Source organism: Oryctolagus cuniculus, chromosome 7, assembly GCF_051225735.1.
Source record: "Oryctolagus cuniculus isolate XC-2025 breed Fujian yellow rabbit chromosome 7, ASM5122573v1, whole genome shotgun sequence".
Classification (NCBI taxonomy): domain Eukaryota; kingdom Metazoa; phylum Chordata; class Mammalia; order Lagomorpha; family Leporidae; genus Oryctolagus; species Oryctolagus cuniculus.
Window position 1 is genome coordinate 2782757 of NC_142873.1, and position 144179 is coordinate 2926935.

At 41.6% G+C, this 144179-nt stretch overlaps 2 pseudogenes; one reads left to right on the top strand and one right to left on the bottom strand.

The window, feature by feature from the left end:
• Positions 1 to 2970: 2970 nt before the first annotated feature.
• Positions 2971 to 51871, bottom strand: LOC149125259 (ankyrin repeat and SOCS box protein 6-like; annotated as a pseudogene).
• A 68478-nt stretch (positions 51872 to 120349) lies between these two features.
• Positions 120350 to 139934, top strand: LOC149125260 (riboflavin kinase pseudogene; annotated as a pseudogene).
• Positions 139935 to 144179: the final 4245 nt, after the last annotated feature.

Sequence of the window (144179 nt, forward strand, 5' to 3'; positions counted from 1 at the left end):
TAGAAGGAAACACAGAAATGTGTCAGAACACTGAAATGAGCAAGAGATTTTTGGGCAGGATCCCCAAAACATAAGAAATAAAAACAGAAATAGACAAGCAGGGGCTGCCGTTGTGATGTAGTAGATTAACCCTCAGCCTGCACTGCCAGAATCCCACATCGGTGCTGACTTATGCTCCGGCTGCTCCTTTTCCAAGCCAGCCCTCTGCTTATGACCTGGGAAATCAGTGGAACATAGTCCAAGTGCTTGGGACATGCACCCTCTAGGGAGACCTGGAGGAAGCTCCTGACTCCTGGTTTTGGATGGGCCCATCTTCGGCTGTTGCAGCCATTTGGAGAGCGAACCAGTGGATGAAAGATCTCCCTGTCTCTCCCTCTCTCTGTCTATAACTCTGTGCTCAAATAAATAAATATTTTTAAAAATAGACAAATGGCATTGAATTAAACTAAAAAGATTCTGCATAGCAAAGGAAACAGACAGCAGAGTGAAGAGTTAACCTACAAAATAAGAAAAATTTGCAGCTATACATCTAGGAAGGAATTTATAACCAGAATATATAAGAAATTCAAACAACTCAGTAACAAAGCAAAACAAAACACAATAAAACCAAACAGATAATCAACTTTTCAAAATACAAGTTACCAATACATAAGGATATTACTAATATCTTCATGAAGATATTATTAATTACTAGTTACATGATATTACTAATTAATTACTAGTTACATGAAGATATTACTAATAATCAGGGAAATGCAAATTAAAACCACAATGAAATATCATCTCACGCTAGCTATAATTAACATAAGGTTAATATTACTAACATTACAATATTGGAAAAGTGGTGATTATCCTATACTATGTTATTAGATGGGAGAAGCAGTTCTGGTTTCCATTGCACAGTAGGATGATGATGGATAATGATAATGCACTGTGTATGTTAATGAGAAGGGTGCATTTTCTATGTTTTCCACTATGATAAATTTTTGAGGAGATACATATATATCAATATATATAATGGATACATGTTTAGAAACAGCATGATACTCTACAGACATGTACAATTCCCATATATCAGTTTAAAATAGAAAAATTAACTGATGAGTGTAATGAATAATGTAACTTCTAGGCATCCACTAGCTCACTTGCTTACGGTATCTGCAACGATTGTAAAAACTTCTTGCCGGTGCCGCGGCTCAATAGGCTAATCCTCCGCCTTGCGGCGCCGGCACACCAGGTTCTAGTCCCAGTCGGGGCACCAGATTCTGTCCCGGTTGCCCGTCTTCCAGGCCAGCTCTGTGCTGTGGCCAGGGAAGGCAGTGGAGGATGGCCCAAGTGCTTGGGCCCTGCACCCCATGGGAGACCAGGAAAAGCACCTGGCTCCTGCCAGATCAGCGCAGTGCGCCGGCCGCAGCAGCCATTGGAGGATGAACCAACGGCAAAAGACCTTTCTCTCTGTCTCTCTCTCTCATTGTCCACTCTGCCTGTCAAAAAACAAACAAACAAACAAAAAAAAAAACTTCTTGAAGGTGGGAATTCAAACTTTGTTCAGCTTTGAGCTAATAATATCCCCATTCTCGTAAGTTCTGTTTGTATCCCTGTGGGTGATTAGGTTCTTGACTAACAACAAGTGACATAATCCTTTTTCTGAGCACTAATGGAAATAAATAACTGAAAAATGGGACAACAGATTGCAAACTGCAGATCACCATTCGAGACTGATGATTCTTGGGTTATTTTGTGGGTGACAAACCTGTGGGTGATCCTGTGCCTGGCTGGGAGTCTGCCTGCCTGGCCCATGTAGGAGGCTGAGAGGGCATGGCACGCCATGCCTCCTGGGAAGGACCCCACAACCTGACTGCTGGCAGGCGGCCAGAGCCCCAGGCACATTTCCCCCACCCCCGCTTCCTGTTAAAGGGCCCTGTAATTGCCAATCAGGTAAACAGTGTGGCCCACGCCCATAAAGACCGGTTTTTACAGCAGTTATTGTCTACCTATTACTCTTTACAGTAAAGAAATTAGCTCCTTTCTGGGATGTCACAATTGTTTTCTTATTTCTGTCATTTTCCTTCTTTTATCAGAGGGTTTCTTTGTGTCCTACATTGGTCTGTTTTCAGCTATTCAGCATTCCAGCTGTCTATTATTCCTTCTTCCAAAATCCTGTTAAGCCTGAATTGAACAATCTGTACTTAGTATTTAATGAAAGTATATTATGATAATATAAATCAGAGATCTTTCCATGAATTAAAATGGTGCTTATTCCTTTAAGCAACCCAAATATCTGAGTGCTACTTGGACCCCTGTATCTGCAGCTGTAAAGCGTTTATTCCAGTGCCTTGTTTCATGATTCAGTGTCTACCCACAGACAGAAGAAAGTGAGAGCTGGCGATGGCTTAGAGGATGGAGCCTCTCTTGGCTGTTGGCCACCTTCCTGCCATCCTTATCTCCTTCTCAAGTACAGGAAGTGAGAAACACAGTGCTGAATATCAAAAGATATCACAGGGGAAAGTTCCTTGAGATATATAGGTAATAAAAGCAGTCACTACGACAATAACAAAAAGCTGTCATGGTAGGTTGAGCTCTGAAAAACAATTGGATATTGCTGAGTACTTTCCAGCAAATTGAGTAAAACACCATCCTGAAAGAAGGATTAAGATGTTCAAAGTTCAGAAAATTCATGCCAGAAAAGTCACTGTGTTCTGCTCCATCCCACTTATTCTGTAAAAAAAAAAAAAAAATCTTGTTTTTTTTAATATCTAGGTACCAAAAACTGTTAGAGAGCTCTAACAATTTCAATTGTTGATGACTTGATCACATGTCTGTTGGGAATTACAACCACCTTGAGGTATATCAGGGATTGGTTTCCCTCTTGAAGAGGTGAGGAAAATGAAGTACAGAAAGTGAAATGATTTGGTTAAAGGCATTCACCTGGTGATTGTCAACAACAGAACTAGAATTCCAAGTTCCAGAACTGCTACCCAGCTGTCTTTTAGACGGGCAGTCACAAGTCCACATTTGTAGAAAATAGACATTTGCAGGTTACTGCTTTGCAGTCTCCTTTTCAAAATGAGGTTTTCCAGTTTTCCTAGAGCCAGCAGCTTATTCCCTGTGAACTCCATTTTCCCAGGGAGGGCACTAGTTAGCAATTCTCACATGGAGCCCTCAACCGGAGCTTGCTTTCGTCAGCCATTCTGGAGTCGCAGATAGATCTCTGTTTCTCTCGGCTGAAAATAAAGTGCACCTCAGCCTACTTGTCACTTCCATCATGTCAGTCCTGTGTAATCTGCAGTATGCTTATTCTATGCAGAGTCCTGTTCTTCTGCTCAAGGGACTGGCATGTACATGTTACGTCATTCCTAAGGGCCTTTACCTCTGTCTCTTTCCTGGGGACAGAACTACAGAATTCCCAAACGTGGTGATCTGGGGAATATCCAACACATAACTTACTGCTTAAAAAAATGGCCTCCTAGGAAGAAAGGTTGACCTACGTGCTCTCTCACAAGGGAAACCGTATTTTGATTCATGACAATATTTATGGGAGCAGATGAATTCTTGTCCTTTATGAATAATATCTTTAAGGCCAAGAGACTTCATTTAATTTTATGACATAAAGAAAGCATTGTCACTTCAGCCCAGTCCTAAAGGTATTCACACAATCCCCAGTGACTCTAGGACTCAGAAGTGGCTTGTAAGAGCCTGGCTTGGGGCAGTGCCGTCCACCGTGGTCCTGCCTGCTCCATCAGGGGCATACTCGCAAAGCCAGACCCTCCTGAGTGCTTCTTAGCAGAAGGCATGGTCCCCGAGACTAGGTGTCCCACAAGCAGAGCTGTCACCAGGGCACAGCCCAGGGACCTTGGCCCAGGCATATGGAGCCACAAGCGTCAGGCCAGCTCCCAGCACCAGGAGGACAAACCCATGGTGGCTTCAGCCCACTCCCCACCCCACCCCCACTCACCAGGCAGACTTCTCTGAGTAAAAGATTAGGAGCTACAAGATCCAGGGTGGGGCCCTGGCTGGGTGGCACTCCAGGCTGTACCCTTGGCTTCCTGCCGGCTCCAGTGGTGCCTCCAGGGCGACAGGTCAAGTCCCCACAGCGCTGGGGGCTCCCCTGCCTCCGCAGAGCCCTGGTGTGGTCCTCCAACGCAGACAGCATAAACGCCCCCACGGTTGTGCCCTGTCCCTTTCTCTAGTGTGGCTGAGACTTGGGTTCCTGCCGAGGAACCTGGCTGGCAAACACCAGACGTCTTCTCCCAGGTCAAAGGGCCCGCCCCACGGGTGTTACGAGTTGACCAAAGTCGTGCAGGCCCGTTCCTGCAGTCCGGGACCCTCAGATGCCCTTCAGCCTGTCCGGGCACCCACGGGCCACAGCTGCAGGTGGAGCCGGATACACACCCAGCACCGGTGGTTGGGGGTGGAGGGGCAGCTCTCCGGATGCCTCAGGGAGAAGCGCGGGGCCTGGATTGTGCCGGCCAGGCTGCCCTATGGTGGACGTCGAAGTTCTCGGGCAGCGGGAGCTTCCGGGAGTGGTCACCATGAGATCCAGCACGGTCCCCGCCTAGTGCAGGAAGTGCACGCGTCTCTCGTCTTCGGGGCGTGTGTCCCGCACACAGACTCCTCCAGAGGGTGATGCAGGCGCCCCCATCCCTGGTGGCAGCCCTCACGTCCGCGCCTCCAGCCAGCAAGAGCTGGATGTTCTCCGGATGGAGCTGCTGGGCAGCGCACGGAGCGCAGCGGTCTTTGTGTGCTTGTCGGCCGCACCGACGTCTGCACCAGGGTCCGGGAGACGCCCCGGCTCCTCCCTGGCCGGGTCCGGTCCCTGCGATGGAGGTTGGCCCCGTGGCGTCCCACCAGCTGCGCCAAGTCTGGCCGGTCCCGCAGCACGGCGCTGTGCAGGGCCTTGTAGTAGGTGGCCGGCTCCTCGAAGGTGAGGTTGGCCCGAGCTGCAGGAGGCCGTCGTCCGCCCACATCAGCCTCCCTGGGCCATCTTAAAAACGCTTTACTCGTGCCTTCCTGGCAGAACGAGGAGTGGGCCTTCCTCTCCAGCGTTTCCGTGAGAACGAGCGGCCGGCTCTCCTCGCTGGCCGCGTACCCCAGGCCAGGCCAGGGGCTCCTGCCGAAAACCACCTCCACCAGAGGCTGCGCCTCGAAGATGATCCTCAGGAAGCCAGGTTTGAATGTAAATAAGGAAGTAATTTGCTTTTTCTTCCTCTTTTTGCCTTCCCTCCTCCTCCTTTATCTCACGTTATTTAATTTTTCCCAAGAATGTTTACTGAATTTAGAACCAATTAAGGAACACTTTTTAAAAATTTATTTAAAAGGCAGAGACAGAGATTTTCCATCGGCTAATTCACTCCCTGAATGCCCACAATAGCTAAGGCTGGGTCAGGCGGAAGCCAGGAGCCTCAGGTTCAATCCAGGTCGCCCATGTGGGTTTGCAGGACTCAAATACAGAGCCGTCACCTGCTGCCTCCCAGCACCTGCAATACCAGGAAGCTGGAATTGGGAGCAGAGCTGGGACTAGAACTCAGGCACTCTGACATGGGATGAGGACCTTGCAACTTGTGTCATTTTTTTTTTAAATAAATTCTTCCTTTGTTTTTTAAGATTTATTTATTGGCCGGTGTCGTGGCTCACTAGGCCAATCCTCCGCCTGCAGTGCCGGAACTCTGGGTTCTAGCCCCGGTCGGGGTGCCCGGTTGCCCCTCTTCCAGGCCAGCTCTCTGCTGTGGCCAGGGAGTGCAGTGGAGGATGGCCCAAGTGCTTGGGTCCTGCACCTGCATGGGAGACCAGGGGAAGCACCTGGCTCTGGGCTTTGGATCAGCGCGGTGCGCCGGCTGTGGTGGCCACTGGGGGGTGAACCAACAGCAAAGGAAGACCTTTCTCTCTGTCTCTCTCTCTCTCATTGTCCACTCTGCCTGTCAAAAAAAAAAAAAAAAAAAAAAAAGATTTATTTATTTGAAAGGCAGAGTTAGAGATCTTCCATCTGAAGGTTTACTCCCCAAATGGCCACAACAAGCTCGGGCTGGGCCAAGCCAAGGGCAGGAACCAGGAGTTTCTCCTTGGTTTTCCACGTAGCTGCAGGGGCTCAAGTTCTTAGGCCTTCTTCACTGCTTTCCCATGCCGTTAGCAAGGAGCTGCATCAGAACGGGAGCAGCAGGGTCTTAAACCAGTGCCCATGTGGGCTGTCAACACCACAGGTGTGGGGGTGGGGCTCCTCCAGCTGTATCTTAACTACTTTGCCAAACTCCTGCCTCAAGGAAAAGAGATATTATCTGAATAAAATATGGCTGTTGTTGGAGAAGATACACATGGCACAATGACAAGGTAAGAAGCTCATTTCTAATGAAGGTGCATTATAATTTAGTGGCAGACCAAGTGTGAGAGTTAACCGCTACAGAGGTGATTCGGGCTGGCTTGATACCGCGGGTGAAATCTGAGCTGCATCTTGGAGAATAAGTAACAGTTTACAGGTGGATTATGTATTTACACTGTTAAATTCAAAACTCAGTGCACCCTGAGAAAGAAGTCACATAGCCTAAACTACTTTGCTGTTTATTTTAGTTAGATCTTGGGGGAAGGAAAGCATAGGTCGAGACCCAGAAATGTGGTCTTTTAAGAAAATCGGAGTCTGGGGTGTCAGTGGTTCTAGCAGAATATTTCCTTCTGAGTGCTGTGGGGGCCCCGGCTGGAAGATTGGAGTAGTGCCTATCTTACCCCAAATATTACTTTTCTCGTGTTCAGGGGCCCCAACAACTCAACACTGAAATGATCAAACCACAACATTGGTTTAATTAATAAAAACTTTATTTATTTAAAGGCAGAGAGGAAGGGAGAGAATATCTTCCATCTACTTCCTGTAACAGCTGGTCCAGAATAAAGCCAGAAGCCAAGAACTCATTCAGAGTCTTCCACATGGGTGTCGAGGACCCAAGTTCTCAGTGCACCAGCTGCTTCCTCCCAGGGTGTGCATCTTCAGGAAGCGGATATCAGGAATGGAACTGGGACAGGAACCCAGGCTTTCTAATGTAGGATGGGGGTTCCAAAGCAGTATAACTGTTATACTTAAAAACTCACCCCAAAAAGGAAATTGGAGAAGTAGCATTAAATATCCAAAAAGAACATTTATTTAATAAAAAATTAACAGGACTCACGTTTTAATTTTAACTCATTGCTTAATATTTGTAGAATACTTTTTTATTTCCTTATGCCTGATTATTTCAAAATCAACACAAAGTGAACAGTCACAAAAATAAGTGCTCTCAGTTATAAATTCTGTCTGCATTTATCTAGTGACCTTAGGCAGGGCTGGAAATCCAAATAACTTGTGTTGAAACTATTTTAAAATTATACCCCCTACCATTTTCATTCACTGGATCCGGGGTGCTATCTGGACATAATTATTTTGGAAATGATTTCCAAGTGATTTGGTTCTTTTTCATTTTGAGAACTACTTGCTTATATTGTTCTACTTCTGATCTGTACTTTCTTTATTTTACCTCATTCCAGTCTGCTGGTTAATATTCATTGAGGTTTATATTTGTATGCATTCCTTACACCTATTTATTCCAGTATGAACATAAATGACTCATAGGAGTTGCCTAAAATGCCTCGCTGTCCAGAAGATCCTTATCAGCTGGGTAGAATCCAGGGCAGAGTTTCCAGGAAAGTCAGAGGGCTGGAAGAGGAGTGGAAAGAAGAGAAGCCTTGGGTACTCAGAGACCTGGGAGGGAGAGAAAAAGGCTGGATCTCTCGTGGATCTGCAGGAGTGTGTCAAAGGTGTTGCTGATATGTACAATAAATTTAATCTGTTATAAATGTTACAGCAAATACTAACAAAACATATAAGCAAAATGTATAGGACTTGCCTATATAAAAAAAATCATCACTCCCATTCCACTTTTCCTCTGACAAAAGAATTTAAAGGAAAAAGTTTTCTGAATAATTAAGAATATGAAGACATTACTGAAAGGCTAGGAAGGGCCGTTTTTTTTCCCTAGCTACTCCTGTTCTTAGGTACAAAGCAGAGGGTTACGAGTTTTAGGGTGGGGCTCTCCATACTGTGCCTATGCGGCTTCTTGGTTCCAAAGAGGACCTGATCATCTTCCAGGGGCTTTCTAGACTGGGTGAATGCCGAGGCAAGTATTGACAGTCCCAATTCAAATGGTCTCATAGAGCTCTGACTGTCAGTGGCGTGTTGAGCTGTCATCTCTCTCTCTCCTAAATACTTTCTACATGGAACCAGGAGTTCCACCATGAATCAGGAAGTAAACATAGATCATTAGTGAAAAACTGTCCTAAGAAGTGAGTTAGTCAAAAAGAAGACTATTGAAGCTAAATAGTTCCCTCCAGTAGCAGCACTTTAAAAACTTTCTGAACTTCTAAGCTAAACTTCTAACTTGGGTGTTCCGTAAGCCATGGATTGGAAAGCATGCACCTGAGGCTTTAGCCTTCTGGCCCGGAGGAATTTCCCCAGTGTCCCGGCAGCCTGGGTTTCACTCAGCTCATACCTGCAGCTTTCCAGGAGTTCTATTGCTTCCTCTTCTTTCTTCCTCATTTTTCAAACATTACAACACAATGGCCCTCTGTTTTTATGAAAGCAGACAAAGTCATAACAAGCAAATAATACTTTAGCATTGACATTACAAGTGTTTTCTTTCTGGGTGTTTTAAGAGAGGGTAAAGAGGAATTTGTCTCCAATTTAGCAAACTTCTATTTGGAGCTATGGAACCACTAGTCCTTTTATCATTTTACTTTGGTTGTTGGTACCACAAAGATAATCAATTCATGAACCCAAATAAGAAATATCCTGAATACCAATGAAAGGAGAGGAGGGTTTGTAAAATATGAATTTCTCTTTTAGCTTTTTTAGAACCTTTATTCTTATAATTGTGAAACAAAATGTTTTTTTCCTAGAAAACTTGAAGCATTGAAATTAAATTTCCACTACATTGGAGTTACACACAAGTTGTGTAGAATCACTGTGTATCTTCATCATGAGCAGCATTTTCAAATGATAATTTTTTAAAATATTTGTTTCAAATGTAAAACATGGCCTCAAAGGATAAAGGAAAATTGAGCCTTGCTAAGGCTGAGCAAAATTTCCATTAAGTACCTATGTTTGTAAGGTCAATTCTCACATCATTTGCTATTGAGCCTAATAGACACATTTGGGTCTCATTTTTTCCTTTTCTGCTTTAAAATCGATAGAGCAATTTTATGTTTACAGAACAATTAACCAGAAAGCACAGAGAGTTCTCATAATTACGCCCCTGCTGTCCTTACCACATACACAATTCTCATTATTAACATCTTGGTTTGATGTTACTTGTTACCATTGATGAGCCAATACTGGCATATCATTATTATCTAAAGGCCATATTTTACATAAGGGTTCACCTTTGTGTTGTAAAGTTCTACAGCTCTTGAAAATGCAGTGTTCTATATCCATCATCATGATGTCAAACAGAAGTTATACTGCCCTTAAAAATTCTCTGTGCATCACTTATTCTTTCCTCTCTTCCCTGAATTCCTGGCAACTGTTGGTCCTTTTAATAACTCTATCATTTTGCCTTTTCCAGAATGTAAAAGAATAATTTAGTAGGTAGCCTTTTTAGACTGACATCTTTAACTTAGCAATTCCGTTTAAGTTTCTTCCATCTTTTCATAGTTTGATAGCTTTTTATTTTTTTAACATTTACTTATTTATTTGAAAGGCAGAGTTACAAAGAGACAGAGGCAGAGAGGGAGAGAGGAAGATCTTCCATCCACTGGTTCACTCCCCAAATGGCCACAAGGGCCTGAGCTGAGCCTATCTGAAGCCAGGAGCTACTTTCGGGTCTCGGACGTGGGTGCAGGGGCCCAAGGACTTGGGCCATCTTCTACTGCTTTCCCAGGCCACAGCAGAGAGCTGGATTGGAAGTGGAGCAGCCAGTATTTGAACAGGCACCCGTATAGGATGCCGGCATTGCAGGCGGCAGCTTTACCTGCTATACCACAGCCAGCGCCGGCCCCGCTCATTTGTTTTTATTGCCAGAACATTTTCCACTTACAGACATATTGTAGTTCATACATACTTGTGATAAAACATGTTGATTGCTTTCAGCTTTTGGAAATTATGAATAAAGCTGCTATAAACTTGCATGCACCAGCTTTTGTGAGGGCATAAGTTTTAAACTCATTTGAGAAAATTGCAAGTGGTGCAGTTGCTGGATTTTATGGTTAGACTATCTTTGATACAGTGATGCTCAGAGCTTCTGTCCATTTTTAGGTTGGGTTGTCTATTTTCTAACTGTGTGAAGTGTTTTTTCTTTATTTTGGATATAATTCCTTTATTAGATCATTTTTTTTCACATATCTTCTTTCTGTCTATGACTTGGATTTTTGTTCTCTTAAGAGATTGTCTTTTTGAAAATGAAATGTGTTATTTATTTTTTTTATTGACAGGCAGAGTGAACAGTGAGAGAGAGAGAGACAGAGAGAAAGGTCTTCCTTTTGCCGTTGGTTCACCCTCCAATGGCCGCTGTGGCCGGCGCACCGCGCTGATCCTATGGCAGGAGCCAGGTACTTATCCTGGTCTCCCATGGGGTGCAGGGCCCAAGCACTTGGGCCATCCTCCACTGCACTCCCGGGGCACAGCAGAGAGCTGGCCTGGAAGAGGGGCAACCGGGACAGAATCCGGCGCCCCAACCGGGACTAGAACCCGGTGTGCCGGCGCCGCAAGGCGGAGGATTAGCCTAGTGAGCCGCGGCGCCGGCTTTGTGGTGCCTTTTAAGAAGTTGCCCCATCATGGTGGAATATGGATACCCTTTTCTGAAGTTCTAGTCCTCAAGATCTTTCAGCTTGAAGCTTCTTCCTTGTACTTCACTCCATTCTCTTCATACCCATTCTCTCTGGATCTGTTGATCTTCTACCATCCACATCACTGGGTGAACCTGGTCTATTGGATGCCCTTTTCACAGTATTGAATTATGAGCTTGCCCTTTCTTGCCAGAAAGATTTGACCTCATGAAAAAAAGGGTTGGAATGTTAGAAATGCTGGTTATTATTAACAAATGCTGAAGGAGAAAAGGAAGCTTCAATGACAAAAAGTAGCCTCAATTGTGTCTGAGTGGGAACTTCAGCCTGAGACTAGCAAACACCAGATGGGACTGGGCACAGGACACTTAGAAAAATGGAAACCAGCAAGAGGAGGGAAAGGTGCATTGCTCCAGGGCTATTTGGAGAAATATCCATCCTCAATCAAGGAAAACTGATAGCCAAACAATAATAGCAAAGGGGTAGAATATAAAACTTGAGAGAACAGAGGGAAAAGGAATGAGAAGAAAACTGGTACCTCTGAGTACCACTGGCAGGTGGCATTCTGGATGCTTTACAGATGTCACCTAATCTCCTTGAAGAACTGATGATCTAGGCACACAAAGAAGCAGGTTTCAAGTTGACAACATCCCCAAAGTCACACAGCTCTTAAGCTGGTGCTGAGGACTTCAGGGGTGACACGTAGAACACAAAGAAACCAGCTTTCTGAAGAGGGGTAAACCATTGCTAAGTACCTGGGGGCAGGTGTGTACCAGACGGTTGAATGAGAGGGACGCAGGGGGACAGGTCAGAGAGGAAGGCAAGGACCAGGTCCTGCAGGGCCTTGGGAAGGGCTTTAGGTTTCACTAAAGCCCCTACCGAATTTTAATTAGGGCAAAGTTGGGACGCACCTTGGAAATCACTCTGCTGTGTAAAGAATGAACTGTTAAGAGTGGAGGCGTGGGCCAGCGCCGCGGCTCAGTAGGCTAATCCTCCGCCTTGCGGCGCTGGCACACCGGGTTCTAGTCCCGGTCGGGGCGCCAGATTCTGTCCCGGTTTGCCCCTCTTCCAGGCCAGCTCTCTGCTGTGGCCAGGGAGTGCAGTGGAGGATGGCCCAAGTGCTTGGGCCCTGCACTCCATGGGAGACCAGGATAAGTACCTGGTTTCTGCCATCGGATCAGCGCGGTGCCCCTGCTGCAGCGCGCCAGCCATGGCGGCCATTGGAGGGTGAACCAACGGCAAAGGAAGACCTTTCTCTCTGTCTCTCTCTCTCACTGTCCACTCTGCCTGTCAAAAAAAAAAAAAAAAAAAAGCGGAGGTGTAGAGACATGGTAGGCTATTGTAGTACCTAGGTTGGAAGCAGTGCGTCGTCAACAGAGGAGACAGTAAAGATGCAGAGAAATGGATGGAGCTCTGATATTGTGGAGATCTAACTTGCTGATGGATAAAAGATGGGAGAGAGAGATGCCAAGGGTTACCCTCAAATGTCCATCTCCATTAACAATGTTTTTCCTTTTTCCTTAAAGCAAAGTAAATTTTAATCATTAAAGCAATCTTATAACACACACATAAGAAAAGCCCAACTGTTATAAATCCCCTTGTCAGGGTTAATCTTTTTAATAAAGTATTATATACTCTTCTGGAATATTTGTGTGTGTGTATGTGTAGAGAAAAGTATAAGACTGCCATTTAAAACAAAAACCAATTATAGCCATTTCTACCTCCCAGGAGTAAAGCCTAAATCCATATTAATATGCAGTATTTTGCTTAAAAAATCACCTTACGGTTCTTTTTGGTAAGTGACCTGGTAAAAGAGAAGAAAATAAAGTGAGGTGTGAACCATCTTGCATAACAGAGTAAGAGGACTGAATGTACATGGGCAGACTGGGAGACAGGTTCAGAAAATGAAAGATAGAAGGTCTCTAAGTTAAGGCCTGAAGAATTTCTTGGTTTAGGGACATTATCTGTGAAAAAAGTAGTCAAGGAACTTTAGGAGAAGTAGCAATGCCTAATGTCTCTGTAAGTTTCTCAGGTTTGCAATACTCCCTCCTAAACTCTCAATAAAATTCCGTTGCTCAGTACAGCTTTAAGCCAATGGTGCTGTAGGAAATAAAAGAAGATTGGGAAAGGGTTGGGAAAGGAGTGTTGGAAGGAAAGAGCAGGCCCCAGAGTTGAGAGCCAAGAGTTCATGGGTAATCAGCCTGCATGGAGGATAAATCAGACAGATGGAGAAGAAATAGACACCATTCCCTGTATCTGCCTACCAGTAAGGAATTCCCTGTGTCTGGAACTTGTGGCTTGGGTACTTGTGCCATTTTATTTGAGTAGTTAATAAATGTTTACTGCAGGAGGTTGGAGTGTTTAAGGATACCAGGCAACAGAATGGGTGTTGTATGTATGCATTGTGGATGTGTGTGCCTGTGTGCAGATGTGAATGTGGGTGTACACATGTGCATGTGTGTGCACACTATGCATAGTTTTTAATCATTTGAGAATCTTCTCAGGCATAACCAGCATATCTCAGCTGTAGGTAATTACATCTATAGCTAAACACATTTCCTGACAATGTTTTACTGAGTTTCTAGACAGAGAATAAAATTCTTATGAAAAGTTTCTGGGATATGAGTCATAGTTCTTTCATTATTTAAAATGCATCGGCATCCCTGTTCAAGTCTGGCAATGCTGGTAGTAGATGGGGAATCTCCAAAATGTCAAGGTTTCATATGCCCCTCAAATAAGAGTTGGCAAAATTGTTGGATGGCTCTTAAATTTAAAATATTCAATTATAGCAAGTTCTGAATTTAATTATCCTGTATTTGAAAGGTCACTAGAAACCAAGAGTTTAGAAAAAAATAGTTTTGAAACTGAAAAAAAAAGGTTTAATCGGTTTCCACTCAAACTAAGATCCCTTCTTGCATTTTTTCCCCTTTGAGGAGGTTATGAGGCAGAAATAGGTGGTGGGGAACAAGGTGCTTATTGTTTTTGTGAAACTCCTTGGTTTTAACTCTGACCTTTACCTTACAGTAGAAGAAAGAAGGTTCTGTAGTCAATGGAAGAAACTCGTGGTGAGGGAGTAGAAAAGCTGTTATTGGGGAAGCTGAGATGGTCTTACAGAGACTGCACATTGGCTCGGCAGAATCCTGGAGCAGCAGTGTGTTGTCTCTAAATGGGACAATAAGACGTCTTGCAGATGAATTCCATAGCTCATTGCTCCAGGGACATTTAATAAGCTTGAAGAATCTGATTTGTCTTCCTAGCCTTAATAAATACCAACCTTTTGCCTATATTCCTGCTGAACTAGGGTTTTTAATTGTTTAACTCTTTATTTAGTAGAACATTTAGCCTTTGACTATAATGTAAATTAAAATTATGACATCTCAAAGAAAGAAAGGGAAGGGAGGAGGAAGAAGCATCATTATAGTCTTAGAATTGTATCTATGAACTACATTGAAACTGTTTCTTTGTATTAATATCAGATTAACATGAGAATTGTGTTGTAGTAATTATCATGCATCCTGAGAATCTAATGTATTAATAAAGTCCTTAAAAATATCATCCATTCCCACCATAAGAATAACCAGACTTCCGCTGACATCTCATTTCTTTAGTTCAGAAAGACTTTAGCATCTCAGCAGCCTTCAGAATAACAAGCAGGGTTCCTCTAATCTACTCAGAGTAACCTCCTGCAAACATGCTTATTTCCATAAGATCTCCTGTTTAAGAAAACATAAAAGTAAAGGAAGGGACATGGAAAGGTGTTGTTTTAAAAAGATTTGCTTTATCTATTTGAAAGCAGAGAGAGAAAGGGGTGAGAGAGAGAGAGAGAGAGAGAGCGCTGGGGGAGATAGAATCTATCTGCTAGTTCATTCCCTGAATGGCCACAATGGCTTAGGCTTGTCCTTGCTGATATCAGGAGCCCAAAATACCATCTGGGTATCCTACGTGGGTGGCAGGGGCCCAAGCACTTGGACCACTATCTGTTGCTTTCCCAGACACATTAGCAGCCAGCATCACAGGTGGTGGCCCAACCCACTGAGCCACAATGTGGGCCCCAACATGAACTGTGTTAAGGTCAAGTTCAAGTTCATCCTTTAGTATTTCTTAGGCTTATGATGTATATAAGTCGTAAAAGTGGGGTTCTCTTTTTGGTTCTGTAATTAATGTTGGAAAATTTCTGAAGAACCTAGGTGATTTTTTGTAATAAAGTACCCACTGGCGTTGTGAGAAAGAAGCTACAATGAAGCTTTTCTATAGTACTGATTGAATCTATCATGGTGGCCTTCACCCAAGATAGTTCAGTGCTCTAGATTCTGTACTTGCATGCTGATACAATGTGAATACTGCATCTCAGTTTTTTGGTTTTCAGGAAGAGTCTTGGTTTGCAGTTAGATTTGTCATTCTTTTTTGTACTGCACAGAAAGCACGATTGCCTTAGGGTAGCAAATTTTTCATGAAAGTGGTGAGTCTGGCTACTTTACAGAAGGGAAAACCAAATAACAAAATGAAAAATCAGTTTTTCCCTTTCCTTCCAGTTCAGTTTGTCTCTATCCGTAGAATCCACAGTGAAACTTCAGAGGGGGCTGCCCCTGTTCCCAGCTGGGGAATTCCTAGGTTCTTCCCAAAAGTGATGATTTACCAAGAACTGTCTCAACTCTGTGCTGTACTCTGTAGTATCTGTAGCACCATGCTTGTTCAAAAAGTTGCTTGCTCAGCAGTTTATATGCCTCCCAAATTTAGAGTTTTTAAAGACCAGGATGGCACCTATTCACTTGCCCAGGAGCTTAATCTGAATTCCTACCTCAAAAAATAGGCCATACTAGGGCAGACAGGGGTTACCAATTGCGTTAGGATCTCCTGGGCTAACTGGAGAGAAAGATCCTGAAACGAATATTCCTGAATACAGAGTTGAGGCAAAGTCAGCCAAAACTCTCAGGATGTAGAGGGAGAGATGTCCTGGGGCACAGCAGGGAGTGTCACTGAGAGTGTTGTGGGGTGCGGAATGTTGGTTCGTCATCAGGAAGATCAGTTTGGTGTTAGGCCCAGGATGGTGTTGCTCTGGTGTCTCTGGGAATATGTCCCTGAATCGTTGGTAAAGAACACTGTGGATTAAAATGCGATGTCTCCTTTGGGGGTTGACTCAGCACTGGGGCAGAGACGCTGCAGTGGCAGGGGTAGGGAAATAGGAGTCATACTGACGAGGCTTGTGGCTTCCATAGGCTGGTTTTTTTTGGCTCTGGTAAGAGTGGGACCCCACAACCAGGTGGTAAGTGTTGTGTTGAGCAAAGCAATGATTGTGAGGGTAGAGCTCACAGTGAGAGAGGTCAGTGGAGCAGGACACACTGGGATCCCCGGGACGGGGGGAAACCTGGGGTTTTGGAGGCCCACATCCACAGTTTTTGGGTCTGAGGATGTGAAGGACACTGTGGTTATTATTCACACAGGCAGGGGGCCTGGGTTACAGCTATGGTTTTAATAATCGCACCCCTTTGAGTCAAACAGTTGATTTTAGGAACAGATTGAGAAGCAGTCAGCTTAACGAACAAGTCCATGGGTGAGTCCTTTTAGTGAGAGCAACTATTTTCCTCTTCTCCAGGGAAAACCATGCTCTTGGGTAGAGATGCTACTTTCCCACGAAGGGGGTGTATTTTAGCAGGAGGTTTGTGTAGGGGCAGCCCACAGGTGAGAAGCACTTCAGTTGGGTTTGCATTTGAGTGGGCTAAGAGAATGGGAAGGCTTTGAGGAGCCCAGTGGGCTTGAGAGCATCAGTTTCAGCCTTGTGTGGCTGCTGGCTGGCTGTGCACCTGCTGCTCTGTCTCTAGCAAAGCTTCGGCTTCAACCTTTAAAAGTGTTCTCATATGTAGATCCTGTTGATCAGTCACCCACAGTCACATAAGTGCTTTCATTACCTATTGGAAGAGCATCCTCTCACCCCTGGCAGTATTCTAACAGAGAGCAGAAAGAAATGCTGCTGTGCTCTCTAGACCCCAAGTTTCTCATGTGGAATCATTGTACATAAAACTCCCACGGCTCAGTGGGCTCTGCTTTTGCCAGCTCACCCATCTGGCTTGCCTTGATGCAGGTCTGGGGCTAATTGATTAAAGATTTTACTTTAGGCTGGTGCCGTGGCTCAATAGGCTAATCTTCCACCTGCGGCGCCGACACACCAGGTTCTAGTCCCGGTCAGGGCGCCGGGATTCTGTCCCGGTTGCCCCTCTTCTAGGCCAGCTCTCTGCTGTGGCCCAGGAGGGCAGTGGAGGATGGCCCAAGTCCTTGGGCCCTGCACCCACATGGGAGACCAGGAGAAGCACCTGGCTCCTGGCTTCAGATCAGCGCAGTGCACCGGCCACAGCACACCAGCGACGGCGGCCATTGGAGGGTGAACCTACGGCAAAGGAAGACCTTTCTCTGTCTATCTCTCACTGTCCACTCTATCTGTCAAAAAAAAAAAAAGATTTTACTGTTTAAAAAAAGTCAGTACAAAATAGAATTGTCCTTATTACATTCCCTCTATTCTGAAGCTCTCACTCTGTTTTTTTTTTTGTTTTTGTTTTTGTTTTGTTTTTGTTTTTGTTTTTGTTTTTGTTTTTGACAGGCAGAGTGGACAGTGAGAGAGAGAGAGACAGAGAAAATGGTCTTCCTTTGCCGTTGGTTCACCCTTCAATGGCCGCCGCGGCCGGCGTGCTGATCCGAAGGCAGGAGCCAGGTGCTTCTCCTGGTCTCCCATGGGGTGCAGGGCCCAAGCACTTGGGCCATCCTCCACTGCACTCCCTGGCCACAGCAGAGAGCTGGACTGGAAGAGGGGCAACTGGGACAGAATCTGGCACCCCTATCAGGACCAGAACCCAACCCGGTGTGCTGGCGCCGCTAGGCAAAGGATTAGCCTATTGAGCCGCGGCGCCGGCCCTGAAGCTCTCGCTCTTTTCTTCTGTATCTTCGTACTACATTCCATTTCGGTTATCTGGGATAAGTTTCTTGGCAAACTTGTTATTAAAACATGGGAAATTGGCCGGCACCATGACTCAATAGGCTAATCCTCCGCCTGCGGCGCAGGCACCCTGGGTTCTAGTCCCTGTTGGGGTGCTGGATTCTGTCCCAGTTGCCCATCTTCCAGTCCAGCTCTCTGCTGTGGCCCAGGAGTGCAGTGGAGGATGGCCCAAGTGCTTGGGCCCTGCACCCACATGGGAGACCAGAAGAAGCACCTGGCTACTGGCTTCAGATCAGCGCGGTGTGCCAGCCTCAGCGTGCCAGCCGCAGCGTGCCGGCCGCAGCGACCACTGGGGGTGAACCAACGGAAAAAGGAAGATCTTTCTTTGTGTGTGTCTCTCTCACTGTCCACTCTGCCTGTCAAAAAAAAAGTAAAAAAAAAAAAAAAAAGTGGGATATTGTTTTTTAAATATTTGCTTGAATTGATACACATTTTCTTTCAAAGTTCTCTCACTTAAAGCTCCTAAGAACTCTGAAGTTTACTTTTGCAGAGTGTTACTTAGCCCTTTCCTGGTGCTAGATATAGTGAGAACTGGGTTTGACTGGTTTCATCCATCTCTCCAGAAGCCCTTGTCCACTGTGGTTTGAGTGGTGCCATCCTCACTTGGGGTTGCTGAAGACAAGTCGTCCATCTCTCCAGAAGCCCTTGTCCACTGTGGTTTGAGTGGTGCCATCCTCACTTGGGGTTGCTGAAGACAAGTCATCCATCTCTCTCCAGCAGCGCTTGTCCCCCGTGGCAGTGGTGCCTTCAGTAGTCCAGATCTTTGAATTTTCTGCAGTGGTTCTTTGTTTACACTTGATTCTGACAGAGCTATGCTAGCAGAAAGCTCTTTTTGCTTTATATACAGACATATTCTAGAGCATAAGATGACTGATATTGAAGTCTAGTTGGCTTCCAATAACTGTTACCTATTACAAAGTCCAGAGCCAGCTTTACCCATTGTTTCCTAGTGACCATTACCATCTGAGTGGCAACACAACATTTGCAAAGCCTCTCAGAATTCAACATGTCTTACATAACCTTCTATAAAAAAATACTGCCTTATTGTGGCAGATAAAATGTAACTATTCATGAAACCAATTTATTTCCTTCCTGGAAACACAGGAAGACTTCATTTTCTAGCAGCTAGGTGGGACCCATGATGAGGTCTGCATACAGAGTATGGCTCCACACACTTTCTCTTTCTCAGGCCTTAGAATAGAGGCTTTCCTGTGGGTTATTACTGGGTCTCTTTCCTATAGCAACATGGCCATAAGCAACCAATTGCAGCATGTAGAGTCACAAATTAGGAACAGCCTGAACCCTGAGCTCCTGCTAAGAGAAATGCAATCCAAGAGAGTGGCAAACCTGCCCAGGACCTTGTGTGCATGGAAATAAGTAAATATTGTTAAAGTTTCTAAGATCTGGGGAGCTATCTATTACTGTAGCAGAGCCTAGACATCCTTAACTAATAGACACATTACTTATTGCTTTTCTCCACCTGGATGGTTTTATTCAACTTCTCTTGGTATAACCCAAAGGATCTTTTTCACATGTATTTAACTGGAACAGAAGGGTTTGCTTTAGGTGGATTTGCTTAATGACTCCTACTCCTTAAAAAAGTTGGCATTTCTAGTTCTGTTAACTACAAGGTCGTAGAAAATATATTTTATGGGTGAACTACACATGTTTTCAAATGTTTTTGTACCAAAATAAACTTATCTTTTGATTTCCTTTTCCCATAAAGGTTTTGAAGTCCCATCAAATATCAGTCAGTCAGCTAGGCTAAATTCTGCTAAATAATGGGTGACTTCCAAATCTAAGCAGTTTGTATCAGTGAAAGTTTATTTCTTGCTCAGTGATGCATGTATCCATCATTGGTCAGCTGTGGCTGTGCTTCATATCATCTTAAGTGTGGGATGGGCTGTAGCCTCTAAATGGGGTGTTGCTGGGCTGGTAGGAGAAGGAAACAGTGTTCAGTAACCACACGCAGCCTATTAACGCTTTTGCTTTTAAGTGAAAAGCATCACTTCTGCTTGTGTAAAGTGAACCAAAGCCAGCCACATGACTACAGCAGATGCTGTTGAGAGCGATAGAAATTCACTTGCAGGGAAGGACCCCGTAGGGAGGGGAGTGGCATATTTGGAAGAGTAGCCATGCTCTCTGTCACAGTCCACAAAGGCTGTCCTTAATTTCTGTTTTGACAGGTGTCCTATTATTTTTAAAAGGTATTGAATGGGACGTTGGTAGGACATTACTTAATTTAAATTATTCAGAAATATGTACCTCCCACAGCAGACTCATAAAATGGCAGATGTCCTAAACAGCACTCTGGCCTCAGAATCAGCCCTTAAGGCATGCGGATCTGGCTAAAAGGCCCAGGAGAGTATTTGAGGCATGGAAAGCCAGGACACTGTGGCAAAAAAATGACCTAAATGAAAGATCTCTGTGAGTGAGATCCCAGTGGAAATTATGGGCCATCAAAGAAGGAGATACCTTTCTCTGAAGGGAGGAGAGAACTTCCACTTTGATTATGGCCTTGTCTAAATAAGATCAGAGTTGGAGAACTCAGGAGGCTTCCATAGCCTTGACAGCTCATGATAAGAACTTGGGTGATTACTGACATCCTAAATAAGAGTGTCAATTGTTAAATCAACAACTGGAGGGGCAGAGCCAAGATGGCAGAATATTGAGGGTGTGCACTGATAGTCTGGGCAAAGATAGTTCAATAAAAGTGGAGATACTGTAGTCTCAGGAAAAGGCTCAAGAAAAAATTGCAGGGGAAACTCTTCCGGATCTAGTGGATGTGTCACGGAGGACCTTCTGGGAGAACAAGGACACCCATGGTGTGGAAGACCAGCTGCAGAGTCTGTGCGCCAGTGCTGGAAGGGAAGGTGAGACAAAAACCTTGGTAACCCAAGACATTGGCAGGGAAAGGCAGAAAGAGCCTAGAGGGAACGAGGCTTGTAGCCCCGCTGGGGAAAGTACACCAGGCTGACTGGAGGAGAGAAAACAAAAAAGAATAAATAAGGGAAACCAGCACGGACGCTAGCCTCTCTCTCCACTCACCTTAAAAAGGTGAGCAAGAAAAGAGCAGGTGCCATTTTGGACATACTTAAAGCAGTGCCAGCCATCAGCCAAGCAGAAAAACCTGACTGGTGGGGAGAAATAACAGGAGGTTAAGACCTAGTGAAAGTGTGGAGCTAACGAACTGAGACTGAGAAAATCTGAGGGTGGGCGAGAGAATTCACCGAGTACACAAACTCAGTAACCTTGGCAACCAGGTGAGAGACTGCAGAGAAATTTGAGACCACATTGAAGGCTGCATAAACCCTTTGTGTGGTCCCTGGGGTAGAGCAGACGAATACCCACAGGGGCCAGATTTCATACATCAACTACCCTCAATTCCACTCAGCTGTGTGGAATTACTTCCCTTCTGAGTCAAAAAAGAGAGAGAGAGAGAGAGAGTGAACGAACGAGAGAACAACCTGGGTGAGTCACCTTTGGCACACCCTTAACCCTGAAGAACCAAACAGAGCTCTCTGGCCACACCCATCACAGCCTCTAAGGTTCCATCAAAAGTAGACAGTCCACATAATCTAGAGTCTTTACATTCTTCTCAGCAGTGCATGGAACCTTCTCTAGGATTGACCACATACTAGGCCATAAAGCAAGTCTCAGCAAATTCAAAAGAATTAGAATCATACCATGCAGCTTCTCAGACCACAGCAGAATGAAGGTGGAAAATAGCAACTCAGGAAACCCCAGAAAGTATGCAAACACATGGAGACTGAACAACATGCTCCTGAATGAACACTGGGTCATTTCAAGAAATCAAAAGAGAAATCAAAAACTTTCTGGAAGTAAATGAGGATAACAACACAACATACCAAAACTTATGGGATATGGCAAAAGCAGTGTTAAGAGGAAAGTTTATAGCAATAGGTGCCTACATCAAGAAATTGAAAAGGCACCAAATAAATGAGCTTTCACATCTCAAGGATCTAGAAAATCTGCAGCAAACCAGACCCAAATCTAGTAGGAGAAGAGACATAATTAAAATCAGAGAAGAAATCAACAGGATTAAATCCAAAAAATCATTACAAAAAAATCAGCCAAACGAGGAGCTGGTTTTTTGAAAAAAATGAATAAAATTGACACACCATTGGCTCAACTAACTAAAAAAAGAAAAGACCCAAATCAATAAAATCAGAGATGAAAAAGGAAATGTAACAACAGAAACCACAGAAATAAAAAGAATCATCAGAAATTACTAAAAGAGTTGTATTCCAGCAAACAGGGAAATCTATCAGAAATGGATAGATTCCTGGACACATGCAATCTACCTAAGTTGAACCATGAAGACATAGAAAACCTAAACAGACCCATAACTGAGACAGAAATTGAAACAGTAATAAAGGCCCTCCCAACAAAGAAAAGCCCAGGACCAGATGGATTCACTGCTGAATTCTACCAGGCATTTAAAGAAGAATTAACTCCATTTCTTCTCTAACTATTCAGAACAATCAAAAAAGAGGGAATCCTCCTAAATTCTTTTTATGAAGCCAGCATCACCTTAATTCCTAAGCCGGAAAAAGATGCAGCATTGAAAGAAAATTACAGACCAATACCCCTGATGAACATAGACGCAAAAATCCTCAATAAAATTCTCGCCAATAGAATGCAACAACACATCAGAAAGATCATCCACCCAGACCAGGAGGGATTTATCCCTGGTATGCAGGGATGCTTCAATGTTCGCAAATCAATCAATGTGATACACCACATTAACAAACTACAGAAGAAAACCATGTAATTATCTCCATACATGCAGAGAAAGCATTCAATAAAATTCAGCACCTTTCATGATGAAAACCCTAAGCAAATTGGGTATAGAAGGAACATTCCTCAATATAATCAAAGCAATTTATGAAAAACCCATGGCCAGCATCCTATTGAATGGGGAAAAGTTGGAAGCATTTCCACTGAGATCTGGTACCAGACAGGGATGCCCATTCTCACCACTGCTATTCAATATAGTTCTGGAAATTTTATCCAGAGCCATCAGGCAAGAAAAAGAAATTAAAGGGATACAAATTGGGAAGGAAGAACTCAAACTATCCCTCTTTGCAGATGACATGATTCTTTATTTAGGGGACCCAAAGAACTCTACTAAGAGACTATTGGAACTCATAGAAGAGTTTGGCAAAGTGGCAGGATATAAAATTAATGCACAAAAATCAACAGCCTTTGTATACACAGTAAATGCCACAGCTGAGAAAGAACTGCTAAGATCAATCCCATTCACAATAGCTACAAAAAACAATCAAATACCTTGGAATAAACTTAACCAAGGACGTTAAAGTTCTCTACGATGAGAATTACAAAATCTTAAAGAAAGAAATAGAAGAGGATACCAAGAAATGGAAAAATCTTCCATGCTCATGGATTGGAAGAATCAACATCATCAAAATGTCCATTCTCCCAAAAGCAATTTATAGATTCAATGCGATACCAATCAAGATACCAAAGACATTCTTCTCAGATCTAGAAAAAATGATGCTGAAATTCATATGGAGATGCAGGAGACCTCGAATAGCTAAAGCAATCTTGTACAGCAAAAACAAAGCCAGAGGTATCACAATACCAGATTTCAGGACATACTACAGGGCAGTTGTAATCAAAACAGCATGGTACTGGTACAGAAACAGATGGATAGACCAATGGAACAGAATTGAAACACCAGAAATCAACCCAAACATATACAGCCAACTTATATTTGATCAAGGATATAAAACCAATTCCTGGAGCAAGGACAGTCTATTCAATAAATGGTGCTGAGAAAACTAGATTCCACGTGCAGAAGCATGAAGCAAGACCCCTACCTTACACCTTACACAAAAATCCACTCAACATGGATTAAAGACCTAAATCTATGACCTGACACCATCAAATTATTAGAGAACATTGGAGAAACCCTGCAAGATATTGGGACCGGCAAAGACTTCCTGGAAAAGACCCTGGAGGCGCAGGCAGTCAAAGCCAAAATTAATTATTGGGATTGCATCAAATTGAGAAGATTCTGTACTGCAAAAGAAACAGTCAGGAGAGTGAAGACGCAACTGACAGAATGGGAAAATATATTTGCAAACTATGCAACTGATAAAGGGTTGATAACAAGAATCTACAAAGAAATCAAGAAACTCCACAAAAACAAAACAAACAACCCACTTAAGAGATGGGCCAAGGACCTCAATAGACATTTTTCAAAAGAGGAAATCCAAATGGCCACCAGGCACATGAAAAAATGTTCAAGATCACTAGCAATCAGAGAAATGCAAATCAAAACAACAATGAGGTTTCACCTCACCCTAGTTAGAATGGCTCACATGCAGAAATCTACCAACAATAGATGCTGGAGAGGATGTGGGGACAAAGGGCACTAACCCACTGTTGGTGGGAATGCAAAGTGGTAAAGCCACTATGAAAGTCAGTCTGGAGATTCCTCAGAAACCTGAATATAACCCCACCATTCAACCCAGCCATCCCACTCCTTGGAATTTACCCAAAGGAAATTAAATTGGCAAACAAAAAAGCGGTCTGCACCTTAATGTTTATTGCTGCTCAATTCACAATACCTAAGACCTGGAACCAACCTGAATGCCCATTAACAGTAGACTGGATAAAGAAATTATGGGATATGTACTCTATAGAATACTATACAGCAGTAAAAAACAATGAAATCTGGTCATTTGCAACAAAATGGAGGAATCTGGAAAACATTATGCTGAGTGAAATAAGCCAGTCCCAAAGGGACAAATATCTTATGTTCTCCCTGATCAGTGACAACTAACTGAGCACAGAAAAGGAAACCTGTTAAAGTGAAATAGACACTATGAGAAACGGTGACTTGATAAGCCCTTGCCCTGACTGTTGATGAATAACTTAATACGTTATCCCTCTTAGTATTTTTTTGTCTGTTCTACTTAATACTATTGGTTTAATTCTGTAATTAATACAGTTATTCTTAAGTGTTGAAATTTAACTGAAAAGTGATCCCTGTTAAATATAAGAGTGGGAATAAGAGAGGGAAGAGATGCACAATTTGGGACATACTCAAACTGACTTGTCCTAAACGTTAGTTAGAAACATACCAGGGGATTCCTATTCAATCCCATCAAGGTGGCATGTACCAATGCCATCCCACTAGTCCATTTGATCAATTTCTGTTCACAATTGATCATAATGATAGGACTAAGAGTCAAAGGGATCACATAAACAAGACTAGTGTCTGAAAATACTAACCGATAGAACAAAAAAGGGAGAGAATGATCTAACGTGGGAAGCGGGATACACAGCAGACTCATAGAATGGCGGATGTCCTAAACAGCACTCTGGCCCCAGAATCAGCCCTTACAGCATTTGGATCCAGCTGAAAAGCCCATAAGAGTATTTCAGGCATGGAAAGCCAAGACACTCTGGCAAAAAAAAAAAATGACCTAAATGAAAGATCTCTGCGAGTGAGATCCCAGTGTAAAGAACAGATTATCAAAGAAGGAGGTACCTTTCTCTGAAGGGAGGAGAGAACTTTCACTTTGACTATGACCTTGTCTAAATATGATCAGAGTCAGTGAACTCAAAAGGCTTCTATGGCTATGGCAACTCATGACAAGAGCCTAGGGTGATTACTGATGCCATAAACAAGAGTGTCAATTTGTTAAGTCAACAACAGGAGTCACTGTGCACTTACTTCTCATGTAGGATCTTTGTCCTTAATGTGCTGTACATTGTGATTTAATGCTATAACTAGTACTCAAACAGTATTTTTCATTTTGTGTTTCTGTGTGGGTGCAAACTGTTGAAATCTTTACTTAATATATGCTAAACTGATCTTCTGTATATAAAGAGAATTGAAAATGAATCTTGATGTGAATGGAAGGGGAGAGGGAGCGGGAAAGGGGAGGGTTGCAGGTGGGAGGGAAGTTATGGGCGGGGAAAGCCATTGTAATCCATAAGCTGTACTTTGGAAATTTATATTCATTAAATAAAAGTTTTAAAAAAAAAGAAAAAAAATCAAAAACTGGAGTCACTGTGCACTTACTCCCCATGTAGGATCTCTGTCCTTAATGTGTTGTACTATGTGAATCAACGGTATAACTAGTACTGAAACAGTACTGTATACTTTGTGTTTCTGTGTGGGTGCAAACTGGTGAAATCTTCACTTAGTAAATACTAAATTGATCTTCTGTGTATAAAGATAATTGAAAATGGATCATGATGAAGAATGGGATGGGAGTGGGAGATAGGATGGTCGTGGGTGGGAGGGTGGTTATGGGTGGGGGGGGAAGCAGCTATAATCCAAAAGTTGTACTTTGGAAATTTATATTTATTAAATAAAAGTTAAAAAAAATAAGAAATATGTACCTCCCTTGCACTGAGTCCAGAGATGAGCAAACACTGATGGAAAGGCCAGAGTGTTCACTAACCCAAACTCAGTGATTCCTTTACGAGTTGCACAAAAGCATTCTCAACCACTCTCGGCTCCCTCCCTATTCTGCGTTCTTTTGGTAATGGCCTCTGATATAACTTTATTAAGCTTTGTTTTCTGTTATTCATGAAGCAAATTAAACAATTATTACCAATTTATCAGCTCACAATTCCCTCTGTTTTCTCAGAGATCTGTAGCTCAGAAGGCCAGTCCCAGCATCCAACACTGCTCTGAGCCTCCTGAGACAGGAGTCAAGGCTGTAGGGATGAACCGGCTTCCATGCTCATCAGGATTTTGGCATGATTCAGTGCTGTGTGGTGTGGAACTGAGGGATCCAATCCTCCGATGGCTGGGGGTGGGGGTTGCTTTAGTTTTTCAAGATCACCTACATCCCCTTATTTGTGGCCCCCTTCTTCCATCTTCAAAGGCAGCAGCGGTGGATGGAGGCCTTCTCGTCCTTTGTCTCTGACCTTCCCTTCTCTGTGTTCCTCTGCCTGCTTCTTCTGCTTCACCTTCCAGGGTGAATCTTCTGCCTCCACATCTGCTTTAATTGTTTTACATTTGTATTAATACAGAGAGAGCAGACTTCATGTATTTCATAGATAAAATTCTAGGAAGATAACCATACTTCGCTGTGGGGAGCAATCCGGACTAGACTAAGTTACTCGAATTAGGACTTATTCTATGCATCTGCTCTCCCACAATATGGCGCTGGGAGAGAAGTAAACAGCTTCCGCACAGCTGCCTCCAGTTCAACCAATTAACTGTAGGACTTGCTCCTGATTGGAGAGCAGCGTACTCAGCCGAGTTGGGATTGGCGGAGGAGGACTATAAAGGAGGAGAGAGACGGCATGCACCAGGAACATCTATGGGGAACATCTAAGGGAACCTGTGCAGCCCCCGAGGGAGCCGGCCGGCGGTGTGCCGCTCCCCTGCGGAAGTGGGGAAAGCGGCCAGGGGGAACTGCCCTTCCACGGAGGTGGAAGGGATAGTAGCCAACCCGGGAAGAACCAGCAGCAAACCCGGGGAGGGCCGAGCAGACGAAAGAACAGCGCAGGGTCCTGTGTCGTTCCCCCACGAAGACGGGGAGCGACATAATGGTGCCGTGACTCGGATATGAAGCCCAGGCAGGGTTTAGTGTTGCTCCTCCACGAAGAGGGGGAGCGACATAATGGTGCCGTGACTCGGATATGAAGCCCAGGCAGGGTTTAGTGTTGCTCCTCCACGAAGAGGGGGAGCGACATAATGGTGCCGTGACTCGGATAGGAAACCTAGGAGGGAAGAAATGACTCGGATAGGAAACCTAGGAGGGAAGAAATGACTCGGATAGGAAACCTAGCTCGGATAGGAAACCTAGGACGGATAGCAAACTTAGGAGGGAAGAAACGGGAAGAAATGGGAAAATACCGGAGAGAGAAACTAGCAAACAGCCTAGGGAAAAGCCGGACGAAAAAGGAGCCGGAAGAAGCTATTGAAAGCCTAGGCATAGACTCGGATTCGGACTACGGGGGGAAGCTGGGAGAAATCTCTAAGGTCGAAAGCGAAAGTGAAAGCTAGAACAAACAGACTCGGACGCGGACTGTGGGGAGAGGCCAGGAGAAATGAGGGAGGAATATCGTTGGAGGAAAGCTTGGGGAAACATACCGGGTAGAGAAAAATGTTAGGGAAATTGAAGCCGCGGGGGGCAGGCCGAGGCGGAGACGAAAGCCACTTTGGGGTTCTCAAGTTAGCCCGGGAATAGGGGGCGAAAAGTTGAAACCAGAAGCTGAGACGCAAGCCAGATTGGGATCCGTCTGATTAGCCCGGGGAGCAAAGGACAGGAAGCCAGATCGTGGGGCGGAGACGTACGCTGGGTTGAATTCGCCAGGCTAGCCCGGGGAACTTAGATTGAATCCTAGTGGCGGAGACGCAAGCTACGCTGTGTTACTCGCGGAAGCCGCCGCGTGCAGAGAGAGCACGGGGCGTGAATAGATAGGGAACGCTGGCGTAGGCCGTGGTTCAGACGCGAAAGGGTTAAGCGTGGAGACCGCGGACCGCGCAAAGCCGGGAAGCCGCGCAGAGAGGCGCGCGGGCTGAAGCGGCGCAGAGCCGGGAACCCGCCGGCGGGGCGAGGTGCCGGAAAGCCGCAGGGATAAGAGAAACAGAAGTTTGGAAGTGAAGTAAAAGAGAAATGGGAATGCTGGAAGATAGAAGTGAAATGGGAGAGGTAGGAATGCCCGGAGATAGAGAAATAGAGAAAAATAAGGCCTCCCCTCAACATGCCAATTAGGAGGCTTGGATTCGGTCTGCCTGATTTAAGGCGGTAAGCGCCAGCAAAGCTCGACCAGAGTATGAGCTGCAGGTCACCGAAGATAGGCACAAACCAACACTAATAAGTCTCCCCCACAATACGGCAATGAGAAGGCTTGGATTCGGTTTGCCTGATAGGTTTTGTAAACACCTGCAGGCAGTTCTAGCAGAGTAGAGCATGCGCTGCAGGGCACCGAACACAGGCACGCATCAGCGCCAAAAAACCTCCTCACAATGGCGAAGAGAGGACCCGGATTCGGTTTTCCTGATTGATAGGACTTGTAAGAGCCTGTGGCAACGCTAGCAAGTAGAGCAGAGTGTGTGCCGTGGGACACCGAAGACAGGCGCGTATCAACGCCAAAAAATAAAAAGAAAGGGGGATCTGTGGGGAGCAATCCGGACTAGACTAAGTTACTCGAATTAGGACTTATTCTATGCATCTGCTCTCCCACAATATGGCGCTGGGAGAGAAGTAAACAGCTTCCGCACAGCTGCCTCCAGTTCAACCAATTAACTGTAGGACTTGCTCCTGATTGGAGAGCAGCGTACTCAGCCGAGTTGGGATTGGCGGAGGAGGACTATAAAGGAGGAGAGAGACGGCATGCACCAGGAACATCTATGGGGAACATCTAAGGGAACCTGTGCAGCCCCCGAGGGAGCCGGCCGGCGGTGTGCCGCTCCCCTGCGGAAGTGGGGAAAGCGGCCAGGGGGAACTGCCCTTCCACGGAGGTGGAAGGGATAGTAGCCAACCCGGGAAGAACCAGCAGCAAACCCGGGGAGGGCCGAGCAGACGAAAGAACAGCGCAGGGTCCTGTGTCGTTCCCCCACGAAGACGGGGAGCGACACTTCGCGCCCTGAGTTCTCCTTTCCTTCCTCCCCCCCGCCTTTAAGATTTAATATGATTGCATTGGGCTTGCCCAGATAATCTAAAGTAATCTCTTTATTTTAAGTTCATATATTAGTAACCTTAATTCCATTCATTAAAAATCTCTTTGTAGCAGTCTCTAGATTAATATTAGAGTGAATAGGCAGCAGGTGGGAATCTGGGGACATCCTTTTGTTTTTTTAAAAAATATTGATTCATTTATTTAGGAGAGTTACAGAGAGAGAAGGAGACACAGAGAGAGAGAGAGAGAGAGAGAGAGAGAGAGAGACAGAGACAGAGACAGGGACGGAGAGAGGTCTTCCATTCACTGGTTCATGCCCCAAACGGCTGCAATGGCCAGGGCAAGGCCAGGCTGAAGTCAGAAGCCAGCAGCTTCATCTTGGTCTCCCACTTGGGTGCAGAGGCCCAAGGACTTGAGCCATCTTTTGCTGATTTTCCAGGTGCATTAGCAGAGAGCTAGATTGGAAGTGGAGCAGCAGGGACAGGAACTGGTGCCCATATGGGATGCTGGCTTCACCGTTTTTTGCTGCTACTGTTCCTGTTCTGGCTATGGTTGTTAATGAACAGCACAAGCCCTGTTTCCTTAAGCTCTAAGTACCTTCTGAAGGCCTGTAGAAGAATGTGAATCATCAGTTTCACTTAGTTCCTAGGAATGGCCGTCGGAAGATGCCTTGAAACATTTCCCATCTGTCACATTCAGCCTGGATGTGGCATTAGCTTTGCTGGGCAACAAGCTGGAGATGTCCACAGGTTGCTGGTAGAAAACTTGAAAGTGTGATGATTTCTGAAATTCGCAACAGAGAATTTAGGTGGATTCTAGAGGAAAGACTCTTCCTTTCCCCACCCCTCATTCCTCTGTGACCAGTATGAAAAGGAAGTCCCACCTGCCCATCCATCCCCTCTGGGAAGTACCTGAAAGGGAATTCCTGTGTTTCTTCCACCTTTTAAGGACACATGCTTCTCCAAGGGAGGAGGAGTTAACCTGATGGCTAAGAGTCTGTTGTTCTCTGCACTGGGTCCAGCTTCTAGAGGGTAGGGTTTACTGTAAAAGCAGCAACCGACCTCACCCTTTTCCTTCCTGCACTACCCTGAATCCCCTCCTCTTCCTTTTCTGTAAGAGTTAGCTGGATCAGAACTGTAGCCTGCTTTCTGGAGGCAGGCATGGGGGTGCCTCAGTCTCCTGAGCTTCCTTGGCCTCTCTGTCCTGCTGTTGGCCTGTGGAGCTGTAGTTGGGTAAGCATTCATATCATCTTCTTGGTAGGCCTGACACTCCTAAGCTGTGGACTTAGGAGAGCCTGCATAGGACTCAGGTCCAAGTTGAGTGATTTAACAGGGAGCTCTGAGATTTACTCAATGGTTACAGTCCAGAAGAATAAGAGACGGCATTTAGGCCAATCCTGGTTTCCATTATTATGGATATTCCCATAATCTTACAGTAACAAACAGGCCTTCTTAAAGGCCTAGCACTAAGTTAAAGAGAAGAAGATGGCTGAGTATGACTACATGTCAGCTAGATAGCTAATATTCTTCACATTAAAACTCTCACCCAAATGATTAAAAAACTCAAACAGAAAAATAGGCTAAGGTTGTGTATTGACATTCATTAAAGAAGAAATGAGAGAAGAAAAATGGCCCCTTTTCACTGTCTCCATGCTCTCCCCACACGATCTCATCAAATTGTGTGGCTGTCAGTGCTGTCTGGAGGCTGGTGATTCCCAAACTTCAGTCTCCAGGTCTGACCTTTCTCAGAGCTTCAGGTTCATATTCCCACCTGCTCCTTGACGTGGGTTCAGCAGTGCCAAACAATCATTTTCAACTTATGTCAGGCTGGCGCCGCGGCTCACTAGGCTAATCCTCCACCTTGCGGCGCCGGCACACCGGGTTCTAGTCCCGGTCGGGGCACCGGATTCTGTCCCGGTTGCCCCTCTTCCAGGCCAGCTCTCTGCTGTGGCCCGGGTGTGCAGCGGAGGATGGCCCAAGTGCTTGGGCCCTGCACCCCATGGGAGACCAGGAGAAGCACCTGGCTCTCCTGGCTTCGGATCAGCGCAGTGCGCCGGCCCCAGCACAGCGGCCATTGGAGAGTGAACCAACAGCAAAGGAAGACCTTTCTCTCTGTCTCTCTCACTGTCCACTCTGCCTGTCCAAAAAAAAAAACTTATCATGTCAAAAATGGAACTGTTGGTTCTCCACCCTCCCCAAAGCCTTCTCTCATTTTGAGAAATGACGTGAGCATTCATCTAGCTACTTAAGCACTGACTGAAGGGTACTCAGAATTCCTCCTTTTTTCTTGACCCTACATATAATCCATCAGTAAATTTTTAATTGATCCTATATTTCATATTTCTTGACTCTGTCTTCTTTTTCTTTTCCACAACTAGCTTGGTCTCAAACTAAGATTTCTCTGCAACTTCACTTATTTCCTTTAATCCATTTTTCTCAGAATAGCATTCAGGAGACATAAATCCAGTAATTTTTGCTCTTGCTTAGAACCTTTTGGTGGCTTTCTTCTTCATGTAAGAGCAGTGCTTCCATGCCAGGGATAGTTTTACCTCTGGGTGACACTTGTCAATGTCTGGAGACATTTGGTTGTTACGGTGTGAAAAAGCAGGGGGTATGGCATACTACTGGCTTCTATTTGGTGGAGATCACAAACGCCAAACATCCAACAAAGTGCAGGATATATAATCCCCAGTATTAGAGAATTAGCTAATCCAGATGTCAGTAGTGCTGAGGTTGAGGAACTCTGACATAAAGCCCAAGCTTCCTGTCTTGGAAGACTTTTGGAATCCAACCCTGCTCACTTCTCAACTTCATTTTCGTCACCTTTTCCTTTTATTCATATTCCTTCTTTGCAAAGACACCTTTTTTCCCTTAGATATGCTAGGCTGATCCACGTCTCTGGACATTTTTCGTTATTTCCCTTATAGCACTTTTCCTCATCCAGAAATTTCTTTTTCATGTGTTTACACATTATATTAGTTTATTCAGGATGCCATACCCAAGTGCCTTAAATGAGAGGCTTAAACAATACAAATTTATTTGCTACAGGGGCCAGAGTCTCAGACCAAGTTGCTAGCGTGGTTGGCTTCTTCTAAGGCCTTTTTCCTTGGCCTGTAGATGGCTGCTTCCTTTTCTTGGTGCTTTCATGTAATCTCCCCTCTGTACCTGAGTCCCCGTGTCCCCTCAGAGAGGTATTAATAACAGTGAATTAGGGCTCATCCTAATGACCTCATTGTAATTTATTATTCCTGTAAAGATTCTGTCTCTAAATGTAGCTATATTCTGGAGAAGAGAACTTAAAATATGATTTGAAGGGAGGCACAATTCAGCCCATAACACATTATATTAAATTGATGTTCCGTTTGTCAATATGCAAGTCCAGTGGCAGAAGAGACCTTATCTATTTTGTTTGGTGCCGTATCCAAAGTACGTAGATTAGTATCTGATACGTAGTTAGTACTCAAAAAAATGTTTTCTCAATAAATGAGTGCTTTTTGATAATATCTACAGGATTTAATTTGGATGGTTACAATAGTTACTGATTAGCCATGAAGACAAGGAAGGAAAAGGTGTTAGATGATTCCTAGATTTCTACCTCAGATTATTGAAGGGATTGGTGGTATTGCTCAACACAAGACAAGATATAAGGTTTTGGGTAAAAGCTCTGGGCTTTTTCAGATAGAGGTACTTGAAATATGTTCAAGTGACGAACGTTAAGATTTTAGATACATGAACTGGAATGCAGTGGAGAGATCTTGGTAAGACACATGCGTTTGGGATTAGCAGAGGACAATGTGGTATTATAGAATCAAATTAGAAGAAAAGAAAACACTGAAAGGAATAGTCACTTGTGTTGAAAGATAAAGAGAAATGTTTCCTGAGGAATAATTTTCCCGTGAAACAGTCTTTGGGAAAAAATTAAGTATGTGTGAGAAATGCTGAAATCTGCATGTTTTTCCTGCAGAACCACAAAAAAATTTAACATACTAATGTCTCTGAGAAGTCTTGCTGTAAAGAAACTCCTACATTTTAATTTCTAAATTTTCCAAAGGAAATTTGGGCATTAGTCTCTCTTCTTTCCTCCTATATGACTGCTAGTAATAATAGTACACATCTGGACTCCAAATGAACAGCCTGTGGGAAAGAATGCTATAGTCTAGTAAGTGAGATAAACATTTAAACAACACCTTGCGTTTGACAATAGGAGTTGCATTGGCTGTGTGCAACTGGTTTCCATGCAGAAATAGGGCCTGAAGAGTAAATATGGAGGAAAAAAATCAAAATAGGTATAATCTTGACCTCAAAGATGAGGGGAAAGTAGGAAAGTATATTGAGTATATGGTTATTTAAGGTCAAATAATTTTATTTTTGATGGAAAGGGCATGACTAAGTTTACAAACAATAGGAGGCTGAGAAATTGTCTTAAGAGTAGTTGAGGCCGGCGCCACAGCTCAATAGGCTAATCCTCCGCCTGTGGCACCGGCACCCTGGGTTCTAGTCCCGGTCGGGGCGCCGGATTCTGTCCCGGTTGCCCCTCTTCCAGTCCAGCTCTCTGCTGTGGCCCAGGAGTGCAGTGGAGGATGACCCAAGTCCTTGGGCCCTGCACCCCATGGGAGACCAGGAGAAGCACCTGGCTTCAGATCAGTGCAGTGCACCGGCCGCAGTGGCCATTGGAGGGTGAACCAACAGCAAAGGAAGACCTTTCTCTCTGTCTCTCTCTCTCTCTCTCACTGTCCACTCTGCCTGTCAAAAAAAAAAAAGTAGTTGAATGACCAATATTTGATAGAACAAGAACTACAAAGGGATGAGTAAAACAGATCAAAATGAAGGTTCTCTATTTCCAGAGACTAGAAGAAAGAAGAGGAAAGGATACAGCTGCAGCTGCAGAATAAGAGAACTCGTTCTCAGACAAGAGTAGGTGCTGTAGGTTTGTCTCTGGTGCTGCAACAAGAGGAGGGCCCTTCTAACCTTCCCTTCTCCAAAAAGGCTCATATATGATATTGTTCATATTAAAAACCCTTGCCAAATGCTATCATTATTTCTGCTACTGTCAGGACATCACTCTTTGGTCTCCTCTACAAGCATCATTATCCTGCACCTGTAGTTACCTATGGTTATGCATTCCTGTCTCCCCATTCCCTTTCCAAGAGTGGAGCACTATAAACATTATGGAATGACTAATGAGTCCCAGGCAGCATGGCAGTGCACTCACTCTTGAGAAATCAGTGACCTGAATTGCTGTGGTTTGAAGAATCCTAGGACCAGGGTGTAAAACAATTTAGTTATGTATACTTTCAGTGATAAGTCTTACATCAAGAGTTCTTCTGATCTGGTTTCTCTCCATTTATATTGCATTAAATGTTCCCAACTGAGTTAATTTAATACCAGATTGTTCTCCCTGGTTCTCCTGAAGTATGTTATTTTATAGGTCTGTATCTAACAAATATATCAGAGTGGAAGACACATAACGGACAGTAAACTGTAGTTATTATTATTAACATTACAATAGATGCAACTCTGAATCAAGGAGAGACATACAAATCTTGCTGAGTTTTATATTTCCCAGATAAATACTGTTTGGTTTTGTTGTCCTTTTTCTCCATATTTTCTTTAATAATTTTTTTCCTTATGATCTACAAGAGTGCATCATAGGGCTCATAGAAACATGGAAATGGAAGTAAAAGATGTTTATATTGGTAGAAAATATTTTTTAAATAAATACAGATTTTTTTCTCATAACATGCCTTTTGAAGGTCCCTCCCTTGTGGGTATAATTTCAAAATGTTTTTGCATCAAAATAAACTTATCTTTTAATTCTAATTGCCACAAGCTTTTTTGAAGTACTCTCTTCTTTAGTTCATTTTGTCTAATATACCTTCATGATTTTTTACCACCTTATTTTTGTTTATTTAATATACTTATTTAATATGCATACTAATACTTTGAGTTTCCTCCTCCTAATATTTCTTTTATCTTTCATTTTTCTTAATCGTTAAGTACTTCAAAATGTCATTCTCTGGTTCATTTCTTCCCCATTCATTATTACTCATCATTGTTTCTGGGTGCTGTGTGATGTAAATACATACAAGGAGCTATTTTGAGGCATCCTGTGTTAAGCTGAAGGACTGAGCAGAGAGTGAAGTGAATGAATACAATGGACATAGTCAGAGCTAAGTTTGAAGCCAGAAGTCACTGCCAAAATCATTAAACCAAGGAGGTATAATGAGAGGATTAGCAGGTCACAGGTATCTCAAGATGTAAGAGGGGAATGGTCAGATATGGGATGAGTAAAAATTGAGGTTCAATTCTTATGGTGAAAGTAAAGACAGTCTGGTTATATGATGTATAAAATATGGCATTATTAACTGTTATATTAACTGTATGCCTCCTTTGTTGCAACAACTATACAATGAAAAACCCAACATGCCCAACATGGCTATATTGGCCAATTTACAGCTTCTAACCATTAAGATAATTTGAACAATCTGTGAAAGTATATTCATTCTGTCTTCTTATTTCTAAAAACATCAGTGATTGGTCAAGTGATCGCTGGAGTTTCTGAAAACTCTGCGATTCATTTTTTTCCCTCTTTGTTCAGCTCCCAATTATTGCTCCCCACCCCCCGCCCCAAACCCAGGAACCCTACAGGTAAAGTAAATTGTGTTTGTTTTCTAACATCCAATATTGAGGTAGCCACGAACATCTGGGGAATGATCACTCATATCCTTCTGGAAGTCGGTGAATGACCCAAGTTCTCAGGAATAGAGTGTGACTGCATTGTTTGTAATTTTTTTTGTTTTGTTTTTGTTACCAGGCAATAAACATGGAACCTATTGGAATATTCTGTCTCAGCTGGGTTTTGTGCCTCATTCGTTTGGTAGAGAGAAGTATGCGATGGGCACTTTGGGGAGTAAGAGAAGATGAAAAGAAGCCGATAAACAAAATGATGGTGATGGAGAGAAACAGGGAGACAGAAAGTCAAGGTAGTGCTGAGTACGAACAGAGAGCCTTTTCAGAGTGCTGAGGGCAGAAGACGGCAGAGTGCTGCTCCTGAAGTGTGTGGACATTGAGCTGCAGACACGCCAGATCATATGCAGCAGCCCAGTCCTTCAGAACGGTAGGCTTCCCGGACATTCTCTTCTGATGTGGGTATTGCACGTCTGGCAAATGTGTTCCGTAAACCTTTCTTGGTGGGAAATAGGCAAAAAGTGAGGAAATAGATTTTGAGAGAAATGCATTGCCTTCAAGACAGCTGTATACATTGGGAAGCTAAGATAGGAGAATTTGCTTGAGACATTGAAAATTGCATTGTTTGTTTGCCTTTTAAAATATGTAAGTTATCTTGGATTTTAAATTGTTGAATTGTTTTCTCCTCACTTCTTTACTATCACAATTTAACATATTAACAAACTGCTCTTTTCATAAGCTGGCTCAAGTACAGAAATCAAAGGTCATCTTAGAATAGGTCTTTTTCCACATACACTGACACCCACACACCAGTACTTTATAGTGACATGTGAGGAGATGATAGTTTTGCTACATTGCATTCCCTTTGTCTCATCCACAGCCCTCTGATAAACTGAATTTTGGGGTGAGGAGGCAGGTTTAACCCTAATTTGCCTTCTTGAAGAACACCTATTTTTAAAAGACGATTCAATTACTAGGGGCCGGCACTGTGGCTTACTTGGTTAATCCTCCGCCTGCGGTCCAGCATCCCATAGGGGCGCCGGATTCTGTCCCAGTTGCTCCTCTTCCAGGCCAGCTCTCTGCTGTGGCCCGGGAGTGCAGTGGAGGATGGCCCAAGTGCTTGGGCTCCTGCACCCCATGGGAGACCAGGAGAAGCACCTGGCTCCTGGCTTTGAATCGGCACAGCGCTGGCCATAGTGGTCATTTGGGGAGTGACCCAACAGAAGAAAGACCTTTCTCTCTGTCTCTCTCTCTCTCTCTCACTGCCTATAACTCTACCTGTCAAAGAAAAAAGAAAATTCAATTACTAGCTTTTACATGTAGCAATAAGTAGTTTTCACTGCCACTTTTGTGGATGTCAGGGAGGCTACAGGATTGCTTTAGAGTTCCTTCTCACACTCAGATCCCTATGCCTGAGATTGTTCTGTGATTTCAAAAGGCAGCTTATTTTGGACGTGAAGTGGCTTCATCATCAGGGACAGAGAAATCAGAAAAGATGCAGGTTAGCATAGCAGCCTTCAGAAGATGAGATAATGCAGCAAAGAGAATACAGTGTTACAGCTTAGCTCACGTTGGATCTTTCTGGTGTAGCTTTCCAGTTTTACAATTTTCTATGTGTTCACCATTACATCCAGTAAATTGTTAATATTCAGTGATTGTCTCTGTCATTAAAAATAGCCAGCAGGAAACTTTTTTTAAAATGTGGAAATAATTAAAGAAGTGGAAGAGTTTAGAGATCATTAAATGAGAAATCATTCTTATTCATGGTTGGCCACTTGACAGTTATCACAGCAAGTGTCAGACAGTCCCACTGCCACATGTGCCCTTCAGAGTGGAAATGGTTTATTAATTCCAGATAAATTTGGTACAGTTCTATAAACACAATTTAAATTTCATGTTTTATAAATATACTTCATTTAAGAATTGCTGCCATTTACCTTATGATTGGTTTACTAGGTTAGGAATTAAAAGATCTGAAATTTGGATGAATAATCAGATTGATGAATGAATTATCATGAAGATTTTTTCTGTGTGTTTTATTCTTTCAAATTTTTATTCATGTGCAACTTGTACACATTAGTGGGGGTACAGTGCAGTGCTGCAATGCATCTTCACATCATAACCCAATCGAGTCAACCAGCCTTTCAGTTTCCTTAGCCTTTCCTTCTGTTTGGAATACACAGGCCCTCTCGTGCAGGTCTTCATATAGCACATGGCATTTGGTTGTGAACTGTCAATGCCCCACTGAAGACCTTGTGACTTTTGTTCTGCTGCGTTTTGGTACTTGTTATCCAGCCTCCGTCTCTCCCTCCCCTACCCACCCTTTCCAGCCTGTAATACTCACCAAAGTTCATGTCAACTATTTTTAATGTCCACATATGAGGGAGAACACAAGATATTTGTGTTTCTGTGTCTGGCTTCTTTGACTTAAAACAGTAACCTATGGTTCCCATTCGTTTACTTGTGAATGTCAGTATTTAATTTGTTTTTATGGCTCAACAGTACCCCATTGTGTATATATGCCACATTTTCTTTATTCATTTATCTGATGATAGACATGTTGACCCCATATTTTGACTACTGTTTAATATCTTTAATTCAGTGTAGTAACAATTACTGTTCTCATACTTTAAAAAATCACTTCTATTTTGTCCCCATTTCTACCATTTTCTTCCTTTTCTTGTGCTTGTATTCAAAATCCTTCAGTGAAAACCCAAGAACACCCTGCTTAAATACATTTAGGTACAAAGGGATCATGTCCCATGTATGGGAACCAGACCTTGTACAATTAGCATGGAATTAACTTAAAGTCTTCACTCCCCAGTGGAGTCCAGCTCCGGGTACATGTATTCTTAAATTTATGGAAGGCACTGGACCTTCTGGTAAATGGTTTCCTAAGTTGTTATCTAATGGTTGAAATTGCTTGCTAAGTTTTTATTTGCTATTGCTATTGTCAGTAAGTGATCTGGGATTTGCTCCCTTATTTCCCTATTCTAAGCCTGACTTTTTCTCTCATTTCTCTATTCTCTTCAAGGGAGGAAACTAATTCTATTCTGAAGGACTCTCCAAGATGCAAAATTTAATCTTTAGACCCTATAAAAGAGATGGCTAACATTCTTCTGTAATAGCATAGCCAAAATGAGAGCTTACATTATAATTTCACAGCTAGGTTTACTTTGCCATCAGCACAGTGAACAGGGAAGACCTCCCTTTCAGACCAAACAGGGAGAGAAAGTCTCCAAGCGAGGACATAGCTTTCCTCATGGGCATTGTCCACCTCAGAAAAACCACTACCAGAACATGCCTGTGACTACAGACTTCTAGTTTAGGCCACCAAGATTAGAGATGGGACTTGAGCACCCCCTTGACTTGCATCCTCTAGTCTTTTTTTAAACAAAAACCAGGAGTACAAGAAAGCTAGGCATCAGAAGAAATGTAAAGATAGGTGGCAGGTCATTAAAGGCTGCTCTGTACAGTGATCTACCTTCAAGGAGACCCAACAGGCCAGTTCACTGCAGTGGCTTTCGATCTGGTGAGCCTGGGCTTCAGCAGAAGTCAGCTTGTGAAGAGCCCTGGCAGCTCTGCCAGCCAAGAGTTGGATCACTGGAAATGGACCTGCCCTGGAGTCGGAGGACGCCCAGGTCAGAGCCACAGGTCTTGCTGGCTCTAAGCCAAAAAGCTCTTCACTCAGCCCAGCTTCCAAGCTGACCACTGCTGCTGAGGGAATGGCCAAATAGGATCAGTAACATTGCGGCAGAACTGTAAATTTCCTGTAAGAGATGACACCTGCCTTTACTTGGCCAGACAAACCCTTCTACCTGCAAAAGATGAGTGTCTTTTCTCCCAGTCTTGGCTGGGATCAGCTTTTTTTTTTTTTTACTTATTTATTTGACAGGTAGAGTTATAGACAGTGTGAGAGAGAGAGAGACAGAGAGAAAAGTCTTCCTTCCATTGGTTCACTCCCCAAATGGCCGCTACGGCCAGTGCTGCACCAATCCGAAGCCAGGAGCCAGGTGTTTCATCCTCGTCTCCCATGTGGGTGCAGGGGCCCAAGCACTTGGGCCATCCTCCACTGCCCTCCCAGGCCACTATCCTCACAAGGGTTCAGAGATCCCCCTCATTTCTTCCCCTCTGTGAAACCCTCTCATTAGCTGGTTAATGCGACTCTTAGGATCATTGGTTGCTATTCTCACCCTTTTATACAACAGTGTCTGTTTAAGTGTTTACAGCAGGTGATAATGGAATGAACCAAGGCCTTTAGCAACCAGGTGGTCAACCAAATGCTGCTGCAGGAATATACTCAGCTCCCCACCCACGAGACAGTGGCTTGAGACATCGCCCCATGCCAGCAAAGAGTACCTCATCGCCCCATGTCAGCAGGAAGTAGCTCTAAAGACAGATCCTCGTCCCTCTGCCCTTCCTGGACTTCAGGGGCTAATGTAACCCCATACAACTCCTACTTTATAAAAAACAAAAGGAGGGAATGTTAGGAAAATGGTGCAGTCCTATCTAGGGCACAACCTACACCCTGACACCATTCTAGGCTCTAGCCCCCACCACCATTGCTGGAAGCTAGGTGTCCACATGGCCCAACCACCAGTGTCAGCCCCAGCCCCATCCTAATGGGATTTGCTGCTCCTACTTCCCTGCCTGCCCCAGAGCAAAGTTTTCAAAGGACCTGCTCCTGAACACATGGCTCTCCTTGCTCTCTCGTCTCCCCTCACTCTCTCTCGCTCTCTTGCTCTCTCTCCATCTCTCTCTCCATCTCTCTTAGGCTCTCCTCCCTCTTTTCCTTCTTCGCCCCTTCCCTCTGGTCTGCTGGGTTTTCCCCCAATAAACTCTTTCCCTTAAAAAAAAAAAAAAAACTCTGTGAGGGGCCGGCGCTGTGGCACAGTAGGTGAATCCTCCACCTGCAGCATATCATATGGGTGCCAGTTCTAGTCCTGGCTGCTCCTCTTCCAATCCAACTCTCTGCTGTGGCCTGGGAAAGCAGTAGAAGATGACCCAAGTCCTTGGGCCCCTGCACCCGCGAGGGAGACCTGGAGGAATTTCCTGGCTTCTGGCTTCGGATCGGCACAGCTGTGGCTGTTGTGGCCATTTGGGGAGTGAAACAACGAATGGAAGACCTTCCTCTCTATCTCTCCCTCTGTCTGTAACTCTACCTCTCAAATGAATAAATAAAATTTACAAAAAATCTATGTGAGATTTTCCAGGTCTGACCATGGGCATCTACACAGACTACCTGGAAGATCTCATGGGAAGGCTGCCCTCCCCACACCACACTTTGTCTCTGAAGGGCTTTGTAGCCAAGGCTTCATGCCCCCTCCCACTCCTTGCATTCATGGTCTTCACATTCTGGGACATCTGGCACAGGCACTGTAGTTCCTAGGTCTTTTTATCTGAGACTTTGGACGCTGGTCTGTAGGTTCCTCTGCTGAGAGCTCCTCATGGAGGAGAAAGGGAAAATCTTGAAGATGCTTGCCACACTCTGACTTCGTACCCTGGAAGCCACTACTTTTAGTCCTACCCCCACCCGCCCACCTTTTTCCCTTGGCTCCTTTTGTTCATAAGTGAGGCGACCTCCATGTCTGTGATGACCCCTCTGACCCTCAGCTGATATGCCCCTCCTTGGGAGAAAATGTAGTTAGAGCTCTCTTCAGTTGTAGCTTCCTGTTTATACCATCCCAGTGAGTAGATTAAAGGTTCCCTCTGCATTTTTTGGCTTGTTTTATAGACTAAACTCTGATTTTGACAGTTTAGCTCTTTCTTCCAGTTTAGCTGAGCTGCTGACAGTTCTGGCTTTGCCTCCTGCTCACTGTGTACCCTTAGGTGAGTCAGTTACCTTTTCTGAGATTATTATATAAGCTGTAAAATTAGGACGATAGTACTCCATGAAGTTCTTTTGAGGATTATACAAGGTGCCAGTGAAAAATATCTCACTCAGTACATTGCTACCCAGTTCTTAATTATTAAGATACAGAAACTGAAACAGACACCTGGTCACTTATCTGGGGTGTTCTAGGAAGGACTCACACTCCCATGTTTTATGTAAATGTTTTGGGTTGTATCAGATGGCATAGTTCTCTTATGTGTAGCTCCTATCTGTAGGTGTAATCACTTAAGAGAATCTTGTAACTTCCCTTGTTACCATTTCTGGTTGATGCTGAGAGGGCAATGCTTTCTGTCTTCCTGTCAGTATTTCCTTTTTAAATTTGATCCTCTTTGTCAGGTAACTGTCCCTCTAAGAGCTGGCATTTGTGTTGTGTGGTCATTAATTAGGCTATTAGCATTAATTAGGCTATGAGATATTGCTTTAAGATTAGAACATCGGTCAGCGCCGCAGCTTACTAGGCTAATCCTCCGCCTGCGGCGCCAGCACCCTGGGTTCTAGTCCCGGTCGGGTTCTATCCCGGTTGCTCCTCTTCCAGTCCAGCTCTCTGCTGTGGCCCGGGAGTGCAGTGGAGGATGGCCCAGGTCCTTGGGCCCTGCACCTGCATGGGAGACCAGGAGAAGCACCTGACTCCTGGCTTCGGATCGGTGCAGCGCGCTGGCCACAACACACCAGCCGTAGTGGCCACTTGGGAGGTGAACCAATGGAAAAAGGAAGACCTTTCTCTCTGTCTCTCTCACTGTCTAACTCTGCCTGTCGAAAAAAAAAAATAGAGCACCACAAGCAATTAAATAAATGTCAATCTCCAAATGGGAATTAATTGTAGTGTCCAGGAAAGAAGGATTTGGCATTCTCGGCTTCATTCTAGTTATGCTGTTAGGATATTTAGGTTCTCTAATAGAAGAAGGAGCTTCAGATAATGATCTGTTGGTTGATAAGGGATAGAACTTTACTTGAGAAACATTACCTTGAAAGGTTTTTAAGATTCTGAATTAGCAGCATACTAGACAGGACTAAATTAATTACCCCACATCATCTTTTAAGACTTCAAATGTTAGGGGAAAGTTAATATCAGAAACCCAGATCATGCCCATATTTATCAGGCAGGAGTTCTAGAATGATCTAATCGATATCTAGGAAATTTTGGCTTATTTGGCACAAGTCAAGCTACACTTAAAGTCCAAACATCTTAAAGATGCTTTCTATACATTTCATTGTTAGGTCTATTCTACCATGAATTTATTTTTTAGTAGCATTGCACTTGAGTTGGATTTATATAGTTCTTAATAATTCTCTAATCCTGTTTTGGATAGTCTCACCGTTTGAAGACAAACTCTGAGAATTGGAAGATCTCTTCTTGAGAGTTATAAAACAACATTGACTATCTCTATTATTGTAAAAGTCATTTAGGCTTTGAGGAAAGAAGTGGACTTGTTCCAGTTGAGCAAAGTGTTTTTTTTATGTCAATCAGCTTATTGTAGAGTTTCTTCCAAGATGAATATGAGCACCACCTGATCTTAGCCTTTTTACTCATCTCTGAGATCAACCATCAAAGCAAATAGATGCTATCCAGAAGACTGTGTGTGCATGTACACATGAATACATGGGGAGAGGAGGGAGTATGATTCTTGAAGCTTGTTTTGTGGGGTTTCTCAGAAGGTCCTAAGGAGGGCTCATCCACAGTTGTTCACACTGACAATCCGCTTAACATATCCTGTCTGAGTGTTTCTCCTTTCCATGGCTCCTTTTCTTCACTTTCTCAGTTGTATTTTTGAGATAATCTCCTCCAAAAAAGTACTGCTATCCAAATGCTGGTTTTAGTGTTTGCTTTTGGATAACTCAAACCAAGACAGAACCATTAAAACAAAAATCCTTGAGAGATTAAAACCCAACACAAAAATGTTTTGATGGCATTTGAAAGCAAAAAGCTACCCACATTTTTCTAAGAAGAAAAATAAATAAGCCAAAATGAACAAACTTGAGATGCTTGTCTAACCTCTCTCTCTCTTGTCTGTCTGTCTGTCTCTGTCTCTGTCTCTGTCTCTTTCTCCACCCACCCCATGCCACTCAGATTGGTCTCAACAAGTAGAAATAACTGGCAAGAATTTATTGAATAAAATAAAATAAAAGCAAGAATTTATTGAAACCTAGTTAGAAATAGAAAACTTTCTCCAAACTATAAGAAAGATAGATAGAGATGATCAGTTAGCAGTTATTGTGAACTACAGTCAGGATAAGATGGAAGAACAAAGAGAAGATACATTGAGATCTGCAGAGGTTTAATATAACCAGTATTTAATACAACCAACATGAGCTAGCACCAACTGAGTTTGTTGAACAGTGACACAATGTATATGCTTTGTAAATTGCAAATTAAAATTCATACTTAAAGTATTATTGTCAGTAGATTGCCTGTAAAGTTAACCAAGTGGACGACCACAGAGGATAATACTGCATTAGAATTAGCAACCCTCTAGGTTTTTCATCCTAGCTCCCCTGAAATTCTTTGCATTTGGCAGGTCAATTCATTTCTCTAGTTGTATGTTTTGCTGCCCTAGCTATCAAATCAACACAAACTCAAATGAGTGCACCCTAAGGGAGTACAACTCTGAGTGATTTTTCCCTTTTAAAGGATATACACATTTAGTTTATGCATTTGCTTATACTTCTCATGCAATAAAATGTCTTATTTGAAGAGCCTGATGTCAGATGTCCTTTTCCTGAGGTAAGCCCTAAGCACAAGCATAGATCAACTCATGATGGTTTAGCAAACCAATAGCTTGTACACTTGAAAATCTGAAACAGTTCTGGGTTGTCCAAAGCAAAGGGCTCCAAGAAAACTGTACTCTCATTGGGATCGATTTCTCCTAGATTCTTATAGGAAATGCTTGATTGTGATTCCTGTAAGGTGCCCAGAATTGAGAAATATAAAATGAATGATGCAACAGAATTATGAAGGCATTTTTTCACCCCTGGAGCTCAGGGAGCAAAAGTCCAGCTATGAAATTTATAGAAACCAATACAAGTCAGTACTGATTCAGACACCTATGGAGAAACTCCTATAGGCATATTTTATGCATTTTGGAGGAACAGTGCTTTGACCTTGTCTTTGATTACCACATTGTAGTAATTCTATCAATGTCAGAGGCCAGAATTGTTAATATTACTGAGTGGTATCCTTTGAAATTGCTTTAGCAATCTTTGGGTAGAATGGAAAGGTGAATGTCACAATAAGTCCCCTTCTTTTTTTCTTTTTTTCTCTACACCCCAATGAGGAAAAACCCCTTCTCTTTAGAATTCTCTTGAAAACCAGTGAAATAAGCCAGTGATACTGCTAAGATTAGTGAGCCAGCCCCTACTTGACTGGTGTATTTTGAAACCACATGTGTCAAGGTCAGTTATACATATAGGTCAGTGTGTGGTTTCCTATGCTGTGGCTACTCCGGGGGAAGAAAATAGGACTGTTCTATAATAAAGCAAGGAGCTCACTGAAGAAAATATGAGGTAGAGAGAGTGGGCTGAGAAGACACAGGAAGCCTGAAGGTCAGCTCAGTTACCTGGAAATTCTCTTGCTGCCACTGTCCCTCCCAGGCCATGAGTCTTGTTCAGAGTGAGATGTTTCTGTTCTAGATGTTTCTGTTGTAGAACCCAGGCCACAAGGAAGGACAGTGCAGTATGGTGGGATACAAGGGGAGATAGCGGCTGGCCTGTATGGGCTGCAGGCCTGTTTCTTAGCATTTTATACATTAATAGGGTCAAAGGTTGCTGCTAGGAGACCCTTGAGGACAGAGGGAGATGGAAAGAGATCTTCGTGGGATATCTTCATGGCATCGTAGAGGGAGTCTGGAAGGGAGGTTGGGAGATGAGAAGGTGGCGACAGCCATGGGGAGGTTTATTGATTATCAGTTCCTGAGTGATGGGCACTGGGAAATGGCATTGGGGCATTCTCAAATCAGATATTACATGAGTATTCTTTAATCAATTTTAGAAAAGAGCTTCTTTTATTTTTTTCATTTATTTATTTTTTTAAATTTTTTAAACTTTTATTTAATAAAATATAATTTTCGAAAGTACAACTTTTGGATTATAATGGTTTTTCCCCACATAACCACCCTCCCACCTACAACCATCCCATCTCCCACTCCCTCTCCCATCCCATTCTTCATCATGATTCATTTTTAATTAGCTTTATATACAGAAGATCAACTTAGTATATACAAGTAAACTTAGTATATATACGTAAAGATTTCAAAAGACTGCACCCACACAGACACAAAGTATAAAGTACTGTTTGAATACTAGTTTTACCATTAATTCGCACAGTACAACACATTAAGGACAGAGATCCTACATGGGGAGTAGGTACACAATGATTCCCATTGTTGATTTAACAATTGACACTCTTATTTATGACGTCAGTAATCATCCAAGGCTCTTATCATGAGCTGCCAAGGCTATGGAAGCCTCGAGTTTGCCAACTCCGATCTTATTTGGACAAAGCCATAGTCAAAGTGGAAGTTCTCTCCTCCCTTCAGAGAAAGGTACCTCCTTCTTTGATGGCCCATAATTTCCACTGGGATCTCACTCACAGAGATCTTTCATTTAGGTCATTTTTCACCACAGTGTCTTGGCCTTCTAGGCCTGAGAAACTCTCCTGGGCCTTTTAGCCAGATCTGAATGCCTTAAGGGCTGATTGTGAGGCCAGAGTGCTGTTTAGGGCATCTGTCATTCTATGAGTCTGCTGTGTATCCTGCTTCCCATGTTGGATCGTTCTCTCTGAAAAGGGCTTACTTTAAAGAAAGACCCTGATCATTTTCTGTACTTTGTGTTCAGAAGAAATCTCAGGTTACTCTCTCTTTTAAAAAAATTCTCTGACACTGAGGCAGTATAAGAAATGGTTAAAAGTTTGAAATCAAAGTGTCACTTAAAATCCATTTCCAGTGCTTACCAGCTTTGTGATCTTGGAAATGTACTCAGCCTCCCTGGGCTCATCTGGATAATGGAGATAATACAGGTATCTATTTCACAGAATACTGCAAAGATTAAGTGAGTCCAAAGAGAAAAGTGCTGGGCATGTGTCAAGTCAACACTAGATAATTGTTTCCTCTGGTGCCTACTTGTGCACTGAACCCCAGCCTGGGCTGCACTGTCTGGTGATGGACTACATAGATTGTGCACTTAAACACTTAAACTGGATCTGGATCTGCTTGGATGAGCCTCTTGCTTGCTATGCAATCTGAGCAAGTTAGGCAATTTTTCCAACAATCATTTTCTCCATCTGTAAGTTGAGATAATGGTGGCAGTTTGCTTTGAATAGAGATAAGGTGATTAAAGTTGTGGGTGCAGTGCATGGCGCAGAGTTAATGGTACTGCGCGCGCTCTCTTTCTCTCTCTCTCTCTCACACACACACACGGAGGGCAAAGGAAAGTATGAGAAAGAGAGGCAGAGACAGACAGAAAAAGATGGAAAGGAGAGACTCAAGGAATGCCAGGAACTAGGGATGGGGAGTCTTAGGAAGAAGTCAGTGTGGTCATTTTGCTGTCACAAATTTCCTAATCTGCTTTTCAACAATAGTTTTGCAATTACTTATTTATTTATTTCGTTGTATTTGAAAGGCAGAGAAAAGGAGACAGACAGGTAGACAGACAGATGGAGATCTTCCATCTACTGATTTACTCCCCAATGCTTGTAGTAGCCGGGGCTGAGCAACACCAAAACCAGGACCCTAGAATTCAATCTGGGTCTTCCACATTGGTGGCAGGGACCTATATATTAGCAGGAAGATTGAATTATATATAATCCTATATATATTATATATATTGAGTTCTATATATATTATACATATTGAATTATATATATAATTCAATCTTCCTGCTAATATATATAATTATATATATATATATATATATATATATGTAGGCAGAGCTTGAATTTGAACCCAGACACTCTGATATGGGATTTGGGTGTCCCAAGTGGGGCCTTAACCACCACACTGAATGCCTGCCCCAGTTTTTCAATAAGTTTTAAAGACATATTTACAATACGATAAAATCAACTGTCTAACACGTACTAGTCAGTGGGTTTTAGTATTTTTACGGAGTTGTCCATCCATCACCGTTGTCTAATTTCAGAACACTTTCATCACTTCCAGAGGAGACCCTGTACCCGTCAGTGGCCATTCCCTATTCCCCCTCCTCCCAGTCTCTGGAAACCACACATATGCTTTCTGTCCCTATGGATTCACTTATTCTGATTATTTCATGTAAACAGAATCATAACAATACTTATACTTCTGTGACTGGCTTCTTTCAGGGGTTGGGAATGTCCAGCCCACAGGCAGTGTAAGGCTGGTTAAATCATTTGGTCTGGCCCTACCAAGGCAACTGCAGGCAGTACTCAAAAATCAATATATCTAATTTTTAACTTGATGATTTTGTATGGTCCATGAATTCTGCTGTAGACATCTAAATGGCCATTGGCAGAAAAAATATTCCGTGCCCATGTGGCATTATGTTTTCAAGGTTCACCTGTATTATAGTATGTGTCAGTACTTCATTCCTTTTTAAGTGTTGAATAATGTTCCATTGTGTGTGTGTGTGTGTATAAGTGTATGTGTGCAGATATATCACATTTTGTTTTTTCATTCATCAGGTATTTGGGTTGTTTCCACTTTTTGTTGTAATGAATGATAGTGCTATGAAATTATTATATAATTTTTTATGAGTCATGTGTTTTCATTTCTCTTGAGAACAGATTTGCTGGGGCATATTGTAATTTTATTTTTAATATTTTGAAGTACTGTAAAAAATTTCCAAAATCACTGAACCATTTTACAATCCGTCCAACAATGCATAAAGTTCCAGTTTCTCTTATCTTTGCCAACACGTGTTATTTTCTTTTTGCTTTTAGTTATATTGGTGGGACTAAACTGATATCTAATTATGGTTTTGATTTGAATTTCACTAATGACTAATGTTGCACATAATTTCATGTGCTTTTTTGTCCACTTGTGCCTGATTTTGGAGAAATATTTATCCACATAATTTTAATTGTTTTTCTTTTTATCATTGAATTGTAAGACTTCTGAGTATATTCTGGATACTAATTCCTTATCAGATAATGACTTACAAATATTTCCTGGTGTTTTGTGTTGTCATTTCATTTCTTTGTTGTCTTTTTTAGCATATATGCTTTAAATTTTTCATGAAGCCCAATTTATCTGTTTTTTTTTCTTTTTCTTCTCATTCTTTCATTTTTAAAAGATTTATTTATTTATGTGAAAGAGCTATAATGAGTGAGAGATGAAGGGGGCAGGGGATCTTCCATTTGCTGATTCATTCCCCAGATGGCGTTCCTCAGCCAGAGCTGAGGCAGACTGAAGCCAGGACCCAGGAGCTTCATCCTGGTCTCCCACATGGGTGCAGGGACTCAAACACTTGGGCCATCTTCCACTGCTTTTCCCAGACCATTATCAGGAGACCTGATCAGAAGAGGAGCAGCTGGGATGTGAACTGGCACCCATATGGGATGCTGGTGTCGCAGGAGGCAGCTTTACCCACTACGCCAATGAGCTGCATGTTCTTTTAGAGTCAAATCTGGGAATACATGCCAAATCTGAGATCATGAAGGTTTGCTCTTTTTTTTTCTTCTAATAGTTTGTTTTAGCCATTATATTGAGGGCTATGATCCATTTTAAATAAATTTTGTGAGGCAATCATCCAGTGTAATTTTTTTTTTTTGCTTTTTTTTCTTTTACTTGTGGATAGCTAGTTGCCTCTGTGCCATTTTTTTTTTAATTTTTCTTGAATTGTCATGACACCCTTGTCAAAAATCAGTTGATCGTAATAAAGGTTCATTTTTGAACTCTCAGATCTGTTCCATTAATCTGTATGTCCATCCTATATCATTACCATATTTGTCTTGATTCCCTTAACTTTGTAGTAGGTTTTGAAGCATGAGTCCTCACCTTTGTTCTTCTTTTGGTGATTATTTTGTTTAATTCTCTTTCATCTCCACATTATTTTTGGATCAATTTGTCAATTTCTACCAAAAAATCTGCTTTTTTTTGTTAGGAGTTGTGTTGAATCTATAAATTAATCTGGGGAGCATTCCAATCTTAATTTCCAGTCATCTAATCCATGAACATGGGATATCTTTACACTTATTTGTATTTTTAAATGTCTTTCAAAAATGATTTATAACTTCAATGTACAGTCTTGCACTTCTTAACTTGAATACATTTCCAATATTTTATGATTATTTAATGCTATTATGAATGGAATTTGTTTTCTTGCTTGCTTTTTCAGGTTGTTTTGCTAGTGTACAAAAATGCAATTTGTACATTTGTTTTATATCCTATAAAATTTCTGAACTTATTTATAAATTCTAATAATCTAAGGAATCCCTTGGGATTTTCTACATAAAAGATTATGATATTTAGGGGCTGGTATTCTGATTCAGCAGGTTAAGCTACCACTTGATTTACCAGCATTCTACATCAGAGCCCTGGTTCAAATCTTATCTGTTCTGCTTCTGATCTAGTTCCCTGCTGATGTGTCAGGGAAAGCCACAGATGATGGCCCATGTACTTGAACTCCTGTCACCCTTGAGGGAGACCAGGATGAAGTTCTTGGCTCCTCTATTTGGTCTGGTCCAGCCCTGTATATTGTGGGCATTTGGGGAGTGAACCAGTAGGTGGAAGATCGATCTCTCTCTCTCTCTCTCTCTCTCTCTCTCTTCTTTGCCAATCTAGAGTTTTGTTCTTTATTTTTATTTCCTAATTGTCTTGACAGAATCTCTAGTTCAGGATAGAAGTGGTAAAAACAGATATTTTTGTTTTGTTTCTGAGCTTAAGGACCTTCCATGATTATGATGTTACCTGTGGGTTTCTCATAGATGGCCTTTATCAGGTCAACTAATTTCTCCAAATGTTCATGTGTTAAAGGCTTGGTCTCTGATGTTTTATATTAATGATTGATGAACTAAAGGTAAAAACATTATTCAACTGCAATGTCTGAAGGTGTAGCATTGGGAAAGCATTTAGTTTGGATTAGATTTTTTTATGGCAATCATGATTACCATGATCAGATTACGGTAGCTTTATAAGCAGAGACCACATACACATAGATGGTTGCCGTGCTTCCATTCTACTTCCTGGCTTGCCATGGGGTCATTCCTTTGCACACGCTCTGCTGTGGACATGCTCTGTCCTCACCAATGGCCAAACCAATAATAGCAACCAATTTTGGATTGCAAACCTCCAAAACCAAGAGCCAAAATAAAGCTAGTCTCTTCACAAGTAGCTTCTCTTGGGTATTTGTATAGTGATGCAAAGCTGACAAATAGAAAAGACTTGCTCCCACCTTCAGACACTAGTCACAAGTACAGGTTGTCACTTGTGCTTCTGACTGTTGACTAAAATTCAGTGTCTTACAACCCCTTCCTTGAGACTGATATTTTGCTAATGTAAGAGTTATAAAAATATTTTATTTGCTATCTGATCAGGTTACTAGAGAAATTTTATATATATATATATATACATATATATATATATATATATATATATATATATTAGAGTAACCACATGGAAGAAATGTATGTGGCAAGCTGTGTGGGAAGGGGCATGAGCTTCCATGCCCTCTCCATTCATATCACCTTCCCAATACCTCCACATTTTTGCCAACCCAGAAGTTCTCTTTTCACTTCATCCTTTTGGGTTTCTATAAGGCTTAATTTTAAACACATGATTGTTTAGATAATTGGCTTTTGTTATTAACTCACCTTCCAGTCCATCTCCTTCTGGAAGTCAACGTGTGGAGCTGAAAGGCCCAGCCGTCTAATCCCCCAGTTGCTTCCCTGGCAGCCAGCCCCATGCTAGCCAACCCCACTCATTAATCATATCATTATCATACAAAAAGATACTAGTCACAGTTTGAAGAGCTGTGTGCCAGGAAATGGAGATCAAATTACGATTTATTACAAATCACACAATTTACATTGCCTGCACATTGTACTTATGTTCTTTATTTTTTTGTGTGAATTCAAGTTATCATCTTTTAATTTAGCCTGAAAAATTCTGATTATTATTTTTCAATAGGATAGTTCACCTAGCAATCAATGACCTTTTTTTTTTTTTAAATAAAAGATTTATTTATTTGAAAGGCACAGTTAGAGAGAAGGAGCGTTAGTAGGGAGCTGGATCAGAAGTGAAGCAGCTGGGACTTGAACCAGCACCCATATGAGATGCCAGATCTGAAAGAAGTGACTTAATCTGCTACACCCTTCCCAACCTATTTTAAAAACCTGGGAATGTGTTCATCTGGAAATTCTCCTGTGTTTTTGAAGGAAGGTTTTGCTAGATACATAATTCTTATGTGAGAATCTTTATTTTAGGACTTTGTGCTATCCCATCACTTTTTGTTCTCCACAGTTTCTGATATAAGTCAGATGTTCATCTTACTGCAGATCCTGTTTATGCAATAAGTACTTTTTCTCATTGCTCGTGAATTGTTTATCTTTCGGCAGTTTGACAGATGTGTGTGGGTGTGTGCCTCTGTGAGTTTAACTTACTTGGAATTTGAGGGATTTTTTTTTTTTTTGATGCAAAGATTAGTGTTATATTTGGGACATTTTCTCCAATTATCTCTTCAAAAATCCTTTATGTCTTTCTCTCTTCTGCTGGAGCTCCCATTATGTGTGCACTAATATGTTTGATGGTATCCCATTGGCCCTTAGACTCTATCCATTTCTTTCAGGCTTTTTTCCTCGCTGTTCCTCAGAGTAGGTAATCTCAACCTCAATTTACCACATTAAGTTTTTAGATTCCCTCTTTTGCTAGTTGTAATCCACTGTTGAGTCCTCAATGATGAATTTTTAATATCAGATTTAAGTACTTTCCAAGTCAAGAACCTCTGTGTAGTTCCTCCTCCCTCTCATTCCCAATAATTTCTGTATCCTTATTGCTATTTTCTGTTTAGTTGGAAATCACCATATTTTCCTTGAATAATTCAGTTGTTCTTTTTGTTGATTCTTTGAAGGTATTTATAATAGCTGATTTAAAGTATTTGTATATAAATGCAACATCTGGACTTTTGTAGGTAAATTTCTGTTGAGTGTGTGAGTGTGTGTGTGTGTGTGTGTGTTGGGGTCACACTTTCCTATCTGTTTATATGTCTTCATTTTTTGGTCGGTACTGAACATTTAAAATAATGCAATATAAAAATTCTGGAAATTAAACTTTTCTATTTTTTAAGATTTATTTATTTGAAAGGCAGAGACACAGAGAGAGAAGGAGAGACAGAAAGAGATCTTTCATCCATTGGTCATCCCCCAAATAGCCACAATGGCTGGGGCTGGGGCAGGCTGATGCCAGGAGCCAGGAGCTTCTTCCTGGTCTCCCACACGGGTGCATTTGGGCCATCTTCCACTGCTTTCCCAGGCCATAAGCAGAGAGCTGACCAGAGAGGGAGTGGCTGGGATGCAAACTGGCACCCATATGGGATGGCAGCACTGCAGAAGGAGGCTTAACCTACTGTACCACAGTGCTGGCCCCAGAAATCAGACTTTTCTATCCCAGTTTTATTGTTGTTATCCTCTTTATTGTTGCTGCTGCTATTTATCCTTTTCCTGGATTAATTCTGTAAAGTGGGTATTATTTATATTAGAAAACCACTGAAATCTGTGTTATTTAGCTTAGTGTTCAGGTAAGGATCACACAGAAATTTCCTTAAGTGTTCTGTATCAGTAAGTCTTCCGTACTTTACTTTTATTTTATTTGTTGGGGCAGGCTGTCCACACTGGAAATTTACAGTTGTACATTAACTGTTTCCTCTCCTTGTGCATGGCTTCCAGTTCACCACGTGCTGCACGTCAGGGCTGTTTTGTATCTTTCGTGGATATGCCCAGATTCCACAAAAGCAGGAATTCTTGTAGATCTCCAGGAACATATTGGAAATTTTGAACACCCTTCTCCTCCAATAGATAGTTTATTCCTTGGATTTCTCTATTAGAATTTCATATCAGCTTCTTGTTTGTCAAAACTGATATCAATGCTACAGGCCACTGCAATGTTAAACAATGAGGAGGTTGTTTTCAACAAATACCCTTCAGATAGGGCTTTTTTTTTTCTGTGTGAGCTGAGTCAGTTCAAATAACAAATCATATGAAAAGGGCTTTTCTAGGGACCTGCCAGATATGTCAAATAATGATGATTCTCCAGGAATGGGACATTTGGGGAAGCTTCAAAACCATTCTTTTCTTCCCCATAGCTGCCAGGCTGCTTTCATGAGTCCAAAGAGTTCAGGGTTATTGTGGAACACAGGCGAGGGAGAAGGGAATAGGGCAGGCTCAGATGCCCTAAGTCCATTGATCTTACTGATATTTAGCAAGTTTTCTTCAATAAATGCCCCTCAGGTCATTGTAAGCTTTTGGTTAATTTTCAGAGTTCTTGAAAAGTTGAATTTCTTAGATTTTCCTAGGATTCTTTTTTTCCACATTTATTTATCTATTTATTGAGTTATCTGAAAGCTAGTGTTACAGAGAGAGGGAGGAGAAACAAAGCGGGGGGTGGGGGGGGGGAGAGAGAGAGAGACAGAGAGAGACAGAGAGAGAGAGAGTCTGTCTTCCATTCACTGGTTCACTGCCCAGGTGGCTACAGCAGCCAGGCCTGAGCCAGGCCTGAGCCAGGACAAAGCCACCAGGAGCCAATAACTTCATCTGGGTCTCCCACATGGTTGGCAGTGGCTGCCTTCTGCTGCTTTCCCAGGCCTTTGGGAGGGAGCTGGCTCAGAAGTGGAACAGCTGGGCCACAACCTGGTGCACATATGAGATGCTAGCTTTGCAGGTGGCAGCTTTACCAGTTGCACCACAATGCTGGCCCCTCCTAGTGTTCTTACTGCCTTTTTGGAGAAAGAGATTTTTGAAGGCGCTATACTGTCATTCTGGAGATATCCTCCTTACCTAATCTTCCAAACAATTTTGTTTGCTGATTATAGAAGAAAAGTTTGAAAGTGTACAAATACAGAGAAATAGGGGAAAAAGTCATCTTTAAGAATAAGTTCATCACCACGTGCACCATTTCTCTTCCTGGATTTTAACCTATGTATTCTGTATTACTTTCTTCTCACTACAGTAGTCATGCAATGTGAGAGATACAAAAGAGGTTTGGAGAGAAGAAGATAACAGGTTTTGTGCCTAAGGATGACATGGAGTTGAGGAAGTAAGCCCAAGTTGGCAAATACAGAATAATGTAAGGACAAAACTTGAAACTGCTCATAATTTCACCCTCTGGAAATAAATATTGTTGATGTTTTGGGATACTTGCTTTTATTTGTTCCTATGAATATATCCATAAAAATACCCACTGTATATATAAACACTCACACATATATATTTATACGGACACACACATATATGTGAGTATATTTTTTAAAAAATTGCTATCATATTCAGTTTACATTTTGTCTTTAACGTTTTTTAAATACTTATTTATTTACATGAAAGAGTTAGAGGAGGAGAGGCAAAAAGAGAGAGAGAGAGAGAAAGAGAAAGAGAGACAGAGACAGAGAGGTCTTCCATCCTCTGGTTCACTCCTCAATTGGCAGCAATGGCCGAAGCAGTACCAATCCGAAGCCAAGAGCCAGGAGCCTCCTCCAGGTCTCCCACGTGGGTGCAGGAGTCCAAGGACTTGGGCCATCTTCTACTGCTTTCCCAGGCCACAGTAGAAAGCTGGATTGGAAGTGGAACAGCGTGGACTTGAACCGGCGCCCATATGGGATGTCAGTGCTGCTGGCAGTGGCTTTACCCACTGAGCCACAGTGCTGTCCTGTCCTTTAACATTTTGTAGTGAACATTTTCTCATGTCTTTAACTGTTACTTGAAAACACCATATTCCATCAAATAGATGTTGTTTTGTTTTGTTTTGTTTTTGTTTTTGTTTTTGTTTTTTTGTTTTTTTTGGACAGGCAGATTTAGACAGTGAGAGAGAGACAGAGAGAAAGGTCTTCCTTCCGTTGTTTCACCCTCCAAATGGCTGCTACGGCCGGCGCTGCGCTGATCCGAAGCCAGGAGCCAGGTGCTTCCTCCTGGTCTCCCATGTGGGTGCAGGGCCCAAGCACTTGAGCCATTCTCCACTGCCTTCCTGGGCCACAGCAGAGAGCTAGACTGGAAGAGGAGCAACCGGGACAGAATCTGGCACCCCAACCAGGACTAGAACCCGGGGTGCCAGCACTGCAGGATTAGCCAAGTGAGCCGCGGCACCAGCCCAAATAGATGTATTCTAAGAAGTGGCACTTCCCTCATATTGGGCAGTTGCGCTGTTTCCTGTTTTTCGATATCCTAAATAATATGGCTGCATATGCCCTGGTACATGTTTGTCTGCAACTATGATTAGTTGATCAGAATAAGTTGCTAAGTGTTTTATTTAATAAATCTAAATTTTTTAACTTTTATTTAATGAATATAAATTTCCAAAGTACAGCTTATGGATTACAATGGCTTTCCCCCCACCCATAACTTCCCTCCCACCCGCAACCCTCCCCTTTCCCGCTCCCTCTCCCCTTCCATTCACATCAAGATTCATTTTCAATTCTCTTTATATACAGAAGATCAGTTTAACATATATTAAGTAAAGATTTCAACAGTTTGCACCCACATAGAAACACAAAGTGAAAAATACTATTTGAGTACTAGTTATAGCATTAAATCACAATGTACAGCACATTAAGGACACAGATCCTACATGAGGAGTAAATGCACAGTGACTCCTGTTGTTGACTTTACAAATTGACACTCCTGTTTATGGCATCAGTAATCTCCCTATGCTCCAATCATGAGTTTCCAAGGCTGTGGAAGCCTTTTGAGTTCACCGACTGATCATATTTAGACAAGGTCATAGTCAAAGTGGAAGTTCTCTCCTCCCTTCAGAGAAAGGTACCTCCTTCTTTGATGACCTGTTCTTTCCACTGGGATCTCACTCACAGAGATCTTTCATTTAGGGTTTTTTTTTTCTTTTTGCCAGAGTGTCTTGGCTTTCCATGCCTGAAATACTCTCATGGCTTTTCAGCCGGATCCGCATGCCTTAAGGGCTGATTCTGAGGCCAGAGTGCTGTAATAATTCTAAATTTTGAAACCTGTAGAATATTTTTGTATTTGACATGGAGATGATTGCTGAGTTAGAAAACAGAAATTTCCAACCATATTTGCTCTATTTTTATTATTTTATGTAAAAAATTTTTATAGCGCCATATCTGAGATACAGAAAAGCACACAAATCACAGGACTGGTGAATTACCACAAAGTGACTATGCCAGTGTAACTGGCACCCAGTGTGTTGACACTGATGATGATAACAGTACGGTACTGTGCCAGGTACATTGTGAGAAACAATGCAGATGGAAGGGATCTGCATTTTGTGGGCATTTCTATAAATTATTAGTTGTCATGGAAGTCTAGACATTGTGAAGTCATGGGATGCTGGGAAGGGAATTTTCAAGTGGGAAACTGTTGTACAAAAGAAGAAAGGGAATAATAAGCCCACATACCAGAGGGTGGCAGGGTAACATGATGGGAATAACAACCAGCGTTGGGGAAATAACAGAACCTGAGATGAGGAGAGACTTTCCGTGTTGGCTTTGCTGCCACAACTTTAAAATCCTTTCTTCATGGCTAAGCTAGACAATATGTATTCTCTGATTACCTACTCTGTGCCTAAAACTGAGGTAGACCCAGGCAGTTGGAAGACTAGCATAGGAGAGTCAGATTAGTCTGGGATTGAGCCTTCATATCCCTTCTTTCTGTCCAGGTGGCCTAAGAAGATATTTACATTTTCTGTAGCTCTAGTTCCTCATTTCTGAGGTGAGCTTAGCAGTACGCACTTCCCAGGATGATTGCCAGTGCAAAATGAGTCAAAACATGTAGTTTATTGCCTGGCACATGGTAAATGTTTAGTATATGTTTGTTCTTTTTTCCTCCCACATGATACAGACACTTTTTCTCAAGAAATTGGTAGTCAAAGTTCATGTGAGGGAACTGGGAATTTAACAATGGAGCCCACGTGTAGTTAAGCATGAAGTGATGTGGCCAGATAAGAGAAACAGTGGCATGGAGAAGGAAATATCATTTATCCTCAACTTCTGTATCTCAGTTTCTTCTGAAAAGAGGTTGTTCACATGGCAACCCACACAGTATATCCAAAATAATTAACCCTAGGTGTTAAGATCCATGAGGCGGCCGGCACCGCGGCTCACTAGGCTAATCCTCCACCTAGCGGCGCCGGCACACGGGGTTTTAGTCCCGGTCAGGGCGCCGGATTCTGTCCCGGTTGCCCCTCTTCCAGGCCAGCTCTCTGCTGTGACCCGGGAGTGCAGGGGAGGATGGCCCAAGTGCTTGGGCCCTGCACCCCATGGGAGACCAGGAGAAGCAGCTGCCTTCGGATCAGCGCGGTGCACCGGCCACAGCACACCAGCCGTGGCGGTCATTGGAGAGTGAACCAATGGCAAAGGAAGACCTTTCTCTCTGTCTCTCTCTCTCTCTCTCTCTCACTGTCCACTCTGCCTGTCAAAAAAAATCCATGAGGCTACATTCACGTTTACACATTAGTGATGTTCAGCTTTGGTTTATGTAAGAGATAGATATTAGGTTCCCCTAGAGCTTTCTCTGGGTACTTGCTCTGGGTACTTTGGCTTCCTGCTCTGTGTATTTCCTAGATTCCCAAGAAAATTTTAATTTCTAAATTAATAGTATAGCTTCCTCTAGAGTCAATATCGTATCAGTGCTCTACTAATTTTCAATACCAGCTACTAAATAATGTTACATAAAAGTAACAATCTCTTTCCCATCTATTTGATCTCCATCTTTTATTCCTCCACTTAAAGCACTAAGATCAATAAACGTAGGAGTGCATGTATAATTTTGTATATGCCTACACACATATATGTGTTTGTTTAATTAACATAATTAGTCATTAAGGAATATAGCCTTTTATAATAGTCACTAAGTATCAGAATAAATATGGGCACAATTTTCTGGAGAGAAGTTATATGGAAGTGGGGAAAAAGAAGAGGAAGAATAAATTGAGTATTCTATAGTTATGTCAACTTTGTCCCTTCTATCCCTTTTAAGGCATAGTTGTATTTCATAGTGAATAAAGTTTTCAGATGAAGGGAAGACTCTTGGAATAGGGAGATCCTGTTTATGTTAGTGTTGACACACAAAAAAACTTTAGAAGAATCTTGAAATGGTCTGGGATAAAAATCCAAGGATATAAGTCATGAGTATTTGAAGATTATTGTGGGGTGGACATTGTGGCACTGCTGGTTAAACCACCTCTTGGGATAATCTGTTCCCATATGCTGTTCCTAGGATTCCTTTATACTTCCGTTCTGGCTTTCTGCTAATGCACCTGGGGGGTTCATATCCCCCATATGGGAGACCTGGTTGGAGTTCCTGACCACTGGGTTCGGCCTGGTCCAGCCCTGCCTGTTGTGGACATTTGGGGAATGAACCAGCAGATAGAAGAAGGTGTTTGTTCTTCTCTCACTGTCACTCTGTCTTTCAAATAAATAGGCAAACACAAAAATAAATCTTGGAAAATTATTGCATTTTCTTTCTGAGGATGTAAAAATCAAGTCATTTACAAATAAAGGATCTCTGAAAACTTCATGAAAAATATATGTTATGAAAAACTACACGGATTTCAGAATTTGAACCAAAATACACTTTTGATTTCGTTTCTACATAAAGATTTTTAAAGTACCCTTGTATAATTCAAGAGGGGAAGAATGCTAAGAGTAATTTAGAGAGAAGAGCAAGGAAGTGGAATTCTAGAAGGGAAAGGGTTTACAAAAAAGGGTAGGAGGAGGGGGAAAGTTGGGAAGAAAGAAAACATATGGGTAATCCCGCAAAGAAAGCAAATACAAAGGTCAAATTGAGTGAGTAAGAGTGAGTGCATTAAATAAAAATGGGATGACCAAGCAGGGAGCTGGGAATACAGAGGGTAGGAGCAAAATATGGGTACTTTACAAAGAAGGGAAAGAAAGGTAGAAAGGGTAATGGTATTGAGCTTTGAAGGAATGGTCAAGGAAGCAATAGAAGAGTGAATGATGCAAATGGGTAGTATTGGGAGAGAAAGTGTTGGTGATGACAAAAAAAAAAAAAGATGAATCTGTGACTTTTACTCCTGGACTTCGATAAGAGAGTAAAGTGACATAAAGAACTATCAAGGGAAGGAGGCTAATGATACCAAATATCAATTCCTATCATAGTTCTTCCAAGATTTTTGTCTTATCCAATGATCTCATTTCTCCCCACTTGGTTCTGTAATGTAGTAGTGTTCTAACACTCATGTACAGCCAGGTATCTGTGGGAGGGAGTCCCCTGTAAGAATAACACACACAACCTGTAGATTCCTGATGCTTAGCACCTGAGGTGTTAAAGCACGCAGAAACAAGGCAGAAATCTCTGGGCCCATTCTGAAGCACATTCATGTGTCCCATCACTTCATCTCACCTAACAACATACATGTGAAAAACCTGCCAAGGGTTCCATGTGATTTGTGATTCCCAGAGGAATCACTCAACACTCACTCAACAACAAGTGCTCAAGAGCAGATATTGGATTTGCTGCTGGCCAGATACATGACTGTAAGCACTTGAGTAATATGAGGACAGGATTCATGTTTTTCCCCTGGGCTCTTGCACACAGTTTGGGGATGAGAAGGGAACTGTGATGCCAGTGGCCATGTAGATGAAAGGATCATAGCCTTGTTAAGCACATATTGGAGGGGCCAGTGCCGTAGCACAGTGGATTAATCCTCCACCTGCGGCTCTGGCATCCCATATGGGCGCCGGTTCTAGTCCTGGCTGCTCCATTTCCAGTCCAACATCTCTGCAATAGCCTGGGAAAGCAGTGGAGGATGGCCCAAGTCCTTGGGCCCCTGCACCCACATGGGAGACTAGGAAGAAGTGCCTGGCTCCTGGCTTCAGATCGGCACAGCTCTGGCCGTTGCAGCCATTTAGGGAGTGAACCAATGGAAGGAAGACCTTTCTCTCTGTTTCTTCCTCTCACTGTCTATAACTCTAACTCTTAAACAATACAAATAAATTTTTTAAAAAATCAAAAAAAGCAAAGAAAGGGTATAGCCTTGTTAAACACATATTGTATTAAAGCCTGAGTTTAAAGATCCCTGGCCTAGCAAGATTTTAAACAGTAGCCACAATTTTTCTGTCCTGAGGGTCCAGTGTTTTGTTGACCCACACAGAGGGTACATATGAGCAAACCTGGCCAGTGACTGGGAGCCGCAGAAGGAAAAATACGGCAGTGCGGATAAGAGCGTTAACTGCTCTTCCATCTTCACCACATAAACACCCTTCTTCAACTGGTTCTGAGGCAGGGGAGGCTTGCTTGAAGGGACCATGCAGACTAAAGTTCCTTTTGACTTATAAAATCATAGATTAGGAACAAGGGGAGGGGAGTGTATGTTCATTCCTGTGTTGATGAGGTCTCCTCCTTTGTCCTCTTTGTTTGCCAATGCTTACTTAATAACGACATTGATCGAAACTGCCTGAGATGCTCACTTAAGTGAGATGCAGTACTTCAAAAGGAAACTTAGAGTGGGACTTGGCCCACAGGGTTGGTCCGTTATGATGCCTGTGTATAAGGCACTAAAAGGACATGGAGGGTGTGAATGCTGTGACTTCTGCATTCTCAGCTGGCTTCTTCCCTCCCAGGCCTCACCTATAAGCAATTTGTTTTCTGTGACGTTGGTTATTTGTTGCTGGCTCACGGTTTCGGTGGGGAGGTGTCAAGCTGAAGTCTGTGGGGGCAGTAGACCACGCAGTTTTCGACACTATTACTCATCTCTCTCGTGGAGAATGTCACCCGGTGTCACTTCCCCCATTTTTCATTGTATTGGAGCTGGCCAAGTCCTTGTCACTCATGTGGCACGTAGCAGACTGCACAGTGGGGGAGGAGCTGTCTGGTGGGTCTCCCCTGTCTTGTAAGTGTTCCCACATCAATGCAAACCCTTCAGGCTGCTGTGTCCCCTCAGGAGTCTGACACTCTTGGTCTCGCTCCCCAAAGGTAAACCTCTTCCTTATTTTAAATAATGTGAGACTGTTGCTGGGTTGGAAGGCTCCGGAAGGTGATCTCATCAACAGAAATGTCTGTTGGTTTCCATTTCTGCCTGTTACCCTGTGAAACCAAGGCCCAGAGTGAAATTTCTCAGTTTTGTTTTCTCATATGGCAAGACCTTCACATCTCCCCACCACCTCCACCCCAGTGTTTGGAGGCACAACACAAGAAGGTGTTCTTTTTCAACTTCTATTTGAGCTTAAGCTTAAACGAAAGATTTTAATTTCTTGGAGAGAGGTTTTGGACGAACTCTTTTGTTTCCACCCCACGTGCAGTGGCAGGCTTCAGCTCCCCAGGCTGGCCTTGCTCCTGGCAGGCAAGGTCAGGTGGCCCAAGTCTTCTGTGGTCAACTGTGTTAGAGGGCTGCTGGATGGAACATGGCTGCTTGGTTTGCTTTGGGAGTCGATCAACACGTGCATCATTGAGTTCTCCAGTGTGGCAGGCCCTGGGCGGCCTTCTGTGGGCAGAAGTAAAGCCTCCAGGAATACTGACGTTTATTGAGTAACATCTCCTGGGCCTGGGACACTGCGGAGTAGGCTTTGGCAAAGGCTGTCTGCTTGAAGACAACCTCATCCATTGCTTCTAAAACCCTAAAAGGTGGAGCCGGTGCTGTGGCACAGTGGTGCTGCCACCTGCAGTGCTAGCATCCCATATGGGTGCTGGTTTAGTCCTGGCTGCTCCACTTCTGATCCAGCTCTCTGCTCATGCACTTAGGAAAGGAGCAGAAGATGGCTCAAGTGCTTGGGGCCATGCACCCACGTGGGAGACCCTGAAAGGAGCTCCTGGCTCCTGCTGTTGTGGCCATTTGGGGAGTGGACCAGCAGATGGGAGATATCTCTGTGTCTCCCCCTCTCTCTTACTGTAAAGGCTGCCTTTCAAATAAATAAGTAAATCTTTTAAAAAAAAATAGTTGTTGGCCGGCGCCGCGGCTCAATAGGCTAATCCTCCGCCTGCGGCGCCGGCACACCAGGTTCTAGTCCCGGCCGGGGCGCTGGATTCTGTCCCGGTTGCCCCTCTTCCAGTCCAGCTCTCTGCTGTGGCCTGGGAGTGCAGTGGAGGATGGCCCAAGTGCTTGGGCCCTGCACCCCATGGGAGACCAGGATAAGTACCTGGCTCCTGGCTTCGGATCAGCGCAGTGCGCCGGCCATAGCAGCCACTGGGGGGTGAACCAACAGAAAAGGAAGACCTTTCTCTCTCTCTCTCTCGCTGTCCACTCTGCCTGTCAAAAGAAAAAAAAAGTTGTTTCAATCAATGCATCCTAAATGCCAGTACAGCACTGGGCACAAAATAGAGGCTCAGTAAGTACAAGTTCAGCGAACTGGTGAATGCCATTTATTGAACCAAAAAAAATCACAATAACACTTCAATTAAAATGAAAATAAATTTAAATCCAGAAACATGAATTCTGACAGTACATTAGTTGTCCAAGGCAGTGGCTAATACATTCTGGAGTCTGGGTTTGATTTAATGTGATCCCAAAGCCCACCCCTTGATGATTTTTGCCCCCACTCTTGTCACCTAATTATACTTGGGGTTTTTCCAGGGATGTTTCCTGTGTGTTCGTAAGAATATTCAGCTCTTAACCCAACTAGTGCCCCATGAGCCTTTAGATGGCAGAGCTGGGTGGTTTGAATAATGTGCCCCTTTTTCAGAAGGGACCCGAGGGTGCTGTTAGTGTCGTCCTGGTTCCTAGAGAATTATCTAAGGCATCTGAGGTACAGAGCCAGGCGTGCATAGAGGAGGTGGGACTCAAGCACCTTTACTTTTCTACCTTTGATTTTCTTTCACACCTAAACTAAGTTTCGCAACTGACGTGTGCATTGTTAAACAGAATATTGTGTCACTTTGGGAAGTTGGAGTGATAGCATGGCTGTCACTTGTACAGAGAGTTCAGTACTGTCCCTACTGCATAACTGCTCCAGGCGATGATAAGCCCAACAGCCCCTGGACTGTAACCTGAGAGTTTTTACCATCCTCTAGGTAGGGTACAGTCTGGGAGCAAGATCCTAATGGAGGAATGTGGGAGTCAGCAAAGTTGTCATGTGGCCCAGGCTGTGAGCATCTGACTTCAATGAAGTCAAAGGAGTGGCTGCTTTACATTTTCTGCTTCTTATTTCACCATCACCTGCTGTGGCCCTAAGGCGTGGGGCAAAGCAGATTTTTAGCATGAGAGAAGTATCCTAAGCTGGCCCAGACTGAATGGTATAGAAGAGAAGGCAGGAATTCCAGTCAGTGCCAAGATCAGTTCAAACTAGGGATGGGTAAAAATCTGCAACAGGATAGTCCATACTCAGTTAAAAGGACGGCTCGGCTGAGGCCCTCACCATACCTGTCCCTTGCATTGCATTGATTGAATTGAGATTGGCTGGCTAGATTCCAGCTTCCTTCCTAGAAGGTAAGGCTCTTTCTGCCAGTGCTGTGGCAAGAGTTTAATGCATTCAGCATTCACTGTGTATGGTTCCTCCCTTCCAGTGTTGGGCCAGGTACCAATGCTAGCAGTTGTACCTGCTGTCCCCTCAGATCTAGGGACCACCTCCATTACCCCTTTTAGAGAACAGACCTTCAGGTTTCTGTCAAGGTGGGACAAAGGGCATGTGAAGAAGCGGTGAAATAAGAAGTCCTCCTTATTTCAGACAATCCTTTTACCCCTGCTGCTTCTTAGCTTTAGCCACTGTCAAAATGAGATTCAGCGTTCTCAGACCTGCTTAGTTTGTTATGACTCATCCGCCCATTTCTGGCTTCCAAATTGTGTTGCTGTGGCCTCTTCTCTTGTTCTACCCATTCTGGTGGATATATTTTTTAAAGTTTATTTTAATTTTATTTGAAAGGCAGAGAGACAGAGATATTCCATCTTTTGGTTCACTTCCCAAGTGCCTGTAACAGCCAGGGCTAGAGCAGGCTGAGGCAGGTGAGTAGAACTCTGAGTCTCTGCTCTGGGTGGCAGAGGCCTAAGTACTTGGCATCGTCTGCTGCTTCCAGGATGCACACTAGCAGGAAGCTGGATTGCAGGCAGAGTAGCCTGGACTCACACCAGGTTCTGTAACATGGGATGAGGGTGGCCTCAGTGGTGACTTAACTGCCATGTCAAATCTCTGCCCCGATTTATTTCTTTGAAAGTTTTCTTTACTGTAGTTCTGGTTTTAGGAAGAAGTGAATGTAATAAATCTGCCAACTGAACCCGGAACCTCTGATAAAATGCTGCCTTTCTTTTGTACAGAACTGATTTGGTCTTCTTTAGGAAGACCCATATGTTGGTGCCTAAGGGAGGATTCCGTTCATCCTGGATTCAATTAGTTCAATCAGATAATTCAGTCAGTCCTTTAGAGTGATACTCAGCTTCTGTAGATAAAAACAGCTACATTCTCCAGTTGTGCCCATTTCTTCCTGGATTTCTTGCAGAGAGGTTATCAGATACCTGATAAGGGGCTTTAAGGGGAAGACTTTAAGTCCTGTGTTCTCTGGAATCCAGGTGAGGTTTGTGTTTACCTGGCTGCTGTGTGCTTTGCTGGCATTTGCTGTGAAGTTGGTGGCTGGTTCCTCCATGTACCTCCCTGTTTGCTCAGAACCTATGAGAGCCCCTTTGGCTAGCCTTGCTCACATGTGGCTCTCACTGGCTGCATGCCCTGTGGTCTCCAGCAAGGCCTGCCAAACCCTGGTCCACCGCAGCCTCTGCAGCCACTGGAAACCCGATGGACCCTTGACTCATCTCTGACTCCCATGGGAACCAAGGACTGCTTTGGAAAGTTGACCTTAAGAGACTTCCTCTACATGGCTTCCTGAGTGATACAGTCATACACCACGCTGGTATATGGCAGGTGCCTCCAGAGGGAGCAGGCATTAAACAACCCCCTCACTTTGGTGTTACATGTACATGCCTCCTCTCTAAGGGCCAACACTTGGAAGGCAGGCAACTGGGACACACAGGGTTAACGGTCTTGCTCTCCAGCCTACCCAGCTTGCTGTCTTTCATGAAAAAATGGAGGCATGTGGTCTTCTCTTTTACTTCTAGCCTCATTCTTTCTGTCTCTGAGCAGTGAGGCCCAGAAACCTATCAACTCCACACCACAGGCCTTCTCCAGGAGTTGGGCCTTTGATGTAGTGAATATGAGTTCAGAAATGTCCTGTCTCAAGACAATAGACTGTCTTCTGAATGTTTCTACTTTGTGTATCAGAAACTGAACATTAGCATGTTTTTTCTCACTTCCTAACATATCTTAGTGTTTCCGCAGACAAACATAACCCGATAGGCTGACCACAAAAGGCATAAAAGAGAAGCAGGGTAATTTTACTCCTGCGTTTGTGATGTAATCACATTGACGCAGTTGGAAAAGAATCAGAAAACCAGGGGCTGGCTAGACACTGAGTACCTCAAAAATGTTTTGGACTCTGGGAGTCTTGTTTCTGAAACTGACACAATCCTGGGTCTTAGGGCAACCATCTAGAGTTAGTTGTGCGAAGTCAGGTCATTACTTAATAGCATTTCATTTGTAAGAGAATTAAGTGAAAGGCTTGTAAAACACTGCTGAGAGCTTCCTAAGCGTCAACATTGCCCGTATTGGTATTACTTATATTACCCTGTAACATTTGGAAGAAGCCCTTTGGCATCATTTAAACACTTCAGAGCTCAGGATGTTTTTAAATTTTGCTGTTTTAGGGCATTTCCACTCCAGGTGACCTAGAATTCTGGGGAAACATCTTTGGACTACAGATGTAGAGCTGAAGAGAGAAATCATAAAGCTGAAGAGAGAAATCAAGGCACTAGGAACATTTAGAAATAATTAAGGGCGGCATTGATGAACAAATAATTGGCCTTGCTAAAGATACTGCTTTCAGTGATGGTTGCCCCAACTTTGTCAACTTTACTGTGTTTTAATGGTTTGATAATGGGTTTGCAATCCCAGAGTTGGTGGCTGTTTCTAATTGAGCTTAAAATGAACAGTGATATAACATTTGTAAATGTAAGGAGTCCTTTTTAAGCTTTCATTTAATTTGGTAGGGTTAATAAAATGATAATTTTATATCTTTAGTTTAAAGCACTTAGAAGGGATTGAAAGTGCCAAAATTTTAAGAAAGATTACTTTGGGGTTAGGAGATTGTTGAGTGGTTTTTGTGTCTTCTTTTCTCTTTAAATCTATGCTTTTAAAATATGATGCTATTTTTATTATTAGAAAAAAAAGGTAAAGAAAGAAGAAAAAAGGATAAAAAGATACTATAGAATTAACTTTTAAATCTCAATATAATAAAGATATTCACCTTATTAGCTTAGATTTGAACTTTACTCGGCATGTCTTCTGTTTCACCATTCCACTTGAACTTGCATACATTAAAACAAATTTTTTTTGAAATGGCTCAAATTTAAATACAACATCCTATTAATCCAGTGGCAGGATGCTGGATGCTAAAGATTAGTTTAGGAATAATGATCTCTGCCTAGTGGTGCATTTCATGAGTGTGTTGCACTTAAGACAGAATGTGACAGGGCTGCTACCCTGGGGTTGCAAGGAAAACTGAGAGATTTGGTATGCATTTTTATTACCTGGTTTTTCTACATACAGTCACTCATATGAGCAGAAGATAGCCACAAGGCAGTTGAAATAAAGAGACATTTAAAAAATGGGACAGGTGCACTCTGTTCTCTTCGCCTGTGATATGAGGTACGGAGTCTTCTTCTCTCTGAGTCTCCTTTTCTGTGATTAAACATTGAAGCTGAGAAAAGAAAAAAAAAAAAAAAAGAAAGAAACACTCTTCTCAGGAGCGGCCACATGGTGGTGCAGTGACTCCTCACAAAAATGGTGCTTGGCTTCCCTGGAAGCAGATTACACCTCGACATTGAGTCACTCAAGGCCTCCAGGAGATGATTGCAAAGGAAGAGGGGCCGTTCCACGTGCTTATGATTTTCAACCAGAACAGAAAGTTCCTAATTTTCCTGTACACAAAACGTATTAGACCTCTACCAAAGGTATGGATGAGACTTAATTTCTGGTCTTTGTCTGAAGGAGATATTTGAGTAGTATATTTTTAAACTGCTATTTCGTTTGTTCTCCTTAAGATCATGAATAAAAAAAGTGTGCTCATTTACTATGTGCCTCAACAGCCTTTGTCCTTCAGCTTAAGATAGCTGTTGGTTGGCACTGCATCCCCTCTGGTTCCCTGATTCTTCTCCTTTCCTTCTCAGCCAAGTCCCCTCACATCTGTAATTAATTCATGCTTCAGCTCCCCACATTTGGAAAGCCACAATCACATCTTAAAGTCACCTGTGAGCTTCATAGTGTTGAAACAAGGATGCTTTCTCAGTACTTCTGCCCCATCTTAAACTCTTTGGTTGACTTTATCTAGACTCCAGTCAGTCCTGGCATTCCTCTTGTTTCTTCAGTCCCTCCTTTCTGGTCTCTATGACCTCTTCTTTTTCTGTGTATCTATTAACTATCCCTTGTTCTATCCCTTGTATATCCCAAGGGGTCGATCCTTTGCCAAGGTCTTCATTTATCTTTATGTACTTTGCTTGGGAAGTCTCATCATTGTCGTTGTTTTATCTGTCATTGGAACATTGATCAATGCCAAACTTCATCTTTAGCTTTGACCTCATATGTGATCTGTGGTCCCATATATCTTACAGAAGTCTCAAACTCAACATTTCTGGAACTGTCTTCATTGTAATTCTCTGCATGCCAGCTCCAGTCCTTACCACTAATCCCCCAAATATATCATGACTCTTTTATTTCTAGCTTAATGCCTGGCGTCACCATGTAAGTTGCCCAAACCAGAGAGACTGAGGAGTCATGTAAGACTTATTTCCCTGAACCTCCCATAATCTAGGCAGTTAGCAAGATCTAATGGTGTGTGCTCTTAAATGTTTTCTCAAGGGGCTGGTGTTGTGGCATAATGGGTAAAACCACCACCTGTGATGCCAACAAGCAATATGGGTGCTGATTCCTGTCTGACTCACTACCTATTAATAGCCTAGGGAAAGCAGCAGAAGATGATCCAAGTGCTTGGGTTCCTGCCACCCACATAGGAGACCTGGATGAAGCTTCTGGCTCCTGGCATTGGCCTGACCCAGTCTTAGCATTGCAGTTATATGGGGGAGTGGGTCAGCAGGTGGAAGATCTCTCTGTTTCTCTCTATCTCTCTCGCTCTCCTTCAGATAAGATAAATAAATAAATATTTTTAATAATCTGTTTAGAAATGTCTCAGATCTGTGTCTTTAGCCCTATCCCTACTATCCATCTTGTTGTATAGGCCCTCATCATCCCTAGCCAAGAATGATGACGTACATGGTTTCCTTTCTCCTCCTGTCTTGCTGCTCTTAAATCTGTCCTCTACAATGTAGACAGAATACTTTCTCCAAAAAACAAAACTTAATCATTTCACCTCCTCAGTTATGCATGTATGGTGGTTCCTGATCATTCAGATAAGATTACAGAGCTCTTAGCAGTAGTTTACACAATCCTGCATGCCTGGCTGACTGATTCCCTCTCTTCTCTTCTTGTCTCATCTCGGTCAGTTCTTGTTCCACAATGTTGTAGTCAAATGTTATTTGGCTGCTTCTAGCCCCTTACCTCTTTCCCACCATTTATGTCTTTGGCTTTATTTGTTTTCTTCCCTGTGTCTCAAACCCCCTTTCAACCTTTCTTTGTCTTGATAGCTCTTGCTCATCTTTTAACATTCCCATCACATGATGCATCCTCTAGGAAGCTTCTTTATATTGCTGGGCCAATCAAACTATTCTCTCACTCTCATAGCACCTGTATTTACCTCTCTCTTAGAAATTCCCATGTTTTGAAATGACATGTTTTTGTATCTGTCCCCTCAGTAGGCAAGAGCTCCTCTAAGGGTAGGAACATTTTTTTTATCCAATTCTTAGCCGAAGGATTAGTGCATAGTGAATGCCTGATACATTCTTGTTGAGTAGAATTTAGCATTTTTAGGTCCAGAGGCCTTGAGGGTGCTCTGTGAAGTCTACTCCAGTTCTGAGAAGACTAAGCTATACTTCTGTCTGCAGCCAGCTTCCTGGGAGGAAAAAGAAAGAGTTGAGTTTACAGGGTTTGGGCTCACAGAGAAGTGAGGGGATATACTTTGGCAGAATTGAATGAGTAAAGGTGAGAAGGTTTGTCTGGGGCACAGCCCAGAAACAGTGCTGAACAAGCACCGTGTTTCACTGGTGGAAGAGCAGGATATGTGTTAGGACAGGCAGAATCCAGCTGATTTGAAACCTCTAATGAGGGGCTCGTGAACTGGGGGCTTGTTTCCACAGGCAGACAGAAGCACTAGAGACCCTTCAACAGAGCAAAGACATTTCAGAGCCACATTGCATGAAGGCTAATCTAGCACAGGGTCCACGACGAATCAGCTGAGAGTGGTGAGGCCAGTCAGAGGTGATAGAATTCAACAGGTGCCAGGTGACAAGGAATCACCAGAACAGAAGCATGGGGAAAACAAAGGAAAGAGTTCATTTCTGAGCCACTGAAGTGGAAAATAATAAAAAAAACTGATTGCATGTGGTGATAACAGAGATAAAAGAGTTATGACTTTTTTAAATAAAGCTGGAGAGAGTTGGGGGTACAATTTTTAAAAAGAGAAACTAGAAAGGGCTGGCTTATGGCATTGCGGGTGATTTTGGCTTGACATCTTTGAGATGCTGAAACTTGAGAGAATTTCAATGTTTAGTAGGTATGCATATGAGGCTCTACATGCATCCCAGTGGGTGAATGAATGAATGAAATCTTAATGGACATCTCTATCAGCCAAACAAGACCCACAGTACCAGGTTGCAGGGTAGTCTGACTTAGAAATAGTGATATTTAGGAATTATTGGCTCAGGGTTGTGAAAATTGTGAATACCTGAACTTCTCAAAGAAGACATTCAAGGAAAAAAAGACAGAGTACCCAGATCTCTTGGGGCTTCTCTTTGAGGCAAACAGAGAATGACAATGAGTGTGTAAGGACAGCTAGGTACAGACTTGATGCGCAGAGCCTAAATAGACCATAACTCAGTTGCTCATCCTCAAATAGACCAGGACTGTTTCAACCAATGAGGAAAAAATAGTCAATCATGAAAAATGCTAGTATTTCAACATATATGACATAAAAATAATAAGAATGCTTAAAATCTTCTGCAGGCCAATTAAGAGAAAAATGAATATTGAAAAAAAAAATTGGGAGACTGTGTAAACAGGAACTTTCAAATACAATTACTGACATCCACAAAATATGCAAAGAGGGGTTCAGTTCTCTTCAAATAAAAGACAAAATAGTATGATACAATTTTTTTGCTTAAAAAATTAGAAAAATTAATCCAAAACAGTACTCATAGTAATCAATACTATGAGAAATATATACTTCTTAAAAAAAAACTTATAAAGCTCCATAGTTGGCGAATTAATAATACTTATATTTGACTTTTTGGTCCAGTAAATTCTTGAAAATTAGCTTAAGAAATTGCTTGGGGCCAATGCTGTGTCACAGCGGGTTAACGCCCTGGCCTGAAGCGCTGGCATCCCATATGGGCGCCAGTTCTAGTCCCAGCTGCTCCACTTCTGATCCAGCTCTCTGCTATGGCCTAGGATATCAGTAGAAGATGGCCCAAGTCCTTGGGCCCCTGCACTCACGTGGGAGACCCAGAAAAAGGTCCTGGCTCCTGGCTTCAGATGGGCACAGCTCCAACCGTTGTGGCCAATTGGGGAGTGAACCATCGGATGGAAGACCTCTCTCTCTCTCTTTGCCTCTCCTCTCTCTGTATAACTCAGACTTTCAAACAAATAAATAAATATTTCAAAAAAAAAAAAACAATTGCTTGTCATCAACACTTAAATACAAAGGAATTCATTTCAGATTTATTTATTAGTTATACAAGGCATAATATGAAGTATTTCTAGCTGGTTTTAATACTTACTAATGCAATTGTTATACACCTTGAATTGTGTTTAATTTTCATTGTACATCTTGCATTGCAGTTGTCATAATTGTAACTTATTTCTTATCCTCATACACATTAGTTATTTTCTTCTAGTTAATATTTCTATTTTCTGATCTATGACATTTAGCTCTCCTCAATTACAATTGCACTTTCTTTCCTTCAATATTCTTGGCTAACTTTTTTTTTTTAAGATTTATTTTATTATTTATTTGAAAGTCAAAGTTACACAGAGAGAGGCCCCAGATGGCCACACAGCCAGAGCTGTGCCAATCCGAAGCCAGGAGCCAGGACTGTTTTCCCACACAGGTGCAGGGGCCCAAGGACTTGGGCCATCTTCCACTGCTTTCCCAGGCCACAGCAGAGAGGTGGATGCGAAGAGGAGCAGCTGAGACTAGAATCCCATATGGGACGCCAGTGCTTCAGGCCAGGGCATTAACCTGCTGTCCCACAGTGCCAGCCCCTAGCTTTATTGTTGTTGAGTCTCGTTTGGATAAGGTTGAGTATCTGATCTCCCCTCATTAACATGTCCTTTAAAGTTCTTCAGATTATATTGGATTCCCATTGACTACACATGAATCAGTGATTTTTTTATTCCTTTGAAAGAAGATTTATTTGAAAGCCAGAGCTATAAGGGTATGGAGAGACAGAGAGAGCTCCTCCATCCACTGATTCAAAACCCTAAATGACCACAAAGGCAGGAATTGGTCCAGGGGGAAGTCAGGAGCCTGGAACTCCATCCTGGTTTTCTACATGAGCGGTGGGGGCCCAGGTACTTGGGCCATTTTCTGCTGCGTTCACAGGCATATCAGCAGGCAGTTGAATGGCAAGTAGAGCAGCCGAGACTTGAACCAGCATTTACATAGGATGCTGGAATAGCAAATGGTAGCTTAACTTGCTGCACCACAATGCTGGCCCTTCTTTAAACACTTAAACCTTTAAAAATAGTACCTAGTCATTCAAAAATGCATAAATAGCTTTAAATGAATAAACTTTTAGAAAGGCACTCAAGTTTTTCAAGCTCTTATGTTTCATATTAAGTTAAAAATAGGTGACTAATTTAATTTGATGTGTTGTGAAAATTCTAAATCTAGGTTTTTTTTAATTAAGTAAATATAAACTTAGAGGATTACACCTCCTTTAAACAATGAATGAACCATGAACTGTCATGGTCAACACTTATAAGTAAATTAGTATGCATTAGATGCCATCATTGTTGGATGATTATATGCAAGGCACCCTCTTCTGACCATTGGGAAATAGTCCTAAGTGTTTTCTAGAAAAAGATACGTACAAGTGTACTTCAAAAGATCCATGGGAAATGGAATTAAAAGATAAGTTTATTTTGGTGCCACAAAAATGAAATCCATGTATATGTGGGATCTTCAGAATGTTTTTGGAAAATATATATTATGAAAAAACTTGCATGGATTAAAAAGGTCTTATATTAAAATAAACTTAACTTTTTTTCTTTTTTTGGACAGGCAGAGTGGACAGTGAGAGAGAGAGACAGAGAGAAAGGTCTTCCTTTGCCGTTGGTTCACCCTTCAATGGCCACCGCGGCCAGCACGCTGCGGCTGGCGCACCGCACTGATCCGAAGCCAGGAGCCAGGTGCTTCTCCTGGTCTCCCATGGGGTGCAGGGCCCAAGCACCTGGGCCATCCTCCACTGTACTCCCTGGCCACAGCAGAGAGCTGGCTTGGAAGAGGGGCAACTGGGACAGAATCCAGCATCCTGACCGGGACTAGAACCCGGTGTGCCGGCGCCGCAAGGCGGAGGATTAGCCTAGTGAGCCGCGGCGCCGGCCAAAATAAACTTACCTTTTAATTCCATTGTCCAGAAAACATTTTGAAGTACACTCATAGATAGACAAATGGATGATAGAAAGTAGAATTAATGGGGGGCTGTCTAAATAAATTATAAATTATTTTATTTCCCTAATAAACATATAATGAAGCAAATCACTGAAATTATTATTCACTGTTTCATTTTGCTTTGTTTCTCTGATATTGCCATAAACTAGGAAAGAAATAGGAAAAGCTTAATTATCAGATTCAGACACATTTAACTGGTTAAGTGTCAGGTTCAGCCAGCGCCGTGGCTCAATAGGCTAATCCTCTCCCTGCGGTGCCGGCACACTGGGTTCTAGTCCTGGTCGGGATGCCGGATTCTGTCCCAGTTGCTCCTCTTCCAGGCCAGCTCTCTGCTGTGGCCAGGGAGTTCAGTGGAGGATGGCCCAAGTGCTTGGGCCCTGCACCCCATGGGAGACCAGGAGAAGCACCTGGCTCCTGCCTTCGGATCAACGCGGTGTGCCGGCCACGTGGCCTTTGGAGGGTGAACCAACAGCAAAAGGAAGACTTTTCTCTCTGTTTCTCTCTCTCTCACTGTCCACTCTGCCTGTCAAAAAAGAAAAAAGAAAAAAAGAAAAGAAAAAAAAAGTGTCAGGTTCAGTTTAGGTTTATATGAAGTATGACATAGCTTCTCATTTTTACTACATTGGTTTTCTCTCTCTAGGACAATGGCATGTATTGAGCATCTTGCTAAATACATCTTAAAAGCACTGGACAACACACCATCATTTTGTGTTGGCAGGGAGTGGGAACATGTCATCTTTTACAAATCTCTTTGAAGTGATCTTTGGTATAGAGAGGTGCTGTATCCCACAGGTGTGCTGGGGCAGACTAAAGATTGCCAACCTCTGATCTGAGGTCACAAAGACAGTTGATTGGACCATCTTGTTCATTTGCAGTGGAAGGCTACAAAAGATACAGGAAACATCTTAGAGAACTGGTATTCCAGGTCCACCCTGCCTCTCTCATAGGAATAGAGTTGAAGACCTTCATTCTGCATATCTTTTCTATAAAATGGCATGTTATTTCCATTGTATTTGTTCTGTAGATAACTAGTGTTTGACCAGTGATTCAGGCATAAAGATTCTTGAGGTCTGTGTGGCCATGCCACTTTCTGGGATGGTCCCAAGAGAAACACAAGACCAGTTAATGCAAAGTGCATTCTACATATTTTTTTATTTTTTAAATCTTTCATCCAAACTCTGGTAGTTTGAGTTCTTTACTCTTTTCTTAAGCCCCAGATAAAGTAAACTCTGTCCCCTGCCTTTATTCAAACCCCACTCAGTCTTGGCATCCATGTCACTGCATTCTCAGGACAGAAGCTAGTCTGAGGTGCAAGCTAAAGAATGTATTCTTGGACTCCAGCATATCTGTGGTTTAACCTGCAAACTCCAGAGGAGCGTCCTCAGCCACATAGCAGAAAAAGTCACCTACTGAAGCTTGGAGCTTTAATCTCTTGGTAATATCAAAAGTTCCATTTCCTGGGACTTTAGATCTGTTAATGATTTTGAACTCAATCCAAAAATGATGGGTGGGGGAAGCAGAAGGAAGAGGCCAGTATGTCACAGTCATTGAGAGACAAGAAGGCAGCATAGCATATTGTTCAAGTGAGTGGATACAGTTGCCAAGCTGCCTGGGTTAAAATCCTATTTCTGGCCGGCGCCGCGGCTCACTAGGCTAATCCTCCGCCTTGCGGCGCTGGCACACCGGGTTCTAGTCCCGGTCGGGGCGCTGGATTCTGTCCCGGTTGCCCCTCTTCCAGGCCAGCTCTCTGCTGTGGCCCGGGAGTGCAGTGGAGGATGGCCCAAGTGCTTGGGCCCTGCACCCCATGGGAGACCAGGAGAAGCACCTGCCTCCTGCCATCGGATCAGCGCGGTGCGCCAGCCACAGCGCGCCGGCCGCCGCAGCCATTGAAGGGTGAACCAACGGCAAAGGAAGACCTTTCTCTCTGTCTCTCTCTCTCTCTCACTGTCCACTCTGCCTGTCAAAAAAAAAAAAATCCTATTTCTGGGAAGTGAGTGTTTAGCCTGGTGGGTAAAATGCCTACATCCCACATTAGAGTGCCTGGATCGTGATTCTCAACTCCATCTCATGACTCCAGCTTCCTGCTAATGCAGATCCTGGGACGCAGCAGGTGATGAGTCAAGTAGTTTGGATGAGTTCTCAGCACCCAGTTCTGGCTCTTTCTGGGCCCCAGATGTTGTGAGCGTTTGGGGAATTTTTTTAGCAGATGGGGGCTCTCAGTCTGTGTCAGCCTCTTTCTCTCTGCCTTTCTGATTTCTATCACATCAAAACTCAGACAAGTTATTTAAGGGTTTTGTGTCTTACAGAGCAGTACTTATTCAATATTAATGTGAATAGGAAACACTTGTCAGGTTGCAATCTGATTCAGCAGGTCTGGGGTGTGCTGGACATTCCATATTTCTAAGTTCCAGGTCACGTTGACATTGCTGAGCCATGGGTGCATTCAAGTGGCAAGTTGGTTACTCCTATGGTGCCTAATGCCACCCATTGCTTGTATATTTTTTTCTGGTTTTACTCCTGGATAAAAGTAGCATGATCTGTCAATTTCAGGAGTCGCACATGGGAGGTAGGAGTGGAAAGGGAAGTGGGAAGGGAGAGTAATTTCACACAGGCACACAGGCACATGGCTTCCTGGATCATTTCATATAACTTATTAGGAACTTTGTGAGTGCTTTGTATACTGTGAAGTTTTATACAAACTAAGGGGCCTACTATGCATCATTAACCACTTCTTAAGGGAGAGAATGATCCAACATGGGAAGCGGGATACACAGCAGACTCATAGAATGGCAGATGTCCTAAACAGCACTCTGGCCTCAGAATCAGCCCTTAAGCCATTTGGATCTGGCTGAAGAGCCCATGAGAGTATTTTAGGCATGGAAAGCCAAGGCACTCTGGCAAAAAAAAAAAAAAAAAAAAAAAAAAAAAAAAAAAAAATTAAATGAAAGATCTCTGCGAGTGAGATCCCAATAGAAAGAACGGGCCATCAAAGAAAGAGGTACCTTTCTCTGAAGGGAGGAGAGAACTTCTACTTTGACTATGACCTTGTCTAAATATGATCAGAGTCGGCAAACTCCAAAGGCTTCCATAGCCTTGGAAACTCATGACTAGAGCCTAGGGAGATTTCTGATGCCATAAACAAGAGTGTCAAATTGTTAAGTCAACAACAGGAGTCACTGTGTACTTACTCCTCATGTGGGATCTCTGCCCTTAATGTGTTGTCCAATGTGAATTAATGCTATAACTAGTACTGAAAAAGTATTTTACACTTTATGTTCTGTGTGGGTGCAAACTGTCGAAATCTTTACTTAATATATACTAAATCAATCTTCTGTATATAAAGATAATTGAAAATGAATCTTGCTGTGAATGGAATGGGAGAGGGAGTGGGAGATGGGAGGGTTGCAGGTGGGAGGGAAGTTATTGGGGGGTAAAGCCATTGTAATCCATAAACTGTACTTTGGAAATTTATATTTACTAAATAAAAGTTTTTTAAAAAAGAGGATTTGTAGTTCTGGCCAACTGTGGTTTAGTAATCATTCACCTTGCAAATGGCAGAGCCAAGCTTGGATCCAGGCATTACAAAACCATCTTATTTGCTTGTGTCACATGACCTCTGTATCGAATATAATAATCCTGGCCATGATAGATAAGGTGGTCTAACTAATAATTCTGTATGTGTTTCTAAATGAGAAGGAATTCTGATTTGTCATTAGTGTTGAGTAGCACAAAGAAACACCAGATGTTTAAGGAAGTGGATATGCTGGTTCCCCTGGTTTGATCATTACACATTGTATACATGCATCAAATTATCACACTGTGCTTCATCATTATGTACAGTTTAAAAATAAACCATTTTAAGCAAAAGTAGTAGAGGTAAATCTGAGGAACCAGCTGAGTTCAGAGTGTGTTCAGACTAAGGTCTAACATCGACAGCCTTGAATACAAAGGAAAACGCCCGACTTTTCAGTTATTGAAGACCAGCAGCTGGGGGACGAAAGCTGTCTGGTAAGTGATGGTTAACAAATGCTTTGAATTTTTCTGGAGGAGAGAGAGGTTTGAGGAGCACCAGATTTTCACTAGCAGCTACTTTTCAGTGAACCAGACTGATGAGAGTCTGGCTCACCAGCCCCAGGTCAGATGACATTTTTGCCTGTGGTCCTTGATAACACAGCCGGGGAATCATCTCCACCATAGCTGATGGTGAGATCAGGGAAGGTACAGCCCGGTACAGTGGTGCAGAAAGTCCCCAGTTTTCACCACCACAAGTTCTAGGAAAGTGTGTCATAAGGCAGCCCATTATGAAGTGGATCATATTTTGCCAAATAAACAGTACTGTACATTGGGTGAGATTGTGCTACTGATCAAGAACTGAATATCAATTAAATCAAACATATAACTGGATGATTTTTGGAAATAAGGTTCAAATTCTACTGTAATTTAAAAATAGTCATGCCACAATCTAGATTTAAGACAATGAATGAAAGTGTGGAGCTCATCCTGAATCCAAAGGGGATTTCAATACAGCAAGAAGTGTGTCTACAGAGCATAAATCGTATCTACGCTACCCTGTAAACGAAGCCCAAAGCATAATCTGCTAGTTATAATTAACAATTTTATTTACAATTTTGGATTTTAAAATTTTGTTGAGATTATTTAGATGTCTCAAGTTGCTAAAGAATCTGAAGTGAAATAAAAAAATACATACATTATAGAAATATCTATCATCTCTGAAGATATTAATATGCATTTTATTATAATATATTCAATATATGATTTTCAGAATCAGTCTATGAATGTATTGAGGAGCGACAGAAATGTCTTAGGAAATTTCACACCTGTCTATAGTAGGGCAAAGTGTCCCTGTCTACAATAAGGACATTTGTCTACAATAAGGGCTCTCTATATAGAAAAGACAAAGATTGACTGTACTTAAAATCTAGTTCTACAAACATGGATAAATTCCTCCCTTACGCTTGGTTGTAATATGTATGAGATAGATCATGTTTGAATTAGTGAGCTTCCTCCCTGTCATACCAGATGTTATGCTGACGAATATCTTTCATCTCAAAACTCCATTTGCTCATAATCCATCAATTTCACACTTAGATATGTAACCCAGAGAAATGAAAACTATGTTGCACTAAAACATTCTTATACTCGCATAAATCATGATAGCTACATGGTGAAAACAACACAATGTCCATCAACTAAATGAATAAACAAAATATGTTATCTACATATAATAAAATACTGGTTGACCATGAAAATGATAAAGTAGTGACACATTATTACAACATGAGAGACTTTGAAAATATTTGACTAAGTGAAAGGAGCAAGACACAAAGGGCTTGATATTGTGTGGTTTCCATTTATAGTAAAAGTCCAGAGGTGTGACAAAAGCTAGGAAGGGCTCTGTGGTGAGATTCGAGAGACCCTGATTGGTTTGAGCAGGGCTATTCCTTGGTTCTGCTATACTGAACTAGTCATTTGTCTATGAACCATGATTTTCTTTTGTGTAAAATGAGAGGGACTAGATTCTCTTAAGTTCCTGCCATCTGTTTCCTAGTTATGTTGTGAAGGATGTTGATATGGGTCATTTTTGGAAGCATTCCGCCGCCAACACACTTTTAAGGAAAGAAAATGAATGCATCTTGCAAGAGAAACTCATTTTACAATTTGTTATACAAAGCGTTGGATTTGCCATGGTGATCTAAACACCAAGGTTTTAGGGTGATGAGTTATTACTCCACTTGTCACTTGCATGTGTGAGTGAATCACACATATAGCCAGTGCTGCTCGGAAAGCAATTTCTTTTTACTTCCCAAAGGTTTTAAGATTGTATTCTTTGGCTACTTGCTACATTTATTTATAATTTAAGAACAAGAAAATTAATAATGAAACTTGAACAATCACCAGCAATTTTACTGGTTTCCATATACCCCACTATTGGAGACTCATTTATTTATCTGTTGCCATCTGCTGGCATTTGATCAAAAACCAAAGGATGCAAAAATGAGTCATGGCTTTGTGAATCTTACTCTCTCTGTGTACCCTTTACCTTCATGGCTGTGAGTGAGAGAGAAGGTGTGTCATACCCAAACCCACCGATAGCCAGTAACAGAGGAAATGAAAGGAGTTCTTCAAAACCCAAAGCAAGAATGTGTGTTTGTTGTGGTGACTACCTTGGAAAATGAAAGTTTGGTATTGCTGTTCTGCGATCATTATTTTGACTCTTTAGTGTTATACTCCCAAGAGAGGAGAAAAAGCAGGAGACAGAGGACATTTTGTATACAACACGTTCCATGAGATGCCGAGCCCATGTATTCCGCATGCTCTGTGAATGCTGACTTCTGGTGCCACAGGGCAAAGGCACCTTGTCTGGTCTATGAATGTATCCATTACAGAGGGGAAATCAAGAAGCTTTTCTTCCTATAAGGGTGGCTGTTCCAACCCAGAACAGCCAGTAAGACTTCTCTGCCAGGACCAGGATAAGGCAGCTTTCTGAGAGAGGGAAGCCATCCCACAGGAAATGTGATAGTAACACCAAAGCAATTTACAATTTTGAAACATAGATACCCAGATATAGGAAGAAACCTGGAGTCATCTAGTGTAACCCCTTGTTTTATAGATGTGACACAACCTGGAAGGAAGAGGGACATTTCTGTATTCCTAGTTTCATTTTCACTTTGTTTTCAGTACATTAAACCCGAGGTGGCCACAGCCACTTTGGTACATGATCCTTCACTTTGGCAAATTGTTTATAAATTTCTACTTGTTTCATAGATGAAGAGACCCTGGAAGGTGAGGGGGTTTCTCCAGGGTCTCACAGCCATTAATAAAGAGATGAAGACGGTGTATGATAGCACTTTTCAGGATCATGATGGTAGATGAAAGATAACCACAGATTCGTTGCCACTTTTCTCATGAAGAGCTGATGTCTGTTTCTCCTCTCATTGAATCCAGGCTGGACCAGGACAGCTTTTACTCCTAGAGTAAAAAGAAAGTGATAGGGTCTTAGCACTGGACCTAGCCTGTAAGGCACCTGGAAGCTTCTTCCTTGGCCTCTAGGAACCCTGAGCCTCTGTACCAAGTGCAGCTCCCTCTGGGGATGCCACACGGAAAGGGAGAGAGGGAAATGATCGTCAGGGCCCAGCCTTGCAGCCATCACTGCTGGGCCACCTGGTCTGGGAATGAGACCATCTTAAACCTTCCAACCAATCAGATGCAGCTGAGAACCACCAGGTCTGTGGCATGCCAAACACAGAAATGGCCCTGCCCTGCCCTGCCCTGCCCTGCCTGGACAACTGACTACATAAGACAAAATGCTGTCTGTTTTAAGTTTCTAAGGCTAGGGATGGTTAACTTAACAGCAATGGATAACCTGAGCAGTTGTTAGGAGGTGTGAATTAGCTTATACATATAAAGCATTCAGAATAAAGCCAGATCAATAAATATTAGCAGCCCTTCCCCTTCTTCTCTCTTTCTCCCCCTTTTATGCTTTTCCATAGCTTGTAACTAAGTCAGTGGCAGAGAAAATCCTAGTGTCCTAGGTCCCCAGCCTTCACTTTGCCTTTTCATCTGAGTACTGTGCAACATCAGCTAAAAGGATCAGTGAAATTGGTATCCTGGGCTTGTACTTTCTCTTGAGTCACATTAAACCCGTGGTGGTTACAAAGCCACTTTGGCACATCAGCCTTCAATTTGGTGTATTATTTATAAGTTTCCACTGTTCTTTCATTTGAGAAATATTTATTATGTAACAAGTAAGCAGATGCTATTTCCAAGTACGTATATAGTAGATGCTGAGAAAACAGGAGTGACTGAGGCAGATCCCGTCCTCAGGGAGCTGATAGCTTAGGGAAGACAATTTATTAATAAAGAAAAAATGAAACTTTTAAAAAGTGCCACAGAAGAAGTAAATGTGATACTGGTCAAGTGAACATCAGGGGGAGGCATTTCAGATAGGGACAGCAGGGAGGGCCTGGCTGGGATGTGGCGGGTCTGCCGAGGCCTGGAGGATGCAATAGAACATGTCATGGGAAGAGGTCATTCCAGGAAGACAGGGGCAGGTGTGCAACTGCAAGAAGGAAATAGCTGAGAGGAGAGGCAACCTGGAGCCCAGAGTAGGCTGGGGGCAGACTGGGCAGAGGCCAGATGTTGCAGGGCTTTGTGCACTTACTCTGGATAGGAAGTTGGGGTTTTACCCAAGCAAGGTGGGAGACCTTGAAGGGGTTTAGGCAAAGAGCACTCAGCATGGTACAAGGAGAGTGGATACCAAAGGGAATACATGGGGAAGACCCTCTGCGGGCCATTGCAGAAGTTCAGGCAGAAGGTGATGGAGGCTTCATCCAGCTGGAGTGACTAGACCTGAAGAGAAGTACAGGGCTGTGATGGATGGTGGCAGAATGCCATAGTGATGGAGACACAGGTTCAGGAATGAGAACCCCTGGTTCATCTAAGCCATAATGCTTACAAGTTGTGGGATCTTAGGCAACTTGTTTAACTCCATGGTGTTTTTTACTATCTGTAAATTAGATGGATGATATCTACCTATGGTGATATTGTAAAGATTGGATCAGTTAATATAGTCCTGTGTTGATAATGATGGGATACATTCTAAGAAATGCATCATTGGGATTTCATCATTGTGGGGAAAATCCTAAAGTGTGCTATGCAACCTGCAATGCTGCGACATCTGTGGTCTATGTGGGCCATCAATAGCGGAACACTGCCAAGCAGCACACAACTCTACTTATAAAACACTTTAAAGAAATCCACAGTGCAAGATAAGTACTCAGTAAGTCTTTGGCCCTGTTAATACAAGGCTTACTGGTGAGTTGAGCTTGTGTGATGAAGGTAAGGGAGGCCCCCAAAAGTGTCTGTCTTACAGCTGATTCCAGAATTTCCAAAAGAAGTTAACTTCTTTCTCTGTGGAGCTTCTTAGGAGCTTCATTTTGTTTTTTTGGATTTTGTGTGTGTGTGTGACATCAACTTAGCTCATACTCAGCCTTGTACTATAGCTTGTGTGTGTGTGTGTGTGTGTGTGTGTGTGTGTGTGTGTTTAATGATTTTTTTGTAAACTTGAGAATTGGGCCTATGTCTGATTCACTGGATCTAAGACAGAGATTCTCATCTGGGATAATATGAAGGGATTCTTCCCAGTGACAACCCCAATTGCTTCCCCCATTGTCCACAGTCCCAGAAGATTGTAAAAAAATCATCAATGTGAGCCACTGTTGCTGGTGGGAACGTATCTTATATCTGAGAATTTTGGAGCAGTAAAAGTGTTGAGAACCTCATATTCTAACAGTGAACATTTGTTGAACTTCGAATTGTTGGGTATTTCAAAATCATGAATGTGTAGATATTTAAATGATACTAATATTAACTGTGTCAATAATAAATAATGGGGAACAATATCAAGTAAAAATATTAGGGATCAAAGGATAAAACACAATAGTTTAGTTGGCTTGTGTTTGAAGTTTTATCCAATGTTTTCCTGCCAAATTAATAAAAGCAAATCTCTGTTATCCCTTGCATGTCTGCACAACACAAAACCCTGTTTGCTTGCTGCTATTTGTTTGGAAATACACAGAACCCAAAATCCTCTGGGAAGCCAGTTTTTTCACTTTGTTTTTCTATTTCCTCAGGCTAATTTGATTCCCAAATCCTTTGGGAAACAAAGGGCACCTGGGGACATCTCCCAGAAGTTTTCAGTGCAGGAATCCCAGGCCCAGGTCCTTGACTCTCAGTATGGGAGGACAGGGAGCCGCTGGATAGTACAGGACACTCAACCTTGCCTTTTGACCATTGAATGGCGCCTGGCTTCTCTATTGGATAACATTTCAGTAGCTGGTTCTGTAGGGCTTTTCTATTCCCAGTCTCCATGTAAATCACTGTATTTGAAACTGTCTCTTTTTTTATATTTTATTTTATTTAGTGAACATGAATTTCCAAAGTACAGCTTATGGATTACAATACCTCCCCCCCCCATAACTTCCCTCACACCCACAATACTCCCCCCTCCCACTCCCCCTCTCCTTCCATTCACATCAAGATTAATTTTCAATTATCTTTATATACAGAAGATCAATTTAGCATATATTAAGTAAAGATTTCAACAGTTTGCACCCACACAGAAACACAAAGTGTAAAATACTATTTGAGTACTAGTTATAGCATTAATTAAACACCTAAGAGTAATTGTGTGTTAATTACAGAGTTCAACCAATAGTTTTAAGTAGAACATAAAAAATACTAAAAGGGTAAAGTATTAAGTTCTTTTTTTTCTTTTTCTTTTTTTGTTTGTTATATAGTTATTTTTTTATTTAATAAATGTGAATTTACAAAGTGCAACTTTTGTATTGTTGTGGCTTCCCCCCCCCAAGCCTCCCTCCCTCCTGTGGCCCTCCCCTCTTCCACTCCCTCTCCCATCCCGCCCTTCATCGAGTTTCATTTTCAATTACCTTCATATACTGAAGATCAACTTAGTATATACTAAGCAAGGATTTCAACAGGCTGCACTCACACAACCACACAAGGTATAGGGTATTGTTCGACTAGTAGTGTTGTTTTTAAGTTTCATAGTAGAACACATTAAGGACAGAGATCCTACGTGGGGAGCATGTACCCAGTGACTCCCGTTGTTGATTTAACAATTGGCACTCTTATTTATGAGCTATCACCATTTACCAGACTGGTAAATGTTGGAGGAGACTGGTCATTTAAATGAATCAACCTCTGATAAATTCATTTATAAAAGAACGTGTTTTAGCACATAAATAACCACCTCCTATTTTTATTGACTTTAAAAATGATTCTGTCACTGTGTAACTGGATATTCTTAAGTGGAATACATCCTCCATCTGGGAAATGGATTGGTAACGGTGCAACTGAAGACTGCTTGTTGGCCAAGAGTCTTAGGGAATGTGGAAGAAGCCACAGAAATTACTGATCCTCTAGGCCTCTTGCAGGTTTTGAAACTCACAAGCAATGATATTTCTAATGTTTTCTTATAATATATGATCAAAAGGAGAGGACTGAATCCCAGATTATAGCAGATCACACACTGGCAGATGGATCTCCAGAGTGATTAAGCTCACTCATTATTTTATGTGTAACTATGTTAAATGAATTTAAAAATGAATTCAGTCATATGGCAGTGCCTCATGCTTGTTTTTTAAGTTGTATTTCCTCAACTATGACCGAGGCTGAACCTTTCCTTCATGTCTTGCAGTATGTTTACTAATCTGCAGACGACTTGAATTATTTCCATTCTTGTTAAGCTTAGCTATTTTTATGGAAATTTGTCTAACACAGGAAGTAGAAATGAAAACAAACTGCTGAGCTTCTTACTTGGAAAAAAGAGAACCAAGTCCAGGTTATTGAACCTGATTCAGGCAGTCTTGTACCCTCCCTCAAGTCACTCCCCTCTCCCCTACATCATGCCTACTGCCCCCCTGACTACTTCCCACCATGGCAGCTCCGCGAAGCCAAGGATCACGCCGGCCAGTCGTGCTCACTATGTGCTCGGCATACAGTTGGCATCTAGTAAATGATAATGGGAAAGAAGGAAATGAGGGAGGGAGGCCTTGTACTTCTCAGAAACACTCTTAACAGCAAACACCGTTCCTTAACGTAGTCAGCCCTTCACAACCAAAAATACCCTGTGCTTCCACATCACTGAGGCCACTGCTGGAGGGAGTTGTGCTGCGCTTCTCTGAGATCCCATCTGTGACCTGTGTGGTGCCCCCCTTGCCAAATCTCAGTCGCAGCTGGGCCAGAGATTGTCTTAGATGTGTATCCAGTCCTGTCTCTGTTTCCCAGTTCAACTGTGGGTGCCCCCATCACTCCTCCCGCCCCTTGCACAGATGCAGCTCCCACAGGGTATGATAATTCCGGCTTGAGGCCTTGCTCAGGGTGCTTCCCTCCTAAAATACCCTCTTCTCCCTTCTCTGCTCATCTTCATCCTTCCTGCCCTTCCACAGCTTAAGTCATATGCGAAGCCACAGAATCAGAAAGCCACACCGCCATACTGTCACCTTCTCTCTACACATTTGCTCTCACGAGCTCCTGCAACGTTCCAGGGAACCCCTTCCATCGAACAGGAAAGCCGAAGCTCCAGTGCCTGCCTGCCCCCTAGGGACCTCGTTCCTGCCCCAAACTCACAAACCCGGGACAGGTCCCTGGCTATCCCCGGGCAAGTCCCCTGGACTGGAGCTGCCCTGGTTTTGAACTCCCACACAGAGCTGCTTGCTCTTCTGCCCTACTTCTGGATTTTACTGTAACTTGCTTAGCAGGGGAGGTGCTGAAGTTGCAGAAAGGCCCTGTGGGTTCACTTTTGATAATGTTCAAATTGTTTCCAAAACAGTTCGGCATTTCCTGCCCTTGTTAACAGGTTGCTTGAGCTCATTGTGTGTGTGAGTGAATGAATGTGTGTGTGTACGCTTGCAATTTTCCCTCCTCCCTGGGCTCCCTTCCTTCATTTCTTACTACCCGTTTGTTTTGACTTTCCCCACTCTATTTCTTTGTTTTTGTAACCCAAACAACATTCCTGCTAATTGCTAAAATCTCCCCCGACCTTCTTCCTTAGTTCATCACTGTCTGGCATCCAGTTACTAGAATTGTCATTTACTTCTTATTTAAGTAGCTGCCTCTTAAGGGAAAAAAATTCCCAAGCCATTTAGTGGACCTTAAAAATTTCAGACAAACTTCGCTTCAAATCTGAACTCTGCCATGAGTTGATCTTTGGTGAATTACTGCAACTGTTTTGAATCTCCGCTTCAGCCTTGTTTAAAGAGGCATGATGCATTTCAGCTTTCTCAGACTGTGAGGGTGATTCCTATGAATTTGTCTACGATTTAAAACAAGAATTGGCACAACACTGTATCTGCAGCAAACCTGCTACCTGCAGACCTTTTTCTCCTTTCTTCTTCCTTCCCTCGATCCTTTGTTAACTGCATGTTTGCTTGCTTTATATTAGCAGCCACACATAAGGGAGAATGTACAGTATCCGCCTTTCCCTGTCTGGCATATTTCACTCAATATAATGTCCTCCAACGCCAACCACTTTACTACAGATGACAGAATTTCATTTTTTATAGTTGAATAATATGCCTGTGTGTGTGATCACATTTTCTTTAATGGGTCTGCTGTGTATCTCGCTTCCCATGTTGGATCGTTCTCTCCCTTTTTTATTCTATCAGCTAGTATTCGCAGACACTATTCTTGTTTATGTGATCCCTTTGGTTCTTAGTCCTATCATTATGATCAATTGTGAACAGAAATTGATCACTGGGACTAGTGAGATGGCATTGGTACATGCCACTTTGATGGGATTGAATTGGAATCCCCTGGTATGTTTCTAACTCTACCGTTTGAGGTAAGTCAGCTTGAGCATGTCCCGAATTGCACATCTCTTCCCTCTCTTATTCCCACTCTTATATTTAACAGCGATCACTTTTCAGTTAAGTTTCAACACTTAAGAATAACTGTGTATTGATTACAGTATTCAACCAAAAGTATTAAGTAGAACAAACAAAAAAAAATACTAAGAGGGATAACGTATTAAGTTGTTCATCAACAGTCAGGGCAAGGGCTAATCAAGTCACCGTTTCTCATAGTGTTCATTTCACTTTAACAGGTTTCCTTTTTGGTGCTCAGTTAGTTGTCACTGATCAGGGAGAACATAAGATATTTGTCCCTTTGGGACTGGCTTATTTCACTCAGCATAATGTTTTCCAAATTCCTAACAGGGATCACTTTTCAGTTAAAATTTAAACACCTAAGAATAATTGTGTGTTAATTATAGAGCTCAATAAATAGTACTAGAACAAAAAAATACTAAAAATGGATAAAGTATTAAGTTGTTCATCAACAGTCAGGACAAGAGCTGATCAAGTCACTGTTTCTCATAGTGTCCATTTCACTTCAACAAGTTTCCCCTTTGGTGCTCAGTTAGTTGTCGCTGATCAGGGAGAACATATGATATTTGTCCCTTTGGGACTGGCTTAGTTCACTCAGCATGATGTTTTTGAACTATTGGATCACAAACCACCGTAAAATCTCCATGTCACATGAGAATGTGATAAACACACTACACACTACATACGCCTACACACACACATACCCGCTTCAGAATCTCATGAAACTCCACCAACCACCAACCTTTAGCAAATATGTTATTCTGTGACATTTTCAGTTCTGTGTGTTTTATTTTATTTCACCAAAAATACTGGTCATGTCCTTCTGAATTGACTACATGACCCATAACAGACATTTAAAAAATCCCTGACCTAGGAAATGAGAATAACGAGAGAAGAAAAAAGGTTTGTGGACTGAGTGTAGGTGCCCCACTAAAGAGGAGGAGCCAGCACAGGCTAGTGTACACGCTGTGGCCAGTGAACCAGTTCTCCTGTCCACCGCGTGGTCTGCCTTCTTGCTGCCAACCCTCCACATGTGATCTTCTCTCACCTCCTCTCTCAGGGATGCTCTCTTCCCTCTCTCCCACTTCCTCACGGACACATGGCCCTCACTGCCCAAAGCTATTCTGTTTGATCTATAATGTGTATCTGGGAATGGCATGGCGGGATTGCAGTGCAGTGCAGAAGCAATACGTGACTCAGTGTTACACTTAATCCTAACGAGACACAGCAACTTCTCACTGCAGACCACTCTTCCCTGGACTGGCCACCTCCTCTCTCTTCAGGCCCTGGTGAAGTCCCCTCACCCTCAGGGTCTCCCAGGAGAGAATGCCCACATCCTGCTTGTTTACTAAATAGAGAAATTTATTTCTTCCTGTGAGCCATCCTTCTCTCCCAGACTAAACACAGAGTCTATTTTTATGTAGTAAAAAGGCTTATTAAAATGTGTTCCAAACAAAAAAGAATGTCCTAGATCTAGACTGAGTTCCCAGCTTTGATTTGGCCAGACCCCACCCATTGCAGACCTTTGGGGAATGAACCAGCAAATGCAAACTGTCTCCATCTGCCTGTCTCTGCCGCTTTCCATCTCTACCTCTCAAATTAAATAAATTAAAAATTTTAAAAAGAAAAGAGGTTCTCTTCCCTTAAATAACTCTATATGCCTCTTAAGGAAATTGGTCTTGATAGTTACAGCTTTCAAAATCACCAGTTTATCCACTCCTGGCTTCATGTGGCCATATTGCTATGGTGCATGACAAACTCCTGTGGTCAGTGTGTCCTAAGAATGAAGCTAAGAGAACTCTACAGAAAAAGAGAGAGCAAGAACTACCAGTTGCAGCAGATTAATAGATTGCCAGTCCAGGGAAAGAGTGGTCTGCAGTGAGAAATTGCTATGTGGTGAAAATAATGCTATTTCTCTGATACTTGTTGATTTTTATTTTAAATCACTATTATATAATTTAGTATAGTATCAAAATGAGTGTATAAAATGTACTTATAACCAAGTATTGTAAAAATGCAAACTTAGTTCATAAGCATATTTAAAGTGGGAAATCTGGCAATATTGTGGCAATATTAAGAAAACACACGTTTGTTATCAGAGATATTGCTCCAGTATGATAATAAAGATACTTATAAAAGATGGTTCTGTAAGCCGGCGCCGTGGCTCAATAGGTTAATCCTCCAGCTTGCGGCGCCGGCACACCGGGTTCTAGTCCCGGTTGGGGCGCCGGATTCTGTCCCGGTTGCCCCTCTTCCAGGCCAGCTCTCTGCTATGGCCAGGGAGTGCAGTGGAGGATGGCCCAGGTGCTTGGGCCCTGCACCCCATGGGAGACCAGGAAAAGCACCTGGCTCCTGGCTCCTGCCAGGATCAGCGCGGTGAGCCGGCTGCAGCGGCGGCCATTGGAGGGTGAACCAACGGCAAAGGAAGACCTTTCTCTCTCTGTCTCTCTCTCTCACTGTCCACTCTGCCTGTCAAAAAAAAAAAAAAAAAAAAAAAAAAAAGATGGTTCTGTAATCAGAGAAGGTGTGCCAAAGGAAACAACAATTACACATTAGATTATGAAATAAAGTCGTAGATTAGGTCTTTGGTTTGTTTGTCTAAACTGAATTCCACATTGTTTGGATTAGGATTGCATCAGCATAAAAAAAAAAAAAAACCCTGAAAAGTGAAGTGACTGTAGAAAATGCTCTTGTTTAGGATAGAGGTTAGTCTGGCCTGTAGCCTGCTTTATAAGTAAGGTTTACTGGAACACAGCCACGACCGCTTTGTTTAATATTGTTTTTGACTGTTTTCACGCTACAACAGCTGAGCTGAGTAGTTGTGATGGATGTCCACCCACAGCCCATCCAAAACTGGAACATTTACTACCTGCCCTTTCATAGGCAAAGCTTCCTGCCTCCACTTCAGAAGATCAGAAGCTGCTGCTACCGTTTTCTGTCTTCTCTTGATGTTTTCACTTAGTTATAAACATGAAAAATTAGTTCACAATATATTAAGGTATTTTGATTAAAGAATACAATTATTGTAAAACTCTAGAATTTTATATTCTTCAAGTGGATAAATAAGCAATAATATGATGTCTCTCCCTAAAAAAGAATCTCTACGCCCAAACTACCTACCTGTCAATATACTACATCTCCATTCTTTTACCTTTAGCCACACAACTTCTTGAGCCAGTAATTACCACTCACTGTTTCTGTTTACTGAACTCTAAATTCTACTCCACCACTCTGCAAAAATTGCTGTTCTTTCAGTTAGTGATATTCTAATAATTGACTGATCTAACATTCTATTCCCTGGCTTCATACTGTTGACAATAATCTTGAAATTCCCTTTTCCTTTGGCTTCCATGACTCCATTTCTCCCCAGTGTGTTTGTTCTCCCTCCACCTCCCTCCCACCCCTCTGTCTCCTCCATGTCTACCTGTGGCCACTCTTTGAATTTTTATGCACCCCTAGGATTTTCTTCCCAATTGTTCTTCACCCTTTCTCTTTATCCTTCATCTCCTGCAAACTATTCATGGATCCCTTTCCCTTTTTGTCCTTGATCTTTGGAAAAATTCCAGCTTCCATACCCTCAGTCCTTCTGTGCTATCTAATTCCATCTTCTTTCCCACTTGACCTGTACGTCAGGAAGCACCATTTCAGTTACTCTCTTGACAGAAATTCCTTCATCCTCCTTTCTCTGTCCCTCTGCCATGCCTGGCCACTCAGCCTTGGAGCTCTCCAGCTCTGTCATTTCTCCTGATTCTTCTGGGCTGTTGCGTTCCCAACTGTATCATCCGTAAGCTCGTCTGAGCATTACTTAGCCACCTTTTTTTGTGGACTTGATCCCCTCATTCTCATAGTGCTGAGAAGGATTTTATTTTGTTGTCTTTCCTGTTTAAACATCTAAACCCTGATGCATAACTCTTACTCAGAAAAGATAGCCTTTCCTGTAGGAAACTGATAATTTGGTAGTTACTCATGCAATTTTCAGTATCCCTTCACCATAAAACTTCTTAGTAGGAAGGATCCAAGAATTTGCCTAAGGATAGTTTTGCTACCAATACTCCAGAGTCTCTTCATTCTGTCTCCGCTAGGATATTTTCTTTATCCATCATTTCTTTCCAATTGTGTATTTTCAGTTTCTTCTCTATTGAGTAAATCCTGAAGTTCTACAAATGCATGCGAATTGATTCAATATGTAAGCAACAACTGCAGCTACAACCTCATCCGGCTCTCATCGTATTAGAACAATCATTTATATGAATGAGCATGAGTGCCACCCTTCTGGAGGGCAATATGACACTCTGTAAATATCCTTGAAATACTTATTTGATTGAAAATGGAGGGAAGGAAGAAGAGAGAAAGGGAGAGAGAGAGAGAGAAAGTTCCATTTTGTTGAGTTACTGCCCAAATGCTGGTAACAGCCGTGGCTGGGCCAGGCCAAAGGCAGGATCCAGGAACTCCATTGAACTCCATTCAGGTCTCCTATGTGGGCGGCAGTCCCTGTGCTTCCATTTGCTTCCTCTCCAGCACATCAGCTAGGAGCTGGGTGGGAAGCAGGGAGTAGCTGCGAGTTGAATTTGACACTCCAGTATGGGATGCTGACGTCACAGGTAGCACCTTAACCTGCTTTGCCACAACACTCACCCCAAAAACACTCTTTTAGCTTCCAACTTTTCACTCCTTAGAAATATAACTTGGGGGCGGGGGCTGGCCTGTTTGACTCCTGGCTGTTCCACTTCTGATCCAGCTCCCTGCTAATGTGCACCGGAAAGCAGAAGATGGCCCAAGTGCCTGGGGCCCTGTACCCACGTGCAAGACCCAGAATAAGCCTCTGATTCCTGGCTTTGGCCTGGCCCAGCCTTAGCCATTGCCCGCATTTGGGAAGTGAGCCAGCGGATGGAAGATACCTCTTTCTCTCTGTCCATTTCAAATAAATAAAATAAATATTTTTTTAGAAAAAGAGAAATATAACCTAGGAAAAGAATCACACACCTTTATAACTCAATATTCAATAGAATTGCATCTCTTCTCAAAGCCTAAAGGTCAGTGTGTGATTGTTTAATGAATGATGGTAAACCATGTGTAAAGAGCTAGAAAAATAAAGTCAAATTGAAATGGCTTGCCTAAATCCTCCCTGAATCATCGATGTTAGGTATAATTTTATTGTTTGTGGCAGAAAATCCAATTAAAACTTGTTTAAATAGGTAAAATTTGTATTTACTGGTGTAATTGAAAGCATTAAAACTAGGATTAATTCCAGCTGAAGTCTGATACAATGGCTCACATTATTTGACTATAGAATGTTTCTACTTTTCTACCTTTGGTGTCAGCTTTATTCTCAGTCCTCATAGCGGTTCCTCACCTCTCTTTTACATTAACCTCCTGATTCCATTCATATGCTTTCATTTCCTACTATCTGTTCCCTTATTTTGATGTAATAGCTCTTCAGAGACCCCTCTGATATGAAGTTATTGGAGACCCCACATACTTAAAATACCTCTATACTTTCACATCTAACCGATATTTTTACTGGTGTGGCAGAAGTGGCTGATTGTCTCCCAGAAGTTGTGTTTCTTCTTTCAGTGTGAAGAGTTTTGATGAGAAGTTAATGACCACACAGAAATCAGAGTTTTCTGATTCTTTGCATCTAGGAGATGACACATGGCTAGTTTTCACCAGTGTCAAATGAAGAAAACCAAAGTGAGTCGTTCCAGGCCGGCATTGTGGCATAGTGGGTAAAGCCACCCTCTGCAATGCCAGCATCCCATGTGGACGTAAGTTCCTGTCCGGCTGCTGTGCTGCCAATCAAGCTCCCTGCTAATGCACCTGGGAAAGTAGTAGAAGATGGCTGAAGTATTTGGTCCCCGTCCCCTACGTGGGAGACCCAGATGAAGCTCCTGCCCCCTATATTTGTCCTAGTCCAGCCCTGGCCATAGTGGTCATCTGGGGAGTGAACCAGCAGCTGAAGATCTCTGTGTCTCTCCCTCTCGCTCTGTAACTCTGCCTTTCAAATAAATAAATAAATCTTAAAAAAAAAAAAAAAAGGCGGGTCATTCTCAGGTCAATGAGTTTAATTAGTCTCTGTGTCTCATTCTTTCTTCTCATAGCCTTCTTCTCCTAGCCTTCTATTGGAAGGCTGGCTCTTAGAGAAGGACAGAGCATGGTAGGTTGGGTCTCTAGGTCAACAAGTAGAGGGCCACTCACCAACCAGGATTCTTTTATTACACGAGCAGGAAATAAGCTTTTATTGTATTAAGTCCCTGGACTTTGAGGGCCTAGTACTGCTGTAATGAATATTTTTAAAAAGATTTATTTATTTATAAGTGAAAATTAGAGAGAGAGAGAGAGAGAGATCTTCCATCTGCTGGTTCACCCCCCAAATGGCTACAACACCCAGGGCCAGGTCAGGCCTAAGCCAGGAGCATCTTCCAGGTCTCCCACATGAGTGCAGGGACTGAAGGACTTGCACCATCCCCCACTGCTTTCCCAGGCACATTAGCACGGAGCTGGACCAGAACTGGAACAGTTGGGATGCTGGGCCTGCAATAATGAATCTTATAATAAATTTTATTTATACTGGGTATAAAATTTCAGTTTACAAACAATCTTTCCACAAGTTTTTGAAATTATTTCACTTCGTGTCTTAAATCTAGTTCTGGTATGAGAAATGCAGTATTGTTTTAATAAGTCTAATCACTGCTTGTAAGCTGTTTTTCCCCTCTCTTTGGAATATTTGAGAATATTTGAGTATATATTCAGAATTTGAATGTTCATGATGATGATTTTCATTTTCTTTAATATTTTATTTTAATTATTTAAAAGGCAGAGTAACAAAGAGATGGAGAGACAGAGAAAGAAGTCTTCTGGTGGCTCACTCCTCAAATTACTGCCACAGCTAGGGCTGGGCCAGGCTGAAGCTAGGGGCCTGGAACTCCATCCGCACCTCCCACGTGGCTGGCAGGGGCTGCAGTACGTGGACCGTGTTTCAGTGCTTTTCCACATGCATTAACAGGGATCTGGATTGGAAGTAGAGCAGCCAGGACTTGAACCAGTGCTCCAACATGGGACGCTGATGTTGTAGGTGGCAGATTAACCCGCTATGCCACAATGCTGGCCCAAATGATGATTCATAATTTGGATTATTTCCTCCATAATATTTTCTAAGAGCTCTATAGGCCTTGTTCACTTTTCTCATTATTCATTCACTGGAATTCAGTCCACCAAGAATTTGGGCAACTTTTACTGTTCTTATAATTATACATTTTTCTTTCCTATTTTAATTTTTCCCATAAACTTTCTATTTCACTTTTCACTTCTGTTAGCATTTTAAAGGAGCTCTTTCCTCCTAATGTTTCTTTCATTATAGTATAATTTTTATTCCTTATATATAACACTTTATTTAATGTTCAAGGTGATATTAATAGTGGCTTAGGAGGCTGGCCCTGTGGCATAGTTGGTTAAGCCACCGCCTGCAGTGCCAGCATCCCATATGGGCGCCGGTTCAAGTTCCAGCTGCTCCACTTCCAATCCAGTTCTCTGCTATGGCCTGGGAAAGCAGCAGAAGATGGGTCAAGTGCTTAGGCCCCTGCATCCATGTGGGAGACCCAGAAGAAGCTCTTGGCTCCTGGCTTCAGATCAGCTCAGCTCCAACCATTGCGACTATTTGGGGGAGTGAACCAACTGATGGAAGACCTCTCTCTCTCTCTCTTTCTCTCTCTCTCTCTTTTTCTCCCTCCCTCTCCCCCCCCCCAATCTGTAACTGTACCTATCAAATAAATAAATAATATCTTTTAAAAAATAATAATGGTTTGGGCTGGATTTTTTCTAGGTTGCTTGATGTCTTTTTTGGGTTACAGGTTTTCCTCAAATATCTTAAGTTAGATTAGAGTACCATATAACTAATTAGAATCTCTGTGGGTATTTGTGGGCTTGTTAGTGGTTGGGCTTCACTTCTATCATTACTTTCAGGTCTTTTTGTTCCATTGGGTCAATTACTCAGATAAGACTTGTTAACCTCATGCCTAGAGCGTACTAGTCTAGTTGTTAGCATTTGGGGAGTTGTATTAGGAAAGCCGAAAGAGTATCCAGCATTCACAATGGAGATTCCATCCTCTGGGTTAGCACAAAACCCTACCATCATTTGCGCCTGTTATCCATCAGTCTAGGATCCTTCTATTAAACCTTTTCTGGAGAATAAATATCCAGTCTTCCATTGAGGTTAACAAGAGGCAAGTTCTCATATACATGTGGTGTGAGGTAGTATCTGGGACTTTATTACTTCTTTTAACCAGTCTTATTTTCAGTCCCATCTTCATCATTAGTTTTAGGGTCGCTGATGTCACTAGCTCTTGAACAAAATGCCTACTACTAGTATAAATTTAAGTTTCTTGACTACCACATATGAGAACCCATTCATCTGTTGATTTAACCCTTGCTTAACTGTCTAGCCTTATCTCTCACTACTTCCATAACATGTGTGACTCACTTAGTGATAGCAGTGACCATTGTGTATCTTAATGTAGGGTGTTTTTCCTGCCTGGAATGCATATCTTCTTCCCAAGCCAGCCTGCTGCTCACCGATTTGTTCTTTGAGATCAATTGCAATAACTTCTTGACACTGAAAACAGAATTTGTCACCCCCTCTTTTGTGTCACCTATATTCCTTGATCATATCTCTCTTGGAGATTTAACAACTGTTTTGTCTCCCTCCTCACCCGCCTCCTCCTGCCCTGACTAATCTGCAAGTGCTTTAAGTGAAGGATGTTAGGTCCCAAGACCATTAGGACTATGTAAACCCAATCACTTTCATTCAGCAGATACCGAATACATGTTGATTAAAAGAGTTGGTAAGTATAGAAAGAGAAGTTTTAAGAATAAATAAATAAGCAAAGGAAACTTAAACAGATGGAAATGAGCACAAATACTTTTTATTTTCTCAAAGGCAGTGTCTTAATTCTTGTACATGCTTGCTTTACTCTGAGCTCCAACCCGAGAATTTCCTTTTAGCACCTCAGAGAGTGGTGAGCAAGCGATGATCAAAGGATTCAAGTGTGGCTCTGCGTTCTCTGCTTTTCTGCCTGTGGCCATGTTAGTTGTCATTTTCTCCTCTAAGTAGCAAAGACCCACTGCATGTTTTTGAACAGGACAGTGAGATAGTCAAATTTATTTTTAAAAAGATAAATCTGTTGCTGCAAGGAAGAGACTAGAAGGCAGAGCAACTAGTTAGACCCAGATCACAGAATGCACCTTGGAATGAAGTAATCTCCATGGTAGGGGCAGAGACGTATCTGTCAAACAACAGGCAAACCACAACAGACGCCATGGCTTTTTATGTGTTTGTATTCGAACAGCTGTTCAAACAATATTCACCTTGTATGTTTGCTTATTTATCCTCTGCTCAATATCTGAAATTCAGAGCCAGTTTAATACTTCTCAGTCAAAAAGAAGGAAATGCTCTCATTTACCGCAAAATGGAAGGAACTGGAGGATATCATATTAAGTGAAAAAGGCCAATTACAGACAAGTACTGTGTGTTCTCCCTCACATGTCTGAACTGAAAAACAAATAGAAAACGAACTGAAAAAACATTAAAAAATATATGGAATGGTGATTATTAAAGGTGGGAAGGTGTAGGAGTGATAGAGGGAGCTTGGATAAAAAAAAAGAGGAAGCTGCATGTGGTTCATTAATTGTGACAAATAATATACAAATATGAGATGTCTGCAGTTGATCCTAGGTCTTCTGACTTTTGGAAATCTCGCCTCACATTGTGTTCAACATTAAATTGCTCCCCCATCCATCATTAAAGAGGAATACTAATGACGTAAAGATCAAATTGAGCTGGATTTGACTATTGAAAAATGACACATTTTTTGGAGTTGACATCAAATATTCTGGTGGGCAGAATGAAATGAAAAAACATGGGTAGGCCAAAATAGTCATTGCTTCCCTAGTACTAAAGAGTGCGGTACTGTTATAAGATCAACAGATTCCAGATTTCCAGAAAACATGAGTTTCCAGAGTATTTCTAAAGGCTAAGTGGTGCTTTGCATGCTGTACAGCGTCAGGTTTTCTTTTCCTCCTTCCTGCCATCTTAAACTTTCTCAGTGATAACACTGTATGCAGATACATCCTTCTAGGAAAAAAATTAAATAATTTTGGAGAGAATAGAACATTTTAATAACAAAAGAACATTTTGCTGCAAAGCCTCACCTAAGGCACACAGCCCTGCTATTTGCTTTAGTTTTGATTGAGTGCATTTTGAGTCCATACCTGTGCTCTCATATTCTAACGCAACCCTTGACATAGACTCATAGAAAAGGTCTGACTTATGAAACAATTGCTCAAAGCAACTGAAGTTACTTTACTCTTCTTTAACTTCTCTTTTCTATGTTGATTAGATCTCCAACTAAGAAATCCTAAGCTCGAAGGAGATTATCTAGTGTTGTGAGAAAAAAAAAAAAAAAAGAGAGAAAGAAACCTGGTAACTCGCATCTGTGCTCTATGAAATCAAGTACATCTGCAAGAAAACCGGGGCTTCCTTTTTTTCAACTGAGAGAAACAAGGTTGCATTTCTTGTGGGATGTTCTTAGAGGTACCTGCACCTTGGAGGCCACTTGCTGAAGTCACAAACAAGATCAAACAACATCCTGCAAAGCACTGCATAGAGCGAAAGAAAAACTCCTATTATCTCTCTGTCAGGGAGTTCCCCAGACAGAAGGAGAAGCTTGGCTGGCTTACTTTACTTTTAAAATGAGAAAGTATGTAACTGATAGAACTTCAGTCTTTCAGCATCATCGTGAACAAAGTCTTCCTTTTTACGGAATTTAACTAAAACATTCTTTTAAACACCATGGTTTCCTTTACTTTTTCCACTATTAATTAAAAGATTTCTTTTTAAAAAGGCTCATACTGTATTGCCTTTGTATTTTAAGCAATACATTGAATAGCATTTAATACTGTTAATGAATGAGTTATGATATCAATTACTAAATTACACTTATCTGAGAGTATTTCTGAAAGATGTAATACTATTTGTCACCACACTAAATGACCTGGGATATCTCTAAATACTGTGACTTTTCTTTGTGGACCTTAATACTATTGCATCTTCAAGAAACATCTCAGAAATTAATGAGAGCCAAATAAGTGAGCAGGTACAATCAAGTTTACATATCAGAAGAGTCAATATTTTTGGACATCAGTTACCCAAAGATTCATATATTGATTCAATGTCTTCTCAGTCAAAATCTTAGAATTGATAAGCAATTCTAAAATTTACATGAAAATGCAGAAGAACTAGAATAACCAAGACAACTTTAAAAAAAAAAATAGTAGTAATAATGGAGAGAGTGGGCATCGTTGTCCGGTCCAGACTGGGCAGGTATTGTGGGGTAGTGGTTTAAGCCCCTGTCTGGGACTCCTGCATCCTATATTGGAGTGCTTGGGATTGAGTCCCACCTGCTTCTTGATAGAACTTCCTGCTAATGTGCCTGGGAGGCAGCAGATGATGGCACATGTACTTGGGTCCCTGTCAACCACATGAGAGACCTGGGGTTCCTGGCTCTTTGCCTGTCCCAGCCCTGGCTGTTGTAGGCATTTGGCGAGTGTATCAGCATTTTGAAGAACTCTCTCCCTCTCTCTCTATCTGTATCTCTACATCTCTCTGTTACTATTCCTTTATATAAATAAATCATTACAGGGGCTAGTGCTTTGGCGTAGTGAGTAAAACTGCCACCTGCAATGCTGGCGTCCTATATGGGCACTGGTTCAAATCCCGGCTGCTCCACTTCCAATCCAGCTCTCTGCTGTGGCCTGGGAAAGCAGTAGAAGATGTCCCAAGTGCTTGGGCCCCTGCACCCACATAGGAGATCCAGAGGAAGCTCCTGGCTCCTGGCTTCGGATCAGCACAGCTCTGGCCATTGTGGCCAATTGGGGAGTGAACCAGTAGATGGAAGACCTCTCTCTTTCTCTCTCTGCCTCTCCTTCTCTGTGTAACTCTGACTTTCAAATAAATAAATAAATCTTTAAAAATAAATAAATTATTACAAAATCCTCACAATGCCAATCATGGATAAAGATGCAGAGCAACAGGATCTCTCATTAAGGTAGAGGGAACGCAAAATTGTGATAACACTTGGAAATGTTTGACACTTTCTTAGAAAGTTAGACATGCAGTTGGCATTTTTAAAATATTTATTTGTTTTCATTTATTTGAAAGGCAGGGAGACAGAGAGAGGGGGAGGGGGAGAGAGATCGATTCCATCCTCTGATTCACTCCCTAAATGCTCCTCAGAGATAGGGCTGGACCAGGCTGAAGGCAGGAGCCTGGAACTTCATCCATTTTTGAAGATTGCTGCTTTGCTATTATATTGAATGTTCTTCAATTTGACTTTATCTCTTGCTCAATTACAATTACTCTTAGGCTGTCCTTTAATGGGTCCACCATACAATTTTTATTTGTCACAGTATTAATGATGTTAACTTATATCAGTAAGGTGATATCATCTAGGTCATCCACTGCAAAATTACCAGTTTTCCCTTTGTAATTGATATGTGTTTTTTGAGAAAATTCTATGGGATTATGTGCATTTCCCATTCCTTATCAAACTTCCTATTTATTTTTGTTTATTTACATCAATATAGTCTCATGGATTCCTATATTATTTAACAGATTATATCGCATTGTTACTATTGTTTATTTTGAATCTTAAAATTGTCTAACTTCTGGCTGATGGGAGTCCTTCAATCTGGTTTCTGTGTCCGTTGATACAACTCCATCATGCTTTGGGCAGGTCTTTGCACATTGGCATAACAAGATGTTCCAACCTCATTTCCCAACCCTAGCTGTGATGTCAGTAATCTCTCCAAGGAGTCTTTGTTCCTTTTAGTAGAGAATGATAACTGGAAAATATGATCTGGAAGCTAAATGTGCTCCTTATTGGAATGTTACTGCTCCCAGGCTTCTCAAATTACAAAGCTAGTGAGGAATACAGGTGTTTGTGTATGTGTGTATGAATATGCATACATGATTTCATCATATTTATTTCTCTATCATATATGTTAAAATCCATATTTTCATGCCAATACCTCCAGTTGCAATCCAACAGTGCCTCATTCATTGTAGTTTTCTTTCTTTTTAAATTTATAATTCTCTTATCCAACAAAGAGAAACCAAGCTCCTATTATCCTTATTTGATCAATCTCCATCTTTGTAACCAGTATCCTGTTGCCACTGCTTTCATCACTGAATGGATCCCTTCTTGATGCCATCTGGGCTTAGGTGTGCATCCTCAATCTGAAGCCTTCTCTTGCCTAATAATTGACCCCATGGCTCCTTTGTTGAGGTTACAAGGTTCGACACTGAGATGTCCCTCTTCATCTTGCCTGGGCACAGACATCATGTGCAGGGTCTCCCACCTATGTGGATGCCACTATCAACCTACTTACACTCTGACCTTCACACCTGGATGTCTCCCCGTGCAGACTGCCTCCTCATCCATCACTTGGCTCCAGTACCCACTACTAATGACCCTTTACTTCAATTCCTTCTGAATCTTTCTTGAACTTTGATATAACATGACCAAAGCAAGTTTAGGCTCCAGGTTCCCCAGAATCTCTTCAGGGCCACCATTAGAGGTAAGAATTCTGAATCATTTGGTTTTAACTGATCTTCGGTACTAACATGCAATATGTTATTTTACAATTGTTTTCCATGTGTAATAATAGATTATGCCACCACTTGTGAAAACTTCGTAACTCCCTATAGGGTCTAACAGAGTGAGTCCACAGAGTGTTCTACAGGCTGCATTTGATGCAAACTACAACTTCAGAGAAAAAAAAAAGTTGCACCGAGTCAAGAAGGGGATTTCCCTTCATACCAACCCTCTCTATCCCCTCTTTACCACCCTGACCTCATCCCTACCCCCAACCTCCGCCTTCCCCTAGATTCACTTGTATTGTTATTGTCTGAGGCATAAGTGAAGCTGAAGCCCTTGACTTACTGAAGGTATTGCATGCTGAGTAATACTTGCAGAGATGCATGGGTTTCTGACACAGTTGCAGGAACCCAGCACGCTCTGCCATCGTCAGAGTCAGCGTCATAGAGAACACTGGAATCTCCCTGTGATTCCAAAGGTGAGGACAGCCTGAAAAGAAAAAAGTGCACTTTTAATGGTAGATATTCACGGCTGTTATAAAATAACCAGAAATTTCAGCCTTACCTTCCCTTTTTAGTACTATATTAGTTCATTGTCTTTGAATGAACGTATCCAAAGGAGATTTGTCTTTTCCTGTCCCATCATCTCTCCTGGCCTCATGACAGGATCATGAAGCTTTTTTTTTTTTTTTTGACAGGCAGAGTGGACAGTGAGAGAGAGACAGAGAGAAAGGTCTTCCTTTGCCGTTGGTTCACTCTCCAATGGCCAGCGCGGCCAGCGCACCGCGCTGATCCAATGGCAGGAGCCAGGAGCCAGGTACTTTTCGTGGTCTCCCATGGGGTGCAGGGCCCAAGCACTTGGGCCATCCTCCACTGCACTCCCTGGCCACAGCAGAGAGCTGGCCTGGAAGAGGGGCAACCGGGACAGAATCCAGCGCCCCGACCGGGACTAGAACCCGGTGTGCCGGCGCCGCTAGGCGAAGGATTAGCCTAGTGAGCCGCGGCGCCGGCCAGGATCATGAAGCTTTTATAGACACACCTTTAAATAGTCCTATGGTATGACTCCTTTTATATCTCAGTTTTTCTAAGATCAATAAAGGAACATTGTACAATGTGAATTAATGCTATAACTAGTACTCAAACAGTATTTTACACTTTGTGTTTCTGTGTGGGTGCAAACTGTTGAAATCTTTACTTAATATATACAAAATTGATCTTCTGTATATAAAGATAATTGAAAATGAATCTTGATGCGACTAGAATGGGAGAGGGAGCTGAAGATGGGAGGGTTGCAGGTGGGAGGGAAGTTATGGGGGGGAAGCCATTGTAATCCATAAGCTGTATTTGGAAATTTATATTTATTAAATAAAAGTTAAAAAAATAAAGGAACAGTACATTGAGGCTGCTGAAACAGATGCTGACTTGGCAAAAAATTTTCTTGTTATTATTCTAATATATTGATTCAAATGTAACATTTTGATTTTGTTTGGTAATCATGGTATTAAGATATTGAAGGGATTTTTATTGAATAAATGGCACTTTTATTTTCTAGAGTGTATTATCTTAACTGTTGAGATGCAATTGATCACATAAAGCTGTACAGATTTAATGTAAACACTTTGATGAGTTTTAATATAAATATTCACTCACAAACCTATCACCTCAATCAATGCCATGAACACAATTGTCACCAAGTTTCCCTTGCCCTCTTTATTTAGTATTACTACTGTTATTTTGGGATAAGAACACTTACCATAATATCTCTCCTTTAGAAAAATTTTACATATACAGTATAATATCATTAACTAAAGCTCTATAGTATATCTGTATGACTCACTTATTTTCCATAATTGAAACTTTCAACAGATATCTCCTTGGGTCTCCCACCTTCTAAATACAACCACCTTCTGATTATTTATGTATAGTCTTTCTCCACTGTTTATCAGAACTTTTTTCTTTTCACTTTTACTACTGTGTTGTACAACTACCTTATATATTTTCTGTATTATCCCTTTATCAGGCAAATGGTTTGCAAATATTTTCCCCATATTTCTTCTTTTTTCTTTTTCTTGAAGTTGCAGAGCCTAGAGTAAGCTATGAGTAGAACATAATATGGAATCTAGGCACAACTTTAGAGGACTTCAAAATTTAACTTTATTTAAGAAAGAAGGTGGCCGGCGCCGCGGCTCACTAGGCTAATCCTCTGCCTGCAGCGCCGGCACACCGGGTTCTAGTCCCGGTCGGGGCGCCGGATTCTGTCCCGGTTGCCCCTCTTCCAGGCCAGCTCTCTGCTGTGGCCAGGGAGTGCAGTGGAGGATGGCCCAAGTGCTTGGGCCCTGCACCCCATGGGAGACCAGGAGAAGTACCTGGCTCCTGCCATCGGATCAGCACGGTGCGCCGGCCGCAGTGCGCCAGCCGCGGTGGCCATTGGAGGGTGAACCAACGGCAAAGGAAGACCTTTCTCTCTCTCTCTCTCTCACTGTCCACTCTGCCTGTCAAAAAATAAATAAATAAAAAGAAAGAAGGTGATGTTTACCAGTTGAATATATTTTATTCAACAAATGTTTATTGATGATCTGCTCTGTGTAAGTAATTATCTTGGGGTTAGGAATAGAAAAAGGTATGTGGAGCAAAATGAGACAAACTCCCTTCCTCTACTAACTTTATAGTTCAATGGAGTAGGGAACAATTAAATATAAAACTAATGAGATATAATCAGTACTAGAGACATGTTGTATTACAAGTAAATAGGAAGGAGAAATTAACTTCCTCAATTAGACTGGTTCATGAGTTCTCCTATGGCAGGTCAAAGTCAGAAAGAATTGGAGTATGAAGAATTCAGGGAAGGCTGAGCAGGAGGATAGGACTATAGCATAGAATCCACAGGGGGATATAGTAGAAATTAATCCTGGCAAGGCACTTTTGGACTAGATCAAATATCTTGGGTCCTCGATTGAGGAGTGTAGACTTTATTCTAATAATAACATGAGATTTAGAAGTGTGATGTGAGCTGAAGTTTGGAGACTGAGTGGTGGAGGGATAGGGATTTGTGTCATAAAGTCAGTTTCATTAGGGTTCATCCAATTATTTATCCCACAAACACTTGTCGAGAACCCTGTAGGATGCTGATGATATTCAGTATAAGATCTGGCTTCTGTCATTGTAAAACATCTGGCTTAACGAGGGAGATAGAGCCATGTAATCAGTACTACAATCAGTACTACAATACTGGTTGCACGAGGGAGATTTAAGTTAGACAGCTGATGCCATAGAAGTGAAGAAGAATAGATTTTTGTGCAGGTAGCAGGGATCAACAGGATCCCTAAATGAGATCCATAAATGAAAGTAAGAGGAAGTAGAAACTGTTATTTAGTTAAGAAGTATATATTCCCAGAACAAATTAATGTCACTGATTTGACATTGTAAGCCTATATGTAAATATAAAGGTACATTTATGCTAACGTGGCTATACAGTTACTAGGTCCATAATAATAGCATCCCTAATTTGAAGCTTTTCTCTCTTCTCTGATCTTGAAATATAATGCAGCCAGATAAAATAGTTGGGAGGGAAGGGCATTTGATCCAAGACAAGGCCCAATTGCAGGAAGGGACTAAACTTGGAGCAGGCAGTGAAAGTACAGATAAAGAAATATTTTGCTGCTGGTAGAATGAAGAACATGAAATAGGCAACCAGGCATAGTTTGAATAGCAAGTTCACTTAAAGGAACAGCAGTACTGAAGAATGGATATATGGAGGGACTCAGCAATGGGAAATATTTGCAGACTTAGACCAAGTAGACCATAAATGTTTAAAAGATTTTGAGATTATGTATTAGTCATGTCTTAGTAAAGTAAAACCAATAAGATGCCACTTACGAAACAAAGACATGGTCTTTATGTAGGAATTCTGGGAAAAGCCCCAAAGATTATCTCTGAAATTGCTCACAGATGTGCAAATATATATATTTATATGTCTGATTTTTACATGTTCACTAAAATATAGGCTTTGGATGCCAGGAGTCTAGGAAAGCTGGATTTCTGTCCTCAATAACTACTGTAATGTTTTTGATAATACAAGATATAGACTTAATTTGGGGAAAAGTACTTATCAAAATTTGTAGAGTAGAAGTTTCCCCAAATCAACCACCCCTTAATCAATATTCACCAGCAAATCAATACAATTTATTGTAGTTTTAATGAAAGTAAAATAATACTATTAAAGCTATTAAAATTTTGTAACTTTGAGTCTTTTTTGTCAGCTCTTGGAGATGGTTTTCAATTTTCATCTTTTTTCTTAACAAATGAACAGATATTGGCATTTCATAGTATACAGATTAATGGCGTTATTTTAACAAATTCCCAGTGATGAATATTTGAAATATTTCTGGCCTTTGCCATCTTAGGCAGGGGGTAACTCACTTGGCTATGTGCGTGTGCACATGTGTATGTGTGTGATAGTCATGAGTATTTCTGTTGGATATATGCCTAAGAGTCAAATCACCTCCATTTCTAAAAATATATACATACATAGAGCAGATACATTGTCAAACTACCCTAGGATGGCTGAAAAGGAGCTAAAAACAGTACCTGGATCAGGGGTTCTCCACCTGGATTGTATTAACTGTAGATCTAATCAGACTGCCTGTGAAATCCATATTAATTTTCTTTGAGCGCTAAACTGAAATATAGTGTTTTCTTCAATTATGAATGACAACAGCAAGCCACCATAAAATTAGCGGTTCTGTGGTTTGGTTGCTAATAGAGATCACAGATATTGTCATTGTTTTTGCAATAATTTGAAATATTGTATAACTTGCCATTGCTTGAAAATTATGTTCATTAAGAGTCTTGCTAGTGTGTAACTTATTACTTAATTTATTAGTACAGAAGATAAATTACGTCATGGACTATATATTTTGATAAATATATTTCTATATAATTTGTTTTTTTGTCATTTTATGTAGTTTATGTTGTATTTTTTTTCCTTTTGACAGGCAGAGTAGAGAGTGAGAGAGAGAGAGAGAAACAGAGAGAAAAGTCTTCCTTTCCACTGGTTCACCCCCCAAATGGCTGCTACGGCCTGCACACTGCGCCAATCCGAAACCAGGAGCCGGGTGCTTCTCCTGGTCTCCCATGGGGTGCAGGGCCCAAGCACCTGGGCCATCCTTCACTGCCTTCCCGGGCCACAGCAGAGAGCTGGACTGGAAGAGGAGCAACCAGGACAGAACCGGCGCCCCAACCAGGACTAGAACCTGGGGTGCCGGCGCCACAGACAGAGGATTAGCCTATTGAGCAGTGGCGCCAGCCACTAGTTGTATTTTTAAAAATATTATTATGATAGATGATCTGTAGCCTTCATAGGATTGTCAGAATTTGTGGCCCAAAAAGATTCACATTCCCATTACTTAGAGATGTAATATAAAAAATGATAATTTTAATTGTAAGGGAAAACACCAAATAGTGCTATAATATGCTGGACAGCAGTATATTAACCATTTAATTCTCCCAACAACTCAATTAGAGAGGTAGCCTGACTATTTTCATTCTATAGGGAAAATAACTTAAGCACAAAGAGGCCTATTATCCAAAGTCACACCGCTTAGTTGTGAAACTAGGCCACAAACTCAACAGTACATGTCATGATTCATGATTCATGTATGTGCTCAGTAACCTAGATGTCTGAGAAATGACTTTGCATATGTGATATGGTGAAGTAAGTTACTTCACCAGGCCTTCCAGATCCTGCAGCCTGACCTGAGCAGCACGGTTTCTTACATGTGCCTTTACCTACTCTTTTTTTAGCAGAGTTGGGGGTAGGATACACAAAGGAACTAATAAAATCATAGACCCTTGATCCTGAACCTGGTTTAAAACTTCCTACTTACAGTGGTGTCGTGTACTCAATGCATTTCTCCACACATATTTTTAAATATTTATTTGAGAGATAGAGAGAGAGAGAGATCCCTCCTATCCACTGGTTGACTCCCCAGACGTCCAGAATAGCCAGGGCTGGGTCAGGCCAAAGCCAGGAATTCAGAACTCAGTCTGGTTCTCCCATGCAGATGGCAAGAGCCCAAGTGCTTTAGCCATCATGTGCTGCCTCCCAGGACGTGCATCAGCAGGAAACTGAATTAGAAGCAGGGTAGCTGACATTCAAGCCAGCATTCGTGTATGGACACTGGTGTTGCCAGGAGTGACTTAATCTGCTGCGGCAGAACACCAGCCCTCCACACATCTCAAAATTCCCAGGGTACCAGCCACTCGCTCAGGCCTTGGGAATGCAGAGTGTATCAGAAAGAGGCAGTTCCTGCGTGGCCTGGATCTTGCGTGTAGGCAAGGAAAGTGAGACACGAACTGTACCTAGAGAAAGAAACAAGATCTCTCCATGGAGACTTGCGCTATGAGGGGATCATACAGAGTAAGGGGATGGAGTGACATGAGTGGGCTGGTTGAGCAAAGTTCTAGCGTAGCTGCCCCTGCGGCTGACTCTAGTGATCTGGTGGTTCCCAGCACCAACATCTAAGGGACGGTGAGCACATCACAGCTGGATGTCTGGATTTGTAAACTGACGAGGCAGGGAAAGGTCATGAGAGGGAAGGGGTGGGTAGCAAAGCAGTGTGCTTTGAGTCTTCTTTCCTTACTCTCCAGCAGACATTACTCACCACCGGTCTTGGCCTGTGAATGGCTGGCATCAGGAGTGCTGCAGTGAGCAACAAATCCTACCTCCACGACTGGCTCCCTGCTTTGCAGGTGCACCCTTTCCCACCATGTCATGCAAGTATTGTCCTAAACAGATTTTCACGTTGCTCTTTCCTCACCAAGATCCTGTGGAGGAAATACCTGGAAGGAATAAGGTTACAAAGAGAGGTACTGCACAGCACACTGCTGCTCCCAGCGCCACACTCACCTCCAGAAAAGTGAGTCTGTCCGCAGTTTTGAGTTTCAGTTCTACTATGTTGTCTCACCATTGACTAGTTTTAGGCTGATGGAGAGTGAATTGTCTTTAGTGAGTCCTTCTACTGTAAATCTGAGAGAGGAAAAAGAAGATTCCCGTGCAGAGGGCAGGGGTGGGCTTGAACTCTTTAAAACTGTCAACATAGTTTCAAGTTTGCAGGAGGTCGGCAGGGGAAGAGGAGCTGAGCAGCTTCTCAGGGGAACACATCTTCCTGAGTGGGTTCTCACCTTTCTTGGGAGTGCCCTGAATGAGCTGTCAGTGGAGACGCAGACTCTCTGTGGTTCATAAAAGCCTCGAGACAGCTCAAAAGGGAAAGGAGCTCCTCCCTAAGTCTCAAACTAACTTGAACTAGGCTGACATTAGAACGTTATCTGCCTTTCTAACACACAGACCTCCTCCACTTTCCATGCAAATTTTCAAAGGGTCATCTTCAGTGTCTTTATGATACAATTGTACACAAGCCAAGCTAATTTTATTACTGGAAGTGAAGCCTTCTGGGAAATACCATCCCTGGCCATCTGCTACAGCCCCCAAATTATGCGTGGTACACCTCATGTGTGGGAAATGCTCCTTTGGTTGTCTGTTCCAGCCATTTCAGATCACCTCTCGACGGCTGCTTGGAATTCTTTGAAGATTGGGGTTGGGTGATGGAAACTTGTTCACAATTCCAGGTGTGTAAGTCTCGCTGGAGGGCAAACATGAACTTCAAAAACTGTGGTTTATATAATTTTTTTAAAAAGTGAAGAATAGACTTTGATGGAGTTGGGGAAAGGCCCTACCAAGCAGGAGGAGAAGGGGCAAAGAACCCTCAAGAAGGTAAAGATCCGAACATACCACTGATGCATCAGAATTGCCCCTGTGCCTAAAGCCCCTTCTGGTCGGACAGAAAGATCCTGCTTGGTCTCCTTCCCATTCATTTCCATGTGGTCCAATCACCCACAAAAATGTAGACCAGTCTTGATCTCCTTAGAAATGGTTTTATATGTTTATGATCAAGTCGAAGAGCATGGGGTCAAGTGATTCTGCGTTTTCAGTTCATACCTAAGGATACCTAATAATGCTTATTTATTTTTGAATACCAAGGAAGATATTTGAACACAGGTGCTGAGACAATTAAAATGGTCTCAGCGTTTCCAGTTAAGTGCTCAGCAACAATACCATGCCTGTCTTATTGGTAGTATCATAGCTAAGCCGAAGAGATGTTTTGATTTTATTTTGCACTGCAATAATTCATTTAGGTGACACATTTATCACATCATTGATAAACAAACAAAAGATACCAAACTTTCTGAGCTTTAAAGCGTATTAATGAGCATATATAGCTCAATAGAGTTGAGATGTTAGCAATCAATTCAGACAATAGGTCAGGTGCATTTCTCTTACTGCATCTGCTCTCACCACAGTGTCTTGTCTTGGAGCTTGGTTGAGTTCTCTCTGTATCTTATCTTCTCTGTTGGCTGTGCTGGTCCAACATCCTTGGTTCATATTCTCAGGATGCTAAAGTTTACAAAGCAATCTCTCAGTGTGCTTTGCCCTACATATATATTTTCAAAAACTTCCCACCATGCTAAATTGCTTTCCCCTTTTTTCCTGCTGTGTTTCAGCAAACATCAGGGTAGCAAGGTAGTGGCATTGGATATCTTTGTGTTTACCTAGAGACTAACTACTTTCCCAAGGATAATCAATTATGAATTTTTCAAGCTGTGCTAAAATCCTATGCCTATAAAAAGCATTAACTGGGACATAATCACTTCATAAAGTGTAGGTAGATCTTGCACCAGCAAATAGTCCATAAAGCATTCTTAAAATGACTAATATGCCTGTACCTTTAAGGAATCCTGAAAAAAAATCAAAGTTCAGGTTATCATTAATGAGACTCTAAGTAAAACCAGTAAGGAGAGTTTTAAAAATTCACCAGTACTTCACCAATGAAGCTTCATGTTCATGGGATTTTCTTTGTGAGAATTTTCTTTCAAAATTAGTATTCAGTCTCTTATTCCAGATCCATTCAGATATTTTATCTTTTCATGAGTTAGTTTTGGTAAATTGTGTAATTGATGAATTTGTTATTTCCTTTAATTTCTCTCATTTAATGTTATACAATAGTTCATAATACTCCCTTTTGATTCTTTAGTTTCTGTAAAGCTTAAAATGGTGTCCCCTTCTTGATTACTGATATTAATAATTTAATTTTGCTTTCTGAATTTCTCAGTCACTCAAGCTAATGCTTTGCTAATTTTACAGATATTTTGAATGAATCAACTTTTCATTTTATTGCTTATCCTATTGACATCACTTTCATTTACCCTAATCTTTTTTTTTAAGATTTTATTTATTTTATTTGAGAGGTAGAGTTACAAACAGTGAGAGGGGGAGACAGAGAGAAAGGTCTTCCGTCTGCTGGTTCACTCCCCAAATGGCCACAACAGCTGGAGCTGCACCGATCCGAAGCCAGGAGCCAAGAGCCAAGAGCCAAGAGCCAGGAGCTTCTTCAGGTCTCCCACACGGGTACAGGGGCCCAAGAACTTGAGCCATCTTTTACTGCTTTCCCAGGCCGTAGCAGAGAGCATGATTGGAAGAGGAGCAGCCAGGACTAGAACCAGCACCCATGTGGGATGCAGGCACCGCAGGCGGAGGATTAACCTACTGTGCCACAGTGCCGGCACCAGCCCTAATCTTTATCTACTGCTTCTTTTGAGTATAGTGTGCTTGCCTATTTCTAGTTTATTAAGATGAAAAATTGGGTTATTACTCTGGGATCCTTCTTATTTGATTAAAGTAGGTATTTAGTGCTGTAAGTTTTCCTTTGAGTACTTCTGCATCTCAAAAGATTTTATATGATATATTTTTGTTTTTGTTTATCTAGAAATTTTCTAATTTGCCTTGATACATATTTTCCTTGGTTTTTAATTTCTAATTTAATTTTAGTTTGGTCTGGGAATATTTTTTAGATTTTACCTTTTGAATTCATTGAAGCTTGTTAATGGTCTATAATTCAGTCTATATTGGAGAATGTTTCATGTGCATTGAAGAATATATTTTCCTCTATCATTGAGTTAAAAGTTGCACAGGTGTTTGATGGATTTAGTTGTTTTATACTGTTCATTACTAATTCCGTGTTGCCCTTTTATCTAATTGATTTTCATTATTATTCTCTCAGTTTTGAGTTCATGAAATTTGGCTCTGTTGTTAGAAAAAATAATATACATTGTGTAGTCCTGATGGAATAACCCTTTGATCATTAATATCTCTATTGTCACTAGTAATATTTTGTTTTGTCTTATTTCAAAGGTTATTCAGCCTGACAAGTATAATCACTGAACTTGCCTCTGGTCAGTACTGCATGATATATCTTTTTTATCCTCTCACTTTTAACTTAATTCTATTAATCCAATTTATGTCTCCTGTCATCCATATAGAGTTGGATCTTGTTTTTTCTCATATAATCTGATGTACTCTACCTTTTGATCCTCTTGATTAGATTGTATTAATCCATTTATATTTAATGTCATTGATATGGTGGACTTATTCTGTCATTTTCCTCTTTATTTTCCATATGTTTTGTCCCTCCCCTATTTGTTCCTCTGTTATTTTTGTTATGTTAAGAATTATTTTCTAACACAACATTTTAAACACCTTAATGACTATTAATTGTATTTTTTGAATTAACTTCTGAGTGATTTCTCTAGATGTTGTGATGTGCTCTTAATTTATCAAATGTACTTTATGCTAATTAATAAATTTTATTCTTATAAAGTTCTATTTCCTTTCTTCTCCCATTTTTGTGCTATCATTGTTATGTACATTATGATTCTAAAAGTTACAAACCTGAGAAACCTTATTATAACTATTACTTATATAATCTTATATCTACTAAAGAAGCTTAGAGAAGGGAGAGTAAGTCTGTTTTATAGACTGTCATATTAATCTTATTTTTTACATTCATTTCTGTAGCTTCAGATTACCATCTGATGTCATTTCCTTACTTTTGTCCTGCCCATACCTTTTGTGCTAATTTGTCAAACATTTCCATATGTTATAGGCACCAAATACAATTATATAGTTTTATATAGTTTTAGTTTAGTTTTAGTTTATATAATAACTATTTATTTATTTATTTGAAAGGCAGAGATGGGGCAAAGAGAAAGAAAGGAGAAGTCTTTCACCTGCTGGTTCAGAGAGACAGAGAGAGAGAGAGAAATCTTCCATCTGCTGGTTCACTCCCCAGATGGCTGCCGTGGCCCGAATGGGCCAGACTGAAGCCAGGAGCCGGAAACTCCATCCATGCCTCTCTCGTGGATGCAGGTGCCCAAGCCTTTGAACCATCTTGCACTGCTTTCCCAGATGTGTCAGCAGGGAGCTGGATCAAAGTGGAGTAACCGGGACTCTAACCAGCCCCTACACTTAGTTATTAAAACAATTAAGATTAGAAAGCTCAGTCTTTTATGATTATCTTCATAATTACCATTATCAGAATTTTTATTCTTTTTTAAAGAGATTTATTTATTATTGAAAGGTGAAGTGACAGAGAGAAGTGGGGAGAGAGATTTTCCATTGCTGATTCACTCCCCAAATCACAGCAAAATCCAGGTCTGGGCCATGTTGAAACCAGGAGCCAGAAACTTCATCCAGGTCTCCTATGTGAGTGGCAGAGGCCCAAGTTTTTGGGACATCATCTGCAGCCTCCTGGGGTCTGCATTGGTGGAAACTGAATAGGAAGTAGAGTAGCTGAGACTTGAACCGCCACTCTGATACAGGACGCCAGCTTAGCAAGAGGCAGCTTAACCTGCTGTGCCAAAATGCCAGCCCCAGAACTTTTTATTTTTTCAAGGTGTGTTACCAGAGATCTCCAGAGAAAGGTAATCACTAAGGCACATATAGATATATAGAAAAAGACTTGTAATGAGTGTTTGGCACATGGGAGCATGGCGGCTGAGAAGTCTTTGAATCTGTTGCAAGCTGTAGGCTCAGGAAAGCTAGTGATGTGGTTCCAGTCCAAAGCAGAAAGCCTAAGAAGTAAGCTAAGAAGTAAAAGACCCTCCTGAGTCCAAGGATCCAAGAATAAGGGGCACTGATGTCTGAGGGCAGAAGAGCAATGGTCCAGATCATGCAGAGAGAGAAATTCTTCCCTTTTCCCACCATTTTGGCTTTTTGTACCTAAAGGTACAAAATCCACCTAAAGGTTGATTTCATGATACCCACCGACATCGGTGAGAGTGATCTTTCCTCCTCAGGCTACTAATTTAGATGCTAACTCCTCCTGCAACACCCTCACAAATGTACCCAGACATAATGTTTCACCAGCTATCTGGGTGTCCCTTATCCCAATCATATTGATATTTAAAATTAACAATCACATGTGTGGATTTGAGTTAATACTACCTTGTCGCATTAGATTTCAACCTGTGAACCGGCCTTATGGTATTGCTTGCAAGTTAGGTCTGCTAAAGACAAATTCTCATGCTTTTGAAAATCTGAGACTATATTTAGTGTTCATTTTTGAAATGATCTAAACTTGACCCAAGCTTTTTAGTTGAGAGTTATTGTTATTGTCAGCTTGATTTTACTTGCAGCACTTCGAATATGTCACCCCTCTGCCTTTCTGCCCTCCACTGTTTCATTGGAACAAAGGCCGCAGGTGTTATTGAGGTTCCCTCATACATCAGGAGTTGTTTTTCTCTTACTGCTTTCAGAAGTTTTCTCTTTACCCTGAGATTTCAACATTTGTGTGTGATTTGTAAGGGTGAGAATCTGTGTTCATTCAAGTTGAGTTTGTAGAACTTCTTGTATATGTGTACTGTTTTTCATTAATATGAGCTTTAAACATTTATTTATTTATTTTTATTTTTATTTAAGTTATACAAGTTTCATATATTTCCTATACACAGGTTTAAGAACATAGTGATACTTCCCACCTTACCTCCTGTCCATGTCCAACCTTTCTTCCTCCTCCTTCTCCCATTCCCACTCTTAATTTTTACTAAGATCTACTTTTGGTTTACTTAATGATCATAAAGTTAACCCTACACTACGTAAAGGAGTTAATCAAATAGTATAAAGCAAAAAAAGAGAAAATTGTTCCTTAACATAAGAGACAAGGGCTGTAAACAATCACTGACTCTCAAAATGTCAATTTCACTCTAATACATTACATTTTAGGTACTCTGTTAGTTACCTCGGATCAGGGAAACCATATGGTATTTGTCTTTTTGGGACTGGCTTATTTCACTAAGTATAATGGTTTCTTTTCCAGTGACTGTTTCTTTGAGTCATTATTTCATTTCTGTCACTCTCTTTTTCTCTTCTTCTTCTTCCTCATTAAGCACATTTTAGTGTGCTTAATGCATTGCAAATTTGCCTGAAGTTTCATTTTTCTTCATTCATTTTTTTCTATTACTCATATAATCTCTACAAATCCATCTTAAAGATTATTGATTTTTTTCCTTTGTTGTTTCAAATTTATTGTTGATCCTTTCTAGTAAATTTTTCATTTTAGTTTTTATATTTTTATTACAAAATTTCTATTTCATTCTTTTATATAATCTCTTTTTCTCTTTGCAATGAGTCATTGGCATCCTACCTTCTGTTAATTCTTTACAAATGACTTTGTTAAGTTTTTAATGCATTCAGAATGGCTTGTTTGATGTAATTATCTGCTTAGTTGACCATCTGTGTCTCTTCAAGGAAACTTCCTATCACCTGCTTTTCCCTCCCATATGTGAGTTACCATTTACTATTTATTTCTGTGTCTTACAAATTTTGCTTTAAAGATGGACACTGTGGAAAGAACAGGTCATCAAAGAAGGAGGTACCGTTCTCTGAAGGGAGGAGAGAACTTCCACTCTGACTACGACCTTGTCTAAATAGGATCAGAGTCGGTGAACTCAAAAGGCTTCCATAGCCTTGGCAACTCATGACAAGAGCCTAGGGTGATTACTGATGCCATAAACAAGAGTGTCAAGTTGTTAAGTCAACAACAGGAGTCACTGTGCACTTACTCCTCATGTGGGATCTCTGTCCTTAATGTGCTGTACATTGTGATTTAATGCTATAACTAGTACTCAAACAGTATTTTTCACTTTGTGTTTCTATGTGGGTGCAAACTGTTGAAATCTTTACTTAATATATGCTAAACTGATCTTCTGTATATAAAGAGAAACGAAAATGAATCTTGATGTGAATGGAAGGGGAGAGGGATTGGGAAAGGGGAGGGTTGCGGGTGGGAGGGAAGCCATGGGGGGGAAGCCATTGTAATCAATAAGCTGTACTTTGGAAATTTATATTCATTAAATAAAAGTTTAAAAAAAAGATGGACACTGTAAATAATATAATGTAGTAACTGGATAGTGCTTCACAAACCCAGTCCCAAGGAGTTGTCGTTGCTGTTCTCTTGGTCTTTTGTTTATTTTTTGTACTGATTTGGCTCAACTAACTCTGTGAAGTCTGTTTATCCCCACATTGGGAAACTTCTAATGAGTTCAGATTTTCTATATCTCTTTCAGCCTGGCTACCTATGGCTTGCCAGTAGTTCAACATAAGCCATGGATTAGTCAAAGATGATCAGTATACGTCGTCTTCCAGAGAATTTCCACTCTTTGACCGTTGGTTGTGTGCATGGCTTGGAAGGGCATCTACGTTTTTGCTCCCACATTTAACTTTGGGCAATAGTTTGGGTTTTTCCTGTCTGTTCTTTAAAAGGGGCACAATCTGGACATGCACACAGGAGGTGTGTGATTTTATTTTCGACCCTGATTTCCTGTGAATTGCCTCTCTTCAGTCAGTGTTTGTTTGGCAGTTGTGTTTAGTGGGAGCAGGCATTTGGCACAGTTGTCAAGATGTCACTTGAGATGCCCACATCCTCTATCTGCATTCCTGGGTTTGTGTCCCAGCTCCACTTCCAATTCCAACTCCCTGCTAACGTGCACCTTAGGAGGCAGCAGGTGATGACTGAAGCATTTGGGTCCCTGCTAACCACTAGATTGGATTCCAAGCTCCTGGCTTTGGCCTGGACTAGCCATTGCTGTTTCAGGTATTTGGGGGTGAACCAGCAAGTGGACAGTCTGTCTGTCTGTCTTGTCACTCTGCCTTTTAAATAAAATAAAAGTAAATAAATTTTTTAAAAATAATGAAATTCTGTTTAAGCTCCACTGAAATCAGTCAGACTTCTGCCCTTTGTTGGTTGACCTATGTGCAGCTTCCCTTGAAGTCTGCTCCTTGTCCTGTCTTGTGGTTACTGAGTGGGTGCAGCCCGTCACATGTGCACAGACTTCTTGAACCCCAGAGTTGACTGTGACCTCAGGAGGGTTCTTCTTGACTGTATGTTTCTATGTTCTCTCTGTTAAACTTCTTGTTTCTCTGTCATTTTGCTTTGTTGCTATTAGTGTCATGGAGATAGTGTCCATACAATTGTTCACAAGCAAGATCTCCATTGTTTTTGACAATGAACTTAGAGTGAAGCTACCCATATTGTGTTCCAAGCACTGTCAGTTCCCTCGGTCAGTGTGACTATCCCAGGGCCCAGTGAAGCAGAGGTAGAAATATTACGCCTTCTCTTTGAGTGACATCACTGTACAGTGAGGGGTTCTGGAGAGGGAATGTAGCCCCTGGTCTCATCAGTGTGCCCTTAGGTGTGTAAAACCTCTTCCATCATTGCACATTAGTCAGAGTGAGGATGCCCGTGCTCTTTTCTCTGACCTGCTGTGCCTGGAGTACAGCTCCTACCCCAGGAAGGGAGCTGAGGGGGGCAGACTCAGAGTCCTAGAATAGAGCTTTAGCAACGTGGGATGCAGGGCTTGAGAAACACAGTCCACCCCCCACCCAGCGTGAAATCAGCCCTAGAATGGAAACTGTAGAGAGGGGGAGGGTTCATGCCTTCTTGCCTGCACACTGGCCAGGGTGATACTTCTCTAACACAAGGTGGGACAACAGAGTGGGGATAAACTCAAATGCTGCAGACTCTGGAGGGCTTACAAAGATCTAATGGATTTTTTAAATGAATATTCCTCCATTCATTAGATGCCCTTAGAACAATTTCCAGAGATCTTAAATGATTGTGTGTTTTTCTCTTCTCAAATACTTCTCTTCGGTTCTGTACTTTTTTGTCAGATCTGCCACTATCTTCGCTTCCTCGCTCAAGACACTTGTCATCTTACTTTTTAATTAAATCAATGTGCTTCAACCCTTTGTTATTACTAATGATAGCCACAGGTATGTGACTTCTCTGTGCTTCTTTTGAATGGTGATGTGGTTTACCTGCACAAAATAGTTCGTGTTACTGGGAGAAAGAACAAACTGGTCAAATGTGCAGTGATTGAAAAGTGAGGGAGTAACAAAAACAAAGGCTAAATTTGTTAGCAGCCTGAGTTTTATAAACTTAGACATGCTTTTTATGTATTTATTTATTTTGACAGGCAGAGTGGACAGTGAGAAAGAGAGACAGAGAGAAAGGTCTTCCTTTTCCGTTGGTTCACCCCCCAGTGGCCGCTGCGGCCAGTGCACCGCGCTGATCCGAAGCCAGAAGCCAGGTGCTTCCTCCTGGTCTCCCATGCAGGTGCAGGGCCCAAGGGCTTGGGCCATCCTCCGCTGCACTCCCTGGCCACAGCAGAGAGCTGGCCTGGAAGAGGGGCAACCGGGACAGAATCCGGCGCCCCGACCAGGACTAGAACACGGGGTGCCAGTGCCGCAGGCGGAGGATTAGCCTAGTGAGCTGCAGCGCCAGCCTATCAATGCTTTTTACTGTGGCCCTTGACACATACACATTCTCATAGATACTTCATTCATTCAAGATGACAGAGTCCAGTCAGAGTGATTTATGTTTTAAACCTGGGCTCTGCACTAACTATGAGCATTTTGTCAAGTTACATTTCCTTTTAAGGCCTCAGTTTCCTACATGTAGAATGAGAATAATAACAACAATCTCAATCTATTAATATTAACTAAAATAATTTGTACAAGTGCCAGGTACATTGCTTCCATAGACAAAAGGTGGCAAAATATTATTATTGGAAACCAAGGCTCTACTAAGAGACTGTTGGAGCTAATAACAGAGTTTGGTAAAGATGCAGGACATACAATTGTTAAATCAACAACAGGAGTCATTGTGCACTTACTCCCCATGTAGGATCTCTGTCCTTAATGTGTTGTACTGTGCGAATTAACAGTAAAACTAGTATTCAAACAGTACTTTATACTTTGTGTGTCTGTGTGGGTGCAATCTGTTGAAATCTTTACTTAGTATATACTAAGTTGATCTTCTGTATATAAAGATAATTAAAAATGAATCTTAATGAAGAATGGGATGGGAAGGAGTAGGAGATGGGATGGTTTGTGGGTGGTAGGGAGGTTATGGGGGAGAAAAGCTGATATAATCCAAAAGTTGTACTTTTGAAATTTATAGTTATTAAATAAATGTTTTCTAAAAAAAAAGATGCAGGACATAAAATCAACACATAAAAATCAATAGCCTTTGTATACATAGACAATGCCATGGCTGTGAAAGAACTTGTAAGATCAATACCATTCATAATACCTATAAAAAATTTAAATACCTTGTAATAAATATAACAAGGAGGTGAAAGATCACTACAAAGGAAATTACAAAACATTGAAGAAAGAATAGACTAATACAAACCCAAAAAATGAAAAAATCTCCTATGTTCATGGATTGGAGAATTAATATCATCAAAATGTCCATACTATGAAAAGCAATTTATAAATTCAATATAATCCCAAGTAAAATACCAATGACATTCTTCTCAGATCTAGAAAAAAACAATGCTAAAATTCATATGGAAACATAAGAGATCTCAAATAGCTAAAGCAATCTTAAACAGCAAAAACAAAGTTGGAAGAATCACAATAACATACTTCAAGACATACTACATGGCAGTGATAATCAAAACAGCCTGGTACTGGCATAAAAATAGATGTATAGGCCCACGGAACAGAAAAGAAACTCCAGAAATCAATCCAGACATCTACAATCATTCAGTCTTTGACAGAGGGACTAAATTCAATCATTGGAGAAAGGATTATCTCTTCCACAAATAGTCCTGAGACAATCGGATTTTCACGTGCCAAAGTATGAAACAAGACCTGCACCTTATACCTTAGGCAGAAATAAACTCCCAATGGAGCAAGGACCTAAATCTATGACCTGATACCATTAAATTGTTAGGGGAAAACTCTGTAGGTCATTGGCATAGGCAAATATTTGTTGGAAAAGACCCCAGAAGCACAGACAATCAAAGGAAAATAGGCAAATGGAATTACATAAACCTAAGAAACTTTTGCACTGCAATAGAAACACTGATCAAAGTGAAGAGGCAACTGACAGAATGGGAGAAAATATTTACAGACTATTCAAATGATAAAGATTAATATCCAGAATCTATAAAGAGCTTAAGAAACTCAAAAACAACAGTGAAGATGTGGGTAAAGGATATGAATAGACATTTTTCAAAGGATGAAATACAAATGGCCAACAGACACATGAAAAAATGCTCAAATATATGAATATAGTGGGGTTTCTGTGGGCAAAGGGGGAGAGGAGGGATTTACATAGTCAAGAAATCATATTTCATACTTCTGGGAAGATTAGGGGACACAGAAATGAGTTAGATACTTTATGTTAAGGGAATTATAGTTTATTAATAGTATCATGACTATAATTACCATGATAACTAGTACATTTTCCTGTCAATCTGTTAAAAGCCCTGGGTTTAAAAGAAAATGAGACATCAACCAGCCTTATTGACTCTCATATAAACTCATCTCATTCTGTCCATTTTCAGCAAGACATCCTGCTTAACCAGCACTGATGGCCAAATCAGTCCAACTTGCTGAAAACAGCAAAGGGCAATGTGAAAGTTTCTGATGGGGGGTGTTGATGCCGTTTGCTTATTAGTATTTTCCACATTAATAAGTTGTGTGGGCTTATTCAGAGAAGAGGTCTGAATCCTGGCTCAAATAAACCAGGCAGCATGGTAAGTTTTTAAGCTTTTTATTTAGTGAGAGAAATGCACAGGGGAGTGAGGGCTTTAATGGAGAAAGGGAAGTCTGGAAATTAAGCTGGAATCCACACCAAGCAGAAAGCAGGCCAAAAGCCACGGGCAGCAAGCGTTTGGTTTTGAGCAGCTACCGGCAGCTTACCACAGGCGGCAACGTGAAGGCAGAGAGCTATTTTGGGGCGCTCCTTTTATGTGCTCATCAAAGGGGAGTGGTTACATGATCTGATGGGCAGGTGGGCGCCCAGGTGTGGCCCGGTAGGGACATGAGATCACACAGGGCTGTGGTGAAGGCTTAGTCTTCCAGGTCACAAATCTGATCAGTTTTATCCTCTATGTCTACCTACATCATTGTCACTATTAACTAGGGAAGTTACGTTTATTTTATCTGTAAATAATTCATGTCGTCTATTGACATTATTGATCATTCTGAAGATGCATTTAAGGTTCTCTGTAGGGGCTCAGATCTTTCACATTCCTACCCGCAGAAGGTGGGCATTTGAAAGTTTTGAAGAACAGAGTAAGGTAGATTTACTTCTGTTTTGAACAAACAGATGAGACTGCTTTGCCCAAGCTCATGTCAGGATGGACTGTCAGAATACCCATCGATAGTGCTATTTATCCCCAGATTGCTCTGAGCAATGGCTAGAGGACATTGATGTATGAATTCTTTAGCTGCTCGCTTGACACACAGGAAGATTCCTGGGAGACACACCTCATAGGACACTTCCCAGGGTGTCCTGCCATAATTGATACTCAGTTCCATCTGTGGAAGCACACACTTCCTGGCTGACTCCCTTCCCTTCCCTGTGTTACTGCTCCACTATCTTGTTTACTTTCCAAGTAAACTTTTGGTACAGGAATGTCTGTCTCTGGATCTGCTGTTGAGGGATAGCACACTGAGATGGGATACATCATAAATGATGGGGGGAAAGTCGGGGAGGAATAAGAATGAAAGCACAGATTTGGGGTAGTTCAGGGGAAGCAAAAGGCCAGCTTACAGGGTTAGAACCAACACTCCAGTGATGGCCGTGCTAACTCTCTTACCTGTGTCATCCTGCCCTCGCTAAGGTTTTTTTTTTTTTTTTTTTTGACATTCCTAGCCTTAGCAACATAGGTCTCAGAAGTCTCATTATAGGCCTATTTGGAAAATCCTTTATGGTAAGGCTGCTGGGCTGGTCTTTGATTCCCAAGGGCGATAAACTCTCGAGCTTCTTGAAAGTAGATGGAGGCAAAGGAAGCTACCAGTGCTAATATGCACTGTGATTCTGGGAACAAGGGTATTCCCAAAGCACAGAGATACCAATAACTGTCATTTTCAGAATTACTGTGGTGGTGCTGGTGATGCAGGCTGCTCAGAACTGTTGCTTGCTTATCTAGAGGACAATGAGGTTTCTGGAACCATCCAGATGGGTTTAGGCCAAGAATAGGCTTTTTCCTGATACGGCATGAGCTTTTCCAACATCATCATAGAACTCATAGCTCAGCCTTACCTTTGCACCAAGAAGACCAAGGCTCCTATCTGACACCTTGCCATTGTCTATTGTTTCATGACTCTATCTCCAAAGTAGAACTTTGTATTACAAAGCAGAATACTAGAGGGGAGGCTGTGTCTTAGGTGGCTGGGGAGTAGGATAGGGGAAAGAATATCTTTAGCAGGCTCCTATGAAAATACTTTCTACAGGACTGGCGAGTAGGAGAATGAAACCAATATACAAAAGGACCTCTTAGCATTCCAAGGAAACAGAGACATCCAGCTTTCAGTGATGGTTAAGGCTGGTTTCTGGTGACATTAGCACCACTATCATCTCACTGGCCAGAGGACAATGAAGCCCTATTCAGTCTCTCAATTAGCAAACATCAGGAAAAATGTAAGAATTAGTTTTCAAGTACTTTGAGATTTGGAATGGTACTTACATGCTTTTGAAATTTAAATGATGGTATAAACGTGGACAAATTGAAGGTAGATGATTTTTTAGAATAAATTAGTTGGAAACAGTTTTTTGTATCCAGGAGAATATTGTAATAATGTCTCTGATTACTGGAAAAATAAATTAATAAGGTGATCTAGAAAGTAATTTTTCCTAAATCATGATGCTCTTTTCAGAAATATGTAATAGGAAGGAAGGAAGGGAGGGAGGGAGGAAAGAAGGGCAAGAAAATAAAATCAGGCATTCACTTGTTCCTTTGGAATTATTTTTAATAAACAGTCATTTATTACAATTTTTAAGCTATGTAAAGTCATGAAAAATATGATAGAAAGTATAGAAATAGCTTTAACATTAAAACATCTCAGTAAGGAGAATGCTAGATGGGGAATGTCAGGAAATAAATTGGTTTCTTTTATTAGGATGGTAAAACTTCTGTGTTTTAATGCATTTGCATTCAGAGTGATCCATAGCCTGGAACCATGCAAGCAGAGCCAGGTACACATTTCCACTGAGACCCAGTGAACTTCGACTTTCCTTCGGAGGAATCATAAGTATAGGAGGCAGGTGCTTGATCGCAGCGAGCTTCTGTCTCCTCATCTAAGCTGTTGGGCCAGGAGGTCTCCAAGCTCCTTTGATTCTATAACACTGTGGCCTAGTTAGAGGCCACTGGTGAGCCGGAGGGGAACTCTGATTGGCTTCCACTGGGAAGAGGTTTAAATTGAGTAACTATGTCACAGTGCCACCAGTTTCTGGGTTCAGACTGGCATGAACCCTCAAATTTAAGGTTCCTTGAGAAATGGTCTCCGAGATTATTATTATGACTGCCTGGCATGCAAATATCCTTTCTATTGGGAGATAATCCCAAATTAGGTGGTCTGCAGAGCCTTTGCACTTGTTGCCGAGGCTCCCTGCACGCCAGGGCCTGGGCTTGGGCCAGAGCTACAACCCAGAAACACACAGAGTTAGAGCATTCCAGGCGGCCTCGCAGTAGAGGTGGGCGTGCAGCAGCACATCATCCTGCATCCCATAGTGCTGCTGTACCCAGAGGGCCCTAGGACCAGGCTGCATCCTCCCTGTCTCGCTTCCCTGTGTGCCCACCCACTCTCTAACCTGGTTCCCAGCCTTTCCATAGGTTCTCATTAACACTTCCTTTAGTCTGAAAAGAAGGAAATGTGTTTTTACAATTTAAAGTTACTCTAAGGTGCCTAAAAATGAGTATTATGTAAGCAAGGCTAGTTACTTTATATTTTTGTCAATTTATTTTGGGTGATTTAGACAGGGAAACCTTTTAATAATGCCTAAAAATATTACCAATACATTCAAAGCTTTTTAAGATTTTAAAAATTAATAAAATGCTAAAATTTAAACTAAAGTTTACAAAGAAATGTGCCAGAAATGATACTGAAACCAAATACTTTAAGAAACAACTTAAAAATGAATCATGACATAAAAATGTTAAAGCAATCACGTGATATACTGAAATCATTTATATGAGGGGACTTGAAAAAGTTTATGAAAAATATGCATTCTCTTTCAATGCTGTTTTTCCAGGAACTTTTTGAATATGTTAAAAAAAAAACAATGATTGGAAAGAATGTTATTTCTGGTCAATCTGTGATCTTAAACAATTAAGTTTTTGTTTTTTTGGTTTTTCTTAGCAATTCACTTGGATAGTGAAATTTTAGTCACAAAATCTATACAGGACAGTCACTCCTTTTCCCAGATGCTGATAGAAGATCGAGTAAATTTCATACGCTTAATTTCCAAAATAACTTGGTAAATCTAGAAATAATGACCATAGGGTCGATGGTTGATTGGTAGAAGAAGCCTTCACTTGCTTATATGGTGTCGTGTGCCTTTGGATGTCCCTGTGTTTTAGGGCAACAAATATAGTACCAGAGTGTGATTATTTGCCTTGGGCAGAGAGGCCTGGGTCGGGCACTTGTGAGGTGCAAAGAAGGTTCTCAAGGGCCAGCCCTCCAAGATGATTTCCTACAGAGAGTCCTATCAGGCCGGAATGGACAATGCAGGGGGTGACCCTCCTATACTCTTTGGTACAAAACATTTTGGTTCCATAATCTATGGGTTTTTTTAACCGGAGGAAAGTAGTGAGCTAAGTCATAATAAAGTAGTCTAGTGAAAAATGTCATGCCCACACTAGCACAAAACAGATCTGAGTGTGTCACAAATTCTGTGATATAGTGTGTATTCAAAAATTCCTTTTGTGGAGACAGAGGTGGAAAGAGAGAGAGCAAGAGAGAATGCCTGAGAGTTGAGACGATTTTTTGTACAATTATATTAATTCTCCCAGGCTCAATAACACCAAAACTAGAAAAGAAGATTCGATCAAATTCTTTGCAAATTCTGAGTCATAAAAAACTTCTGACTAGTACTGTGCATCTCATAGAACTAAATTAGAGTGCATAGGAGGATAAATATGACTGATTTTGGCAAACAGATCAGAGAATGTCCTTTTGTCAGCCAGTGCTAACTGAAACGGCCGTCAGACTTTTACAGGCAAAGCAAAAGCTGAGGCGTGTACCCAAGTGTGTCTTGAAGGGTTACTTTGACATTTGAAAGTGAAACTCAGCATTAGAAGCCAAGCTGTATCCGGTGAAAAACAATCTGTGAGCTGTGAAACTGCAAAACAATTTTGTGGATCAGTGAGGTCATTTCTTGATCTGTTTTTTTTTTTTTTTTTCTCCAACAGCACTATGACATTGATGAAATTGCTGCATTTGGGTGTTCTGATTCTGTTTTATCCATAAAAGAAAACTTTTTGGTGATAGAAATGTCATCATCATAGCTTTCCTATTTATGACACCTTTTCCTTAAAATAACTTAGGAAGGTGATGCATGTTTGGTGAAGTAAATCAGATGCGTTCTCTTCCTAGCTGACAGTATTATCAGTTAGCTAAGTGTCTTTCCACGTGTTTATATCTATGGGAAATGCATGCATATTAATTTGCAAAAATGGCTAAGTTTTCTTTCCATCCCTGTAGGTACTCCTATTATTTTTGCTCTTCGCATCACAAATCTGGGATCCACAGGGATGAAGTCCTTTGGCTCACTGGGATATGAGAAACATGACAGAGAGGGCAAAAGTCACAGTGGGGCAGTAAGCCTGATGAAAAGCACTTGAGGTTGGTGCTTCTAATCACCACCTGAGTTATTGCACATCTACAATTATGCATACCGCTCCTCTGTCTGATGAAACGAACAGTGCACAAAAGAATTTCTGAAGTCTTTGGTTAAAGGAATAGACCTTTCACCAGGCGCTTTGGAACTTTAGGCTTTATATGCAACAAAATCTCTGACATCTTTAGCTATGTATGTATAAATATATGCTTTACTTTTAAGAGGACAACCATTGTGACATGGACCGTATGAGAGTGCTTAATCCCTTTTTATTAAAGAGCTGTTAGATACAGCTAAATAGACAAAGGTCTTATAACTCTCACCACTCACCTTTTTAAACCTACTTTCCATTTCAGGCAAGATTCTGCTTCCACAAATTCCCAATGATCTCATGTTTGCTTCATCTTTCTAGCGTGTGTGGATCATGTAGGAGAATCACAGGAATTCTTTGATTATGCTTTTTTTTATCTTCAGTTTTCTTTTTATTTATTTTTAACTTTTATTTAATGAATATAAATTTCCAAAGTACAGCTTATGGATTACAATGGCTTCCCCCCCATAACTTCCCTCCCACCCGCAACCCTCCCCTTTCCCAATCCCTCTCCCCTTCCATTCACATCAAGATTCATTTTCGATTCTCTTTATATACAGAGGATCAGTTTAGCATACATTAAGTAAAGATTTCAACAGTTTGCTCCCACACAGAAATATAAAGTGAAAAATACTGTTTGAGTACTAGTTATAGCATTAAATCTCAATGTACAGCACACTAAGGACAGAGATCCTACATGAGGAGTAAGTGCACAGTGACTCCTGTTGTTGACTTAACAAATTGACACTCTTGTTTATGGCATCAGTAACCACCCTAGGCTCTTGTCATGAGCTGCCAAGGCTATGGAAGCCCCCTGAGTTCACCGACTCTGATCATATTTAGACAAGGCCATGGTCAAAGTGTAAGTTCTCTCCTCCCTTCAGAGAAAGGTACCTCCTTCTTTGATGGCCCGTTCTTTCTATTGGGATCTCACTCACAGAGATCTTTCATTTAGTTTTTTTTTTTTTTTTTTCCCCAGAGTGTCTTGGCTTTCCATGCCTGAAATACTCTCATGGGCTTTTCACCCGGATCCGCATGCCTTAAGGGCTGATTCTGAGGCCAGAGTGCTGTTTAGGACATCTGCCATTCTATGGGTCTGCTGTGTATCTCAGTTCCCATGTTGGATCGTTCTCTCCCTTTTTTATTCTATCAGCTAGTATTTGCAGACACTATTCTTGTTTATGTGCTCCCTTTGGTTCTTAGTCTTATCATTACGATCAATTGTGAACAGAAATTGATCACTGGGACTAGTGAGATGGCATTGGTACATGCCACCTCGATGGGATTGAATTCGAATCCCCTGGTATGTTTCTAACTCTACCATTTGAGGTAAGTCAGCTTGAGCATGTCCCAAATTGCACATCTTCTCCCTCTCTTATTCCCACTCTTATATTTAACAGCAATTACTTTTCAGTTAAGTTTCAGCACTTAAGAAGAATTGTGTATTGATTACAATATTCAACCAAAAGTATTAAGTAGAACAAACAAAAAAAATACTAAGAGGGATAACATATTAAGTGGCTCATCAACAGTGAGGGTGAGGGCTGATGCTTTAACATGGGTATTTGCCTATTTTCAGAGTCATAAAAATTAATTTTTAAAAAAATTTAATATAAAGAAAACAGATTTCACATATATGATAGGTACTGTTCTATGAAGATAACCATACTTCCCTCCTTCCTCTTTACCTCCCTCAATCCCCCTTCTTGTTGCCTACGTCTTTTTCTTTAATTTTTGCAAAAAATATAATTTCAGTCTACTCTATAATGCCCCACTAACTGTAATATTTAACAAGTGAAAAATAGAAAGCTCAAAATTCCTCAGGAGTATTAAATAAGGGCTTAAAAAAGAATCACAAGATGGCTGTTTAGCTTTTAAACTTTAGCCGGAACTACACCAATCTGAAGCCAGGAGCCAGGTACTTCTTCCTGGTCTCCCATGCAGGTGCAGTGCCCAAGCACCTGGGCCATCCTCCACTACCTTCCCAGGCCACAGCAGAGAGCTGGACTGGAAGAGGAGCAACCGGGACTAGAACCCGGTGCCCATATGGGGTGCTGGCGCTGCAGGCCGAGGATTAACCAAGTGAGCCACGGCGACTGCCCCTGGTTACTTTTCTTTATACCCTATTCTCATATATATCAAGGCTGCCAGTCTCTTGATCTTTCTAGTCCTTAATTATTCAGCCTCTTTACTTATCTCCCCGACCTATCTGGTCTAAATGTCACGATTCATCACTTTAATAGTCTCTTGCTAACTTGATCAACATCTGCCTGTTGACCATCTACCATGCCAGTCTGATAAGGCTCAGATTACTTATATTGCTGTCCAACTATTTTTTTCTCTTATGCTCAAACTGCTGAACACTAATATGGAGTCATGATAAACATGATCTTCAGCCCTGATCAGCCCTCACTGCTACTCAGCCAACACATATTTTCAGTCCTAGATCTCATTTCCAGTAATGGCTGTTTTGGAGTTCATCCAGTCTCCCTGCCTCGTGTATGAAAACATTCTTCCCAAATTACCTCTCTCACCTTCTCTTTTGCCAAAAGAGCAGAAGTCTTTAGGCAGAAACTCCTCATCTTCATGAAACCCATCTGCAATCTTAATGTGTGTGTATATGTATTGCTGGATTCTGGTGAAAGCAATGTTCCTCTTTGTGCTTTTACCTATGCTTTCCATCCTATTCTACTCCTGATTCTTCATGGAACTCACACCCTTAACTTTCCTTTTGTCTTCAACTTTTCCTTCCCTCTCTACATGCATTTTCTAGTCATATCCCTTTTCTTTATGACCAGTGCTTTAAGTAACCAGATTCATATATGGTTTGTTTTTTTTTTTTTTTTTTTTTTTTGGCAGGCAGAGTTAGACAGTGAGAGAGAGAGACAGAGAGAAAGGTCTTCCTTTGCCATTGGTTCACCCCCCAGATGGCTGCTACTGCTGGCGCGCTGCACCGATCCAAAGCCAGGAGCCAGGTGCTTCCTCCTGGTCTCCCATGCAGGTGCAGGGCCCAAGCACTTGGGCCATCCTCCACTGCCCTCCCAGGCCACAGCAGAGAGCTAGACTGGAAGAGGAGCAACCAGGACAGACTCTGGCGCCCCAACCGGGACTAGAACCCAGGGTGCAGGCACCGCAGGCAGAGGATTAGCCAAGTGAGCCGTGGCACCGGCCCATATATGTGCTTTTACCAGTCATGAGTATATACAGAATTTATTTTTTCTCTATGGTGTGAGATAGAGAAGGGGTCAAGTTTCAGATTTTCATATAGATATTTTACTGCTCCAATACTGTTTATTGAAAATAATATACTTTCTTCCACTTACTATAAATCAAATGTCAATACTTGCATCTCTTACCTTCATAATTGATCACAGCCTTATTAGCTTTATGGTACCATCAAGACAGTGTCCTTTTTTGGGGTAGGGATGGAGTCTAGTTCTGGTTCTCCTCAATGATCTAGAATTTATGTGACTCAAATTTTCTGATTTTTAAGAAATAAGTCCCAGTGTCTGCTGAAATTCTAATTATTTGCCTTTATCTCCTTAAAAATAGAATACAAAAATATCCTAAAGTTATGACTTAATCATTGAATCTGAAACTCTTATTGGTCTATTTCTGTGTATGTTGTTTTCGTTGGTTCTCACCTATATTACCTTTCTCCCCTGGTATATAATCTCTAGTATATGCTAGACTTTGTATTTGTAAAATTGCTAGCAATCAGTGTTTGAGACTATGACAGTTCCATTATTCTCCAGAGAGGTTTGTTTCTTTCAGGACCCTGAAGATTAATAACCTGGCTCCCCTGAAGTCCAGTTGTAGGCATTGATATGATTTGAATCTGGGCCACCCGCTTTCAAAGGACAGGTCTACTTCTACTTCACACTTACGTCCCCTTCAGAGGACCCTAAGAAAAAAAAAAAAATAAAATAGAAATAGATAAAAGTAACACTGCTCTGGTTGAAATCGAATGACACAATCTTCAACATGGAATTAACACTCCTTTAGCCTTATCCCAGCTCCCATAATGGTTCTTAAAGCCCCTCTAAGGAGCTCAGTTCTTCTAGAATATCTTTTAAAACTCAGGACATATAGAAATGACCATTTAGATTTGCTTTAATAAAGCTAACCTGGGTAGAAGAAAGGCCTAAGCCTTGTGTAGAATTCCTTTATATATTGTTAGCTTTATTCATGTTCAAGCCCCTATGAATAAAATTTGCGCTGAGAGTGATAGAACCCAGAGGATGCATTTGGCTCAATATAAAGTGGTGGTATTCAAATGACTCCAGACCTCATTTTCTTTGTAGATGAGTAGAATATTTCAATTATTTATTTACTGAAAAAACACTTTTAGAGCACATATGATGTCCAAGACTTTGAAGATATCTATTTTTAAAAAAGACAGCAGTGTGTTTTTTATGTCACAGGCCTCTGCTTACATTACATATGAAGGCTGTTTTAGCAATATCATTTAATGTTTTGCTCAAGCACCAAGCTTTCAGTAAGTCTATGTTTTTATTCCTTCAGTAACATTTTCAGTTCAGTTTCTACACTTTCTACTTTTATCTGGGTTTTAAATGTTCATCTTTTATCAGCGGCACCCTTTCCCTTAGCTCCCTCAGGTGGAAGCACCTGTTCTTTCCTAGCTCCATCTGCTGAGCCTAGGTGGTTGGACCTGTATCCTTTGCCTGTCCACAGATTTGTCCCAAGCATGCTCCTAGCTCAACAGCAGTTCACCTACTGACAGTGATATTTCCTTTTTTTTTTTTTTTTAAAAAAAAGATTTATTTATTTGAAAGAGTTACACAGAGAGAAGGAGAGGCAGAGAGAAAGAGAGAGCGAGAGAGAGCTTTTCCATCTTCTGGTTCACTCCCTAATTGGCTGCAACGGCCGGAGCTGTGCCAATCCGAAGCCAGGAACCTCTTCCAGGTCTCTCATGCAGGTGTAGGGGCCCAAGAACTTGGGACATCTTCTACTGCTTTCCCAGGCCATAGCAGAGAGCTGGATAGGAAAAAGAGCAGCCGGGACTCGAACTGGTGCCCACATGGGATGCCAGCACTGCAGACGGGGGCTTTACCCACTAGGCCACAACACCAGCTCCTGACAGTGATGGTTTCTAATCCACCCACCGGTCTTTTCTCATCAGCTCCCTGCCAAAGCAGATTAGCACACTATGAGATGTAAATAATATATGATTAGTGACAACAAAATATTCCCCATTTTCTTACCTTTGTTGCCAAAGTTTACCCCCAGAGTGGACACTTAGCTTTGTGGTTAAGATGCTGACATCTTCCCTAACAATACCTGGGCTCAGTACCTGGCTCTGGCTCCCAACTACAGTTTCCTGCAAATGCGATCCTGAGAGGCATCAGTGATGGCTCAAGTAATGGGTTCCTGCCTCTCAAATGGGAGACCTGGATTGAGTTCCCAGCTCCTGGCTTTAACCCCAGCCTAGCCTTGGCCATTGTGTGCATTTGGGGAGTGAAGTAGAGGATGGGAGCCCTCTGTGTTTCTCTCTGTCTCCTTTTTCTGTCTCTGCCTCTCAAATAAAGTAAAATAAAATTTTAAAAGATTACTTTCCAGAACCAAAGCAGTATCTAACAGCTGTTTCACAGCTGGGCCTCAGCATTCCACCCTGTTCTTTGTCCTGATGATTTATCTAATGCTGTCACAGTTACTTTACCTTTCATCCTTCTTGTCCACTTCAGCAGAATTATTTATGTGCCGTGTCTTGGGCTTGGTCAGTATCAGGAAGCATGAGGTTTGAAATTAAACTCTGAGGTTTTTCTTTTGCTCAGCCTTTTATTGTTCTATATTTTTCAATCCTTCAAGCCCACTAAACTTCATTGTGGAATCATTTTTAAATCTAGCTCCCTGACCTAGTTTATTTTCCCAGGTTCCTTATTGCTTTCACTTTCCTTTACTTCCAAATACAGCATCTTCATAACTCACAGTTTTCTCACTTCCTCTTTACTCTGACAAATGATAACATTTAATTTGTGATTTAATATTCTGGATATTCTACACATGACTTAGGTCTTTTCCAACTTCCTGGAGAAAAGGTGCATGATGCTGCTGATGAATTTGATTTAACATGTGGGCAGGTGTCTGGCACAGCAAAGTTGCTGCTCATGTCCATAGTGGAGTACCTGGATGGAGTTCTGGCTGCTCTACTTCCGGCTAATGCACACCCAAGCAGGTCCCTGCCACCCACATGGGAGACATAGATGGAGTTGTGGGCTCCTGGTTTTGGTGTGGTTCAGCCTTGGCTGTTGAAAGCATGTGGAGAGTGAACAGGCAGATAGATCTTTCTCTGTTGCTCTACTTTTCAAATGAAAATGAATGGAAATAAATAAGTAAAAATGTTTAAAAATGCATTATCTCTAATTTCAGTCAACTTTTATTAACCTTCCTTTAAATTTCCCCAACAATATCTGCTTCTATTCTCCACCAAGAATATATCAACCTTCTCTACTAAGTTTGGCAGATAATCCATTACCTATTTCACAGAGAAAGGAAACATTACCACGTAGAAATGTTTTTATATCTTATCTCCACTCATTTTTTCCCACCACTGAAATTGAAGAAATATTTTTCCTGAATTGGTTGGTTAATTCTTCCACCTATGTTTTTGATACCATTTCCTCCTGATTTTACTCAGGTAAGCAGCTTCATTATTTATTTCTCCATTTCTTTTTCTTTCTCTACATGAGTTCAAAATACTCAGCCACAGATATATTTATTATTTACCCTTTTTGAAAAACTCTGTTCCACCCAACTTTGTTCTTTCCCTTCAGCACTGATTGGTCTTTCCCACTCAATTGATTAAAATAATAATAAGCCTGAATTTCCGCCTCTACGTCTTTATTTTTCATACATTACTACCTTTCACTTATGCCCCTTTTGTTCTAACTTTTTCTAATATCACCGGTGAAAAAGTATCTGTTTCACTTATTCAATGGCTTCTTTGCTGTCTTTATTCTTCGATCCTGGCTATGGTTTTTAACAATACTGATCACTTCATCTTTCTTGAAACTCTTCCTTCAACTTCAGGATAGTTTCGGTTCTTAGTCTTCCTGCAACTTTTACCCACTTTTTTCTCTTTCTTCTTTATCTTACTGTTAATTGGTATTTATCAAAATTCCAACTTCAGATCAATTCTTGCTCTGTACCCTGGCTGTGAGTGTTTAACTGTCTTTTCAGTTACCATCATTATGATCTTATCCTGGCCTTCCTTTGAGCATCAGGCCCACAGTGCTGTTTACTGGATACTTCTCCTGGTCGCCCTCCTGCTGATGCACCATAGTTCTGATTTAGACTTTCCTTCCATGCTTCTCCCGACAACTCAGCCCCCAGTGAATCCTCTTGCATTTTCTCTGTTACTAATCCCCCACTTCCTCCATCATCCCAGGTAGACACTCTGGATCACACTGATAGCTCCTCCTTCGCCCCCGTGAATCGGTGGTCATGTCCTCTCAGCCCCATCTGCAGAGACTTTTCACTTGCTGTGACTTTCTGCTTGCCTCTGACCCTTCTGATCAAGGCATACCCCTCCTGTACGCGTCCTCAGCCTTGGAGGTGACCTGCGTGGGTCCTGTCTCTCTGTTCTCGAGCTCCGGCTCTGCTGTTCTCAAGTAGTGTTTCTACAATTGTTCCAGATGATGTTCCATTACTGTGGAAAAGAAAATTTAACCGAAGAGAGAGTGAGTTATTCCCGTATGTTAGTCAATATTCTAATGTGCAAGCGACATTTGATTTTATTGGTATTCTTATCTTTTTAAACATTGTTTTTAGACTTCTGGAATTAATGGTCGGTCTGTTAAGAACACATTCATGTCTATAAAGTATGAAATAAGGATGATATAATATGAGTAAACAAAACTCAAATAATCTTCATTTTCATTTTTAACTTGAGAAAGAGAGAGCTCTCACCTGCTAGGCCATCCCTCAAGTGCTTGAGGCAGCTGGGGCTTGCCTAGGAGCTGGAAGTGCAATCCAGGCTTCTCTCATGAGTGGCAGTATCCTGACTCCTTGAGCTATTACTGCTGGGTCCCAGGGTCCCAGGGTCCTGCACAGGAAGCTGGAGAAAGGAGCCCGAAGTGGGTATCAAACACAAGAATTCCATATGGGATGTAGTCCCCTTCAATTTTTTAAAATTGCAATATTACTTTTTAATTATTTACTTATTTATTTGAAAGGCAGAGTGACAGAGAGAGGAGATAGGTAGACAGCGAGAGATCTTCTATGTGCCAACTCTCACTGCAAATACCTGAGGCAGCCTGCGCTGGACCAGGCTGAATCCAGAAGCCAGAACTCCATCCAGGTCCCTCATATGAATGGAAGGGATCCAAGTCCTTCGGTCGTTATCCACTGTCTTCCAGGAGCATTAGCAGGAAACTTGATTGGAAACACGGAGTAGCTGGGACTTGAACTGGTTTATTTATTTATATGAGAGCCAGAGTTACAGACAGAGAGAGGGAGAGACAGAGAGGTCTTCCAACCTCTGGGTTCACTCCCCAAATGGCCGCAATAGCTGGAGTTGAGTCAGTCAGAAGCCAGGAGCCAGGAGCTTCTTCCAAGTCTCCCACTTGCGATCAGGGACCCAAGCACTTGAGCCATCTTCCACTGCTTTCCCACGCGCATTAGCAGAGAGCTCGATCAGAAGAGGAGCAGCCAGACTCAAACTGGTGCCCATATGGGATGCTAGTGCCGCGGGTGGAGGCTTAATCTTTTATGCCACAACATCAGCCCCATTGAACTGGCATTTTGATATAGGGTGTGGGGATCCTAATCTATGGCTTACTTGCAGTACCATAATATTTGCACCTCATTATTTTTAATAACAAAATTCAAAGCAACTAAAATGTAAAATGGAGAAATATTTAAATTTGTTTAAAATTATTGTAACAGACATAAACAAATTACAATATTTACACTGACCTTTTAACAGATATCTTAACCACTGAATCCAATGCCTGCCCTGTAAAATCATCTTAAATTCTGATTGTGATTATTTACCAGTCCTCCATTCCATCAGAATTTTCTCAGTCACTGGAAAAAGGAAGGAAAGGTAAGAAAACCCTACCATTCACAAACTAGATGACCAAGAGCTGATTCTTCTGAGTGCTCTCTCTCTCTCTCTCTCTCTCTCTCTCTGAAAGCTTTTAGAAAGCCCAGCCGCTGCCTTCTTTGTTCTTCTGTTCCTGATCTGGACACTTCGATATTGTGTACTTGGTCACAGAAAACTTAGAGTGAAGAATAACACGAATTAAAAGATTAAAACTTTGTCAGTGCTATTACTTATTAAACTTCTACTTAAAACAATGTTGATCAGATGCTAAGTAAACAAAAGGACTTAGGATTCCAAGCATATGCTAATTAGATAAGAATCATTAAAAGAAGATCTGTATCAATGACTAAGGCTTGACAGCTGTAAATCTAGTTTTTTGTCTTTGGTGTATAGTTTGAATTGATAAAGGAAAGCACAGAGCTGCGATGGTGGTGGGTTTTTCTAAAAGCTTATCTCAGGGGCCTGCACTGTGGTGTAGTGGGTGAAACCTGCTGCACTGGCATCCCACATGGGCACTGGTTCAAGTCCTGGGTGCTCTACTTCTGATCCAGCTCCCTGCTATTGCTTGAGAAAGCAGTAGGAGATGGCTCAAGTTCTTGGGCCTCTGTATCCATGTGGGAGGCTCCGAAGAAGCTCCTGGCTTCTGGCTTCAGATTGGCACAGCTCTGGCTGTTTCAGCCAACTGGGGAGTGAACCAGCAGATGGAAGACCTCTCCCCGCCCCCCTCCTTTTCTCTGTGTAATTCTGACTTTCAAATAAATAAATAAATAAATAAATCTTTTTAAAAAAAACTGTGCATATCTCAGATGTCAAAAGAAGCCTGTTTAACAATGCATGAATTAATTATGGAGTCAGAATGAAATTCGGTGTTTTCAGCTCTGAGTTCTCCACACCGTTGAATAGCTTTAGATCGCAGTAAGATTATAGCAAAGCATTTAATGAAAGAATTTTGTTTTGAATGAGGAAATTTAACATCTAAAGCTGAAACTGATTATGTCCTCTTGATTATGTTCATTAATTATGTGTATGCATGTGTGTATTATAAGATATGTATGGCTCAAATGGGTTCAAATGAAGTGTTAAAATTGATTTTAAAATACAAACCAGTGTCTTCACACTGCTTTCAGTTTTTAACTGATCTTGTAGAGTTACAATGTAGGTGGAAAATGTCTTTTCTAAAGTATGTATTTAGCATTGTCTTATTTAGAGATAAAGTAATTTTTGGACATTTTCTAAACTGCCAACAGTATGTTGAGCTCAAAATCATGGCATTTGGTTTCTTCTCTCTTAAATGTCATGGTGCAAAGTTGACCTTACATAAGACTTGAAAATGCTGTCTGTGTGGTAAACTTAAACCTCTATTGTTTCGGATGGGTTTCAGAATGTATGTTAGCCAGTTTAAGATCCAGTGACTAACACTGTTATTAATATATGTCTACAGTGGCATTGTTAGTCACCAATTCTTTGGATGTGTAATGAGGTGAGACAGAGCAACTGCAGTATATTTTTGAAACCAAGTGTGGTGATCTAGTCCGAGTGTGTAGCACAAACCTTTCCTACCACTTAACACTTTGTACGATTTTTCCAAATTATTCAGCAGAGTGAACATTCCTAAGAAGCAAGAGTGAGGATAGGTAGAAGTATATAACCTGTCTTGTTAGTGAGGGAATGCAGTCCCTCAGAGCCAAAGGGATTCCCCCATGTAGAATCTTGTAAGTGCATTTTTGTGGTTTTTGTAAAAACTATTGAGGATCAGTATCTTCCTTCCACGATCTTTAAATTTGATATCTCCAGTTAGGGCAAATGTATTTACTAAAATTGAAATGAGGAGTAAGAAATCTAATCAGAACAAATGAGTCTTTGAGTAGAGAAAAATCTGGAGGGAAATTTACCGTTACTTCTCAGCAAGTCCAGTCGTAACTCTGGTTACCTTTGGGAATTCCATCGTCACTCTTTGGAGTTTCCAGGCAGTAAAGGCTTTCACACAGTCCAGGCACATGTCTGTAGTCAAAGCTGGTAGTCTGGGTTTTCTTCTTCCTAAAGGTCACTCCAGTTTTAATCTTCGTAAATGAACCACTGGCTTTGTATCCAATGTGTTACCTTAGAGCACATTTATTCCTTTTCTGTCTGAAATGTTGATTATGCAGTTACATGGGACAGTGAAATGTCATTCACACTTACTGAACTGGAGAAAGTTTCTCTTTGCTCATGTCCTCACTGTGAACTACACTCAAAGTTTTCCTGCCTGTAGGGTATCAGAGCTTTTAGGTCAACCTGAAATTGAGGGTACCCAAGACCGCTTTTCTCAGGAAAGCAAGTCGGGGCTGGGGAGGTTTGAGTGGAGTCACTAATTACAGAGTGTCTAAGTAATGCAAATTGTTGAAGTTCAAATTAAATGATATCTGTTCACGGCTGTTTTCTAAATGGTTGAACTGCACATGCCTAATGCTTGAAGTACTCAAGATACAAAAGTGAATGTCTGTTGTGTCTTTTAGGTAATTTTTAAAATTATTTATTTGATGGGGCAACATTGTGGTGTAGCAGGTAAAGCCGCTGCCTGCAATGCCTACATTGTGGGTGTTAGTTCATATCCTGACTGCTCTGCTTCTGATCCAGCTCCCAGTCAATGGCCTGGGAAAGCAGCATTTCATGGCCCAAGTACTTGCCACCCACGTGGGAGAACCCACAAGAAGCTCCTGGGTCCTGGCTTCAGCCTTGCCCAGCACTGGCCACCATGGTGATCCGCAGAATGAATCAGCAGATGGAAGATCTCTGTCTGTCTGTCTCTCTCTCTCTGTGTAACTCTTTCAAAATAAATAAATAAATCTTCTATAATATTATTTAAATAAGGGAGAGAGCTCTCATCGACTGGTTTACTTCCCACATGCCTGCAACAGCTGAAGCTGGACTGGGGCTGAAGCCGGAAGCCCTGAACACAGTCCAGGTCTCCTGCTGGGTGCTGGAGCATCATTACTTGAGTCACCACTGCTGCCTCCCATGCTCAGTATCAGCAGACAGCTGGAATCAAGCCTAATAAGCACTCCAGTGTGGGATGCAGATGTCTTAACGGCTCAGCTCTGTTTAGAGAAATTTTGAATCAAAGAATTTGGAATCTTTTTTATTTTTTTTAACTTTTATTTAATAAATATAAATTTCCAAAGTACAGCTTATGGATTACAGTGGCTTCCCTCCCCCATAACTTCCCCCCCACCTGCAAACTTCCCATCTCCCGCTCCCTCTCCCATTCCATTCACATCAAGATTCATTTTCAATTATCTTTATATACAGAAGATCAGTTTAGTATACATTAAGTAAAGATTTCAACAGTTTGCACCCACACAGAAACACAAAGTGTAAAGTACTGTTTGAGCACTAGTCATAGTGTTAATTCACATTGTACAACACATTAAAGACAGAGATCCTACATGAGGAGTAAGTGTACACCAAAAGTTGAGTTTGGGGGAGATTTTCCTGGTGGTTGGTAAAAATCAATCATATTTCTTAAATTAGAGTATGTTTTTCTTCAGTTTGGGAGCTGGCTTGCATATACTGTTAGTGTGTTATATAATGCTATCTTTCACTTCCATTGCCTGATTAATTCCTCTTACGCTTCAGAGTCAACTTAAACACTTCTTCCTGGGAGATGCCAGCCCTTAAACACTCAGCCTGAGTCTGGCTTCTTGTTATATGCTCTCTTAGGCCTTTGCACACATTAATCACAGGCTATCTCAAGTACTAATGCAAACATTATTCATGTGCTCACCACAAACAATTCTTATCTATTTTTATAATGCAATTAGATTTTTTAAAAAAGGGTGTATTGTATTCATTTGGAAGGCAGTTAACTTTTTAATACATCTCCTCCACTAAATTGTGTCTGATTTACTAACTACAAATAGTTTCATGTGCCTAGCACAGTGCTTTTTGTACTTAACAGATAATCAATGTGTATATGTGACTAAAATAAATGAACAGTGTAGAGGAGGAATACCTTATCTCAGAAAATAATCTATACTTTCTTAATTGTACACTGTGCATTTCTTCTAATGGTTAATTTTCTCCTGATCTCTTTATATTTGAGCATAGATTTGTCCTAACCCATGAAGATCAATCACTGTTGCTGGTGATCCACCCTGCAAGTCCCATCTAATTTCTGTGCAGTTTCATCCCTTTTAATCCCAGCACAGCTTTGTGCACAGTAAACTATAAGCAACATCATTTTTAATGTTGGCTCAATAGATAAATAACACAATAGAACATAAGTTTCTGTTCTCGTCTTCTTATGTTGACCCTCAGAGCAACTTACTCTGGTTCTTCTTGCTTCCTTTACTGACCCCCTCCCTCTGTTTCTGCTACAAATTAATCCAAATCTAATTTACTTCCATGCTTACACTGCCTGTTACTTTATGGTGGGTTTTGTTTGCTCATGTATCTAATTTCACTGGATTTTTAAAAATCCTAATTTTTTATTGCAGTCAGAATTTCTAGTCTTCTTCTTAAGGCTTCTGGATTTTCTTTAGGGAGGACTATCTTTATGGAAAAAATTAATTTTTATTTTCTTCTACGTTGGATTTATTTTGATATAGGGAGTGAGGTAGCAATCCACTTAATTCGTTTTTTTATTTCTCTAAATGACTCTGATTATCCCAATGTCAGTTATTGCATAAGGCATTTTTTATCTCCACCAAAACCAAATAGTTTTTATGGTTATAGCTTAATTTCATTCTTTTATGCCTTTTCCCAACATATTTATGTGTTGTTGGCATTCTTCTGTGTTTTGGTAATATTCATATGGTAGTGATCATAATACAGTTTGCTAACTAGTAGTACTTCTTACATCTTTTGTTATTTCTGGTACACCTGAATTCTTATTGATCAAAATTTTTTTGCGTGTTTTCTTATAAACTTTAGAATCAATTTATACTGTTGCAGATAATTGTTGGGGTGGTTTTACTTTAATTTAGGAAGAATTGATGTCATTTAAATATTCTACAGTTCTTCCAAAGAATTATCTTCCATTGATTCAAGACTTCTTATACAATACATTCCTGTGTAGAATTTAAAGCTGTCTTTAGGCAAAGGCAGTCCCTGAGTCGCTGAGTTCTTGTGTTGGGGCCAGCAGTGTGTCGATGGTGTGCCGTGGGGCCTGCAGAGATCCCATCATGTCCACTGGCTAGTCCAGGGGTCCAGGCACTGTTCCACGGCAGCTCCACCAGACTCGTGAACTGGCCCACAGTCTGAGCCCCAAGTGTATGGCATCTTGAGGCACCTGCAGTATTTTGCTTGGGCCAAGTGTTGTGGGGCTTGGGTTGCAGCTCCAAACAACTTGGGCATCCCCAAAGCTAACTTCCCTGAACAAGTCGAGAACAGCCTTCCATTCGAAGTCTCTGGCATATTATTATGGATGGGCCCTTGTTGGAAGTGGAGATGTGCATAAGATGGTGGTGAGCATAGTCTGGAACCCATACTCCAGGAATGTGAAGAAGTCCATGGAAACTCACATCACGCATACCTTCAAAGAGGACTTTCATGGGGAAATCCTCAATGTGGACATTGCTAGCTACCTTAGACCAGAAAACAACTTCGATTCTTGAGAATCACTTATTTCAGCAGTCCAAGGTGACACTGAAGAAGCTAAGAAACCATTTGATTAAGCAGAACATTTGAAAGTCAAAGAGGATAATTTCTTCCAGGTGCCTAAAAACAAAATATGGCCACTGATGAAATATAACCTTATTTATTCCTTTACTGTTTTCTAGTATTTTACTGTTCATAACTATGCAATGTCATCTTGGTTATAGTTCAGAAATCAAACACTTTCCTACAGCTGTGAATTAGTTTAAACAGTACAGTGTAGTCACATATGTGTCAGCTGTTTAAACCCATTATGTTATAGCACTGGAAAGATTAACTTAAAAATCAAGATCATTTCTTATGTAATACTTTGATTAAGATGTACCACTAGAAAGATACTAAGTGTCTTATAACAGAAATGAAATATATGTGAGTAGGGGTAAAAAAGCAAGTCACTCATTTAAATTGATAGCTGGAATTCTCATGGTAAGATACCAGCATATGTGATTGTATAGCATATGCTACTAAACAGAAGCCTTTGGAAAATGAATGCACTAAATAAAAGTTTGATAGTTTACTATAAACCTAAAAGGGAAAACCCAGACTTTGTATTTTTGATATTTTTGTGCATTAATATATTATTACAGAAATGAAGGCTTTTGTGAGGTGTCATTTGACTGATTCCCTTTATGACATCAGATCATCATACTGTTTCCATTCTTGTGTAGTATTGCTTCAATTCTAAGTGGTTGAGACTCTCTGCCTATCACTCTGTTTCATAAGACAGCAAATTGAGTGTTTCAAATCCATAGGCCTCATATTTATGTTGAATAGTGCTTCTTTCCTCTTTCTTTTAAAGTCTTCTAAGATTTATTTATAGAAAAGACAGCCCTGCAATGGCTCAGACAAGAACATGGTTGAAGCAGACACCGAGAATTCAGTCCAGGCCTCCCACACTGGTGGCAGGAACCCAGCTCTGACTCATCACTGCTGATCCCCAGGGTCTGCATTAGCAGGAAGCCAGATCCGGGCGTCAAAGCTGAGACTTGACCCCGCACACTACAATGAGGCACATTGGTGTCTTAACCAGCATCCCAGCTGCTAGACCAAACAGCAGCCTATCCTTTAAAAGGTGCATATTCAGGCTAATCCTGAATATTAACAAAAGGCTAATCCTCCGCCTGCGGCGCCGGCACACAGGGTTCTAGTCCCCATTGGGGAGCTGGATTCTGTCCTGGTTGCCCCTCTTCCAGGCCAGCTCTCTGCTGTGGCCAGGGAGTGCAGTGGAGGATGGCCCAGGTGCTTGGGCCCTGCACCCCATGGGAGACCAGGAGAAGCACCTGGCTCCTGCCTTCGGATCAGCACGGTGGGTCGGCTGCAGCGCACCAGCCGTGGCGGTCATTGGAGGATGAACCAACGGCAAAAGGAAGACCTTTCTCTCTCTGTCTCTCTCTCTCTCACTGTCTACTCTGCCTGTCAAAAAATAAAAATAAAAAATAAAAAAGTGCATATTCTTGTTCTTGAGCATTTTCCTTGACTTTGTTACTTTTTTCCTTTAAACCATTGACAGTGTCACAGTTGATTACATTTGAAATATCCCACAACCCTGCACTTAAGATATTGCATCTGTTTGTACCTTTCCATCATTTTATGAACAGTGATTAAGTGCATATTTGAATTGCATTTTCAGAAAGGTCAACAACAAACTTCATCATTAGACTTCCTCAATATTTAAATGAACACATAACTGCTCCTTGATATGTGCTTGTTCTTAAAGACACAAAGTGCTTGCTTTCTCCTTAGGGAAACTATTTAAGGTCCAATTAAACTATGAAATACTTAGAAAGTTATTTAGTTTTAATGCAATCATATGTTCCTGAGCAAATCTAAACTGTTATAGTTGCATATGTGCAATGTAATTTAATACTAAAGCGTGCTTGTAGTTTGAAGAAATGTATAAATAAAAGCTTTAGCTCAGTGATCTTCATACTGTGCATTTTTCCTCCTACTCTGATTTTTGGCCGCTTGAGTCTTTTGTTTATGTGGGCAGATGTTGAAAGCACTGGATGCTTGGGAAGTCAAGATTACAGACTGCTCTGACCCCCCGTAACAGCACATTGCATCACTGATCACGTTAGTGAGGCATTTGCTTGTGGCATGAATGGTTCAGGATAGGGACAGAATTATATGGAAGGGAATTTTAATTATGAGTTGTTACAAATAATTCTATAAGCTGCATACCTGAGAGAATTAATTTTAATAAAAATAATTATAAAGTATATAGAAAAATATCCTACAGCTTTTGTTGGAGAAGAGCGAAGTATGGATAATTTAATCAGATTATGTTTTACTTTGTGGTGGTATGAATTTATGCCAAACAACACAGTTTGGCTTTTTCATTGCTTTATGAAAATATTTAGAAGATACAGTTTCTTTCTTTCTTTTTTTTTTTTTTTTTTGACAGGCAGAGTTAGAGAGTAAGAGGGAGAGATAAAGAGAAAGGTCTTCCTTCTGTTGGTTCACCCCCTAAATGGCCACTAAATGGCCAGCACACCGCGCTGATCCAAAGCCAGGAGCCAGGTGCTTCTCCTGGTCTCCCATGCGGGCGCAGGGCCCAAGCACCTGGGCCATCCTCCACTGCACTCCCGGGCCACAGCAGAGAGCTGGACTGGAAGAGGAGCAACCGGGACAGAATCTGGCACCCCAATGGGGACTAGAACCCTGTGTGCCGGCGCCGCAGGCGGAGGATTAGCCTAGTGAGCCGCGGCGCCAGCCACAAGATACAGTTTCTAATGTTAGAAATTCTATACTTGAAAGAAGCTTCAATTATCAGTGGTTTTATGAAGCAAAGTTAAAAACAATTATGGAGAGTATAAAAACAGATTGACCTCCACCTTGTGGCGCCGGCACACTGGGTTCTCGTCCCGGTCGGGGCACCGGATTGTCCCTCTTCCAGGCCAGCTCTCTGCTGTGGCCAGGGAGTGCAGTGGAGGATGGCCCAAGTGCTTGGGCCCTGCACCCCATGGGAGACCAGGAGAAGCACCTGGCTCCTGCCATCGGATCAGTGCGGTGCGCCGGCTGCAGCGTGCCGGCCGCGGCGGCCATTGGAGGGTGAACCAATGGCAAAAGGAAGACCTTTCTCTCTGTCTCTCTCTCTCACTGTCCACTCTGTCTGTCAAAAAAAAAAAAAAAACAGATTGATGTTTGTTTTGTATAAAGTATATGCTTTTTTTCTCTCTCTCTGTTTAGGAAAAAAAAAAAAAAGCTTTCTTTAGACAAGCCCTGGTCTGGGCTATTTGTTTGCTTGTTTGTTTGTTTCTCCATAATTTTATGTTTTTTAATCACAGATGATATCTTTTTGCCATATACTTTGTCATTTATTTTTGTATTGCAGACTACTGATTGTTGGAAATTACTTAACAAGTCACTATAATGATTCCTTTTGTCATTAGTAATAGTCTTCTAATCAATGCTAAGGTTTTCCTGATATACACATTTTTCTGTTGTTTGCAAATAGTTGTAATTGTAACTTTTCCTTTATGATTCTTGTATACTTTATCTTTTTCTTGCATAGTCACATGAGATAGTAATTCTAGAATAATCTTAAGTAATGATGTTGAAAATAGTTACTTTTATCTGATTACTAATTATAATTGTAATTCTTGCCCCACCATGATGTTCAGTCAAGATATGAGCTATAAAACTCAAAGAACTAATTCATCAACTTCTATTTTGAAATTTCTGATCATTAAACTAATTTAATGATTATAGATATGTGTGGATTATGTGAATATTTCTAGGTATTGGGTATAAACCATCTTGCACTTCTCGTAAAAAATCCTACTTGCCATGGTGTGTTATTTCGTATGCTGTTGAATTTTATTGTATATATGTTAATTTGAGTTAGTGGGTAGCATGGCCGTTTCACTGAGTTTGACTCCTACTGGCCCACTTTAGAGAAGCCATTTCTCTCTCTGGAATTTAGTTTCTAAGGAAAATACCTTTTGAAACAAATACCAGCAGTCTTCAAAAATGTTTATAGAAATGCATGTCATAAAGAAATTAAGTGGATTTCAAATATTTTGTCACAAAAATAAACATCTTTTAATTCTATTTGTAACAAAGCCATGGAATCCTTTTTTAGCTCACTCTGGCTTCTCTATGAGTGACTTTATTAGAGGAAAGGTTTTCCATTTTGCCATGCTGCAGTTGCCAGCAAAAAGAATGATAAAAAGCAGAACGAAAGTGTAAGTATGCAGAGATGAAACAGGGGACCCCTGAGCACAAACATGGCTTTTTTCCCAGTTATTCCACAGATAGGAAGCATTAATTTTTTAACTGCATTAAGGAAGTGAGAATCAGACTTTACTCTAAATACTGCTGTTTTTATATTAACTGAGTTTGAAAATAGAATCATAGGAATTGAAAGT